The following is a 123,964-nucleotide window of genomic DNA, read 5'->3' as shown; positions in this document are numbered from 1 at the left end:
AGGAAAATGAACAAAAATACCACTATTGTAATCACCTCGTTTACCTGAGCACCCCATTTTCCCTAAGCTATTCCAGCCTCAGAGGAAAGGATTGCAGCAGCCATGCTATGTAGTATCCTTGCCTTGTAGCCAGTATTGGGGGCGGCCAGGTCCCAAATGGAAAGCATCTATCTCAGATGCTCAGCACGTGGATATCAGTATCAAAATCAGCATGAAAACATAAAATAGGGTAAATGCCGGATATAGAATATTAATGTATAACAGACATTTGCTTTTTCCACACTTCATTAACATACATTAATTTGATAATGGAATTCAAATCTCAGAATGGAATAGAATTAGGGAGTATCTCTGCCAAAGAGTTGGGTTTTGTTTTACTAAAATACAAAGTTGATGCTTATACTCTCAACTACGATTAAGTTTGAGGACAAGATAAGCATTATGCCTCACTTTTTGAAAGGATGCTTATGGTCACACCACACTCAATGATCTGTCATGCGTGCCCACCTTCCAGGGACCCCATGCAGGTAAAAGTGAACAGAGGATTGGCCTCAAAACAAATTAAGTGGAATGGTTTCTCATGTCCACTTTCCAACACAGCAATTCATCGTATCTGAAGGGCATTAGCACAGTTAATTTTCCGGCTCCTATGAAACCTGGGGCAGCTGCAGAGAGAGAAAGCACCCACTGCTCCAGAGAAGTGGGAGAACAGATTTACAGCATGCTCCTTCCGCTCTTCCTCCTGCAAGGTTCTCAGTCTTTCCTTTCTCCACCAACTGAGTAAACATCACTGCAAACGCACAGCTGGTCCTTGGAGTTGTGTCCCAAGTCACTTGGAAGCAGTCAAGAGGAGATAAGCCAGCAAAGCCTCCCAACGCTCCTCCTGCAAGCTCTGCCTCAGCATCATGGGGAATCGTACCCAGGGCCTGGCGTCAGAAATGGAAACTCTGGCAGGCAAACTCCCTGGCCTTTGGAAAAAGCTCATTTCAACTGAGACTCTGAGGACTTAAAGATGAGGTCTGGATGATTCAGAGGAAAGGGAGAGCAAGTGAACCGAGTTAGCAGGATCAGGCTGAAAGAGAAAGAAGGATGCCAAGCCGAACCAAGGTGAAGCTGCTCTCCAACCTCAGGGAGACTGACTCACGCCACGTTCAAAAGTGAGGTCACAGCTCTCTGCTTGGGTGGGAGTGGGGCTTGGGGAATTTGCTGGGCCTTTGCTCCAGCACAACAGGCTGGCTCAGGGCCATGCAGGTCAGCTGCCCAGGAGAGCACACAACATAACTAACTAAAAACTAACTAAAGCCCCAAATCCAGTGGGTAACAGAGAGAAGAGCCCATTCCTCAAGGCTGGGCCGAGCGTCACCGGGGCAGACAGCGCCGCCTTCCTCCTCCACCAGGCGCCCGCCATGACGGGGTGCAACCCGGCCGCGCAGCCCTCCCCCATGGAGATCGCAGCCCCCAGCCCCCTCCTCGCTGTTTAGAAGCAGCGCCCCGCGTCTCAGAGCCGACCACAGGTCCTCCCCGTGGACGGGGGAACAGCTGCGGGAGCGAGCGCTGCCCCCCAGCCCCCCGCTCCCCCCCCCCCCCCCCCCGCCACGGCCCCACCTGCCTGGGCAGAGCCCGGTTGGCGGCGGCGGCGGCCGCCCGTTAATTGGATCAAGAGCCCGGCGGAGGAGGGCGGGGAGGCGAGGGCCTGGCCAGAGCTGTCCCACCGTTACCGGAGTGCCCGAGCACACGGGCCGGGCCCGCCCCGCCCCGCCGGGAGCTGCTGGAGGCGGGGCGGGAGCCTCTGTGTCCCGCGGCTGAAATAGGGGGAGGACCCGGCCTGCTCTCAGCCCAGGTGGCCGCTGGCCGGCGAGCGTCGCGCCGTGCTGAGCTGCGTCGCCTGCGAGGTAAGTGACGGGGTCACCTCTGCCGGGACTGCAGGCTCCGCTCTCCCGGCCTGGGCGCCCCGGCTCCTGCCGGGACGCCTTTCGGACCTGTTCCCCGTGGGGTGCCGGGGTCCAGGGGCAGAGCCCGGCCCGGTCTCGCCGCCGCCTCCCCACGGCGGGGAGCACGGCTCGGGAGGCGCTGGCATCAGCAAGGGGAAAGTTTCCTCATGGAAAGGGGGTGGGTGGCGGAGGCGGTGCCCGGCCGGGCGCTGCCTGTGGGTAGAAGAGGATCGGGAGGCGGCTCGGCGGAGTTCGGTTTGACGCGGAGCGAAGAGTCCCGGTAGGCGCGGGGGAGCGGCGGGGCCGGGAGGGGCGGCTGGTCAGCGGTTCCCGGCAGGTTGCTCGCGGGGGCTGGGGGAAGCTCCCGGGAGGGCTCCGGTCCCTCCGCGTCCCTTACAGCTCGGTCGCCAGCCTGACCTTCACCGGGTGCCCCGCCGCCGGCCTCCCCGGAGCCGGCCTGCCGCCGCCTCGTCGCTGGGGGCTGCGGAGGCTCCCCCTCCTTCTGGAGCCAGCGCCTCCGCTCCGCGACGGGGACAGGGGCCCCTTTGTGCCGGATCCGTGTTGAGCCGCTTCCCACTCTGAAATCGGAGCCGCGGGCGCTGGCAGAGCTGTGGCGGAGGGGGATAAAGCGGCTTCCTAGGACCCCCTGGGGGAAGGGGCCTCGCTGGGGCCCAGGCTCGGGAGGCTGCACCCCGTTGCCTCAGGGGAGCCCACGTTGCCGGTCTGTAAGTCGGGTTTATGACAGCCGACGAGTACGGCAAACGGGACAGTCCTGGCCTTGCTCATCCTCTTCCTCCCTTCTGTCTGCCCACAGCAGTCTTGGTGCCAGGGAGGGAAGAGCAGGGCACGGGCAGGCTGAGGGGCACTGCCTGCAGTGGTGTCACCTTGTCCTTGGCGGGCTGCTGGGGTTACTGTGTCCGCTCCGGCCCAGGGCAGGAAAAAGCTGATAAACATGTAGGGTGTTAGTGGGCCTGAACATCCAGTGCTTGAGAAGGCAGTCTACGATTTGTTACTGTGCACAGGAGGAGGGATCTGTGATTTCCACAAAGCTATCGATAAGTGAAGCCAGCATGGCCTAAACACATTAACCAGTTTCACCACTTTCTGTGCCAGCTGTGTGGTTTTTTGCTTGCTTCAGTTCTTCAGGCTTGCAGAAGGCTCAGAGCTTTGTGGTGAGTGGGAGGTTAGCCGACCACCTCTGGACACTTGCTCCCGGCCCTAGGAAGTAGTGTGGCCTTTTCATTTGCTCTTTAACCTTCCTTACCCAACTGGGGCTCCCTACTTCCTGAAACAGGAGGTGAGCCTCTCTCCCCTTCAATTCAACCACTGGTCTAATTTGCACAAAGGAATTTCTGATACGGTAATTGGTTGCAGTACAGAACCCTAGCACAGCCACCCACTCCACCCTGGAATTCAAATGTCACCAAGAAGCCACTAAGCCTTATAAAGATTGAAGTAATTCTTGGTGTGTAATGGGAGCAGAATGCACAACTGCAGTGTGTGGGCTAAAATGAGAGAGTCCACAATACTCCTTGCTCCAGGTGTGAGCTGGTCTCTGGGTGGAGTAAAGTGGAGCTTCTCCCTGTGCGTTGCATAACTGAGGACATTCTTTCGGGCAAAGATTCACCTTTCTGTGAAGTGCACAATGTGCTCTGTGTGAGACAGAGCCTGTTCTGCTTTGACAGTGTTGTGTGTTATTACAGTATTTCACTAGAAGTTCCCTAAAATATTTACTAGATTGTCCTTTGAGTTGCAGCTTGGAACAGAACAGAATGAATGTGTGAGATGGATCAGCTGCTTGCTCTCTTCCCTATTCTATGCTTGCTTCATTGGCTTTTTTCTTTTTTTCTTTGGACCTATGAGTTTGAGCTTCTCTGGCTTGCCTGCACTTGTTCCAATGAAGACTGTCGTCATCTTGGGCTGTAAAAAGCAGTAGCTTCAGTGTGTCAGCTGTGTATAGGCCCAAGAACAACTGCCCAACTGGAACTCCGTTATCAAATGTCAGTGAGTGAATAAGGATTGTGTGTGACTGGTCTGTGCCAAAATGCCACAGGTCCTTGGCAGACCTAGTACATAACCAAGTCATAAAGGCCTGAAAATCTTATGGACCTAAATTCATCTCTTCACAGGACAATGACTGGTGCTTTTAGTCATTTTAGGTTATTGTGGACTATACAAGAACTAGCCTCAATCTTCTGGGCTTTCCCTGGATTATCATGCGTTTCCAAAAAAAAAAACCATATATATAGAAACAGTTATATATATTTTTTTTTTTAATTCAGCAATACAGACAGGTACATGTGTAATGTGACTGCTTTTCTTAGGAGATGCAAAACTCTGAGAACACATTAGTCACCGCAGCAGGAGTAACATAAGCTTCTGTTAGGATCTCATATGATATCACTGAGAATCGCAAATACTGTATATTCTTTATTCTGGCCATCTTGAGGGCTGGAGATTATTCAGTTGTTGTTTGAACTGTTTGGTCAGTATCATGGCTGGCATCCAGGGATTGAACTGGGGACCTCAAAAGTTAAAAGTAGCTGCCTGTAGCCTGGCTGGGAAAAAGTTGTGCTCTTGGTCAAAGAGCATTAATAAACTACCTCTATTTTTGCCATCAGTTGATCAGTGATGTGTGAATTTGGGTAGCTCGTGAGAGTTCATGGGGAAATGCCTCAACAATAGGAGCGCTGTTTAAGCCCTTTGAGGGACTCTTATCTCTTTAAAACAGACTTTCTGATCAGGCAAGCTATTTTATCGCTAGTTACTCAGCCTGATGGGTGTAGAGGGTACTGTATGACATGGAACTGTCAGATAGATTAAAAAAAAAAAGGCCTTAGTATCTTAGTCTAAGGCCTTAGTGTGTGGGACAGAAAACAGTGACTACTGTATCTGTGTGTTTTCATGAAGAATTTTGGATTTTTCTCTTTGAAGAATAACAAAAGAACTTTGCATCCTTGGAGCAGTTAAGCAGCTGTTCACGAGGTAGCTTTTTGCCGCTACCTTGTGGCAAGGTGGCCACTGTAATTTAACATCCAAATGCTCTCTCACTGTATAGGCACAAGTTTTTCCAGCAGCGTGAAGTTTAATGTCAGTGCAAAGAGCCTGGTGTGTCCTCTGCTGTAATCATCCAGCTTTCAGTGACTGGTACATTAGCTTCATGTTCCTTTAAGCTGAAGTGTGGGCTGAAGCTGGGCACTGCTATAAGGCAATATATGTGACTGGCTTCCTAATTATGTCTCACCTTCAGTGGTTTCTCATTGCTGTGAATGGCATGATGGGAAAGAGCCTTTCAGACTTGACAGTCAGAATTTGTGTGTTAATCTAATGAGTTGTCACTGGACATTGTAGTTTGTTGAAGAGGCATGTGAGAGATCTCCATGGTACCAGGGGCCTGGATCCAGAGGCATTAGGCTTGTGTGGGATTTTATGCTCTCTTAGTAGGTGACTGTGGTAGGACTCTCTTTATCATGACCTGTCAGTAAGTTTTTCCAGGCTAAAGGAGTTAGAATTGCTGCAGGCAACCCACAACTAGCAGTGTTAGCAAGTCTTCAGCTCCTCAGTCCTGTCCCTGCTCTGAGCTTGCCCAAGCTGTGTTTCTTCTGTTTGCAGGAAGATACAGGGCTTGCCTCCTGGGCTGTGCAGGTCGGTTTTCTCAGTTGCCTATAGGTGATTATCTGTTGGCAGTAACTTCCTCCTCTCCCTCAGTATCCCTGCTGCTGAGCCAGACCTCTCCTGCCTCTGAGGGTGCTGAGCTGTATCAGCTGCAGCACTGCTGTGTGGAGCTCTGAAGTAGGCTTGCTGCCTGCTTCTGACTAGGGCAAGAAGCTTTCATGAAGGATTGGGAGAAGATGCAGCATATTTCGCTCCTTGAATGATTCTAGATACTTATATTTGCTTCTTGGTGTTTTCAGTCAGGTCTTCCTTGTACTAGGACTGCTGACCTGTGGAAAGCTGTGTGAAAGCCTGCTGGAGTCAACAGCAGGCATCTATCCCAATGCAAGCAAAAAACCTAAGGAGTAGTTTGGAGTACCTATGAAGTCATTGAATCTGCCAAACTCCTCAACCAGGAGATGCTATGAAGGGAATCCAAGTTATTGAATGTTCTCTCCAGTCCACAGAGTGAACAATGCTTTGTTTTTACATGCCTGGTCTCATAAAAGACTGTGTGAAATAACTCTATGTAAAAGCTGGTCTGTAGTCCTGCCAGTTCATATGGTACTGAAGTCTGCCTCACAGTTGCAGTTGTTCTTTGTTGTTTATATTTTCCTGCGAGGAAGTGGTTGAGTAAACCTAACTCTAGTGACAAAAGGTGAACAAAGAGCCTTGCCACCAAAGTGGAGGAACAGACCACAATGTGGAACAGACAATGCTTTACCTTGTTCTTTACCACAAGAGATGTCCTAGCACTCAATCTTATCTTAATGCAGCTCTCACTTCAAAAATTTGGTTGTACTCCTTTCTACAGCATCTTTGGGACTTGTGACTGCAAGGAACTGGATGAACTTCAGAAATGTCTTGATGATGATGATCTTTCAGGTTCTTGTCTGCATTGTATGAATATTTGGAAGGAAAGTATTCACATAATAAACGGTTTTAGTAAATCAGCTTGTGTCAAGTAAAAACAGAAACCTGTTTGAGGCAACCAGAGATAAAGAAATGCATTGAATTCATTGGCCATGTGATTGCCGCACACTTGGTCTGAATGACAAAATGCTTGCCAACTCTATCTCCCATTTCCCCCTTCCTCAAAAGACAGCTAATAGAAAAGACAATTATTGGTAAAGTGAAGCAAAAAGTGGCAGAACTGCATCTGAGTTAAAAAACCACTGTGACTTCCAAATGGGAGGAAGAGGCAGAGAAGGCTGATTGGAGACACCTGACTGCTGTGCAGTCTTGTGAAGCAAGAAACCACCAGAAGGTCAGTGTTAGAATGGAGCTAACTGTCTTGTGGCTCCTCTAAAGGTTGATTGCATTGATTGCAGTGTGCTTCCTTAAGGCTTCTTAATGCATTCTTAATGCATTCAAGTAAACTTGATCCCTGCTCTGGGGGTTGCAAGGTGATTCAATCACAGAAGGAGAATATTCCATTGACAGGGACTTACAGGAGTTTGCTTTCTGCCCTGTCCTGTCCCTGCCACCCCCCCCACCCCCACCCCCACCCCCCAATCAACCACCTTCAGGTTGCCCAGAGATGCTGTGGCTGCCCCTTCCCTGGCAGTGTTCAAGGCTTGGAGCAACCTGGTCTCGTGGGAGGTGTCACAAGAAGGGATCTTTCAGGTCCCTTCCAACCCAAACCATTATATGATTCTGATTTCTCTTCTTTGCTCAGGATTGGATGAGGCTGGGGCATATTCTGTTTGCATCACTGCTGTTTATGTAAAGATCTGGACAAACTAAACTTCTTTACTCAAAGCCTGGTTGGAAGTGGGTGGACTGGCTCTGCCTGCTATTGTGATGAGTTACTTTTACTAAGTTACAGGCAAATGTGTTACAGGATAGACTATTGATCTTGCCTTGCCAGTCACTGAGTGCAGAAAAACATGACCAGGTTAAATGTAGATTAAATCCTGGAAAAACTGTCTGCATTCAGTGCAGATTGATGCTGCTGAGGAGGGGTATAATAGCTTTGGTTGCAGCTTTAAACATGTGCTTATCAGTAATTTAGGAAGAAATAGCTTCCAGTTGTTTGGGGTCCCTTCTGATTAAAAAGGAAGTGCTGATTGTGTGTGTTTATTGGCAAGCTTGGTGTTTGTTTGCAGACACTGATGTATCAGGGTAGGAAGAACCCTGGGAAGTACCCAGCATGGAAGTAAGCAAGGAAGCAAACAAGTGAAGAGGCTCAGGGAGTGGGACAGTAGAGATCACAGGTCTCAGCATCTGCATGGGTTAAAACATTGCCCTGAGAGAGGGGTAAGACAGGGAGTATGAGAGCTGGGAAGTGGGCATGCTGACTAACATGTGGAACAGCAGCTATGCTGTTCACAGGGCTAAGAAAGTAGGCTAGTGTAGTGCTGTTCCTGGTAGCTTGGATGAGTGTCTTAAGCTATCTGCTGCTCCTATTTGTAGCTGCCTGTTAAATACATTGACATAGCATACGTGTCAAGAGTATTCCAGCAACTATCTTGAACATACCAAATGAACATGACCTGTTGCCCTGTTAGAGTATGGTACCCCATGGCTCAGCACTGATTTCCTCCCTCCTTTAACTCTGTGGATATTTGAGATTATAATTAAATTTTTCATAGGAAGAACAACTGGGGGAAAACTAACACAGACCTTGATAGCCCAATACATTCCTTCATTAACATTGTCTTTTATTGTTGTGTTAACCAGGATAGGTCTGTAATATTAAAGATCTCTTATGTCATATTGGAAAAGAAAGCAGAATTTTTCCTTTTGTTGGTGAAACAATTTCTGCCTGGTAAAGCTATGTCAATCAGGAATCTTAACCCTTAGATTAGCAGCAGTGTGTTGGTAGGAGCCTGTCCTGTAGCCTTGGCCTCTGAGAACAGGGAATAGCTAATAAATGTGGGAAGTATTTAATTCTGAATGAACACTTTGAAAACAACTTTGGATAGTGCATAGGGGGATGTCTGTCTTCAGTACATTAGCTTGGTGCAAATGTGAAGAAGACCAATATAAAGAAGCTGTGGTCTGAAATAAGAGAGCAATGAAGCAGCATGTAGACTCATAAGGTCAGCTCTTCAAGTAGAACAGGATCTTGTCTGTACTTTAGTACTTCGGTGTAATCATGGGGAATTTTGCTAGTGGACAGCCACATGATCTGTAGAGAATAATTGTCTGGGAGATGCCTGTTACAGGCTTGAATGTAGCTGAAGTGACCTTTGTGTGTGGTTACTGTTCTGCCTGATGTCTCTCTGACCCTTCCTGGCTGGAGACATCAGCTGAAATCTTGCTCGAAACTGCATTAGGCACCCCTGGCAGGCTTCAGTCCTTAGGGAGTGGCTGGGAAACACTGGTGCTTAGTCCCTTTTCCAGTCAGGTGACTCTACAGAGGGTGTGACTACAGCAATAAGATAAGTATCTGTAAGGGAAGTTTTGGAGGATATTTGTGTTGCTTGGCATCCTTGCTAGCTGTAGTCAAGAACCAGCCCCTCTTCAGAAAGGTAAGTACACCTGTAAATATCAGTCCTGCTATATAATGACAGTGGAGAGCACATTACTGGGCATCCTTACAGCCACTGGTTCAGAGCTATTTGATATGCACCTCCAGCGATGGTGAGGCTGGAAAGGACACCCTGTCCCATGCCTCGTTTCATTCTCTCTATCAGGGACCTTCCTAGCACTGCTGTACCAGCAGCAATCCAGTTCATTACACTGTGGGAGTCATGTGGAACTTCCTGGCTCCAGCTCTCTAGTTCAATTCTGACAACAGGAAAAAAAGGGGGGTTTTCATGCCTGTCATTCTGTAAGGGGAGGGTGACTGTCATCCTTTTTTGTATTTGGAGTGTTCAGATTGAATTGTTTATCTGCAACCTACACCAGATGTGCCCTGGGGTCAAAACAAAACCTTCACCACTGCCTGCTATACAGAAAAGTGACTCTGGGAATCAAATCAATTGACCGCAGAAATCTCACATTGCTGCCTTGTGGTGTTAGTTATTGCCTTGAGGTGGAAGCTAGTTAGTAGCAGCACATTCCTCATTAAAACTCTTGCTTAGCTTGGCTTTAACACCTATATAGAAATTGGTCTATAATAAAAATGTGCCTCCAGCAGAGCCTCAGTTACTATTACTGGGTAAATATAACTCAACTTGTTCCTACATATGTCTGCATTTAGTATTTGCTGTTGGGCTTGGGAAAGGGGAGAGGAGTTGGGCGGAAGGCCTTGTCTGGTGCAGTGTACAAGCCTTGTTTCTGTGGATTAATTTCTTCAGCGCTGCATGCAGCAGCCCTTTGAGCATTTGTACGCTTCAGAGGCTTGTTCTTGGCAAAATTAGGAAAACAATTGCTCACAAGGAGCCTCAGGAGGCAGTTGAGCAATGCACAGAAGTGATGCCTTGGGCATTTGGAGGCTGGGAGTATTGGAGTGTGTTGTAGAGGGAAGAGGATCTCTGCTTCACCTGCCTTAGGGAAAGGTTTCTGAAGTGCAGAAGAGTGATTATTACTTTTGGGTCTAGAAGGGGTTTTTTGTGGTTCAGGCCCCTGTTGTACTCATGTTGTGTAAACATGAAACAAAAAGGTCTGTCTTGTAGTGAGTTGCCAGATTCACACATGTTTTGAAAGGGAAGGTTTTAGCCTGCCACCTTGCTCTGAGGGCAAGGATCTGTGGTCTGAGATGTGTGACTGACTGGAGCAGAGGTGAGATAAACAACATGGTTAAAGGTGGAAACAGCTCTACCATGACAAGCCCTCTGGCACTTCCCGGAGTGGAGCTCAGTACCAGTAGGGCTCTCATGAGCCATTCTGCCTTTCTGCAGCTAAAGACCAAGAGCCATTTTGTTGATAACTTAATAGGCAGTTGATAGCTGAACTATGTTGGTCATAAGTGAGAGCAGGTATTTGGGGGAAGGAGGGGAGTAGCTTTTCTAACACTGCAAGCAGAAAGGGTTGTAGCTGTGCAGAAATCCCATTTGCATGGTTCAGTTTGTGTACCTGATGTTGCTGGTTGTAGGGGGGTCCGTGATGCTCTTGTCAGTCATCCTGCGGAGGTGTGAAGTGAATAGAGATGTAGTCACACTCTCCCTCCTTCAGAGAGCTTGTCTTGCAGGAGCTGCAACGAGGTCTCAAGTAGCTCTTAACTGTGAGCGCTGAAAGAGGAAGGCGTGAAGGTAGGGATAAACGTTCCTTTGTCCTGCAAATATGATTTGCTAGATAGCCTCCTCTTAGCAGGGGTGGCAGTGGCATCCGAAGGAGTCTTACATGTGGTGCTGACCCACATACAGCTCTAGTTGACCCAATGTAACTAGCTATATTGCTCTGCCTGCCCCTCTAAATCATGTGGTGGCTCTTGCTATATCAGGTTGTCCACAGAGTAGCTCTGTCACCTCTACTTTGCTGTAAAACAACCACCAGGCTTTGGCATGTATAACTCATATTTGCTTTTCCTGGGAAACTCAGATTTTCCCTGGTGTCAAGTTCTTGGTGGCTCATGACACATGCAGTGTTTCAGGAATAATTAAGCATGAAGGGGTGGAGTGGCAATCTGTTTGCTCTTCTAGGGCTCAGGGTGACAGCAGCAGCTGTTCTTCAGCCGCTGTGTGCAGTACTAAGCACCTTCCCTATGTCTGCCTGCAGATCCAATTTGATCTGCTGACTGACATGGGCTCATGGAGTACGTGAAGTCCAGAAAAAGCCTGGCAGAAAAGGGTCCTCTTTGTTCTTTGACCTTTTTGCTTCCACCAGGCTAGATTATTCTGGACTTTATAGTAAAGTCTGCAAAACTGCTATGGAACTTGGTGGGCTGCTACTCTGGTCATGGAGATTAGCCTGTAGAAATATTATACTACTTTATTTTATTCTCCCACCTAGCCACTGTGCTGATGACTACACTACAGGCTTAAGATGTGGGATACTGTGCCACATGATATTGTGGATGCTGAAAACTCCTGTGGTTTCAAAAGCAGATTGGAGAAATTAATGGAAGATAAATCCATTGAGCGTTACTGAATTCATAGGTGCCACATCCAGCTCAGGAAGTTCATGTCAACGAATGGTTAGAGGCTTGGAGACCATGCAGGGAAGCATCATGTATGCTTGCTCTGTTTTCAGAGTGAGGGAAACTATCTGATTTTGGCTGCTATCTACAGAGGCTACGAAGCTTACAAGAACTTAGTCTGCTCCAGCACAGCTACTGTTGTTTCAGAGCCTGTTGATCTAGTGATGGTAAATCCAGTTATTTGGGTTTGTAACTCCCAAGAAATAAGTAGGTATGGCTCAAATTCTAATGTGGAAACTGCAGAAATAATGGATCTGGGTTTGGTTGGTTGGTTTTTGCTTCACTGTCCCTCAAATGAACAAGCATACACAACAGCTTTCCACACTAACCCCCAAAGTCTAGTGCTGTAGTCAGCCTGAATTGGAAACCAGAGATGGAAGGCATGTTTGTGATGCATTGCTTCCCGATAAAGTGGGGATGGGGGTGTGGTGTGGAAAAAGTGATACAGCCTTCATGCGTCATATCTAATTGATCTATGTCTTCATCAGGACAAAGAAAGAAAGGGTCTGGGGCACTTTTAAGTATACTTTTACATAACTATTCATGAACTTTTTTTAATCTTAGCAATTTTGGGAATGTGTAGCCTGGTTTTACTGGGAACCACTGGGAAGTCTTTTGATGAGCTATAACCCTTTATCCAGTGACTTGGATCATGCAAAAGTGTCCCAACTCTTCCCCCGCCTCTGCCCCAAAGGTCAATAGTCTGTTTGTAATAACCCAGTCCACGTTTCTTTCCTTCCTCCTCTTTTCCTACCTTCTTTCACTCCATCTCCAAAATTGTCTTAATGTCTGGCTAAAAATCCCACTTCCAGGCTTTGCAGTTTCTGCTCTCAGCTGTATTAACTCCCAGTTGCCCAAACCTTCCTGACAGAGAAGGTTTTTTTTCTTGTCTGTTTTTTTAAATAAATAGACTTTTGACATTGAAGTAAATCTTGCATTGAAGCGTTGAAGTGCATGTGAGGTAAACAGAAATGCCTCTTTCTGCCCTCGTTTTCCTTAGCCTCTACAGGCCTTTTATTTTTCCTTTCCTCTGTGGAATGTTGATGACAGTTACCTATATCATTATAGCAAAATAAAGTATTTCTGAGAATGTGATGGGAACAGCTTACAGATCCAAGGGACAAAAAAGTTCTGCTGGTAGAGAGCCACATCCTACCAGGGCAGTACTAGCTAAAAGGACTCTAGGCCTCTAGACCAGAACATGCATTCTTGTGACGTCTTTTAAATGTAGAGTTATGAAATCCTTTGTCTTGTATATAAATCCTCTTAATCTTTAGTAAAAACGGACTGGAGAAAGCATACGTCCTTCCCTTTTTCTCCCAAAGCCAGCTATGTGTAAAAGTGTATTCAGCAGTGCATGAAGGTGGTGGGGGTTGCTATGCTGGACACTATACAGTGAGGTGGGACCAGGCCCCGTGTATGGTGCCTGGGCAGCGTGCTTATTTTAGGCCTTTCGGGCCTAAGCTGTTCCCTTTGCTCAGCTGTTGTGATGCTACCTTTCCCGCACAATGCTGTCATGCTGCTCCAATGTTTCTATTTTAACTCTCTCTGGGGCTAGATCCTGTGACACAAGGATTTGGCATCTTTCCTGCATGCTGGAATGTGGCATCTCAGGAGGCACAGTGGCTGCAACTGCTATATCAGAAGGTGCCCGTTTTAGTAGCTGGCAGAAGGGGGACACCCTTAGGATTGCAATGTATCAGAACAGGCAGCATCCCTGCAAAGGAGCAGCAGTGTCTAACCGTGCCCATCTCTGTCTCCTCCAGCCTTTTTCACAGATTTTGAAAAGCTTGGGATATACTTGCCAGCTGCCAACTGCTTGCCTGTGGTGTCTCGCTTTCAGCTTTCAGGTATGTAGTTATGGGGAACAAGAGTAGAGTTGCATGCCCTGGAGGCACATAAGATAGCTTTGCAGCCTGCTGACAAATGGTGAGGAGGGAGGACAGGGACAGCTGGTGGCATGGGTGGAGATATTGTTCAGGTTTCAAGGCTTGTGCACCTGAGTGTCACATCCCATTTAACAACTTGCTTCAGTGACTGGAATTCAGCACTTTCAGCCTTCTGGAGAAACCCAGAGGAACAGCATTAATGTACTTCTGACACTCTCCATGGGATGATACTGGGCAGACACAGCCAAACTGTTTCCAGAAGAAATGTGGGAAAATCCTGCCTTCTTCGTTGGGGTGCTTCACAGTGTGGCTTATGCCACTGAGAAGGATTGCAGGAGGTGGAAGATGTGGACTCTTGACCTGACCTTCATTTCTGCTGTGTGCTCTGTGGGCTGGCAGATACCTCTCTGGGGTGTGGGGGAAGCTTTTTATAACTAGGAATGTGCAAGAGGAGAAGTGGCAGCAAAGGACATCTATGCTGTGTTAACCCAGGCTTGCCTAGAATAGAGTGGGTTTGTTTGTGAGTGACTGGGCTTGGGCCTTTTACTATTGCTCCCTCTCATTCCTGCACAAGAGCAACCCTGAAACTCTCTGCAAGGAATTCATAGTGTTGCACCATGTTGGGAACAAACTGGCAGCGCAGACTAGCACAGGGGAATGGGCAAAAGTCCTGAGACAACAGAGTACGAGATGAACCTTTTGCCTTCTAGCCTAGATTTTGAGCCTAATGCAGTGAGAGTTGAGCATAATGGAAATGCCATCTCTACAGGGATGTTTCTAGGGAAGCAGTCCTGCTGGGTAACTGCCATGTGTGCTGCAGTGCCATTTGGCTGGGTATGCCCCAGCATGTTCCTGTGGTTCTGCTCAAGCCCAGCTCAGCTGGTGGGCAGCTTATAGGGCTCCTCCCCATTAAAGACATGCCTGCTTGCTGACTGCTCAGCCTTGTTTTCTCCAGTCAGTTGTTGTAATCCTGAGTCATACTGGGAAGCTGGAGTCATCGCTGTTGACAGAAGACTTATTTTAAAGTCTTTCATGGCAGATTTCAAATAGCTGTAGCTACCACTATTTCTGTAGCTTTTACTACCCTCCTGAGGGCCTTGTTTAAGAAAGGAATCTCTGCAGAGACGTCTGCTGTTGAAGGGTGTTTGATTCACTAGCATCTCCAATATCTGTCCAGCTGAGGTTTGCCAAGATTGTCTTCTACAACATCCTTTCCCAACATGCTACAGGCCTGCCAAGGAGGCTATCTGTCTGCAGGGAGGGAGGATGCATGTTCAGTCTTAGGCATCTCTGTTGGATCTATCCATCTGCTGCTGGAAGTGCAGTGATGACAGTATTTGCCTGCAGGACAGTAAGTTGGGCTCCTTCAGGTCCGAGAGTTATGGATAACTGTACTCTCTGCAAAGGCTCAGCCAGTGCTATGTTAGAAATTGCTTTTCTCTCTTCGCAGCTTAACTGAAATCTGCAAAAATTCTCTGCTGCAAGGAAACGGGGGTGATGTCATCAGAAGATGATGCTGGCGGGGAGGCTCCTGGGGGCAGTTTCTGGGAGGTAAGGAAGTATAATTGGAGTGTGAGGGAGGTAGGAATGTCATCTTACCTCCCACCAGTGGAATTAGGGGATTGAATTTCAGATTGCTGTGTGACATGTTGCTCTTTGGGAGTGGAAGGGAGGAACTTTGGGGAGTTTCAGTAATGCAGTGTGTGTTACTGCAGGGAGGAGGTGACTCTCTCCTCCACAGATGCTATGGAATGAGAGTTCCTTGTTCAGCTGACACTGATCTGAGCTGTGAGAGAGGCAAGCAAAGCATCTCAGCTTCTCTCCACTGCTGTGCCTGCCTGAAAGAGTGCCAGAGTACGGTCTGAGCCCAGCTGCTGGCTTCAGAAGGGCCTGTGCTCCCTCCCCATGCAGTGATTGAACTGCTGTCTGCTCTGAAAGAACGTGAAAGTCACTACAGTATAAATGATTGTGTGAAATTTCAGGCTGGAAACTACAGGTGGACAGTGAAGCGTGTGGATGATGGGTACCGGCTCTGCAATGACTTAATCTCCTGCTTCCAGGAGCGAGCCAAGATAGAGAAGAACTATGCCCAGCAGCTAACAGAGTGGTCCCGTAAGTGGAGGACCAATGTGGAGAAAGGTAAAGTTGGCAAGTTGTACTGGGAACAGGATGCAATCATTGCACTCTTCCTTGAGTGCTATCTCTTACTGAGGTAATGCTGTTTCCTTGGGGGACAGGCTTCCCTTCTCCAGGACAGGAGTGACTTTCTTGAGTGTCTTTTTTTAGTGTGTGTGTGTGTGTTGTAGTTAGTGCTCTGATTCAGTTGGAGAGGTGTTCTCTGCATTGTCAGGTGTTCAGTTAAAAAGAAAAAATAATTATTTGTTTAGTTCGGCAAGTCCTTGGGCAGTCCAAATCTTAAATCAAGCTGCAGATCTCCCCTTTTAAGGATGGTTTGGCTGTCTCTCCTCCTTCTCCAGTCAGAGAATAACTACTAATGCTGTGAGGTAGTGGCAGTGGGCTCAAACTGATAGCATCTCACAAAGTAATGGGAAACAATGGGACAAATGCCCCAAAGGACCTGCTGATCTGTGAAGCAGATGCTTAGCTACAGTCATGAACTAGTGTTACTGTCTGTCCTGAAGCTCAGGCCAGATCTATGAAGAGCATTTTCTACAGAAACCTTCTCCAAGCAGGCACCATCTGGGAAGGCTAAGGCTGCCCAAAAGAAATGCCTGTCTCTGCCAGCTGTAACAGCTAGTCTAGATGCTGCCTGTTGGGACTGTGTGGAGGGAGACCAGTCAATGCTGACTTGTGTGATGGGGGGGAGTTAAGGAAGGGACTCCATACTGATAGATGTGTGTAGGAGGAAAAGAATGTGTGTTCCCTTCTGTGGGCAGGAGGTATAAAAGACCCTCTGGTGCTTGTTCCTGCAGGTCCACAGTATGGTACTCTGGAGAAGGCCTGGCATGCCTTCTTGACAGCTGCAGACAAACTGAGTGAAATTCACTTAGCTGTCCGGAACCACCTGGCTGGTGAAGACTCGGATAAGATCAAGGCCTGGCAGAAGGAGGCCTACCACAAGCAGATGATTGGCGGCTTCAAGGAGACAAAGGAGGCAGAGGATGGGTTCCGCAAGGCCCAGAAACCCTGGGTGAAGAAGATCAAAGATGTGAGCAAAGTGTGAATGGGGAAGGATGGATAAGGGTGGTTGAGCTGGCTGCTGGACTGCTAGAGCCATTGGGCAAACAAACTGGGTTTAGCCAGAGTAGCAGAGAATGCCAGAGAGGGAGGGATGTCTTGATGGTCTCTTATTCTTGGTAGCTTCCTTCCCATGTGGGAAGACTTTGGTAACAGGTTCGGTATTCCTGTGTGACAGGTGAGCAGTGAAAGAGAAGTCATTTGGCAGTACCTCTTCCCTTTGGAGCACGGTTTACTAAATGACAAATTGGCATTTCAGTTACATTGTCCTGAAACAATTTCTCCTCACTGTAATAAATGTTAACATGCGCTCTGTGAGTAATGGGGGATCAATGTGATCATGTCTTTCTATCTTCCTCATACAGGTGGAGAATTCTAAGAAAAACTATCATGCAGCCCGGAAGGAGGAGAAAACAGCCCATACAAGGGAGAATCATGCAAAGGCAGACTCATCTGTCTCACAGGAACAGCTGCGCAAGTTGCAGGAACGTGTAGAGAAGTGCACTCAGGAGGCTGAGAAGGTGAGTGTGTGTTGTATGGATGTGGGTCATGAGGATACTCCTCTCAAGGAAAAAGCACTGCTTGTGATGTCACTCAGTGAAACTGCTCCTGCTGAAGCCTGTAAGAAGGTGTGAGATCCCAGTGTCTGAGACTTTAGTGAGTTAGACTGAGACTTCAGTAACCAAGACTAAGGTCTCTATCTTTGGTGTTGGGCAAGATCTAATTTACTTATAAATTTAACAAAAAGAAGGGCGGGAGGGGGGGGTTGGTGCAGGGGGTGGGAGCTGCAGAGCCAAAGACTTGGCTACCAAAAGTGGCTGGTTTGCCTGCCCACAAGAGTGAAAGTGTGGAAGGCCCTCTATGGCAGGGGGTGGCAAGGAAGAACAAAGAACTTGCAAGAATATTAGGAGAGCAATGGACTGGGACACAAGCTGTGGGATTTCTTCTTTCTGAGGTGTATTTGTTCAGCAGTGCAGAGGGGAAAAAAAAACTTGTCAGTCCCAAGCCAGAGCAGGGGGAGTGTCATTGGTTTGACATAAAGGCAACACATCTCACCATTGCTGTCCTCCTGGGTTGATACAGTGCAAGGATCAATATGAGAAGATGCTGGAAGAGCTGAACCGCTACAATCCCCGCTACATGGAGGACATGGAGCAAGTATTTGAGAGCTGTCAGGAAGCAGAGCTCAAGCGATTGTGCTTCTTTAAGGAGATGTTCCTGAATCTGCACCAGCATCTCAACCTCTCCACCAGTGAAAGGTACCAGCCCTGACACAGGAGGCAATTCTGCCACGCTGGGGTGCCCTGGGCTCCAGTGAGGCATGCCAATTCTGGTGTCTGTGAAAGGGAGATGCCAGCTTGTATCTGCCAGGTCTTGCTCCTTCTCCTTTGAAGTGTGACTTAGAACTGGCATTTGGTCCCTTTAGACCTACCAGTGCTAATGTCTCTGATCTTGGACAGTGCCAGGCTCCCCAGAGAGTATTCCTTCTGCTTCTGAACCCTTCCTCTTACATTATTATCCAGTAGTGTCCCGTGGGTGTGTTTCTGTTCTATGAAATGCCTCCATGTTGCTATATGTAATCCCAGTCTGAGAAATGCAGCTCTGTTGCCTTCTAGTATCTATAGCTATTACACCCATTCTGCCCTGAGTAAAGAGACCTTTTGTGAGATAATAACCATAGCTCACAAGTTGCCTTAAGTAGGGGTTATGTGGGGGAAATAGGTGCAGCCAAAAATCTGTGCTCCTGTACTTTTAAGGTGGAGGTAACAAATATGAGCCACCTCCCTGTCTGTGTGCAAGAATGTGCCAGGTGCTTTCAATGCTCACTTGATGAGCTGTGCTGAGAGGTGGCAGATGTTAGCCACTGCCACACCAAACAAGTCTGTCCCATTTGCCAGGCTGACTCTTCTGTAAGGGTGTCTCTGTTTTTCCTAGGGCTGAACAGGTGCTGCTGTAGCATCCTTAATCCTGACTTTAGATGCTGTGTAATAGTGCATGAGGTTATGCTCTTCCTTCCTACTTGGCTTTTGGGAAACTGCTGAGGGACTTGGTTACTGGTGGTTCTGTCTGTTCCTGGTCATAGCTTTCACGCGTTGTATCGAGATCTCTACCAAGTCATCATGGCTGCAGACAACCAGGAGGACCTGAAGTGGTGGCGCAACACTCATGGACCAGGCATGGCGATGAATTGGCCTCAGTTTGAGGTGATGTATCATTCTAGAGTATGTTATTACTATTTCCAAACACTTAGCTGCTTCACTGAAATTGGTGGATTGCTAGTCTGGTGTTGGAAAGACCATGTCTTTGCTCGGCAGGCTCAGGATGTTAGGCTCTTCTAAAATTTTTGTTGTGTTGCAAGGTGTCTGGTGCCCAAAGGGACATGTGCACCCTTGCCAAACTGCAAATACTCCAGCCATCCAGCTGCAAGGTTAAAGAACAGGAGTTGGTGCTTAAGGCCTTGGAACAAGCTCCTGTTACAATTTTCTTGCAGTCCCTCTTGTTGCACCTTTGGGAGTGAGCCCGTTGTGCGAGTGAGACCATTTGGCTGACCAGCCCAGCCACAACTGAAGTATGACACGGTGTTCTGTCCTTCTGTATTGATCAGAAAAGATGCACAAAGCTTTTGTATCCGAGTGGCTTGATGGTGTCATTGCCTTTCCCTGAACAGGAATGGTCCCTTGAAACACAGCGGCCAATCACCAAGAAGGAAAAGAGTGGCAAGATGGCTGATGATGTCATGCTGACCAGCATTTTGCCTACACGGGACGGTGTTGTCTCACAGACCCCTCTGCAGACAAGGCAAAGGTAAGTGCTGAAGTCTGGGATACATCAGGTTAGGAAAAGTGCAGTCCTGCCCAGGGTCATGAATGAGTTGGATTGACAGGAGTGATCTCCTCCTTAACTTCCTGTCTCTTGACGTGGCCTTGCCTGTGCCACTCTGGAAAAGACAGGGTAGAAAAGGGTCTTTTGATTTTGTGTGGTTTTTCTGTCTAGTATGTACTGTCTCACAAGGTGCCTTTCTTGTGATGATCTTTCTAGTGATGAGATTCAGCCTGGTCAGACTAATGCTGTGTGAGATTCTGGCATGCATTTCCCCAATTTTTCTTCCTCCTGGACAGGGTGAGGCGAGTTGGGAACTGGCAGCTTTGCCAGTTAGCTGTACCATTTCCTAAATGCAGGCATCAGATTAATTTTTTTTTTCCCCGGCATGATACTGAGTACCACCTGACAAGTCTGTATATAGCTGCTTCCCTTGCCAGGAAGCAAGCTGGAGAACGCAGAGGCTGAAGAGACTTATGTTCTACAGTTCCAGTAGCCATCCTGCTTTAAAAGGTGAACTCTGGCCTAAGTGAACTAGGCAGAAATGAATGGGGAGGTAGAGATGTCTTGAGGCCACTATTGTATTTCAGTCTATTGGATTCAGGGGCCCTGTTTGCCAATCTACAGGTTTTCCTATCAAGAGGAGCAGAACAGCCTCTTCTATGACAGCCTGAGGGCACCTGCCCATATGAAGTTAGTATGGAACATAGCCTCTTCAGGGGTTTTTGGGTTCCAGGTGCCTGTCCTCTGCTGCTCTTCCCCTCTGCTCTTGTTCCTGACTTGGGAAACAGCATTCCAGACATCTCTTTGGGATGGGAGACATGGCTTTTTCTGTCTGTCTTATTCTTGGTTGGAATAACTCTGGACACAGCTTGGCTTTCCAGTTAGGAGTCGCCTTCCTTGTGTGAGAGGGTCTGCTAGAGTAGGATGAGGTCATGAAGAGTGTGCATGTGTGAAAATACTTTGAGAATGAGTTACTGTCCTGTCCCTTGGGGCTCTAATGCTGGGATGCCTTCAGCCAAATCTCCTGGGATCTGTCCTTCCTATTCACCCTCACTTGGCTGTTGGGCCTCTTGCACCTTGTTCTATAGCATAGCAGTCTTGGGGAGGAGTCAGAGTGGTGCATGATTCAGAAAGAGGTGGGTGAGATATGAATCTACTAACAACTATCTTGTCCCCTCTCTCCTTCCACATGCAAAGTGGAGGGAAGGAAGACATTTTGGAATGGTCAGATGAGGACACTCCCAAGAAGTGCCTGGATGCCAATGGGCATGAGGACGTAAAGGTACCAGGTGTACGGGTACGAGCACTGTATGATTACACAGGACAGGAGGCTGATGAGCTGAGCTTTAAAGCAGGTACAGAAACACTAACCTCTTACTAACCTTTTGCTGTCCTCACTTGGGATGACTGAATGATTGAAACACTTTAAGAACTGGATGTCCCCTTGAAAACTGATGCTGCTTCTTCCCCTGGCCTGACCTGTTGCCAGCTCCTCTGAGGTGGATGATACACTGGTCAGTCCAACCTGTTCTGGACTAAGAGACAGGCCACACAAAAAGACTGCCTAGGCCTTGGTCACAGTGCAGGGAGAGCAGACCCTGAGAGTAAAACAGATCCCTTCTGCCTCCTCTTAAGGCATTTATTCTGCTTTGTATCGTGAGACTTTATTAAATGCTTCTCCCTTGTGCCATCAATACAAAAATTATCTAGGTGGTATGGATTGTCCTTTGAAGTAACCAGAAGACAGATTTTTGGTATAAAGCTCAGCTGACTGATATGCACTAGTGAAGGCAGAGTTCAACTGAGTGTCTCTGGTCTTGCTTGTTTTCAGTCTTACATGGTATCTCTGCTATACCTCTCCAAAAAAACACCTGTTTTAAAAAGGCACTGAAATCCTTCAGTAGCAGGGGCTTGTGCCTGAGGCCAGTATCTATGCTGCAGTGTTACCATACTAGTAAACTTCCTAACACTGACTTGTCGCTTTAAAATATCTTACAATATGGGTGCATTAGAACTTGACTCTTTCCACCCAGCAGATGTAATGAGGCATGACTGGTTAGCTTAGTCATTCCCTTTTTGAATCTGCTCTGAGCAGCATGTACCAGTAGAGCTTAAGCTTAACAGCAGATGACTTTCTGAGCCTCTGACAGTGTGGGAGGTGCCTATTGATGCAGTCAGACCACCCTCTCTGGCAGAAGTATGACCTTTTACTAGTGGAGAAGGGGGACCTTTTTGCCCTTCCCCCAAAGTAGACATGGTAAGGTTAAAAGCCCTTCCTAGTCATAGTCTGAGAAGTGAGTTGATTCTGTGCCTTGCTGGTCAAACCAGACACTCCATCGTGGAACAGTCATTTTGGGTCCTAACAGCCAGAGCTTAGCAGCCTCTTACATTTCCTTCCCGTCTGCTACAGAGGAGCTGCTGAGGAAATATCTGAGATTTGTTCTGATCTCTCTGGCTTATAAGCACGTTCCTGGGGGGAGCGGGGGGGTGGAGAGAGGAGAGGAGGCACAAAAATATTTTTGATGTTGAACAGTGGAAGTGAAGGTCCTTGGCCTAGGGGTGGTACTGAGCATAGATACTGAAGAGGTCACTAACACTGGCTTTGATTAAACTGTGCAGTATGATACAGAGTGTGATAAGGAGAGAAAAGTGATGATCAGACCAATAGGTCCTGCTTTTTGTCAGATCTTCTGAGGCTGGGAAAAAAAGACATGCTACCTTTCTTGAGACTGTTTCCTAATGACTGTTTTTGCTTTTAGGTGAAGAACTAATGAAGATTAGTGAGGAAGATGAGCAAGGCTGGTGCAAGGGTCAACTTCTCACTGGCCAAGTTGGACTTTATCCTGCTAACTATGTTGAGAAGGTTGGATCATGATTGCAACTGCCCTGCCAGTGTCTCACAGCCATACCAGCATCATCTGCAGAGGTCACTGGGTCACTGCTGGCCCCAGCCCACCTTTGCAGTATATCCTGCAACTTCTGGACTTTGAGGGCATGTATTCCATGTAACTAATGCTTCCTTTTAAATGCGTAGACCTGTAGGGTTTTTCTAATAAATAAACAAGGGTGAGTAAAGACTTCTCTGACTGTGAGCACTATAGGAGTGTGGAGTGGAACAGATCCTCTTGACTTGCACTCGGTGGAAGAAGATAAATGACACATGCAACTCTTCAAAACAGAGAAAGGGAGACTTCCTTGGCTTCAATGCACATGCATCCACAGGGTGGTGGGGCCTGCCCTGCCCCCAAGCTTCCTCTTCAAGGAACTTTGGATGTGGAGGGTAATAGGGAACTTCTAGTATTGCTTCACCTTTTTTGGCTTAATCAAGCTGACTGGCAGAAATCTGTTCTCCCACATCTTTCAGAAGTCTTCAGTATCCTTCACCTGCAGCCTTGTTGGCTCCCCTGGTAAGGCAGCTGGTACAAGTGATACAGCTTCAGCAACCTGGATGTCCCCTTCCACTGCCCTCAGATTTATTAGGATAACACCAGGAATTAAATGATAGTACAGCTCATCAACGGGAGAAAGAGGCTTCTATCTAGCATGATGTGGCTGTTGAGGCTCACAAGTTGTGAACAGAACTGTCTGGCAGCAGGTCAGAGTAGACTAAATGTTCCCTGAGCTAGAATGGTCCTTGACACACACTGAAGGCTGGTATTATGAAAAGGCAGCACATTCCAGTGCTGTTCTGCTTAGGACCCCTAAATGCAGTAATATGGGTTGGGGTTTCTGATGCTTCCAGATTGTTTTGGCTATACCTCTCCTCATGAATACACTGTGCACAGCAGAGACTCTCTTTTTCCTTCTACGTATTCTTGACTTTTGTGTGCTAGAAGTGCACTCCCTGCTTTGCCAAAGACTCCTACACTGATGAAGGGTAGCAGAGTGTGGAAGCATCTTCTGGCTGGCACAACTCTTCTAGTCCTGAATTGCTGCAGGTGTACTTATGCCCAGTTGTTCAGTGCCATTCATTAGGAAGGACCTATCAAACCTCTTTATCTGGCCTGTCTTTCTGCCCTTGAAAGCCTTTAAGGCTGCTGAGAAAAAGTGGGGTCCTGATCCTACTGCTCTGTATATTCAAACATGAGGACTGGTGGACATACTCAGTATAGGATAAGCCCAAGAGCTTGAGAGAACAAAAAAAAAATAAAATCTACCATTTTTGAAAAAACAAAAGCAAACAATAGTTTAAAAACTGTTACTTACTACATCATCTTGAAACTGTTGTTGAGATGCATTGTGAGTTTGTAGTAGTCTTCTGTAGTGAAATTCTTACTCTGGGTTAGCACATGTGAGGAACTTGGTTAAGTCAGACTCAAAACAAAAACAAACAAAAAAACCCCTCAAAACAGTCAAGCCTCCACCAACCACACTGGGGCAAACTGCTTCACAGCTGTTTAGAAAAGGGGTGAAATAGATAAGGAAGGCCAAAGTCATAGGTCAGCATTTGGGATTAAATGACTGCAGCCTGTTGACAACAGCTAGTGACCAAAATGGGTGTTTAACAAGTGTAGACTGAAAAGCAGGTGGGCATGGACAGATTCAAACACTGTTAAGAGAGATTGAAGTGTCACAAACATCTTATTGCCTGCCTGCCAGCCAGAGCAGAAATTAACCTTTTACAGCACACTGCGTGCCTTGAAATGTAGTCTGCCATGGACAAAGAGATCTGAGACTAATGCTATTTAGCACTTTTGTGACACCACAGAAATGCATCAGCTGTTGAGAGGTCTTGCTCAAAGTATCCCTAGCATTGTGCTTTGTGAATGCGGGGAGAGAGGTGCAAACCAGAAGAACAACGCTAAAGCATTTTGTTCTGAATCAGTAATATCACTTCTCAAAAAAAGAGAAAGTATTCCCAAAAGGAAACTAAAGATCTAAGTAACAGATAGTAAAAACACCTGGATTTAGTTATTATTCTAGGTCCGATACTCGAAGAAACCTCTATGCTTATGCCATGTAATTAGAGGTGTTGGTATATAAGAACTTGGATTTATTTGAAGGTCTAGTCTCTGCTTTCAGTATTATGTCCCAGGAAAAGTATCATCAGTGTTGTACAGTAATTGCAAGTGTTCCACTTGCTGATCCACAACTGAATGACTTGTTGCTGCTTTGTCCTAACACACATGAATGTAAAGACAGCATGCCTGCCAGGCTTGTGAGATAAGAGACAAAAATAGTCAGGGATAAAATGACCTGAGATGCGCTATAGTGAATACTGATGTTTACCTCATTAGCCTGGGTATTCACAAACACTAATACTAGCCTTTCATGTAAGGTCAAAAAGTTCTAAAAGGGAGTTATGAAGGGTAACATGGAGGCTTGACTTCAGTTCCTCTTCTGAGTTCTAGTCAGGCTATAATTAAGGATGGAGTTAGGTGTGGCCAGAACCTGCTATGAGGACAGAAATGTCCAGCAGACAGGACCTCTGATTACAACCTGAAATTCCACAGGATAAAGTCTAAACAGACTTGTTTGTTCTAGGAAAACACAACCACCTGATCACAGGGGGCTGCTCAAAGGTTTCCAGAAATAGTGACATACTGCAGTTTATGTGAACAAGTGCCCTAAAGGGATGTTTGCACATCAGAAATTCTTGCCACGAGCTGAAGTAATGGACAGGAGACAACACGTTGAGAATGAAGAATTGCTTGGCTGGACTGTACCTCATAAATTTTGGCATGGCACTTAGTCCTTGCTACACAAAATCAAATGGATTAGTAAAAGAGAGCCTGTGTAGTACAGAACCTGCTGAAAGGGGGGAAAAACCCTAAAGCACACACATCTATTGATCTTATATTAAACTAATAGCTCTGCCTGGAGACTTAGTTTTCCATAGTAGCAAATGAGGTTTTGTTAACCACAAAGGCTATAGTTGAAACTTGCCATCTATGCCATGCCAAAAGTTTTGTGTGTGAACAGAGACATGCACACATGAATGTGCCTGAATTCCAGAAGGCCAGCAATGCTTATTCTTTCCCCACAGCTTCTGTAGGAACATACAGATGCATCTCTGTGCCTGATGGGAAACACAGTGAAAACATTACCTAGTCATATTTTGTTCGTTCGTTTGTTTTTTAATAAAGCCACTGCTTGTGGAAAGCTTGTACATCTGTGGTTGGCAGACAGTTAATTTGGTTCTGACATCTTCCTGAAAAAGCATTGCTGAAGTATCATGCAAAGCTTGGATTTCCTGTTGATCATGAATTTTCTAGGAAGAGGAAGTTAAAGATTCTTTATGATGGATCACGCCCATTTCCCCAAAGCAGCAGCTGAGCTTGCTCAACCCATTAATGATGTTTCTGCCCTGTAGGCAAAATCTGGGTCCAGAGCCCACAGGACAGCTGTGCTCTGTGATGGCAGCTGAGACTTGCGGCTAGCTTCTAACTCCTGGTGGCACTCCTGCAGCCCTGTGTGGACCTTGGGGCCACTGGAGCTTCAATTTACTTTCCATCCTACTTCCCTATCCCGTGTCCTTGTTGTGGCTCTTTTGCTTGGCACAAAGGGCTGAGGCAGGTGCAAGTATGTGGCAATCCTGCACAGAGACCCCTTAGAGCTGTTACAAACTGCCCTGTGCTCCCTTTGGTCCTGTCCTGTTTGCACATCCAGCCCAAGGTCACAGCTGTGTGGAGCTCAGCTCTGCTGTTTCATTCAGGTTCTCCCTGACGGCAGTGCAGGCTGCACATGGACTAGGGTTGCCTCAGTTGCATTTCTAGAGCTGCTAGCATTACGCTTATGGACAGTAGGCTGCAATATTCCCTTCTGCTTGTAAAGAAAGCTGGTGCTGGAGTTAAAGTGGGCTTGAAGACTCCACTTAGACTGGTAAGTGGTTGTTTCTAGGGTAACTGCACAGACTGCCTGCAGGCTGGTCATGGGGCTGAACCTGAGACAAACCCAGTGCTACAAACTCCATCTTGACCCACAGAAATGTGGTTGGAAAATGCCCACTACAGGCCAGTGGGAAAGGTTGTGCAAAACGAGAATAGTAAGGCTGCGTGATATGAGGCAAAGTGTCTTCGGAGGGACCTTGCACAAAAAAAACCCACAAACAGGAGAAACAGAAAAAGACTTGCAACTGAGTGTTGCGCTGCCGCCCAGGTCCAGGCTACAAGGCGCTGGAAAACTCAGGGGCTGCAAGGGAGTGAAACTGTTTACCAAGCTACAGACATTAGAAGATACAAGAGGGTGAGTGTGAGAAGATGCTTCTGGAGAAGCTGAACAAATCCTTGCTGAAAAGGGGGGACACAACAGGGTAGACTCTGTAACTGGAAGAAATTGGCTTGTTTTCTGTTGGAGCATCTTGACTAAGCAACATAGCTCCAGTGAACTTTTTCAAACCAAATTTCAGGCCAAATCACAGCTGCTTTCAGCAATCCATTTTACTGGCCACGTCCTGATTTTCGTCATTCAGTAACCCTGCTTGCAGAGGTTCCTGGTTTGTCAGTCTCTCAGCTTAAGGTAATTACAGCTGCAGCTTGAGACTTCCTTTCTCCACAAGCAGTGTAGTAGGTCAGCACTTCTTCCCCCTTAGTGTGGGGGCCCATAATCTCTCCTCTTCAGTTTCAGTGCTTTCATTGGGTCCAGCTATTTACAGATCCTGTGGTCCCTTCCTCCCTGCATTTCCTTTCTATCCTACCAGCTGGAAGTCTCCTTCCAGGTCCTGAACTCTACCCCTTTGACTTCACTACCTCTTTCTTTCCTGAGTCTATTGTTCTTGCTTTCAGCAGGAGGCTGACACCAAAACAGTCAGTCACTGCCCTCAGCTGTTACCACACTAGCCCTTTCTCTCAAATTCTCCTCAGGGCTTCCCCACACACACTACACAGTTCCTAAGGAATGCTCCATCCACAATCCTATGGATGTTTGTCACACCAGTGGACCTGCATCCCCTCTACACATCGTGGTCGCCTGTGCAGCTGAAGCACTGCTACCTACTGCCTGTCCACTCAAATCCCTCACGATAACCTGTTTGACAGTGGTGCTTGCACTCTGTGATAACTGTATGTTTTCAAAAGAGCTTTGTAGTAAACCAACAGCTTTCTCATCTTGCCTTGCTTACATTGTCTTTTCGTTAGCTCTGCCTGCCATGCTTCCAAGGGTCGCTGTCTTCTGCTTTAGGCATGCTCCCTATGCTTGTTGTAGGGGCTGGAGGCAACTAGTCCCTGTATGGAGGGATTCTGTTTAGAAGACTTTGGAGGGGGCGGTAATCTGCAGGGAAGAGAGATTACATGTCTGCTGGAAATCTGGAGGGGTCATGTCTGATAGGAGGACAGCCCTGCTGGCTCTGACCTCAAGTAAGTTAGTGCCTGTGCTGTGGACTGCCCTTAAAGGAGGGTGAGGTAGCTTGGGGTCTGCTCACTGCCCAGTCTCTCCACCTTGCTTCCATATGGTGTGATGAGCATGACTTGAAGCTATACATCACTTGAGTGATTGTCACCTGTCAAACAGCCTGCTCCTGGCAGGGACATCTGTAACATCCCAAAACTGACTATTACAGCACGGTCTAAAACTTGTCCTCAGACCCAGGAAACCCCAGAGCACATCTGCCAGCTCTCCCCTGCTTTAGGGTATCACCAAAGCCACCCAAGTCCCGAGCACCTGCCAGGTCAGTCAGAGGTGATGTTTATCAGACGTTTGATTATATTATTGGAAACAGTTACAAAAGAAAAGCCTGAAGACACACCTGTATACACACACACTCACTTAACTACTCAGGAGCAACATGCTCCTTCCACACTCCAGTTACCCTTTCCATCAAACCCCAGCAGTTTTGCCTGGCAGCCCAGCAACATCTGCTGGCACAACTGAAAGGGGTAGTCCTCTCCCTTTCAAACCTTCCTAGCCCTTCCCTTACTTGCTTCAGCAATTGCATGAGCAGGAGGAGATCAACTCAGCAATGCAATGACAGTCAGCGTTTGAGCAGGGCTAGGGACACAACTTGGCCCACACCTGCCACTTGCCACAGTGGGTGCGAGGGACAGCAGATGCAGCAGGACCTGCCTTTCGGCTGCAACACAACCCCAAATTGGATCAAGCCAGCCATGACTGCGCTCCTCGGTATCTCTCGAGTTATGCATCTGTTGTGTTCCTTACTTTGTGTGTTCCTTCTACCTTTGCTGGCTTTTCTTCAAACCACAACATTTGTAAGACTGCAGTAAAATTGTATAAGTTGTAAACCTGAACAAGATATTCGCTCTACACACAGTGTATTAGCTCCTTATCTTAGATCTTGCTGGAAGCATGAAGTCGGTGTGTGATGTGACTGCCTGTGCTATACTTTTTCCTAGGGAGGCAGCTACTAGTTACACTCAATCTGGCACACTGGCAGGCTGGTCACCCATGACGCTCAGCCAGCTGCTTCCATTGCATCAATCCTAGCAAATATATAGACTTATGGGAACACAGGGCAGCTTGTGACAGAAACCTAGCCCAACCAAAGGAAAAGATTTCTATATGATCCCTGAAACCACAGGAAATTGGGATCATCTTCTTAAACCCTCTGGGAAGGGACAAAGATGCTAAGAACCTGTCCCTTGCTCTAGTGAGAGGGAGTATGCTTTCTGTTTCTCCTTTCATCCTCTCCTCCATCTGTGGCTGTGCTTGCTCTTTCCACTACTGGAAACAGCCAGGCTGCCCTGAAGTACTGAGCAGAGTTCTCTCCAGCGTTACTCACTATCCCCAGGGGAAAACATGCAGATTAGATAGTGTCTGTAAACTGTTCGCTTAAAAAACAAACAAACAAACAAAACCCAAACAAAACCCCAAAGCCTTTGCATTAGGAATTGCTGCTGTCCCCAAGGCATCACTGTAGACTACCCCACCACTCATGCTGTGATCCATGGGAGATCTACATCTCCCAGTTAATTTTTCAGGTATTTTACCAAATTTGCCACCCTCCTTGCCTAATCTTCTCATTCAGCAAAAGCACAAGGCTTGCAGGTCTGAGTAGAAGAACAGGACCCAGCCATCTCGTCTCTCTCCTGCACAGTCCTTTCACCCACATGCTTTGCTGGGTAGTGGGAAGAGAGCAAGGCCCCTGCTCCCCACTGTCACCATGCTTCTGGACAGACTCCCCAGAAAAGCACTTCCTCTTCCCTTTGGCTCAGAGCTGCAAGTGCAGGGCAGGTTTTATCCCCATCACAGCACTTCACTCCCGAGCCTTTCCAGCTCTCTTTCACAGTAACCTCATGCCCTCAGACAACAAGATTTATGTACTGAAAAAGTGTCCCCAAGTGGTATGGCAGACTCCAGCAACAAGCCTGGTCACCGTCTTTTGCTTCCTTTGCTCTCTTGGATGATGCTGGGGACTATCTTTTACTGACAGTGGTGGGTAACAGCAAGGCACTCTCTGATTAGGAGGCTGCATGAGGCTAAGGATCTGGTTGTCACAGCAGTCAGGAAGAAAGAGGCAGGTGTCAGATGTGATGTAGATAGACAGGAAAGCTGAGGGCCAAAGAGCAGGCTGCCAGCTTGGAGTTCAGAAATTCAGCACCAAAGCACATGAGATGCGAAGAAACAGATGCAGGAAATAGCAAGAACAGTGCACTGACAGCACACACTCGCAGGGAACAGTCAGCAGCAGGAGGTCTTTCCTGTACTGACAAAGGCAACAGAAAGAAGCTGACTATTTCTCAGACCAGCAGCATGCTCTTCCTGCTGCTTTTATGTAAAACTGATGGACAGGATCAGCAGCTTTGCCAGAACTTGGAGCAACCAGCATGAGCTGGAAGGCCTGCAAGGGACCCAGCTGAGGTAGAGAAGCTTGAGTAGCCCTGCTGTAGCAAGCCTTCCTAAGACACAGCACAGTGAACAAAAACTGTACACCATCCAGGGAGAAGAAGAGCCTGCACTGTATCTCCCCATGTCTCTTAGCACAGATGGGCGGAAACAAAGTGTGACACTGACCTATTGGCCTCTGAGACTGACTTGGCTCCTCCTGGGCACATGCCATTTTTCTCTCACAAGCCCCAGTTGGGGTAATGCCAGAACGAACAGACTCTATCTCTCCTAACCCCTGCACGGTATCTCAATCACGCAGCCAAACACAGACCTAGTGAGAACAAAGCCAGCAGAGGAGGAGAGCAGCACTGCACAACAGATGGTGACAGGGCAGAAGCAAGCAACTCAAGTTGAGACTGTTTCAGCCAACATGAACACCACCACTCCCAATGCACATTCATCACCCAAACTTGCTCCTCTGCACAAGATGCAGCTTACACAGCCTCCACCTTGGCACCATACACTTCCTCTCCTTTCCTTCTGCCTAGCTTCACTTGTCAGGGCCCTGGGTGCCCTAACAGGCCTTAATTGTCCTGAGCAGCCTCACCTGGGGCCTCTACCCACATCCCCTGCCCATGAGCGTGGGAGTGGGTGTGTTTTGATTCAAGCTCAGCCCAGAGCTACCTGTCCCTGTCTGAGCTAAGTTGGAGGAGTAGTGGTCTCTGACTGTGCCTTGTTGATCCTGACCTGTAGGCTAGCTTACCAGCCTGACCCCAGGCTTGTTTTGCCTTGTCACCAGCCATGTCTAGCAATCATTAGGCCTGATCCTGACCTTTGGATTGACTTCCCAGTTTGGCTATGGACTACCTCATCACCATGAGCTTGCCTGGCTATCTCAATTCTTGGTCAAACCTGGCCACTACCCTGGGCCTGCCTGGCTCTCCTTGCTTAGGTACTGTAAATGGCTGGTGAGGGCCTGGGCATGCTGGGCTTGGGAGCACTCCCCTCACAGCTCTCTTTCTCCTAGGGTGCAGCCAGCCCTTGCTGCACACTGACATCAGCTCTTCTGATATCACTGCCAGGACAGCTGCACCATGAATGGCATCAGGGAACTCAACAGGTTTAAAAATAGCTGTGAGGAAAAAGCTATCTATTACTTTTACCTGAATTGATTCCCCTATACTGTTTGTGTAATCCCAGAAATGGGCACGTAGGCACAATTAAGGTAGCAGCATACCAGCAATAGACACCAGGGGCTACTTAAGACAAGACTGCTGCCAAGAAGGATCCCTGGCAGGCCATATCAAGCTTCACTACCCAGTTCAGAAACTCATCTCAGAGCAGCTTGAATCAGTAGCCTCTCATCTTACTGTAAGGCAACGTGCCTCCTGTTATCAGGTCTCACTCTGATCATGTAGTTAGAACTTTGCTGATGCCCAGAACACAAGACTTCACACACCTGCTAAACCTGGCAGGGTTTTTTTCTGCAGTGTTTTTTTGCCCAACAATTCAGTTCTTCCTGATTGCATCTGTATGTCCAAAGCCTTTATGGACCTTGCCAAGCTCATGGGTCCTAGGTTCCCATTGCAATGAATTCTACAGTCTACCTTACATATCTGGAAAAATATGGAAATGAGTGAAAGGAAAGCCTTTAAATTTAAACTGAAAGTTGTCTTGTCCAAATATTAGTATATTTAACTGTTTCTTTTACAAATATTAGTATATTTAACTGTTTCTTTTAGTGACAAGCTCCTGCTACAGACCAATCTCCTTTTGGAGGTAAGGAAATCACAATCTATTCCATCTCGGTAATACTATGCTGCTGATTAGCTTTTCTTACTGTCCTTCTGAACCTCTCATTGCTCTGCAGTCACTTTTGTTTGTTTTTTGTTTTTTGCTGAACCGTGAAATGGGCTATGTGCCATTGACTTTTAGTTCAAAGCACAACCATGTTTGTTCTTGGTTTTTCTGCATTATAACTGAATGACTTTCTAGTCCATTCCCTCCTGCTTTCAGGCAGGTAATACAGCACTTTAAGGCCCTGACACTATCTTTTGTCTGAAGTAACAACTTCTCTACCTTGATTACTGCACAGGATTAGGCAGTGCTGCTTGCTGCTCTTGAGAAGGCTCCAGCTGACTAAATAATTTCCAAGCCTGTTCATTTGTGCTAGTGTACCAGGCCTAGCAGCCTGAGGTCCAGCTGCTGCAGCAGGTGATGCCCGTACGCACTCACCTGAGCTTCTCGGGTAGCAGCTGACCCGAGGCAGGCATTGCCTCTGCTATTCTGCAAAGCCTCTCTCTTTGTCCGGGCCTGCAGTGGCCCCTCCAAGAGGAAGGGCAGGGCCAGCCGTGCTCCCCGAGACTGCCGCTGCCTCCTGCTGCATATTTGCCTCGTGAAGGGGCTGGGGGAAGCATGGCGAGCAGCCAGAGCTGACGAGGGTTTCAGGCGTTGAAACGTCCCCGCTCACGTTTACAGTCAGGAAGCGGTTTGCAGACAACAACGGCGAAAATCCGCGGGACCACCAGGCCGGAGCCGCGGACCGGGTGATAGCCGGCCTAGCCCAGGGCGCCGAGGAGGGGCCCTGACCCGAAACGCCTACCCTGGACGCCGGGGCCGCCCCTGAGGCTGGGGAAGGTGGGGACTCCCGGTGAGCAGCCCCGCCGGGTGCTGCGCGTGGAGCGCTATTAACGGCGGAGCAGGCCCCGCTGTCATGGCGACGGGGCAGGTAGGGGCTGACCCCAGCGGCGGCCCGCCCGCGGGCCGGTGCGGGCTCAAACGGCACCCGTACTACGGCCCGACCCCTGCGCCGATTGGGCCTGGCCAGCACCCGTCGCCGCAGTGGTGTCTGGGAAGGAGAGATCATGGCGGTGGAGCCGAGCAAGACGGAGATCCAGACTCTCTTCAAGCGGCTCCGGGCAGCGCCGGCGAATAAGGTAGCGGGGTGGCGCCGGGCGGCCTCCCGCCCTTACGAGACCGGCTGCTTCCCTGCGGCCGCGGCCTGGGCTCGGACCAGGCCCCGCTGGGCTCCAGGCCGCGCTGCGGTGGCGGGGCGTCCGAACACGGGGCTCCTGGGGCGCGGGGAGGCCCTGGGGAGAGCGGCTGGGCTACGGTGGACGGGGCCACTGGGTTGCGGTAGAGCTGTCGGAGACGACGCCTCAGCCCGGCCGTCCTTCTGCTTTCGCTTTAGTCGTGTTTTGACTGCGGCGCCAAGAACCCGAGCTGGGCCAGCATCACCTACGGGGTCTTCCTGTGCATCGACTGCTCCGGCGTCCACAGGTCCCTGGGCGTGCACCTCAGCTTCATCAGGTGCGTGGGGCTCGGGACCGTGCGCGGTGGGCAGCGGGGGGCTGCGGCCGGGGGGTGACGGCCGGGCAGGCCTGGAGCAGCCGTGACTCTTTGCCGTGGGAACACGCAGGGATTCGGGGAGAAGCGATATCGCGGAGCAGTCACCTCGGGTTTTACGTGGTTTGCTCGCTGGAGGTTTTAGGTTACTTAGCCCTTCCAAGATGGAGTTTCTGAAAGCGCCTCAGTGGAACGTGTTACTTTCGCTAACCCTGCAGAAACCGAGCTGTAGAAGCTGAAAGAGTGTGGTTTGTGGATCTTGCCAGTAAAGCAGCAGTATGGAGATCTTTCTTGCAAATTCTTTTGCAAGGCAGAAAGGGCACCATTATTTAATCTTTTTTGTATCAGCCTGGTGAGGAAGATGGTGTTGGATTTTCAACCTATTGATCTTATTTTCCATACTTGTAAAAGTTAGCATTATAAGTAACAGAACTGGGACCTTTGCTTATTCAGAGATAAGTGTGGTAACTGGTACGAGACGTACTCTGTCACTTGGCTTTACTTGATTGTTTTCTCAGTTGCTTTGTCATGTGTTCTGGCCTAATCTGTGAGACGGGCTGAATATGAGTCTCATGTTGTGGTGAGATCACATGTGGAATGAAAGTTGTTGGCTTTGCTTTCTTAGCTCAAGCTCCGCCCTCTTAAGCAACACAAGTGAGAGGTCATCTAAGTTTGGGCACTGCTATTTGATGTGAAGTGGAAACTGTTGTTTTTTTCCTCACTTTAGAAGTTCAAATTAATTTCTTATTGAAGCAAAGAAGTTACCAAGATGTTCTTTCCCCTTTTGTCCCCTATGCTAGTGGAATATCTGACCGTTCTAGCTTAGAGCTTGCTTTTTCATTTGGCATGCCTGCACATTATTAATAGAAATAACTTGTTCTTGCGCAGGTCCACAGAGTTGGATTCTAACTGGAACTGGTTCCAGCTGAGGTGTATGCAAGTGGGCAGCAACGCCAATGCGGTGAGGAGCCTCTGTAGACGTTTTGCTTGCTTTCCCTCTTGCTAATTCACATCCTCTGTTTCTTGTCCCTTTCTCCTGTGTGGCTTTCTGGGTACCAACCTCTCCGGGTTTTTTTGGAAATGTGTCATGAGGGGAGGTGTTTGTCAGCTGTGCTTGGAAGTCAGGCTGTGACCTTTGCATTGCTTTCTGGTATCCAGATTTGTTAATTCTTTACGTCTTTTTTTAAATGAGAGATGGGGTCCTCTTAAAGGAAAGGAGTTAGTAATACTGATCAGTTTGAAAGCTCATGCTCAGCATTGTGACTCAGAAGCATCCTCCCGTGGAGGACGGGGATGGGTTTTTTTTAGCCTTCTGGGGCCTGGAGTGAGACTTTTGGGAGAAAGCTGATCAATGAATGGTTGGTTCATGCTGTGTGCTCAGTATTATATCCCCTGCCTCTGGGAAATTTCCTTTTTCTGTTGAGCTTGAGTTATGTCTAATGCTTGCTTGAGTATAATCCAGCAGTCAGGAGACTGAATGTTCTTCTCTTTTCAGACTGCTTTCTTCCGCCAGCATGGCTGCACTACCACAGATGCCAACGCTAAGTATAATAGTCGAGCTGCCCAGATGTACAGGGAGAAGATTCGGCAGCTGGCAAGTGCTGCCATGGCCAAATATGGCACTGATGTAAGTCTAAGCAGCTCTGTACTGTTAAACATGTAGTGCTGGATGCTTAGTCTTGTAGGGTATCTTCTTTTTTCCCTCTCCTCTCTTCAGCTGCTTATAGATGGACTGAGTGGGGCCCTTGGGCACTCTCCTGACAAAAGTGATGCTGATTTCTTCATGGAGCACACACAGGTGAGACAACTGCTTAAACCAGACAGTCTTAACAGCTCTCAGATAGCCAGCTGTTCAGCCAGGAGCAGTCCCACTTAGTTTGGAAGGGCTTTAAGCTGTATACTCGTTCAGTACTGACATGGAAGAACTGAGATTCAGTCATCAGCCTGGGACATAGTCACAGATCTAAACAGTTCCTCATGCGGCCTGTAATATTAATGTTCTTTGTTTTCGAGACCATCTTTATCTCGAAGGAATACTCAGAACTACCAACTGCTCCATGAAAAACACATCGTGTGCCGCATTAATGCGTGGTCTCTTTGTACAGTTAAAGCAAGGACTGGCTATTACTTTGAACTTCTCATTTAGTCAGCTTTTCAGTGCATAGACCCTGGTAAAGTGGATTTGGGTGACTGTTGCACAATGCTAGGTGGACTTTATCAAGTGAATAGAGTAACATGAGAATTGGCTGTATGGAAATAAGGACAGTGGAAGCAGAGATTATTTTTTTTCCAGGGAAACTCATTCACACTCTTTCTCCCAGATTTAAGCTCATTTCTTTAACCTGGGAAGTCCTCACAGTAGCCAGCTCTGATACTACTCTTGACTGATGCTGTCATTCCCCCTGACCTTCCATTCAGCTTAGCTTCTGGGTTTTTTCTTTTGTCTCTGCTAAGGGAATGTGGACTTGTCCATATGTTATCTTATCTTCAATGAAGGCATAGCCTGGAGTTTGGAACATGCTTCCTTTAGCCTAAAACTGAATACAGGTCACTAAACCTGAAATAAACTCAGGATTGTTGTGTTCTGCAAATCACTGGAATGAGCATCTCCTTGCAGTCTTCTAGTACCTGGGATGTAGCAGATGCCAGCCAGAATCCTGCAGAGTCTTCCTCGGAAGTGGAAAAAGCAGCAAAGTCATCAGAAGGCAGTGAAGTGTTGAGTGAGTTCCCTGCTCAATAATTTTCCCAAGAACCTGACTTCATTTCCAGGAGTGTACACTTCTTTCTGTACCACAGTTGGAAGGGCTGAGCTTTTCCTTTGGTTCAGACTTAAAGGAGTGGAAGCTCTGGGCACTCTCTGCTAATTTAACTAAACATCAGACTTCTAAAAACACTGCTCTGTTTCGGACCAGTTCTCCGCTTTTCTTGAATTGCCACAAAACTGTTGGGGGTTAGCTGCCTTGTTTCCCTGCTTCCAGACATAATTATTTGTTTGAAGACTCTTTTCTATCCCTTGAATTTGGTGAGACTGGAAATGATCTATGAATGTAGTGGAACTGTGAGCACAGTGAAAAGAAAGGGGTTGAGAATCTCTGCTGAAGGTTCTCTTCTGGTTTTGTGCCCACAGATTCCAGCCAGGGCCCCTCTATTGACTTGTTGAGCACGTCTCCTAAACCTCTTCTAGGTAAGTAAGACTTTTCGCTGTCTCTCAGATCAGTCTTGCTCTTACACCCACTGTTCAGTAGTAAATCCAGTGGAGCTGGAACTGATGAGCCAATTTCTAGAACGTCCAAAGGAGCTTATCCTCCTGTGGAGCCAGTAGTGAGGCTCCAAAACCAAATCACAGTTTACTGGAGGTTTCCTCCTCCTTTGGATGATTGGGTTCAAAGCTGTTGCCTTCCCAAAAGCTTCTTTTCATTTTTTGAGCTTTGGACAAAGCTTGTCATTAGCATATCTATAACTTGGCTGATCAAGGCCACATGGCTGCGTGTTTTGGGTTTTGGTTTGCTCTTTTTGTTTGTTTGTTTGTTTTTTTTCTCAGAAGCTTTGGAGGCAAGTGAATTTTTAGCTTCTAGAGTAACAGGGTATATCTGATTCTCCCCTGCCATTACTGTCCTGGCTGCACACAGAGAATCTAGCTGGAGCTTCTTTCCTTATTGAGAGTGTGCTCCTGGCTGTTGCAGTTTAACCCCAGCCAGCAATTGAGCACCACACGGCCGCTTGCTCACTCCCCCCACAGTGGGATGGGGAAGAGAATCGTAAGGGTAAAAATGAGAAAAAATTAATGGGTTGAGATAAAAACAGTTTAATAGGTAAAGCAAAAGCTGCGAACACAAGCAAAGCTAAACAAGGAGTTCATTCGCTGCTTCCCCTTGGCAGGCAGGTGTTTAGCCATCTCCAGGAAAGCAGGGCTCCATCACGCATAACAGTTACTTGGGAAGACAAACACCATAAGTCTGAATGTCTTCCCCCTTCCTCCTTCTTCCCCCAGCTTTATATGCTGAGCATGATGTCATATGGTATGGAATATCCCTTTGGTCACTTGGGGTCAGCTGTCCCGGTCCAGCTTCCTGTGCACCCCCAGCATGCTCAATGGTGGGGTGACATGAGAAGCAGAAGAGGCTTTAACTCTGTAAGCGCTGCTCAGCAGTAACTAAAACATCCCTGTGTTGTCGACACTGTTTTCAGCACAAATGCAAAACATGGCCCCATACCAGCTACTATGAAGAGAACTCTATCGCAGCCATAACTAGCACACTATCCCACAGTGGGTTCATCCTGGGTAGAAAGCCTGTGTCCTCAAGTGTCTATTCATTCTCCGTGTTTTATGTCTCTTCCTCAGACATGTCCATGTATCTATCAACACAAGGGTCTGCTCCTGCCAGAGGTAACTGGCTAACAGCTGGCCTGCACTGGCTGCTTGTGACAGCTCTGCCTGCCCCTTATGTGATTCTGTCTTCAACTCTTCACTTGAGCTTCCTATGCTTGGAGGGCGAGAATGAGCCAAAATTTCCATGTATCATATTGTGTTCTAAACCAGCTATTCTGTATCTGGAAAGGGATCTTACTGACGTTTCTGTTAAATGTTTCCTGACAGTACTAAAAAAGAAAAAACCCAAACCAACCCCAAATTAAGCGTTGGGAACAGTGAACTGAAAAAATCTGCGTAGTGTGAATGTTTTGAACCCCTCTGTTTCAAAAATTTATGGTGAGACTAGAAAAGATACAGGAAAGGCTGTCAAGAATGATTTGAAGTATGGTTTGAGAAAAGTCATGTGGCTGTAGAAAGTGGAGAGACATTTCTGTGGAACAAAAGCCCAACAAAGGCAATAAAAGATTTTGGAGCTATATGTTGGAAGCTGGGAAAATGTCCTAGGCAGTCCCTCTCTGTTTGCTTTGTTCTTAAACTTTTCCCCAGGCATCTGCTGCTTGGCTGGACCTTGGCTGGTTTTACAAGTGTGGCATGCTTCATGCCCTCAGAGTGACAGGTTCCTGGTGCAAGGTGTTGGGGAACCTGTTGCTTTTACAGCTCGCTGCACTTTAGGTTAATTTTGTCAGTCTGTTCATGTAAACATGATTTCAGGGTTCTTGCTTCATTGTCCCTAAGGCATTGGTGAAGCACTGACCTTCATATATCTCTGAAGCTGCATTTTCTTGGATTTATGTAAGGAATAAATCTAGTCTTTCTCTGTCCGCCCTGATATCTGCTGGACAGGGTCACCAACTGCATGACACTTGGAGGAGCTTTTCAAAGGTCTTAATCCACTTACAAGTTTCTCCAGCAATGGACATGCTTCTTTAGTCCACCAGCCTGCAACTGTGGAGCTTCTAAGTGCATCTTTCTTTGCTGGGTGAAGTCACCCAGGCTTCTGATGAGAAGCTGCATGGTGTGCCCTGTATTTTATAGCAGCTGGACTGCGGTGGATGTTCGTGTGGGCTGCTGACTAATTTTGGCTTCTTAAATTCTTTCACTTCTGCTTATTTGCTGCTTTCCTCCTCTTGCAGAACTTAAGTCCTCGCTCATTGGAAAGAAGAAGCCAGGAGCTGCCAAGAAAGGGGTATGTCTGAGCTCTTCTTTTACGGAGAGGAGGTAAAGCATGTCTCATATTACTGCTGTCCTTTCCCTGGCCCTTGCTTCCTGCCCTTAACAAAGCTGTGTATTGAGAGATCCATTTGGCGAAGGGAGAGCTTTGATTATATCACTGCTTGTTTTGAAAGATAGCTTGTATGTTAATGGACAAAAGCCAATTAGGTTTTGGATCATTACTCGTTATGGACTGAAGTGTACGTGGCTGATATCTTCGCACTGGCCACTGGTGGGTTAACTCTTGGGTGTTCTTCCATACTTAGTTGCAAACTCTACTGGGTCTGTAGGTTGTGACTGCATAGGGAGACCAAAGGCCTGATCAGTGCAGCAAGGAGTAGGATTCTGGTTTTCTTCTACAAAGAACAATCTAGGGTGAAGAAATGGCTTTTTTGTGTGTGTTTTGTTTTTCAAGTTGGGTGCAAAAAAAGGTCTTGGAGCCCAGAAAGTGAGCAGCCAGAGCTTCAGTGAGATTGAGCGGCAAGCCCAGGTGGCAGAGCAGCTGAGGGAGCAGCAGGCAGTGGAGTCCAGGAAACAAGCAGAGGAGTCCATGTAAGTGCCCTGTTTGGGCTAAATACCTTACGTACATAAGGCAGAAGTAATAGGTTAATGCTGTTCACCCTAGGACCACCTAATGTGAGTACGGAACATGCATGATAGGATGAGCAGTATCTATAAGCCAATATGGCCCTTAGAGCAGGGCACAAGTTCTACTGACATATTTTTTCCAAATTAGCATCCCTGGAAGAGTTTAAGGAGCAGATTTGCAAGTATTTTGTGTTTCTGTTGCCCTTTGGACAGGACTGAAACAGGCAAAGGCTGAACTGGATGGGGCATTCTGTCTGGGAGGGGTTTGGGGCACACACTTACAGTAAGGAAATCATGGTTAGCCAAAAAAGAGTTGAATCCCAGTGGAGGTGAGATGGGAAGACAAGCAGTAGCCTCTATGCAAGGATTTTTGGCAGAGCTGTTGTGGAAATTGGTGTTTTGATGGATTGTTGGGGTTACTGTCTCCCGTGCCCCTCCACAGCATAGGCTGGCAGTGGGGGAGGATCATGAGCCGGTACCCACCATAGCTCTTTCCTTTAGAGTCACCTCAATGCGACTGGCTTATCAGGAGCTGCAGCTAGATCGGAAGAAGGAAGAGAAGAAACTTCAGAACCTTGAAGGGAAGAAGCGTGAACAAGCAGAGAGGCTGGGCATGGGCTTGGTGTCTAGAAGGTACTTGGCTGTGGATGTCATAGGACAGACAGGTGCCTTGGAAGCATCCTGCTCTGGAAAAGTTTTCTGGAGGCAGTAGCTCGCTGCTCTTGTAACAGATAAAGAGCTGATTTAAAGTTCTTATATGCTGGACTATGTCCAAAAATGATTCGGGGCCCCAGAAGGATGGGTACTCTATTCAGAGGTTCTAGTTTTCATTTGAGCTTTTCCAAAGATGTGTGTGAACTGTCAGTGTTTATCCATAGAGCCCTGCTGCTTGACAGATGTCCTTCTGCACAATACTTCCCTTAAGAAGGCAGCTCAAGACTTCTGAGGGAGTCAAGATAAGCTAGATAAGTCATGAATGGGGCTGGCATCCCACAACTCTCCCTCAAGGCTTGTGGCATCTGCCCTGCTGTGAAGGCCAGATTCAGTTTTGAGGCAGACTGGTTGTAGAGGCTGGATGCTGTCAGACCTATCAGCTTTGACTGCCTGTTTGTTGTGCTAGTTCTGTTTCACACTCGATGATGTCTGAGATGCAAGTAATTGAGCAGGAGACGCCACTGGCTGCAAAATCTTCCCGCTCCCAGCTGGACTTGTTTGAAGATGCTGGAGGCTTCACATCTGGACCCCCTAAGTAAGACTTAGCTTTAGTGTAGTCTTTGGCTTATTCCTGAATTTAATGTCTGTCTTAAACTACCTATTTTTGGTACCTAGGTACAAACATAATCCCTTCTCATTTGAAGATGCATTTGGCTCGCGATGGGAAACGGACTCTTCCTGGGGTATGGACAAAGAGGAAGAACCTGAGGTGACCATTTCCAGTATTCGGCCAGTTTCAGAGAGGTAAAGTGCGTGCCACTGCTACTGTATCTTCCTTGTGTGTGGGACAAAGGGATAGGTCTAGGAGCTGTGGGGAGAGATGCTGCTGTGTTATGACAGGAGCCTTGTGCTGCAGAAGATAACTTGCATGGACAAGCTCAAGCAAAAGGGCCTTAAGTGAAAGAGGCTTGGGCACTTTTTTGCCTGTCATGTCCCTGAGTTTGATACAGCCTTTATGGTCATCAAGTGCTGGCTGTCCTGAGGTGGAGTGAGGAGAACCCTAATGGTAGCTAACACTTGAAGATTTGTTGCTTTCCTTTGATCGCATGGGGTCTGAGAGAGAAGTCTGTTTCTTTACTGCATTGGTGAGCTTAAGCCGAGATATCTCCTTTCTTGTTTCCTCAGACCCACCAGTAGGTGGGAGACAGAGAACAGGACATCGGTTGTGGAATCCAATGAGGCTCGGCAGAAGTTTGCAGGGGCTAAAGCTATCTCTTCAGATATGTTCTTCGGGCGGGAGACAGATGCTGAGGTAGATGCATTTTGCAGGGCTTAAGCTGGTACAGCTCTGGCTTCATCTCCTCCTGTTTGCTCACGTCCTACTTTGTTCCCTTCCTTTCTTTTGTTTTCTGCTGTAGTATGAAGCCAGATCCCGACTGCAGCAGCTCTCAGGCAGCAGTGCCATCAGCTCTGCAGACCTGTTCGGAGAAGCTGAGAATGTGCACTCAGGTTTGTTAGCACTCAGCGGGCTGAGGAAGGGGGCAGCTTTAGAGGACCTAATCTGGAGGGGTCAGGGTGTTTTCTGGAGCTGGGGGACTCCAGACCAACTCCTGCTGGTTCTTGTAGGTGGCGTGTCAATTGGAAGTGTCCTGCCTGCAGCTGACATTGCACAGTTCAAGCAAGGAGTGAAATCAGTTGCTGGCAAGATGGCTGTCCTAGCCAACGGGGTGATGAACTCCCTCCAGGTGAGGTTATGCTCTGGCACCTTCAGTCATGCTCAGGGATTTTCACCATATTCAGGCTTCTGCTGGAATTATAGTAATCTTTTCAAGTTATGTGGGAAGTCCCAGGTAGAGACCTGTCTTTTGTAGCTGATTACTTCACTACAATAGCTGAGCATTCCAGGTGGCCAATGAACTCTGCTTGGCCAACCTTACTCTCCAGCTAAACAGGATATCTTGTTATGTCAGATATGCCTTTTCCCACAAATCTCAGGCAGAACTTAAAAAGTTCTTTTTTTACTTCCAGCCTTTGCATAATGTCCTGTCTGTGTAACCTTACACTGCATTCCAATCCCAAAGACCTCAAGACCTTGTCTGTCTCTGGAGTTTGCCTGAAGTGTTGTAGCATGGTGTCTCGGTGTGTTTCCTCCCCAGGATCGTTATGGCTCATATTGATGACCCAGGGACTGCAACTAAAAGGGAAGCCGGCAAGACGTACTGATGCCACCTCTGCCTGGAGTAAACTGCAGGATTGTTTTAGTTTGTCTGGGGTGGGTGGGGAGGGGAGAAGGTAAGCAGAGGGGGTCAGGACATGGCTGTGCCCAGGATGCTTTCCAAATATCTCTGGATTCCACTCTATTAAAATTCAATGTGCCCTCATACCCACTGCTATCTACTAGCCAGTGGAGACAGGCTTTCTTGCAGGGTTAATCTCACTGCTGTAAAAGATGACAAGAACTCCCAGGCTCCCTTCATCAGTGCTCCTGTCCTCGGTCCATATCTTAGCTCATCAAGTGACAAAGGAAAGGGGAAGGCTATTTTTCTGATCATTGTGTTATCTGGTTCCTATGGCCATGACTGGTTTTTTGTTCTGCTCAGTGCTCCCAATCCATGGTGCTGTGGAGTCCTCTGTATTTGCAGGGTCTGACTTTGACCGTGGGATAATCTTTTTTTACTGTCTTGTAAACCAGCATATATTGATGCAGGAGAAAAAAAATCAAACAAAGGAAAGATTATTTTTTTAGCTTCTAATTACATACGCATCATCAGCAAGAAAGTCCCAGGTAAAGAATTACTGTAAAGATATTTCTTGGATCCCTGGTTATTTTGCTGCCCAGCTTTGGGCCAAGGTCAAAGTCCTGAACCTCTGTCTTCACCATGAGGTGAACTTCTGAAGTGCAGCAGTGAGTGAGGACCGTCATTTTAGTCTTGTTCGGCTTGGCTCTCTGGCTTTAAAAAAAGCATGTTTTTTCTCGTCCTTGGACTATGGGTTTGAGGGGTGGGAAAAAGGGCTAGTTACACCCTCTTAGTGAAAAGAGAGGCTGGGGCTGTTTGTTCTGAAGCCCTCTCTGGGGCCGCTGGAGGGCCTGTACTACCTGCAGCGCTGGGGCGGGAGGGGAAGGGTTGCTATGTCGTTGCGGTGGGGCCGGGGGGGCGGGTAGAGTTGGGCCTTCCTGGGGCTTCGCCCAGGGGCAAAGAATCCGTGGCGCAGCCGAGGTTCCGAGGGGCGGCAGCGCTCCCGCCTGCCGTCGCGGCCGGAGGCAGCTGGCGCTTGCGCGGCCGCAAGCACTGCCCGGGCAGGAGGGGTGATTTGGCGGGATGGGCCTGCCCCGGCGGTGGCATCATCGCCTTCCGAGGCTGAGGCGAGGGTCTGGTGGGGCTCGGAAGGCGGCTGGGGCCCGCGAGTACCGCCGCCGCCCTGTGCTGCTCCTGTCCGCCCGGTACCACTCCCCCAGGGTCTTACTCGGGCAGCGCCCTGAGGAGGGGCCGGGGCAGCCCAGAAGAGCCCAGGCGCAGCAGTGGCCCTACGCAGCGTGCTTTATTGCATTGCCAGGCTGTCACAGTCACTCACTGATGGCTGGGAGAGAAAGTGCAGTTAGTGAGCACGTTAATAAATGGAATAAATAACTCTCTCCCACTCCGTCCACAGGTGGGGCCGTGGTACAGCCTCGGCAGTAGTTACAGGATTAGTCTTAAAATAACTCCAGTGTATTTTGAATCCACTCATCTTAGAGCCACTATAAGCTTTGCGTTACCAGCTCTTGGTAGCCCACACTGCAGCATTTTATGAACAGGATAAGCAAGGAGGCTTCCAAACCCACAAGAGAAGCTGAAGTTCCCCAGGCAATAACTAGTCTACACAAGCTGAGACACAGGAGCTAGCTTTGACAAAGCATTAAGGGCTGTGGAGGCCAAACTGCTCAGTTAGTTAGTTACCATTAACACAATGAGATGCTACTTTATGTAGTTGTAAGGGCTATGCTGTGATGCTACAACAATGCCAATATTCACAAAAAAATACCCGGGACTTGTTTCATAACTGCTTCCCTCTCCTCTAGTGCTTCTGTCCACCTGACCCCAGCAGATGTTCTGTATGTTTGCAAGCCACGGTACCTGGGGCCAAGGAATTTAAAGACCTTTTTGCTCTCTCCTCCGATCACGGTGAAGCTTGCTTTTCCGAATGACCTTCATACCCTGTTGGAGGCAGTAGAAGGTGTTACAGAAGGGAACTCAGTACAGCAGAGGAGCCAGACAGCACCATGCAATGCTTATTGCAGTCTAGCTTATTTGCTTTGGCAAGCCTTGGACACATGGAAGAGGAAGCAGAGACAGGTGGCATGGCAATACCTGAGCCCTTCTTTTCTAGGAACTTTCAGAATTTCTCTACCTTTGATCATATGCAGATGCAGCTTTATTTGGAATAATTATAATGGAGCATGCTGGTGACTTAACCATTCCAGTGCCTAGGCCAAGCCTGAACACAGCTACACAACAAAACTGGCAAGCAGCCTGCACTAACACTCCCACTGCTCCAGCACCTGCTGAACCATGAAGGAGAGCCGTGGTGAAAGATACCTGGCTATTTCCAAGTGGAGGCAAAGCTAGCGTCTGCTGGTTTGTCTTGCTTGCCAGCAGAGGGTAGCATAACTCTGCATCTGGAAATTTCTTCTGCAGAATTGCTATTCCTGCACGAATTTGGAGCTAGGGAAAAGGCAGAGTTCTTCCTGGGAAGAGATGAGTGGACCTGGTAATGGGGGCTGGCACAGCCACGAACACAATGGTGATGTGGACAGAACACACAGTCAGAGCAGATGCTCTAAGAGGAGGTGCTGTTCCTCTAGTGGGTTCTGGAGAAACCCAAGATGGGAACGGTGCCCACCCTCACAACCTTCAATTTTCAGAGGAGTCTGTCTCTTCATTGGAGCCTTCACTCTCAGCATCCATTTTTCGCCGATGTTGTAAAGGTTTCCAGGGAGAGTTAATCCTGGGTGAGTTACGGACAGGCAAATTAGCTGTGTCCCCGCTGGAGCTGGTGGGACCGGAGACAGAAAGCCCTGAAACCTGAGCTACCCTGAAAGAGAAAAGACAAATGCTAGGCAGCCTAACTTGTCATCTCCAACCTTTACTGTAGCAGTTTTGGAGTGAACCTGGGAGGAAGACTTATTCACAACTAGCACAGGGGTGGAAAGGTGTTCATGGCACAGAGAGGAAACACCTTGCACTAGTACCCTAGACTCACTGTGTGAATCTTTCTTCCTGTTTGAACAGATCTTTCTCCTGGGCTAAGCCTGTGTCTTCCTATACTCCTAGTTTTCACCATCCAAAGAAAACTTCCCTGTTCATTAAGAGACTGCTGCTTCTGCTAGATCCCTCTTTGAGGCACACTTTTGTCCTCTGTTTCTGAAGCCTTTTCTAATGATTTTGTTAGTTGCACAAGACACTCCAAAGAAAGAGGCCCTCTCTGCTCAGGTTGCTCTGTTAGCTCCTCTATTGTTTTATAGCAGAGCAAAGGAATAGGGACAGTACTTTACTAAAGTCTTCCTTAGCACGCTACCTTTAATCTGGTTCTTTTGTCTGCTACTTTAGGCAACTCCACTTACAATTTCTCAAGTTCCTGATCCATGGCAGGGTCCAGAAACAATTCTCCTTTATCTGGCAAAGCCCCTGGAAAAAACCACAAAGTATCAGAGCAGAGTTAGGTTATTAATTTTTAAGGAAAAGTGCTCAAGCCATAGCAGCATCCAAAATCTGCTGTGCCAGACAGAGAAGGCTCTTCCTTATACCTGTTAGAGAAACACTGAATGTTGAGGATCATGGACAAGATAAAGAATGATGATCCCTATTCTGTGTACTTCACACAGACTGTAGCTGAGCTCAGACTAAATGGGAGGCACTTTCAAGTAGTCTCACCTCTCAGAGAACTTGAAGAGCCCTATGGACTGGCAGTTTTCATTCACTATACAAAACTACTGAGTACTGACTGTCAGGAAGATGACAGTCTGTCAACTTCGAGCCTCTGCTAATTGCCCTGATCCTATCAGAGCAATAGATATGTTGTTGTCTGTCCCACAGCCTGAAGTGTATGCTATACCACCCAGGGAGATGTATACTTCTGTGCCACCTGCCTTTCTTGTGGTGCACTGAGCCTAGGGATCAAAACACTCCACATGTAAGATTTTTGTTTTCCTTGCAATTCAGGAAAGTCAGGCCTGACTGGTGCACATTAAGTCTACAGGGTAAGTGTGGGCAGACTGTGCTCTAGCATTGCTTGCTGTCTGGGTGACAGCATGAAAGGCTGGGCCAGTAATCGGGTACCCTCTCTCAGCATAAGGTCAGCATGCTCCTTTTCACATTTGAAACCCTGTTCAAGATGAAGGACATGGTGTAGTTCAGGACCGGAACAGCTGGTTGGTCATCCTTGCCATTCTCTGAAAGGACACTGGCACCTCAGGAAAAGCCCAGAAAGGAAGATGGGCCTCTGAGAAAAGCCCTCCTTCCTAATTCTGTAACAAACTCCACCTTGTACAGGGGTCGTGGGAGGGTGAGGTGATGACAGGAATTGCCTACCACAGCCTGGATAGTGCCACTGCGCACCAGGACAAAAAAAACCACTCGGTAATCTGTACCAACAGTGCAGTGAGGAATGCTCTTGTTTTTAAGGAGACCTGGGTGCTACACTCAGTACCTTTGGGAAGGAGCTTTGTACTCCCTGTGGGGACACAAATCTGGTTTCCGGCCCTGGTACCTTGCTCTTGAAGGAGGGGCTGGAGAGCCACCTGCCTCACACAGGCAAGCTGGCAGCAGTCATCAAAAACATAGGAATGAGTGCCTAAAAATCAGAACCAGTTTAGACCAGAACTGACTCCCCCACTTCTAGTTCTGATCTTCCCCTCCTGCAAATGAACAGGAAAGCCTGGCACTGTAACATAGACTGTCAGGAGGTCCAGAGAAATGCCCCAGCATGCTCCCTTTCATGGTCTCAAAAGAATAAGCAGCTAAAGCTTAACTTGTTTCTGCATTTGCAGAATGCACAGTGAGGTCTCTAGGGCACAAGAATTACTTGGGAGAGCCAGTAAACAACACTTAAAGGATTCATGAATTGACATTTGACACTGGAGTTAGGCTGCAGATTCCAGTGTGCATGACAAACTCAACAGTGCTGCCTCAGCTTGAACGAGCAGCTCTAATCCTTACCCCTGTTCCTCAAGGTGGGCTGCGGGAGCTGCGTGAGGACACTGACACAACCAATGTGATCTAACAAGTGAACCTTTATTTCCGTGTTTCCAGTGCAATTTATAACCCTTGACCACACCCAATAAATACTGATTGGCTTCATTGCAAATAACAGCCCATAGTCCAACCTGATTGGCCACATTACGAGTCATGTTCAAGTCATGTTCACAAATGTTCACACCCATCTTCTTCAAGAAATTAAAACTGCATCATTAATGGTGGCTGTCTCTTCTCCTGCACCTGTAAGATGTTCATGCCCCCTGCACCAGAAGTTGTTTATGCTTTCAGCAGTTCCGGTACGTCCCAGCTCGTATTCTCTGGAAAGGCTGGATTGTTCACATGTCCCTTATTTCATAAATGTCCTCCCACAGTGGGCTACTGGCTTTGTGAGACAAGAGAGAAGGCACGCTCCTTTGCCTGAAAGTGCCCTCACTGAAGGGCTTTGGGGAGCTTGTGATCCCCTACAGACCAAAACCTATTGAAATCACCCTTCAGGAGAGATTAAAAGACACCAGGAAAAGAATCTTCCTTTCTTTGCCAAGACACTAGCACCTGTCAGACTTGTGGCTGCTGCCCCTCCTCTGAAAAGGGCCTTGGCAGGAGGCTGGCAAAGGGCCGGGGGACAGGCCCACGTTAATGAAAACAAAAACCCACACACTTTGTAGATGGCATGATGGAAGCTCTGGGCAGGATTTTTATTTTTTTTTCTGCTCATCCGTTTTCTTTGCACTCAACTAGAAGTGGATTTTATAGGGCAAAGGAAAAAAATTTTCCTTGCTGCAATCCAGGCAACACCCTCCCCAGTGAATACACTGCTTCCTAAGCCTGTTTGCAGAAGGGATTGCAGGACTGTATTCCTGCATTAATATATAATCTCCATGTTGCTGGGTAAGCAGCCCTGCCCCAGAGCAGCATTAGCTGCTTAAATGGTTTGCTGTAAAAAGGGGCTCAGACAGGGAGGGGACACTTTTACTCTACTGTGACTCACACCTGTGCAAAAGAACAAGCCCTCAGGTAAGGTACACCTTTTCACTGAAGTTTGACTTTGTAATATAAGGACTGGCAGATACTCAAGCCTAGAAGGGAGAGGATATCTACCCAAAGACAGAAAAAGCCTACTGTTACTCGCCAGATGGTTTGCTGAGTGGAGATAAGTGAAGATGAGTGTTTGGGCCTCCCCACATTTAAACATACCTCCTGGATACAGCCTTGTCAAACACAAAACCCCATTTCTGTTCCCTTTTGCAAGAGGACGAAGAGAACAAGCAAGGCATATGGAGGCAATATGGCATTTTGAGTCTGAATTATGTGTGGATTACATACTGTTCTTTGCAAATGCAATACTTGGCTTCCTTGCTCTAGAACATCATTGACCAGCACAACATTGAAACAAGCAGTGAGATGCTGCTTCATAATCCCTCTGGTTCCCACAGCAGTCTGGTACAGAATTTTGTAACAGTTTGTGTTTTATGATACCACCGGATTTTCAGCAGGCCATAGATTACTAGTGAGATCACACTGCCGTAAGGGAAGATGGGGAAGAGCTGGGAAAGACTGGGCTTTGTCTTTGAGCCAAGGAGGCAGCAGAGGTTTTCCCATTAGGTGTGCCTCCTTTTCCTGTAAATGAGGGCAGTCACTTAAAATCTGTGGGAGAATAAAGGGCTAAAACATAGGATGTGACTTCGATTCAATACTGTTGACAGCAGTCAGCCACCTTACTTGTCTCCTGACCACCTCTACCCAATCTTTATAGCCAAACGTGTTAAAACAATGGTTCTGCTAAAATGATCAGCTATTGAAGAGGTAAAACATTGCTATCTTACAGCAGCATTTTGTATCTAATTTTACTCTTGAGGAAGCTCCACAGCTTCAAGCAGACAGTAAGGCACAGTGTTACGTTTTTAAAGTTTAATCCATCAACAAAAAGATTAAAAAATTTCCCTCACTCTCTTCCTGACAGTGTAAAATCTGGGGCATAATTACAGAGGAAATTCCACAGAAATGCAGAATGACTGAAAATCTAGAGCTCACAGGAGTCTTACCTAGGGCTCTGTTGATCCTCTGATCCTTTGCAAGTGCCATAAGGAATTCATAGAAGGTCAGTCTCTGTGCACTACTCAGTATTTCCTTCACAAGAGCAGATGGTGGACAGCTAGGAAAAGAGAGACAAAGAGGTCACCTTGTTTTTCAAATTACCATCTTTTTTTCCAAGACCCAGCTCAAACTGGAGAAATAAACCCTAACACTGTCAAGTTGCCCTGACTCAGATAGCCACTAGCTTGCTTATTTAGCATTCTATCTGCTCCCCATTTGTTAAGCAAGATGTTTGAGCTGGGGTACAGGCGCAGTCTTACCTGTCTCCATTCCAAGGACACAGAAAAAAGCCTAGACTGATTCAGAGGCATATACACCTCAACTCTTAGCATATTCTTTCAAAAATCAACTGGGAAATCTTTTCTTTTAGAAAACAATAAACCTTCATGAGGGTTGTTATGTTGTTATCCTTTTATCAGTGATAGCTATCCAAGGGGCAGGAAAACCTCTCCAATGATAGCCTAAATATGTCAGAAAACAGTATTCAGGTGGGGACTAAATTGATATGTCCCCTTCTACACTTACCTTAACCTCTGGCACTGACTTTTAAGCAATATCATCATAGTGATTCTTGCTCTTGACTAATACTCTTTAAAGGATTTCAGGCAAAATAAAACTACCTCATAAAGAGGAAGTGTTGAACAGTCTGTGGTGTAGTGGCAACTCTGGGAGATGAGGGTATGGGCTGGTGATCCCTCAGGCAAAGGTGGTTACCAAAGCCTGGCTGAGTATTGAGCTACTGGATGAAAGGCTGGGAATGGCTTCCCTCATAGTGCTGTGCAGAGCCTGACCTACCAGATGGGCTCACAGTATCCTTCCCATCTGAAGCTCTTGGGATATACAGGTAATAGAGCGTTTGCTATTTAAAAGAACAAAACAACCTGGCATCTCCATGCTTAGATATCTACAGTACTGGACAGCAGTTCAGCAGTAATTTTGTAGATCACAAATTTGGATTCAGGCACCTAAAGTAGGAATCAGGTGGAATTTGCATCCTGAGTCTTGTGGTCTAGCCCATGACCTAGCAGGGCACGTGCTCACTACCTGCAAGAAACAATGAAGAAAGTGTCTGTCAGAGCTATACCATAAGGTCTGGTATTGCTCTATCCCCTGCTGAACTAAGGCTAGTCTTGTGCTTGGGATCTGTAACTGGAGACCAGCTCCATCATAGGCTTGGGTACAGACTAGCAGTGTGATCTTGTCTAGGTACTAAGGCTTCAAACTCCATCCACCCCAGTGGGCCTTTCCTATGCTTCAATACCCAAGAACACAACTGCACTTGTTTATCTCCTCTAGTTAACTCATGATGGTAGATGGATGTCTCCTTGATGGAAGTGTCAATGCAGAAGTGAGAAGGAAAGCAGAGACCCAAATCAATCCATTACTTCAAGAATCAGCTCAAATCCCATGTTTCTTAGATCCATGAAATTGTTTCTCTTCTTTTGTTAAAGTGGTTTGGCTATGTTCTCTCCCTTCATCCTTCTCCAGTGAGATCTATTTGGAAGTTACAGCTTGTTCAAAGTCCTGTATTTCTTCACAGTTCCAACCTTACAAAGGGTCTCCAGAGACACAGACTTCAAATCTGTGTTTTGAACTCCATTCGTACCTGTATTTTGATCTGTCACACAAAGACTCTAGACACTGGTAGAAGAGAGATGCCTCTACCCCATCGAGTGGGCTGCAGTCATTTGGGGGCTGGTGCTGCCGATGTTGCCCAGAGGATGACGTTGGCACAATCACAGTGTTTGGATTTTTACCAGCCAGTAGATCTTGATAAATGGCAGCCACACTTTCCAGGAACTCTGAAAAAACAAAAAGTGACTTAAAACTCAGGGCTATAACCAGCAAAGCATCCTCCAGGGTCATCCCTGTCATTCCCTGCTCTGTGTTGTACATAGCACCAACAGGAAATAAGAACAACACTACGGCACCCTGCATATTCAGATCAGATATTATGCAGGGACAAACATCCATTTCCATATAAGTTGCTGGCTTCTTCTGTCAGGATGGTTATGAAAGGCCACTCACTCTGTTGAACAAGATTCTTCTCAAGGGAACGGAGGCTAGGCTAGCACATGGATAAAACAGTGGAGCATGAAAGCTAAAATTGAACACAAAACTAGTTCGCAAAGTCTAAAATGCTTTCCTTCTCCATCTCTTGCCACTGATTAAGAACTCATCCAAGTCAGGAACAAACTATATGGAACTGCAAGAGGAGGAAAGGGAGCAAGTTAGTCAGGGCTCCAGGCTGTATCCCAGCTTGTCTCTGTGCTGCTCCAAAGTAAATATAACACGGGATCTAGAGGAAGGGCCAGGGCAGGTCAGGGGTAGAGTTGGCAGAAAGCCTCTCCCCAGGCTCCTCATACTACCCACTGTTTACTGCAAGAGTCTAATTTTAAACAAGTTTGTTTATGGATGTGGTCAGCAGTTTACAAATCTAGATTCCATTTGGAGTGGTTTGCATGTGTGTGGGTTGGTGGGAGAGCGTGTGGCAGGCTGCGTGTGTGCACTGTGCCTGGATGAACAGGACAGGGATGGGATGTTTGAGTGTGTGTACACAAGGGCAGGCTTGTGAGTCCTCTAGTGGCATTTAAGTCCAGAGTGAATGGAAGTGTAATGCTGTGTGTGAGGTGGGTGGAGAGGAAAGGCAGGATGTCAGCAGGCCCTGAGGCTGTGCTGAGGTTCTGCAGCTCAGTGGAAATATTTGTTATATCAGAGAAAAACTTTCCAAACACATTTTCTGTCCCTGGCTAAAGGCATTACAAGCCTGGTTCTGCCCAACCCAAAAATCACCATTTTGAACTGTTTTTCTTTGATGAATTATCATGGATAACGTTGCAATATGCACAGGGGAGTTACAGGGGAAGTATATACAGAGAAGTACTGAAAAAAAGAGATTTTTATATTAGGGACAGCAGCTGATGCTTAACTGCTAGAAAGATGGGAACTGACAGGTTGGATCAGATCAGCAGGCCACATAAATCTCCTCTCTGACCACAGACTATGGTCCACCAGAGCTTCTAGCCAGTGTCTCCCAGTATCCAAACCTGGCCTCTTTTGCCTGGTTGAGGCCAATCGTGAGCTATGTCCATCAGAGGGAGCTATTTAAGTGCGAGTGGACAGAAATCCATGAGCTTATGTTGTCTTTAGAAAGTGCCCTGTGCTGGGAGATGCGTAAGTGGCACTCCAGCAGTCCCCAGTGCTTGGGAGCATATCTAACTCTGATAAAGGAAATGCTTCCCTCTTTTTGCCCACAAACAGATGCCTAGGACAAGCAGGCCACTGTATTTTAAAGCAGTCTCCCTGTATAGAACAAGCACCTGAATGCTCATTCACGTTTCTCCCCCTTGTCTCCTGAACTTTAGTTTAAAAATACCTGGGGATTTTAACAGATGTATATGTGTGGGTGAGCATATATAAATATACAAACACACGAACTAATATTATTTGATTTGTACTTTTTCTTCTCAGGAATTTTAAAAGAAATACCCCATCTAGTTAAAATTCATACGGGGGGAGAGGGGTAGAATATGATAAATGACCAACAACATGAAGAAGGTAGAAGGAGATTAACTGCTCACTTTCCCTTCCAACTAGGGGCTCTCAAATCAAACAAGAGAGGTGGTTTTTCATGGGAGGAGTAGCAGACCTGTGCAACTCCTTGCCAAAAGGTGTTGCAGAGGTTACAAGTCTATGTGATTTCAAGGGGAAGCTGGAGAAGTTCTTGGGAGAAGAGTCCACTGGGTGTTCCTAAACCCATGAAAACTATACCCAGTTCAGAAACTCTTTGAGCTGAAACCAGCTTATAGTTGGGCAAGTGTTAGGGGGAAGAATTGTATCCATTTGTCCAGTTCCTTTTCCTTTCAAGGCAGCAGCTGGTAGGCTTTTCTTATCCTGTCTCCAGCAGGGACCAATACTTTGGACGTGGAAATGCTGTATTAAGGAAAGGAAAAAAAATGTTCCTAGTAAAAATTAATTGTTAGCTGCTAACATACTCTAGATAAAGCTGGAAATTTATGTCTCAAGGCTAAGACAAATATATGCATAAGCCATAACAGTTACAGGTATCTTGTTATTTACAAAGATTTTGAACCTCCTTATGAAGCCTCCTAATCTCTTGGCATCAGTGATGCCTTTCATCAGCAGATTCCATTATCTACATATTTTCTGTGAAAAACCATATCCTTACCATATCTTCCACAAAAGTGCAGGGATTGGGAAGCTGTAAGGTTGTAATGCTATACTAGTGGGTGAAGTCAGCAGCTTCCCAGCATTTACCTGAGTAGTAGAACTGGATCTGGAAAGCAAAGAGGAAATCAGAAAAAGACATCAGGCAATCCATAGCATCATCCATCAGCACAATCCTAGGACAAGATGAGAGAAACAGTTTAGTATCTACAAAATAACTGAAGTCTGTAACCAGGAATCCCAGATCTAAACAAAGTGCAGCTAGGGAGCTATGTGCAACTGAGGATTGCTAGTGGCTTGACCCAGTATAAGAGGTTAGAAGAGAGGAATAGAAACACCCTAATATCAAATGAAGGCAGCTGAAGAACCTGCAGCGAGAAGATCCTGAGTGTTAATGCTATCACACACTTCAGCTACAGTTTGAACAGAGCAATGTGACATGGATGTCAAGCATTGAAAGCCTGGTGGACATGATGGAACAAACACTGGCATAAAAACTGGAAGGCTGGTTTGCATGGCTATACAAAGAGTAACGGCGCTACAGAAAAGACAGGTACACAACTATTAAACTAGTGTAAGCAGAACAAAACTTATGCTATTCCTTTGTAGACCAGAGTTCATCAAACTGGGATATTTTCAGATTCATAAGAATAACAACAGTTATTAATTCCCAATCTGTACTCAAACTCCATTTGACTACAGAGGACATAACATTGCACCAAAAATCAGCTTTCTAATTACACACTGTGAACATCCTATCCTCCCTTCCCAATGAATGAATCATTCTCTTTTCATATCTATCAATCAGGGTTATCATTTGACTATCAGGTCAAATTTCACAGCAACTGAAGACTTCTTGGGCCAGGGACAATGTCTTCTTTCTCCCTGCTAAGCCCCAGGTGTACCTAGGGAGCTGCATGCATCCCTGCTTTGACGCATACTTCATGGACATGGAAAGTATCAGCCACAGGCCATAAAGATGAAGTATAAGTGATAGCAAAGTCCAACTCCTCCTTTCAGGAAAAACCCCCTGGATTTCAGAAGCAAGTTAGGGCAAAAACTTTCATAAAAATGAAAACAAAACCAATGCTGTGGTCTCTACAGAAGGATGAAAAGATAAAGTAGGAAAAATCAAACTTGGGCTGAATAATGACAGCTGAGACTGGAAAACAGAAGGAAACACCCCACTTCAATGGGAAAAAAACAGAGTATTCGGACAATGCTAAAGAAAAGTAATTGGTACTTCTTTTCAACTCTGTGCATGTCTACCAACCCTGTTCAGTCAATATTTGGCATATCATGTCATATGAGAAGGACTACCAGTTCATTATAGCCAAAGTACGGGTCATCTAGTAGGACCCATTTGAACACAGGGACAAATGCAATCCACCAACCAACTCCTGCAGCATCAATGGTCTAAACACATTGCTGGGGAAACACTGTTCTGTCTCATGGGAGCTGTGTGGGAGGCTGACCTAGAAGAGTTATAGGATCTTGCAAGACTTCCCTGCCACTGAGACCAGTTCTGTTCACTGTGGCAAAATCAAATATGTAGAGCAGCTTGAATTAATTATCTCAAAGAAGAAAGACTGGGGCTAAGAGGGTCCCCAGGAGAAAAGCCAGTATTTAAAACAAAACCCTTTGAAGATGTTGAAGTGCTTCTGATTTATTTATTATGTTTCAGAAGCCTCCTCCTCCTGTCTAAAGAAGCAGTAGCTTCAGTTCTTAATTCTCACTAATAAGCATGTTACTGAGATTGTCAGTGGCCACATCAAGGCAATGGCTTTGAAGCTGGCAGGCAGAGCATCTTCATCTCTCAGGCAATACTGTTCAGCCACTAGCATTTCCAACCACTATTTAAGCACTAGAAATGCAATGGACCACATTGCTGATCAGCTGCACTCCCTCCTTAGAAATGACTGTCTCCCTCCCAGATACCTTCAAAGTACAAGCTCCGAAGTTTTTTCCAGTGCATTTCTCCATCCTGGTGATGCAGGAGAACAATGGTGGAGAGGGTTTTTTTACATATTTATTATGCAGAAACACAATATTGTATCACCTTCATGTCAATCAACTCATCTCACTTGTTCAATATAAAACTATGGTCAATGGCTGTGCTCTGCAGCATGAAGTCCCAGTCTCTTTCTTACTGGAGAGTATGAGGAAGTAGGCGGAGGTCTGAGAATTTGCTGGACATTTCTCACTGTTAAAGACAGCAAGGAGCCTCTAAGGAAGACTGTATGTGATGGAGAAGTGTCTAAACAGAAGCAGGTGCTCTCTGGTGCTTGGTTACTGACTCCACTTGGCCCAGGAATCTGCACTCCGGAAATGCTGAAAAGTCTTTAAATCCAATACAATCATTTACAAGGAGACTGACTGCAGCTGGCTATTTCCTCACATAGACAGCTGACTGAGCAGTAAGGGAAGCTGGGAAAGCATCATATGCAACGTATCTGCACCTCTTCCCTGAAATATCTGGCAAGGAGAGAATGAATCCTAGCCATGGACTGTAAACCAGACAGCAGGATCAAAATTGAAGACAATATCTGAAAGTCTGAACTGCAACTCAAAAGAGTTCATCAGGTAGCTGATATTTCGAGAGATTCTTTATTCATCTTTTCTTGCCCAAATTAGACTTTAAGGCCTCAGGGGCACAGATGTATTTACAAAGTTGGTAGTCGGCACTCAATGAATAATGAAAATCAAGGAGAAACTTCAGAAAGGACTGAAGAAAGACACCTATACTTGAGGGACTCCGGTAAAGGGTGTAGTGGTTTTTTAGGGTTCAAGTGGGTTTGGCTGGCAGGAAAGCCTTGCCATTGTGCCAATGGGGAAACTTTACAATCTACTGATTGTGGTTAAAATCTCAGAAACCCAGACTAGACAGGATGTCCCCAGGACAAACTCTAGACCAGGCAAGTTGAAAGGACTTTTACTGTTCTCTGCTACCATTAAAGGCTAACTGACACAATTTGTCTTAAGGCCATGCTGACTCAAATGAGTCTTCAGGGACTTGGTTTGTTTACTGATAAATGGAGGCAAAAATAAGTGGAACATACAAAAAGGGCAAGATCTGCACTCTCAGGCAGTCTTTTAACAACAGGGGTATAGACTTGCAAGCCCCACTTCCATTAGCACTAATCAGTGCAACATGAGCTCCCATGCCACATAAAACAGCATAGGAGCTATGAACTACTCAGCTCTCGTTACTCAAATGCAGGGAGCAAGTTCCTTGTGTTTCTATTACAAAAGAAAAATCAGTGCTTAGGTACAGGTCTTGAAAGCATCAAACCAGAAAAATCCCTTCATTCTGTCCTGCAATTTCAAGATTCAGAAAGCCAAAAGGTGTTTCTGAAGATCAAAGATATCCTGTAGATTAAAATCTTCAAACTGCTAATGGCTATAACCATTTGAATTAAAAAACATCCAAGAAGTCTCACAGACACAGATAGCCTGGTTCTTTTTTGGGTATGACTTCTACATTTGTGTGGCACCAGGAACAGAAAAATGGAGCTCTCTGCTGTCGTGTGAATAAAACCTGTATTGTTGTAGCCTCTATTCTTCTGCTCTGACATTTCCTGATCTTACTCTCAGTGTTTGTTATCAGTGCATAGCAACAGCTCCTGGACAAATGGAGCGCACTGTGCTGTGAGATGATCTCAGTCATGCAGCACTGAGACTACAACTGTGACTGTTCTCTTCCCAAGAGTGCCAGTAATTACACAGGTCCTAGCTGTATCAGTGAATGCTGTGGCTGCTCCTGCCGCTACTTTATTTAATTCCTTTCCTAAGAAAATTAGCAACAAAACCATTGGGGGTGTGCAGACTGAAGGAGGAACAATGTCAGTGACATTCATGCTTTGCAAAGGACTCAATCAACTGGTGCCAGAAGACACCTGCAGAGTTCACCTTTCTAACTGGCAGAGGCCAAGGAGGACAATGGGAAGTGTAGACCAGAGAAAGGACAAAAGAGCAAGCAACAGTTGGAAAGAAAGAGAAAGATGGTCTAGAAATATGACAAGTTTTATTAAAATTGTTCAACTAGATTAGCTTGTAACAGAATAATAGCAATGTGTAAGTAAATCTCTAGCCAGCCAAAAGTGGGAGTGAGGTCATCCCCACCTGAGCCTGGGTGCCTCTGACAGAGATCTCATTTCTCTCCACACCTGCTCCCAAAGCCATCTTGTCTGTCTCTACGGCACACGCACAACAGTGCAGCAGGCCCCTGAATGGGGCCTCTAGTTTACAACAGCCTTGTGGATTAAATTCCTTGACACAAACATCATAACATGTGTAGATATGCTGAAGCCTCCTTTCATGCGCCATTGCAAATTCCTGCTCAGCTCAGCTGGAACCCTGTGAAATACACACCAGTGCACAGGACTGGTGCTTGTGTGCCTCCATGAGAGGAAGCAGCAAATATATCCCTGCTACTTCTTTCGTAGTCTGGTACTGAAGGCCAAGCAACTGTACTCTGTTGGAGCCCCAAAGGCCCACTGATGAACTGGAGGGAAAAGTAGCACTCAACTTTTACTTTTAGTTGAACCGACACAGCTTTAACTGCAGTTCAATTCAGATAGTAGCACATAGGAGCCAGGGAAAAATTCAGAAAATCAGCCATGTGGAAGCACTAACAGATGGACAACACTTCTCTTTTTCACTTTCCTTTCTCAATATAATTTTCGTGTGACTCTGATACTAAAGAAAGATAACAGAACGACAAATGGAAAATACGGACCTTTTTAATTATTTAGGCCATGAACAACACAGGCAGCAGCTAATAAATATCCTGATCATGTGTCTGGATCCTGTTCCAAAATGTCATACCTAGGTCCATGAAAATAGTTAAATTTCCATGCCCCCTCTGCTGAGATGGCTAGGAATGACAGCATTTATTCAGTAGCCTTGCTGTGATTATATATGTGTGTGTGCGCGCGCACACTGACATCTGAACTGCCCCCCCCCCCCACCAGATGCACATACCTTATTACATTGTCACTATCAGATAGTTAATAATCAACTGCCTGGGCTGGACTGGCCCCACAAGCACTATCAGTAAAAAATTCCATATCACATTACCAGTGCCCTGAGCCATCTATCTGCTTTAGGCCTTGTCTAGATTAAAACAAAGTTTCAAACAGATTAGCTACCATGTTCTTAGCTAACGTACTTTAAAACACTGGCAATCCTTCAGCGGTTAGTACATTTTAAACGTGATCAACCATAGGAAGCTGAAGCAAGGACAAACACATTTTAAAGATGGTAAACAGTATTTGAAATACACTTTAAAATCATGTTGGTTAAAACCAACATTGGCTAACATTCTTTTATATGCAACTCATCTTCTGAATGTAGAGCCAGCAGCAGCATTGTGCACTGATATTTCAGTCCCTGTATACCTTAAATATACGCTCTTTCTCATTGCTACAAAAACACCTTGTTCTTAACCTGAAAACATGGTATCTCTTCTCCTCAAAATCTTAAAAGCTGAAGGTCCCTGTCCATATCTTTACTCACAGATCTAGTTCCAAAGTCCATGTGTGTAGGACTGATCTTGCCTTAAAAGAGGGGATGAGGACCCACCTTGCTGCTTTCTGAGTGAGTTCCATTGGGAAGTCTGGGCAGAGCAGCTGCAGCAGGCAGTGGTATTCCTGTGCTGTCAGCAAATCTGCAGGAAAAGAGAGGTGAGAACATCACAATTCTTTTACAGCCTGTTTCCTCCCCTTGCTTCCTCTCTAAAAAAAATAACCTCATGTTCTCTTCTACTCTCAATTCAAGTAGATTACATACTAATAACAATACAGCTGCTCCTTAGACCCTCAAAGCTGGGCTCTTCAGATGGGAGTTTCCAGCAAAGGCAATCAGAAAGAGGCCTGATAAAGGGGAAATCCTATTGAAGAGGCTCCCACAGAGAAACTGGTAACAGGTAGTGATTCAGTGTGAAAAAGAGGTAACCAAAACAGGGCAGTTTCAAGTGAGAACACAGTTTGGTTTGCCTTGAATATAATCATGTGGAAAAAGGAATAATTTCAAAGTTGCTTAAATTTGCTAAAATTCACTGGCATGGTGACATTCACCACAATACGACTAAAAACTATCCACAGAACATCTGGCAGCAGTAACAAAGGCAAACAAGGTTTTTGGGTTGTGTATGGCAGACTACAGAGTATAAACCACATATGTTATTACTTTGGCATTTGGTAAGGCAGCTGGATGGTCTCTCTTGGAATAACGTGTACAAATCTGGTCACTGTATTATAGGAAACACAGAACAAAGATCCAAAAAACACAAGAAAACCAATCAAATGATTCATGTTTTAGAGAGTAGCTTTGTGAAAGACTGGTGAAGAAAGGCCTCTGTGGTTCAGCAGAAGGAGTCTAAAAGAGGTGACTCTTAGGGAAGCTTATAGGATCCCAAGGGAATGGAAGCGTACTGATGTCAAAAAGCCCTACATGATTGTATGTTCATAATCCAAAAGGCTGTGGACTGGAGTTAAGGAGAAGACTAGCTGAACAGCAGCAATTTTGCCGTACTCCTTTGTATAGAAAAATGCAAAGTATGGAAGAAGGAGCCAGAGGTGGAAGTAAAGCCAAGCAGTAGTCAGGGAGGGGATCCAAAGGGCACAGGCATTAGGAGGGAGGTACAGAGCATTAGTTCTTTTGCAACAGACAACATCTTAGCCTTCCTTAGGCTCCCATCCAAATAATCAACCTTGTCTCAGGTGATAGCCACAACTTTTCCCTATCTCCAAAACTTTGAAGCCTGGGAGTTCGACAAAAGCAAGAAAAATGGAGAATGCTACACCTTTGTCAGTCATTTCAAGAGGCAGGTATGCAGTATCAAAGGGACATTTTACTGCAACATCCAACCCAGCCAACTTAGTATTTTCAGTGCTGACTAAAGAAATACTGCAGGAGGACTGTCACCAAAATCAAGTTATAGACTTTTCCTTTACCTACATTATTAGCCAGGGAAGTGGAGAAAAGAGAGGAGAGCACTACTATTTTTCTCTTCAGTTCAAGAAACCCTATGGCTGAAAAACACCGTTGTCAGACTCTGACATCCATTACAGACACTCTCCAGAGTACTATACTTTGCACTGCTCTTGGGAGGACTTTCTATCTAAAGAAGCACCTTAGGTTTAGGGTCATGCTACGAAAACGTGATTTTGCTATGCCTGGAAAAGCCAACTCTGCAGTCAGAAATCTGCTGTAAGACAAGGAAGCCCCAGCCTGTGCAGAACTACACCATTGCAGAGATTTGTGCAACCTGTTCTACCACAGGGATAAATACATCAGAATCTCTCTTCTTCCAAAACCTGAATGCTGAGCCAAATTAAATTTCTGTGACTGCACTGAAATTATAGATGTCTGGGAGAACATGGAGGGCACTGTAAGTTTTTTGTATTGTCACTTCTTACAAAAACACTATTCAGAGGCTGCTCTCTATTGCAGATGCTACCTTGGTCCTTCAGTCAGTGTTTGGCTTAATGATGGTATCCAGTGGAATGGTGGGGGTTTCTCTCACAATATTAGCTAATCAGTTCCTTGAATGTCATCAAGGAAAGTATCACCAAGTTTTATGTATAACTGCAAAAGGCTATTATTGAAAAAGTCCCAGTTATTATGAGCAGGAAGATGCATATTTTAAACTGAATTTTCAGCTCACTATTTCTCTTTCATGACATGACACAGAGAAAAGAAAATTTTCTTCTCTGTTATTTTGTTAGATCAACAGTCATTTACAGCAATAGAGATTTTGGTCCCAAGTTCTTAACAAAACTGTCTGATCATGTAAGGTTACATAAAATCATCTTCAACAGGCTTGGCCTAGGAAGCAGGTTACATGAAAACAGAGAAGCTGGGCATAAAACTGCTCTTTTGAAACAGACACTTTCTCATAATTGAAGAGGACAGTATGGACCTCTTAGAACTACTCTTCAAGGCTTTCTAAATCTAGCTTTGAATAATGCTGGGCATTAAACTTCCTATCTTTGTCTAAAAAGTCTACATGTTGGTCTGAAGGAGTCACACTACTTGGAAGCTCTACGCAATACTCAATTTACATTTTTTGTTTGCTTAAATTCAAATTCCTATTTATGCATCCTTATACCTCTTCTCTGCATTATTTTTTTCTTTTATTTGTCAACAGATCATTATAGTAACCCTTTCTTCATTCTGTATCTTACTCAATCTATTTTAACTGATAACTATATTTATTTAAAGTTAAACCTGTTTATCTTACTCTCTACATCCCTCCCAACCTAGCCGAGTCATATCTGGTGCTCTGCTTTGATCCCCTTTAGATTTTCACAGTGTGGTGTCCAGCAGTGTACAAAGCATCCCTCATGCATTCAGAACAAACAGGCTCTAGGAGGATAATCTGCCCACTTTCATCAATGAAGCCCCTTTTCATTAATTCTGAATCTTAGCCTCCTCTTTTCTCACCCTGAAGGTGAAGGAGTTTAAAGTTTTTTTGAAGGATGAGTTTCCTGAGAAAGCTGCACTTTGTTCGCAGTCCCTGTCAGGTTGCTAGACAAAAGCAGATTGAGAGGGTATCTGGGCCCTAAGTAAGCATTAGTTTTGAGCCATAAACAGAGAGCTCTCACTTGCTGGAAACAGCATACTTTTAAAATGTATAATAATTTACTCTGTCTTTTTCTCCTCCCTCTTCATATGAAGTCACAGCATCATCCTTACTCCTCCATCACAAAACAACAAAGCAACATAGAGCAAAAGCAGAAGTCTGCTCAAAAAGCCTTTGAGAAAGGGTGGCGGAGATCCCCTCCAAGCAGCAGATCAGAGGGTGAAGTTCATTGCCAATAAAAATGGAATTAATTACAATTTCAGTCTTTAAGCAAATGGTCTATTTAGATGGGAACACAAAGCTGAAGTGCTGCAGAAAATTTCCTTCTCTAAAAAAAGAGGCCATTTGCTTATTATGCCTGGAGAAACGGCACCAAATTAGTCACTGAAGTATGCAGACAGATTCTTTCAGGCTGTAACAGAACTCAGCCTATAGACAATCCCAGGTGTCTGACCAATAAATCATATCAATTTCTCAGACTACAGATGGGTACCTATAACACAGGAAGGGTGATCTCCACAGACCTTTGAAGGTGTCTACAGTTTGCTGTGATGATTGTTTTCCTATTGCCTACAGCAAGGTCAGTGAGGACCATACAGAAAATTACATTTGCCCATGCACCATATAGTCTGCCAAGAGCTGCTTGGAATAAACAAGGGCAGTTTTGGTGCATGACCACATTGCTCTTTCCCGTCTCCAGGCCACAGCTGAGTAAATAGTGTTCAACACTACATGATGAAGAAAGAAAGAAAAGAAGGAAGGTACCAGTCAGAATGAGTGAAAACTGGAATCCACAACTGCTATTTTGGTTGCTACCACAAATTACTGCATCTCAAGTTCCAGTAACAAATGAAGCAAATCACAGAGAGTTTTACCCACTACTGGTCTTCCAGGCAGGAGGGGAGGAAGCTGCATCCCGTAGTCCGAGGGGAATGAAGAGAGACTTCAGGGACTTGGGACAGTTACTGAAAGTCTGGTGCGCCAAGTTATTTTCTCTTCCCTCCTTCCAGTTGCAGGTGATGATATGGGAAGGAATAGAAGGATCCAGTCTGTAAATACCTGGCCCTGAGACTGGTGCTACAGGCAGGGCTTTGGGTTCTTTGATAATGGCTGGTTTTATAAGACACCAGGCCTGATGGTAACATGTGGGAAAGGCTCATCTTGTAGAGGGAAAAGGGTTGTAGGGCAACAATTAGCAGAGCTTATACATAGAGCTTTAAACTAGATTCAAAGGGGGATGGGGCCGTAGGTGGGTTTGCACTGGTGGGGCAGTGTTCTAGTATCAATGAAGACCAGAAGGCCTCCCATCCCCCTAGGGTGAAGTCAGCGTGCTCAGCTCGCTCCCTGAAAGGCCTGTATGCCAATGCACGCAGCATGGGGAATACACAGGAGGAGTTAGAAATCTGTGTGCAGCAAGGGGTTATGATCTGGTGGCAATTACAGAGACATGGTGGGACAGCTCACGTGACTGGAATGTGGTCATGGATGGCTATGTCCTTTTCAGGTGAGACAGGTCAACAAGGCGGGGAGGTGGAGTCACTCTTTATGTGAGAGAGCAACTAGAATGTATGGAGTTCTGTCCAGGGGTGGATGAGGAGCGGGTTGAGAGTTTGTGGGTGAGAATCAAGGGGCAGGCTAACACGGGAGATACTGTTGTGGGTGTCTATGACAGGCCACCTGATCAGGATGAGGCCTTCTACAGGCAGCTGACAGTAACCTCACAATCACAGGCCCTGGTACTCATGGGGAATTTTAACTACCCAGATATTTGCTGGAAGGCCCGTACAGCTAGCCATTCACAGTCCAGGAGGTTCCTCCAGTGCGTCAATGATAATTTCTTGATGCAAATAGTGGATGAGCCAACTAGGAGAGGAGCGCTGCTAGATCTTATACTCACTAACAAGCAGGGTCTGGTTGAAGCGGTGGAGGTTGAGGGCAGCCTTGGCTGCAGCGATCATGAGATGGTGGAGTTCAGGATCTTGTGCGGTACGAACAGAATGCCAAGCAGGATCACAACCCTGAACTTCAGCAGGGCCAACTTTGGCCTTTTCAAGCATTGCTAGAGGAAATCCCGTGGGACAGGGTACTAGAAAGTAAAAGGGCCCAAGAGAGTTGGTTTATATTCAAGGACTGCTTCTTCCAAGCTCAAGATCAGAGCATCCCAGTGGATAGGAAATCAAGAAAGGGAGCCAGCAGAACCGCACGGTTAAACAGGGAACTGATGGGCAAACTCAAGTGGAAGAAGAGAGTCTATAGGTCTTGGAAGGAGGGGACGGCCACTTGGGAGGACTGTAAGATAGTTGTCAGAGGATGTAGGGAAGCAACTAGGAAAGCTAAGATCTCCTTGGAGTTAAGCCTTGCAAGGGTCAAGGAGAACAGAAAAGGCTTCTTCAAATACATTGCAGACAAAATGAACGCTAGAGGCAGTGTAGGCCCACTGTTGAATGAGGTGGGTGCCCTGGTGACCAAGGATACGAAGAAGGCGGAGCTACTGAATGTCTTCTTTGCCTCTGTCTATACTGCTGGAGACTGTCCTCAGGAGCCCCAGACCCCTGAGGCCCCAGAGGAAGTCAGGATAAAGGAGGAGTTTGACTTGGTTGGTGAGGACTGGGGTAGGGATCAATTAAGCAAGCTGGACATCCATAAATCCATGGGCCCTGATGGGATGCACCCACAGGTGCCGAGGGAGCTGGCGGATATCATTGCTGGAGCACTCTCCATCATCTTTGGTAAGTTGTGGGGAAGAGGAGAGGTGCCTGAGGAGTGGAGGGAAGCAAACATCACTCCAGTCTTCAAAAAGGCAAGAAGGAGGACCCAAGTTAACTACAGACCGGTCAGCCTCACCTCCATCCTTGGAAAAGTGATGGAACAACTTATCCTTGGTGCTGTCTCTAGGCATATCAAGGATAAGAGGGTCATTAGGAGCAGTCAACATGGCTTCACCAAGGGGGGAAGTCATGTTTGATCAACCTGATAGCCTTTTATGAAGACATAACCAGGTGGACAGATGATGGGAGTGCAGGGGATGTGGTTTACCTTGATTTCAGTAAAGCATTTGATGCCGTCTCCAGCAGCATCCTCGCAGCTAAACTGAGGAAGTGTGGTCTGGATGATCGGGTAGTGAGGGGGATTGTGAATTGGTTGAAGGAAAGAAGTCAGAGAGTTGCGGTCAATGGGACAGAGTCTAGTTGGAGGCCTGTATCTAGTGGAGTCCCTCAGGGGTCGGTACTGGGACCAGTACTATTCAATACATTCATCAATGACCTGGATGAGGGAACAGAGTGCACTGTCAGCAAGTTTGCGGATGACACAAAACCGGGAGGAGTGGCCGACACACCAGAAGGCCGTGCTGCCATTCAGTGGGACCCAGCCAGGCTGGAGAGCTGGGTGGGGAGAAATGGAATGAAATACAACAAGGGCAAGTGTAGAGTCTTGCATCTGGGAAAGAACAACCCCATGTACCAGTGTAGGTTGGGGACTGAGCTGTTGGAGAGTAGCGTAGGGGAAAGGGACCTGGGGGTCCTGGTGGACAGCAGGATGACCATGAGCCAGCAATGTGCCCTCCTGGCCAAGAAGGCCAATGGCATCCTGGGCTGTCTTAGAAGGGGTGTGGTCAGTAGGTGGAGAGAGGTTCTCCTCCCCCTCTCCTCTGCCCTGGTGAGACCGCATCTGGAATAGTGTATCCAGTTCTGGGCCCCTCAGTTCAAGAAGGACAGGGAACTGCTTAAAAGAGTCCAGCACAGAGCCACAAAGGTGATGAAGGTGGTGGAACATCTCCCTTGTGATGAAAGGCTGAGGGAGCTGGGTCTCTTGAGTTTGGAGAAGAGGTGACTGAGGGGTGACCTCATCAATGTTTATAAATACGAAGAATGCAAGTGTCAGGAGGATGGAGCCAGGCTCTTCTCAGTGATGTCCAATGGGGCAAGGGGCAATGGGTGCAAGCTGGAGCACAGGAGGTTCCACATAAACATAAGGAAAAACTTTTTCACTGTGTGTGTGTGACAGAGCACTGGAACAGGCTGCCCAGAGAGGTTGTGGAATCTCCTTCTCTGGATACATTCAAAACCTGCCTGGATGCATTCCTGCATCACCTACTCTAGGTGGTCCTGCTCTGGCAGGGTGGTTGGACTAGATGATCTTTCAAGGTCCCTTCCAACCTCTAACAGTCTGTGATTCTGTGAAATCTGACCCCGCAGCACAGGGCAGTGAGCTATATGCACTCTACCATGCTCTCGCAGTGGAACAAACTTAGTCATACCACATGTCTAAAAATGGAGGGAGAGAGATTACAATCTGCATGTTAACCATGTTCATTTACAGCTGAAATAACACTTTGCTCTTCTACTTCAAAGCACCTAATAACAAATTCCAAACTGATTTTAAAACAGCAGTACACTAAGGAGCTAGGAGGCTTAGTAAAGTGGTATGTCTAGAGTTTCACAGGAAGTACTTTAACCATTGAGTGATAATTTTTGCTATACTAATCTTCAAACTGCCACCCAGCCCTGCTGCTGATACCATGCCACTAGCAAAATCCTGATTCTTCCCTACAGATCTCACTGTCTGTCAGTAGTTTATTGTTTTTTAGTGCCTGAGGCAGACTCTTTCTTATGCTTCAGAGGCACTGTGGAGAAGGAAGTTTGTCCATGTGGCACAGTCTTAGAAAACAAACACCGCTTTCTGGATTAAAATCGCCTACCTTTGAGAAACATGAAGGTAGCTGCTTCGTATTTCCTTGGCTTTTAAAACACATATTATTTTACTAGCTTCATTTCTGGTTTATATGTGGCTGACAGATGGCACTGACCTGAAGTGATGCAAACTCTAGGAATGTTAAACGATGTGTTTATGCTGCTGTCTGTGTCATGAGTGAACTGCAGACACAACTGAGCTACCTTTAAACCAGTTATCATTCACACCACCAGCAGCCTAGCCACAGAAGCCTGGAGCCCAGTTAAGGCTGTAAAATCTACCCAGGAAGCCAATAAATATTTAGGACTCAGCCTGAACTGCAGTCATTGCTGCTCTATCTAGGCTGCTTTTGGTACAAGAAGTAGCTGTCTACAATGCTGTCACAACACTGTGACAGCTATAAATATGCCCAGAGCAGCAGGAGAATATTTACTGCAGCTGGTGTATGAAATCTACTCCAAAAAGTCACATTAGTAACCCTAGAAACACAAGGATTACCTTGATGAATATACATTAAAGTTCCCTGTTCCCATCACCTTTTATGTACAACCACCATCTGAGCAGGCTGGAGCCCTGGGCAATGTAGCCTTCCCCTTTGGATTATGGTAGGACACAGAATTTCCACAGGTTTGTTTTCTACCACAGTCATGAAGTCATTCAAGAATCATAAAGTCATAGAGCTGTAAATCAGTCTCCTGGAAATGTAACAGAGAACAGCCTAATAAATAATATTTTTTTTAAGTGTTGGAAGAGTCTTTCCTGGCCTTTAGTTTTTTAATGTTTCTGATATAAGTAAGTAGCACATCCTTAGGTTCCTCTCTATATCCATGCAAGCTTGCAACCATGTAGAAAAGAACAAAACCAAACAAAAGCCCCTAAAAAGAAAAGTCTAGGTGCTCTTGTGCTGTCTATAGGAGCTGCAATTTCACAAAAAAAAAACCCAAAAAACAAACAAACAAAAAAAGTATTGATAATACTGCAACTTCACAACTCTGGCTAATAGGTTATACTCTGCACATGCCTTGTTCACAAGATACATATAGCCTAATTTCCTCCATATACCTAGTGCTAATAACAAACAGAAAAACAAGAATTCTAGGAAAGTTAATCCATGCATAGGACCTAAACAGCAATATACAGCTGTGCAAAAGCCACATTTCTTCCTCATTAAACTTTCTACTAAAAAGAATAAAAAATTCTTCCTATTCAATTAATCTTTTATAAAATTTTGCATGGAGAGATTTTATGAGCTATCATGAAAAAGATCTGGTCCTGTTACTTGAGTGAATGGTTATTTAAATATGAATCTGAAACAAAATAAAAATATTCAAGGGCTGTTTCTTTAAGTAATTTTTCCCTTTTTCCACTGTCAGGAAAACAGGAAACAGATCCAGAATGTGAATTTTTCTAATTTTAAAAAATTATTTTCCTTATTTTTCAAAAAAAAAAAAAAAGCAAAACAGCAGGTCACTTACTTATCCCCATAATTTGAGATGGAAGGTTAAATAAAGCTAAACTGAACAATAAATAAGCAGTCACACACTTTCCCCTTAAGTTGTATAAGCATGCTCATGTAAGATGTGTACAGCAGGATTCATTCCGCTCTTGAAGCGTACAGACCGCTCCTATAACCATTAGAAAATAAACCTAAGAGCATAAGAAAATCAGAAGAAAATGGAGAGAGACCCACTTGTTACTTCGAGTGACAGTAAAATGCACTAGAAGCCAAAGTTTTCTGCCAGGTTAGCTCAAAAATCAACTTCTTTTTTTAAAGGAAGGTTTTCTAATAAATAGTTTAAAGAGGATAATGGTCAAATCTGTTTCATGGATCAACATAAGAATCTGTGCTTTACAGGGAGTCTTGGAAATAAGTAGCTTTAAAAGACTGTATGGCTTTCTACCAACATCTGTCTCAATATCATTAGATACTAACAGAAAAATATATTATTTTCTTAGTTTTAATAACTGGATGCATTACCTCTGCCTTCCTGATGGTGAAGTTCAACAAGCAGCTAAGCCAATCTAAAACCTTACTCCTGCTGAAAGGGGCAGGTCTCACTCTTTCTTTCCTTTCTCCTCACTTGCTGCTGGCCATGTGGTTCCGAACCACCCCTTGTACCAGTTCTGGCACTCAGCAGGCCCCTTTCTGAGAAAATTCAACTTTTTTCCTGGGCTAGTGAACTAAATTGACTCTCAGAAATAACAGATGAAAGCTCATGCAAAGTAAGCTGTGGAAGAGCATGGCCAGGTGCAGGGAAGAGAGAATGTGAAGACAGCAGAACCTCCCTCCCCTCCTCAGCAGAGATAAAATGTTGGATAGGCTCAGGTAATTCCCTGCTTAAGATGTTTTAATTCTTAAAGTCTAGGATGTATGCAAGGCATTGTCATAGGATTAATGATCCTCCTAATTAAAAGTAGGTTCAGCTTTACTGGCTGTACTTGAACCATGCCTGCGAAGATGGCTTGCAAACAGTGTTATCAGACACACTCCTAAGACAGAACATTTGGCAATCTTACTATCCAAGCAGGTAGATGAGTTCAGGTTATTCACAAACCCTATCTATTCTTTCCACCAATACTGTTTAGGTTCTCCCAGAAGGGATCCCAGGACCCCAGAAGATTTTGTGTCTGGCATGACAGCAAAAGCAGACAGAGGAATGCACAGAGTTGCTAGGGTTTGGCTCAAGGGGGTGGTTGTTCCAGGAGGTTACTTGCAGCACTGGCTGCACTCTGGATTGCCTATCCTGACCTATGAGAATACTAGTAAAATCCTGCCAGATGCCAGGGTGCTGCTGCAGGCAAGCAGTCTTCACAAACAAGATGTTCTGCACTCTACAAAAGGAGCATGACTGCAAACAAACAGACTTAGATAGGTGACTCCTGTTGACAACAGGTAGGAAGACCCAGCTTATGATGTGAAAAAGCAGAGTGACTGAGATTTAGTGAAATTTGCCTCGAACAACCTGTGTCAGACTCAGGACAAATATAGCAGAGAGCTAAGCAGACTGACCTAAAAAGATTTGTTGGGGAGTGCTACAAGAGAGAACAGTTAGAGGGGATTAGCAGAAAGCTAGTTTTGAGGCACTCGGGTAAGAAGGAAAGGATTCAGCTGCAGCTGATGCAAAGAATGAACTAATTCGTTCTGGAAGGAATCTGGACAGTTTATATGAACAGTAAATTCACTGAAAAGAGGGCTTACTATGGGCAAACCTCCAGTAGCACTATATTTGAGCGAGCTAAAAGTTTTTTAAATAGTAAAATCATCTAGATGGTGTAATTGTTTTTCTGCCCTTTGATCTTAAGCCATATCAATAAACCATTTGCCAGATTAACAAAACCAAAAAATTATACAGAACTGCTCCAATTCTATCTCCAAAATCCAGAATCTTGCTGTTTATATAAACTTTAATCATCCCCTAGTCCCTTTCAAATTCCCCATAATTTTCCTTCTGTATCAAACATTTTGTGTGGCAGCATTACTTCAGCTTGAGTGAATGTTACTCAGGGCAGGATGAGCTGTGCCAAAGGTACAGTCCAAGGCTATCATCTGGTTTGCTTATGTGGCTAGCATGGCACAGCCACAAACTATAAAATTTAAACTTTCATTAGAAACATAAAAAAAAAAGTTATCAGCTTTCATGGTTGTAAAGAAAACATTCCAATAGTGGAATGGTTTAACTGATGCAGTATGGTATTCCTGAATCCACAGACAGCCTGAAACACAACTCAAGTTTGACATTTCCACCTATTTTGGGAACCTTAACACTGTACCTAATACGACACTAATGACAATGTTAAGTCTTCAATTGCTTTTTTTAACCATAGGATAGGACATTGAATGAACTCGGAGCTTAAAGAATTCAGAGTTCCTGAAGTGCAAGAACAGCAAACAATAAGAAAGCAGAAGAAGCCACAATTTCTGCCAGAATTTCCAGAAGCAGAAAAAGAAGATAGATGATGACAAATAAAAGAGCCTGGTTTAAATTTTCCAGTACATTATTTACTACAGCAACCAGTGTGACTACTGCACCCTCAGCAAGTTTGCCGACGATACTAAACTGGAGTGGCTGACACACCAGAAGGCTGTGCTGCCATTCAGGGAGACCTGGACAGGCTGGAGAGCTGGACAGAGAGGAACCTAATGAGGTTCAATAAGGGCAAGTGTAGGGTCCTGCACCTGGGGAGGAAAAATCCCATACACCAGAGCAGGCTGGGGGTCAACCTGCTGCCGAGCAGCTCTGCGAAGAAGGACCTGGGAGTTGTGGTAGACAACAAGTTGACCATGAGCCAGCAACGTGCCCTTGTGGCCAAGAAGGCCAATGACATCCTGGGGTGCATTAAGAAGAGTGTGGCCAGCAGGTCAAGGGAGGTCATCCTCCCCCTCTACTCTGCCCTGGTGAGGCCACACCCAGACTGCTGTGTTCAGTTCTGGGCCCCCCAATTCAAGAGGGACAGGGAACCACTGGAGACAGTCCAGTGGAGGGCTACTAAGATGATAAGGGGGCTGGAGCATCTCTCCTACAAGGAAAGTCTGAGAGACCTGGGTCTGCTTAGCCTAGAGAAGACTGAGAGAGGACCTTATCAACACTTACAAATATCTAAAGGGTGAGTGTGAGGAGGGTGGGGCTGGGCTCTTTTCAGTGGTGCCCAGTGACAAGACAAGGGGCAAAAGGCACAAACTGGAGCACAGGAAGTTCCACCTCAACATGAGGAAAATCTTCTTTACATTAAGGGTGACAGAGCACTGGAACAGGCTGCCCAGGGAGGTTGTGGAGTCTCCTTCCCTGCAGACACTCAAGACCTGCCTGGATGCAGTCCTGTGTGACCTGCTTTAAGTGAACCTGCTTTAGCAGGGGGGTTGGACTAGATGATCTCCAGAGGTCCCTTCCAATCCCTACCGTTCTGTGATTCTGTGAACCAAACAGTGGCTTAAACTTTATTTATTACGTGGACATCCATTTTTTTTCCATGCAGCTTTCTTTAACGTATACAAAGATAATTCTGTGCATATTCTGAAGCACATATAATCCTAAAGATATGCTCATCTCATTGAGCATGATCCAAAAGGACATCTAGCCCTCTCCAAAGAACATAGGCCTGGAGCAAATAAAGAAGCTAGTTTTGTGGACTACATTATGAAAATGACAGACTTCCCTCATGTTTCAGAGGCATTAAAGAGCCAAGTAAGAAATGTTAAGAATGTCCTAACATCTGAAGTTAAGTGTAATTAGAAAAACACTGTATATTCTTGGATAACTGTGAGCCTGCAGAATAGCAGAGATCACACCTGGTAATCCTCCATCTGTAGGTAGCGACAAGGGAGATGACATCAGATAATAAAAGGCACTTTAATCTACCAAATATAGGCAGCAAGACCAACACAAGACTGGCTCTTAAGACAGATAAACTAGAAAACTAGAAATAAGGTACAATTTCAGAGTGAGAGTAATTTATAACTGAAATGCTGTGACATTTGACATTCTTTGTATGTGTTGAGTATGAAACTATTTTCTTCATTTCACTGTAATGTCACTAAAGATGTAACTAGCAGATCTTCCAAGCAACAGGTGAACTAATAGATTTAGACAGCTTCTATCTTGCTCAACAATTGATTTTTCCTCACTTTAAGGGGTTTTCAGTCACTCATTGAGAAAATAATCAATCCAATGCCAGAGCTAATTGGTCTTGTAAACAATAAGGAGCAAACATTCCTGTTGGAGTTCTGGCCATCTGGGGGGCAGACTGCTCAACCACTTGAAACGGGACCCACAGCAAGCTTAATAGTGAAGTACAGGAATGCCGCCAACACTTCACTGGAGGGGACCATCAACATTTCCCCAAGCACTCAAACAGCAGCAGTAATCTTTAGACAAGATGTGGATCAGCCTCTATTCAAGAAAATAAGTTGTCATTAAGTTTAAGATCTTCAAAACAACTAAAGAATTCATAGCTATGCCTCACGAGATGGGCAGAGTAAATGGGCAGGTGGTATGCAGCTGCATCTCATGCAATACAGGACCTTACATACAAACCCCCCTCCTCAGATATGTACCAGGTTTAGTGACATAATGGGACTATGGCCAGGGAGAGACACACAGCCTTCAGTTACTGTCTGGTATTTCCTTTCTGCTTTGGGAGCCTCAAGAAATATAGTTAGCTGGCAGACAGCTCATCTGTCACGCACACAGGGTCAGGGAGCAGAAGAAAGCTATGACGTTGGCCTAAAAAGAAAAGGAGGTAGAGGTTAAGGAGGACATACGATGAAGTATGGAAATGCTGTAGATTGCTGTAGCAATCTAAGATCACCCCATGGAAGAGAGACAAAACATTTCAGCATAATTTAAATCACGATCAAGGATAGCCTTGTGTGTTGCACCCTGTCCCTGCTCCTCATTGACTCTGAAATAATCCACTGCAAAGTTTTGAACAGTTAACTGCACCTTTACCAACAGCTGTATTCACAGGAGGCACTCTGACACTGCTTCTCCAAAATGTGTCCATCATGAGCCCAACCATGAAAAAGACAAGTTCAGCCTTATGAAGAATACAGAATCCCACATGCCACCAAGAATGACACCAGTATGCAGTTATGCAAAGCAGTCAGCTCACAGTGGTTGAAACTCAAGAAGCTGGTTGCAGTCCACAAAGCACTGAATGGTCTGGCACATTCTTTCTCTGTGCACTTGTGTTCACCTGGAACAATTTAACTACCTGACTTAAGCATGAATCTTCCAAGAATTGAAAGCCATTCATAGTCCTGGCCATTCTTTGACTTTACTGCACAGTATATTAGTATATAGGTTTACATACAGGCTATACAGGGTAATCCCAAGCACTCAGACTGTTGGCTAGTTTTCTCCAATTTTCTTTCACAAATTATAATGCTGAGAAAAACAGTCTGAAAGGAAAGGACATTGTTTTTAGGAGCCTCTAAGTCAACAGTTAAAGCCTCTGTTCATAAAAATATGTATTGCAGTATCTGGACCTCTGCTTGTTCCGTCATGTAAAATGCTCTCAAACACACCAATACTAAGTCTCTTTTATGAATGTGAAAACTTAAGATGAAAATGAACCTTAAACCAAACAAATCAGTAAGAGGACTGGCTGGAGGAAGGTAATTTGGTTAATGACAAGACTGAAGAATCATCATTAGTTATTTAGAAGGAAATTTAGTGGAGCATGTAAGCTTCACAGAGAATGTTTGGAGCCCCATTACAATATCAATGAGCTAGATTAATGATTATAAATGACCACCACTACAGAACTTGTTTGAATGCAGAACAGAATGAATGCACTAAGAGAAACCTGAAACAACAAGGCATCCAACTATCCCTTTGGCTAAGGTTCTGTAAAGTCTCTTGATTTTAACTCTTAAAATACTCTAATGAGTCGTGTGTCCTAAAATATAATAATTTTTTAAAAGATTGAGAAGAGACAGTAGGAAATAAGTTAGTTTTCCTGTATTTCACATGGAGAATACATGTTTAATAAGAATTTCACACAGATATTAATTTCAAAAAAATTAAACAAAGCCTTTTTAAAAATTTTATTTTCTTTAAGCTTCGCCCAGCAAGTTCTAAACTCTTCAGATGTCCATTAATCCTGAAAGTTTCTCATGGATGTCATGCATCTTTGTCAAAGTTTAACTTAAATGCCACCTATTTTACAGCTAAATAGACTTCCATGGACCATCCACCATGAACCACAAGTTAAGAATATTTTGCTGGAGAAAGGTTCAGGCAAATGCCCTAAATCCTCCAGCGTTATGCCCTAACACTGATGGTATGCATGTATTATGGTAATCAGTGAAGTGTAAGAAACAAGACAAAAGAACAACTCTTGTTGCAGAAAGAAAAAGTACACTTTCTTGTTGCTGCACAGGGCTTTCTAGAGGCAAAAAAGAAGGCAATACAGTGGAGGACAAATGTAGAGATGAATCCATATTGTAATCCTGACTCGTAGAAACTGAAGAGAGTTCAGCTGTTTAATCTTTTTCGGCCTCATAATGAGGTCAGGCTCTTCAGGACCTTTATGGCAGGAGGAGCAATAAAAAGGAGTATAACTTAACTGATTAGTGGTAAGATGATAGCTTAGCATAGCAAGCAAATGATTTTGACCAGATACGATATGCAATTGATTTCTCCTAAAGGAAGCATGATCAGTATTCTGTGGAAACTCCTGGATGGACTGCTGCTGAGAAGACAATGCAAAGAAGAAACAAAACAGAACCTCTAAAAGATGTAAGGCTGTCTTTGCTTGGAATAAAAGATGGCAGGAGTCCTAAAACCCCAAATACAGTTACTGCTGACTAAGCCATTTAATAACAACAGTGAGATGGTGCATCCACAGTAACATTGTATTAACCTCTACTAGCAGCTGGGGCCTCAGCTACATTGTTCTAACACAACTGTACTCTTTGTGGTTTCACTTACATTTTTTCATCTCCTATGCAACAATATCCTGGTTGTTCAGCAAAAAAACCATCATGGAAATGCAAGTATGATACATCCTCAGAGTGGGAGTCAAGATGAAAGCTGCTCTTTAAGCGTCTCCAGCCATTGAAGACTTACAAAACACATGTTCCTTTTATTTGCTGCAACATTTGCCCTTCTTTTCCCATTTGACGTTGAGACTTATGGAGCAAGTCTGAAAATCAGATGGTGCAAATCACATAGCAATATAGCTTTAAGAAGTACTAAATGTAATGTATTTCAACATATGTTCTTGACTCAAAGGAAATGTGCTGGATCTTTCAAAGCAGTGCTTAAAAGCTGAGGTCCTATTTGCTCCATGCAATTATAAATGCTTCTTAATGCTGCCCTGTTGGGGAAAAAAATCACTTCCTGGTGTTTCTGGTAAAAGAACTGTATCTAAACTCACTACATCAGACGTAGCTGCATGTCAGTCGTACTCTATGTGAAGTGGATGGTAAAAAAAGACATACTATATAAATGTATTAATTCATATTCCTCTCACTTTCACACCACATTTAAAGGTAACATCCATCCTTCCAGTTGTCTTTCACATGAGTTATCTCCTGTCTGGATCTGTTTCAGGTTTTGCTATTCCAAGCCCCCACCTACATGCAGTACTAAGGGCTCTGAAACTAGTAATGCTAGCTCTTAAGAGATTCAAGATTAAATAAAATTATTAACATATAGGGGATCCCAGAAGAAAGCAGAAAATATCCTGCCTCCTAAAAAGCTCAGAGATGTTCAGCAGACTAACATGAATTACACGAAACAGTTCCTCAGTTATTACAGAAATATAGGAGTGACTCTCTGGAGTTGGTCCATGTGCTAAAATAAGACTTTACTCACCAGCTTCTGGAATCCGAAACCCTGACAGGAAGAATAGGGACCTTGAGGATCCATGCTGATGGGCAGCAAACAATGCTGAAGTTCAAGGTTTCCAAATTATCTCCATTAAATGGGATATGTTTGGAAAGTCACTTTACATGACATGTTTATCAAGGGAAAAAACAAATCTTCTCACAATTTACTTCTGCTCTTTCCTTTTAGGAGGATGCATTTGGAGTTTGGTAAAGAACAAACAGATGAGTGCTGAAAAGGGAATTAGACTGAGAGCCTTTATGTGTACATCTCATTTTCCCTTGCAGCTTTGTATACACAGCTGTGACCAGAACAGGCTTTTGCTGAATGAAGAACACACAGTTCTGCCACAGCACAAGGAAGATCATCATTACTTGCTTTGCAGTTAAGGTTTGAAATAACAAATTGGGAATTTAATGATCTTTTCTTCTGATTTCCTTCTCTTTTTGAACTGCTGTCTGTATCACTCTAAAGTCTTTCCATGAATACAGTGTAGATTTGAAAGCTTTTCAGTGCTAGACAGATTAGATTCTAATTTCAATGTCTGAGTAAAAATGTTAACTATTCTAGATGTTAAAAGGAAGTAATGAAAATACTTTCTATTATACGTACTAGCAAACTATTAGAAGTCTCCGGTATAGCAGGAATATGTGGAGATACAGCAGTGGAGTTTGTGGCTGCAATAATGGCCTTCAGATGCTAAATAGAAATAGGGACAGAAGAGTTCTGATTAGATAAAACTCTCTGTAAATATAATTTATTCATCTTTCTGGCACTTTAATTTTTGTAAGTGTGAATACTGCTGGTCAGCAACATAAACAAGATTAGTATTTAGTAATAATGATATATCAGCAAATGGCCATATCCGACGCAAAAATGTCCAAAAGCTGTAAGGAAAAAAAATCCTTGAATGAAGGGGTAAAATTAAAGCAGATTAAATAGTATCTAGAATTATTAAGCAGAAAGATGAAAAAACATTTATGATATTCTCAGAAAAGTGACAGTGTTCAGCTGGATTTGTCATGGATCAAACAGCACTAGCTGTACATAGGAAGGCTGGGATTCAGTCACAATTCCTCCCCTGCTTGGGAATACAGGAGAAGAATACAGTGGTCTAATTATTCAGTTTTGAGGCACTTTATAACAGGTTAAAAGTTGATATGTAACATTATAAATAGAGATCTATAATCCTTTTATGAACTTGGCTATCATGGCCTGCAAGCCTTAACGGGAATAGAAAACACGGCATGAATGAACAATCTAGAGAGAACTGAATAGTTACAAAAAGACCAAAGAAAGATGATACTATCCCCAAAAATCTGGGACAGCAGTTAGAAGACACTAGGACATTTGCGTTTCTCAGGTAGAAAAGATACCACCACTTTCCTATGCAGAGACTGAAAACAAACCAACAAAACCAATCCCTAAAAATCAAAGTACTGGCACTCTCATTTCCCCAAAAGGGGCTAACATCCCTCAGAGCAAGAGAATGGTTGCTTGTCAAGGAAAACCCAGTGATCTGTGACAGAGAGGCAAACTAACATAGAGAAGTGAAATATGGAAGTGGCTGGAGGAACTCTGCATGATTCTCAGGTGAAAGATGACAGTATGCCTTATAAACAAGCCTATGTATGAAGTTTTCTTTATACACTTTTCTCTAGGGACACTTGGAGAACCTAGCACTGGTACATCAGAGAGAATGGAAGTGCAGAAACTAAGTTTCAGTCAGACCAACAAGAGGGTTCTAATTTGGGCAAAGAGACTGCAAAATCAAGAACCCAGCATGCAATGAGAAAAATCATAATTATTCCATCCTGCATCAGGTCTGAGACTGAAGAAGAACAATACCTACTATTACACAAGGAAAGTTCAGCAGTTCGGCCAGTCTGGCAACTGTGACACTGCTTACTTCCCACTGTGCACCTGCCGATGCTGGCGTGTGGCACACAATAGAGGTCTTCCCATTTCTTAAGATGATGAATTGCAGTGCTGAATGTGCAATTTTGCCTTTCTTGCTCTGACTGTTAGTTAGAGCTGAAGTAGAACCTATAAAGCAAAGCAACTCCTTTCCTCTTATTTACATAAGACAGGCACAATCTTGTCTTCTCTTAAATTACATCCCTCAGACCTTCCACTTTCAAAGCAGAAGGCCTTGGGTCAAGAGACACTCTTCTGTCACAGAATGCCAAGGGAATTAGAGTACCTAATGCAATCAGAGACCCAGAGATATGCTATTGCCCATTCAGTACACAACATTCACAGGACACAGTCACGCAGCCATGCATTTAGTCAGCTACCCAACACTAGCTAGATCTTTCCGTTACGGTTCTGGTCTCAAAATAACATTGCATATTTTCCTCATTAATTTGGCTGGGTAGATTATCGCTGAAAGCCTAATTGTGCATTATTGCTAACTGAACGGATGAGAAATAAATGAAGAGAATCCCCAGTGAAGAGATCCGAGAGCACTGTGAAGCAGACAGTCACTAGTGTTCTAAACAAAACCTCTCATTATCAAACTGGTTAATATTTAAGTTTTTAAAATATAAGGACATATGTGTTTCTATTTCTAAGGGTTTTCTTGTCTGTTCCAAGACAGATCATCCCATGAAATTGGAGCCCGACATCAGCTATACAGAAGGAAGGTCTTTAAGTGATGGTACATGATACCACATTTAACAGCATTCCTGTGCCAGTCTGCATAATGAGCGGGGGATGAAAAGCAATCGTTTTTCTTCATGTACAGCTCAGTGAGGACAGTTCCAAGCCTGCCACGCAAAACTTCTTTAATAATGCAATCCAGTGCCTTTGATTTGAGGAACACGCAAAAGAATAAACAACCTATTAATCCAAATTTTCTTGTTTGCCTGAAAGTACAAAGCAGCAATGAACAAACCTCTTGGCTACATTAAGTGTACTGAAATGCAAAACTGCTTCTTTTCTCACCCTGCAGTTACTCAGGAAAAAGGAGGGGGAGAAGAGGGAAGGGAGAGAACAGGCAAGGGAAGCAGAAATGGTTTTAGTATAAATTGCTCAGTCAAAACATGGGTACAATTCTGAAGGTGGCTTTCAAGTATTGCCACACAAAGGCACTTTAATACAAGTGGATATGCTCAGAAGATGAGTGCAAGAGATAGCATTACTTAGAAAAGAGCAAGAATCCTCAGGCTAACCAGCTCCCAATTGAGCTGGTACTGTCAAGATGAAGGAACCACTGGTAGTAGCCTAATTAATGTTTTCAGTGGTTTTGTTTGTTTTGGGAAGCTTCAATACAAAATACAGGTGAACACCTTGATTAATGTTAGTCTCCTGACTGTCTGCAGTGGTGTGCTTTGCTTTGTTACTCTAATGTACTTGCAGTCAACAGAGGTGCTTTCATTATCCATCCACAAATTTTAACGTCTGAAACAGAATTATTCTAGAAGCACTGTCAGTCTGACTCAGACAGTCTGCTGTGCCCGAGCACCAGAAGCATGGTTGGAGGATATGTTTAGGCATTTGGCTAAACAGTTTTGGCAAATGTTCTCAGTTCCCCTACAGCCTTTTTCACAGTTTGAGAAGGTCAGGGGGATATTAAAGTTGCACATTAAAGCAGCTTCACTACATCTATGGTTTGGGTAAAACACATGCATAGTTTCGGTCAAACTCTTCTCTGTATGTATAGCAAATGATAGCATACATCAGAAAGTTAGCAAAAAGAAAAAAGCTACTTCATTGGCTAGAACATAAGTGAGCTTTTGGCAAAAGTGGAAAAGATATTCTGACAACTTTGGGATGAAGAACCATAAACTAAGAAAAGAGTAGGACTATACCATAGAGGAATTAATATCTGTGGGTTAAGTATTCATAATACTTTTTGTATTGAAAGTTCAGCAAGAGGCTCAAAATACCTGCAACCAGGGTATTTTCAGTAAAATGTTATTTGATCCAATATACTAGTCATCTTTCTGCTTTGGCTCCTGCTCTTAAGCATGCAGTTAAAGCCAGACAAGATAAATTTAGCAAGCTGTTGATAGCTTATGCTACAGCTGTAAACAAGAGATCTGAAGTTATATATAAATTGTTTTCTGAGGAAACTGAGGCGCTATGAGCAAGTTTGGCCTGCTAGGCCCTTTATATGACCACCAAGCAAAGCTGTAATACAAATATATATTTTATATTGTCATCTACTGAAAAGGGCAGTCCTACTTTCCTCCCTACCTTTCATTCCATCTTCTCCATTATGCCAGCACAGCTGCCTGTACAACCCCACTGTGAATGGGACAAGAAACTGATCAAACTGAAAAGTAACTTATTTTTTCCAGGTTATTTTTTGTATGGATCACCAATGTGCTGTCTTCACTACACTGACAACTGCACCCCCACAAAGAAAGGGAAGAAAATTAGGAGCAGAGAGGAGACCAAGTAATACTCCTTCCCTCACCAGTGCCAACATAAAAGTGTTTATCTAGCCACAGGCTCAGTTGTTTTCCTTGGGAAGAAGCAGTTTCCTTGTAAGCCACCTGGTAGAATAGCTGGCCACAGGGCTCCCAGTAAAACCGTCGTCATCTTTCTCCAATGTCTGAAAGCAATGCATCACCTTTCTCAGAATGCAATCCACAAAATGTCCCTACCGCCACAGAAAACTGGACAGAGTGAGAGGCAATATTTTACAAATTACAGTACCTGCGATTAGAAAAGGTGAATGAAATCCATAACATTCCTGTTTCGTTTTTTGGGTTTGTTTTTTGTTTGTTTGTTTGTTTGTTTTTAAAGAAGACAACATTGGGGAAAAGCAGGAAACTAATCTTTTGGAGAGTAAGTTCAACTATCTCCTGCATCTTGCAATTCTAAATCATTAAGGAAATAGCTTATGGTTACTAAAGATAGAGAATTAAAGGAATAAATCATTCTGAATTTATCTACTGAAGAATCTCTTACAAGAGTAAAATCTTGAACTAAAGTTAGTGAACAAGTGCCAGGTGCCTCCGATTATATCCTCCAGTAGCCACCATCTGAAGAAATTTAGAGTCATCTTAATTAAGGACAAATGAATCTTTAACCAGTCACTTTAGTACTCAGCAATAGTGTATCGGCCTCTGTTTTGTAGCATTCAGAGGCTGCATTATAAGTGGTTTTATTAAACTAGATAGGAACATCCCTTGCTCTGGGCAAAGAAGTCATTAGATGCAGCTAGTTCCACCCTGTCTTATGTATTTGTATTTGATTTGGAAAGATACATCTCCTTCAAAAGTACCATGTCTGCCCTAAGGTTTTCCAACCCAGTCAATTTTCTTTCCTGGTAATGGGAGTACCTACCTACACTTTTGAAGTTTGTGTTGTTTTTTTGGGTTTTGGTTTTGTTTTGGTTTTTTTTTTTAAATAGTTAGTCAGGATTATCAGGTGGTTGAAAGTGTAATTTAATTTTAAAATTACTAGATTAGACTTCTTCACAGAGAGCAGGTTATTAATAGCTGAAGAGTTCAAAATTCTGAAAATCCACCCACACCTGGACTGACTTGCCAACATAAGGCATATTTTGTCTCTGTTGTCAGTTTCCATTGCTATTTAGAAGACTGACTATTCAACTTCATGAACAGCAAACAGGATTACAAGCCACTCTGAGTAAACTGAAAGACCTGCTTTTGAATCTTCACAGTTTAAAAAATCTATATTTCCGCTCAACAGAATAAAATAAGGATGAGCAGGGATCAATCCATTTATAGATAATAAACCTTTTAGAGACTTTACAGCATTGCTTATGCACTGAAATTTTCATCTTATGTTATAATTTCCTGTTTCAAACGGAAATTTTCCATGTTTACGCCTTCAGATGTTTTGGAAGTCATGTAAAGAATATAACAAGGCTTTGTCCAAGCTGTTACATAATTTCATGCACAGGTTATAAAATGAACAAAGAAGAACTACCTGCTACAGAATTTGTTCAGTACATGGAATAGGAAGGCAGTTAGTATTAATAATTTTTTTCAGTAGTGTAACATCTTGTTTATCTCAAAAAAAAACCCACAGAAAAAGCATTTAAAAACATGACAGTAATACAGCATTATATTTGCATGGCTATGCATTCTAAATGTTGTGAAATGTCAAAATTAGGAACACGCAGAAAACTTTATCTACCTCAAGTCTGTTTAAGTTATATCATCATTTCCTCCGTTATGCAAATACTATTCTTAAGCATTACACTATTATAGCACTTTTCCTAGTTTCTTCATAACATCTATCATTCTTGCACACTTCATACAAATTTCATTGTCATAGTGGTGCCAAACATCTTTATCGACAGATTTTTGTATTATATTTTATTTGGATGGAATGTCATGTACTTCCTTTCCTTTGGAAAGGCATGCAGTCTACCCAAGATGAACTTCAGGTAAAAGGAGAGATTCAGTTCTCTGCCAACATTTTAACTACCTTTGTGATATATTTCAGCTGGAAGATTCAAGTAAAATTCATCTAGTATTCGCATAGATATCTTTCATAGACTCCTAAGCAGTATAAAAATAAATAATACATTGTAAAATAAGAGCCTGCTGACAGCAGTGAATAATAGTTTGAAGCCAGGAATTTGCAGAAAACTGCAAAGAGAAACAAAATGAAACAGGTAAAAAAAATCAGGGGACAAAAGGACAAAGATAATAATATGCATATCAGGAGAAAACTGTAGTAATGATAGTCCTCTTGACATACTGCTCCACGGGGGGAAAACTAAAGTAGTGTTCAGAAAAAGCATGCGCTGTATTTAATATTATATGTATCATCCTTCTTTTTCTCCATAATCCAAAACATTTTCCATTTCAGTGCTAATTTGGGAAGATGTCAGTAGTGGAGTGGTACTTAACATATTAAAAAATTAAAAGCAGATGTTCATAATTTCTGTCAGATTTTTAAGAGGGTTGGCTGGCAAGCTCTCAGAACTGCTGAGAATTGATTTTCGAAGTCCGAAGCACCTGGGAAATTTTATAGGACTAGAAAAAAGCTGAAGTCGCATTAGCACTTTAAATTACAAGATCAGGGGCTTACTCTGACTACTCAACAAGAGCATGTAGTGTACCAATAAGTGCAAGGATGGGCTCAAAATAAGGCCTAAAGTGCTGCCATCAGTTGAGATAACCTAGGCATCGGTGACCGTGGCCAGCTTGATAGCACTCCCAAACAAAATATTAATTGGTTTCATTGGTTAATTGCTAATAGCTATCAACCATGAAAAAAAATTTTCTTGGTGAATTAAATCATCTTTTCAAATGGGAACACAATTCTAGATGTAAAAAAGCATCAAATAACGGTTAGGTTTTGAGAGACACTACACTTCATACTGAACAGTGCTGTGATTAAAAAATTTGAATTATTCAAAACAAACACTAAACATGTTAGCAGGGTAACTGTTGCATCTCAAAATAAGGACGAGGAATCACTACTTAGAAGGTGTATTTGTCCTGGGATCCTCAAGAATGCCCCCTTGGTTCTACATTCTGAAGTATTTTTTCAAATAATGGCCTAGAAAAGAACAAGAATTAATGATAACATTTGTGAGCCACATAGAAACTAAGGAAACACTAAAAATCTAAAAGGAATGAGTAGTAACATAGAAAAACCTCACTGACATTGTTGGCTCAAACCTGGCTTAGAGTATCCTCATATATGAAACACTGTATCTAGAAACAAAGACTGCAGCAGGCTCCACTTGGGTAAACAGTTACTATGAAGACAGGTGGAGAGCAAGGTGACCACAAATGCTCACAATAATGTAATCAGGAGAATAACATGGTCCTCAGATGAGTAAACACAGCAATGTCAAGGAGAGAGGTTGAGTTACCAGCATTTGACCAATCTGAAATACCTACAACTCAGGAACAATGGTGAAAATTGCAAAGGAGTCAGAAGTGCTGCAAGAATGATCACAAGCTTACAAAACATGCCTCATAGAGAGAGGCTTAAGTTGATAATTTACTTGGCTTATTGAAAAGAAGGATAAGAAATTGACTTCAACATATGATTCAAATACTTAAAAGAACATAATTTTTATAAACTTTAACAAAAATTTTTTTTAGACTGAAGACAATCACATTGTTAAAGACTGCCACAAGTTGAGATGATAGTAGCGTGTTCAGGATTCTGATTTTACTAGCCCCTAATGATACTTTTCAGTTCAAAATCAAGTAAGTCTTGGTGAATTCTGACCTCCAACAAAACAAAAGTTATCAAATAAACAACCTTCTTCCCCTGTCAGGACTGTTTCTTTCTCACCTGGCCCTTCTATCATCACAAGCAGTCTTCACAAGCCACTGTTTCCTCAGCAGCAGCAAAGTGGAGTGTGCACAAGGGCCCACTGCATGCCTGCAGAACTACTACACACAGGCAGGCTTCCTACCTGTGTGCTAACGCACGTGTGAGCACACCAGGAAGGCGGCCGAGAGTAGGCTATTTCTAGCAGCCCTTCTTCCCATGAAAACTCAGTGCTTCATGGGGACCGGGCTGCAGGCCAGCCTAATTGCTCTGGCAGCACTGACAACTGACTGCTTCCTCCTGCTATTTTTCCCAGGGACCCTTCGGTCCCTTTAGGCTCACATGACTTAATCAAACCTGAATGCCCTTCTGAAAGATATGCAAATTATTTTTCAGTTGGACAAAAGTGTTTTGGCTCAATACTGGTGTTACTAAGTGAAGTTTAATGACGTGCTATACAGGTCAGACTACATGGCCTAATGGTACTTTCCGGCTATAAACTCAACAAGTGTAGTACTCTCTAAAGGAGGTTTTAAAACCAAATATTAGTGTATTCATTGTATTAGCTAATTAGACTAGGCCAAGTATCAATACAAAGCAATATGACCTGTATTTTAGGGCCAGATTTGTCAACCCTGGGATTTTTGCACTTCTAAACTGCTAGGCGGCTTGAGTTCAGCCATGGTTGCAGAGTACCACACTCTGCATCCCACCTCTCATGTGACCTTGCACTGGCACTTTTCAATGTGTTAATGCCGGCAGAAAACTAACTCAAGCAGCAGAACTACTGAATAGTTTTCTGCCAGTTTAGCATGCCGAGAGAGATCAGCACAAGATCAGACAAGTGCTGGAGCTGCCATAAGAAGGATGTGAGAAGGCATATCTCACTAGCCAGCAATTAGATCAGGTTATGCTGACATGGTACTTCAACTTTAATTAAGGCCTTAGTAACATCTCAGATTCATTCAATTCAAAGAAGACAACAGCTTCAGTTTCCAATTTATCTTAGGCATATGACCAGAATAGGTCTCTTTTTCCTGTCTAGCTCTTACCACAGGGAACTGTATCACTAGGATATCCTTCTCTTAAACACTGAGATGAAGCTTTTCCCACTGTAAAGCAGGGTAAACCAACTATAAATGTTTCATAGCCACACGAAGCACAGTAATCTGGTTTTAAAGCCACTTTAAAACTGATTGTGAAGAAAGACAAATCACATCATTGCTTTCAAGGTAATGAAAGTACAATCTCTAGAAGAACAGGTTTCAACTTGCAGTATTCCATGGAAGTGGTGGGTAACAAACCCATCTGCAAAAGGTGTGCTCAGGTGGAGGACCTCCTGTGGCAGGTGGCTGAGCTGCAGGAGATGGTCACAAGGCTGCATAGCATCAGGGAAGCAGGAAAGGAGATAGATAGCTGGATCCAGGGGAACGCAGCTGTGGCCAAAGAGCCAGAAGTTCTTCCACCATCACACTCAAAACCACTACCTCTGGCCAAAGAGCCAAAAACTTCCACAGGCATACCCAAAAAAGGGGGAAGCCAGTAATACTGTGGACTGGGAGCTGGTGCAGGCAAAATCCAGGAGGGGGAAGAAGCCTCTCTCAAAGCCTGAGATGCCCCTGTAGAACCGCTTCACAGTTCTGCGGGATGAAGAGGGAAAAAAGGATGACAACGCCTCAGAGCTGGGGAAGGCAGTTAGGTTGGCTCCCTGAATTGCAATTACAACAAGTGCAATCAAGAAAAAGCGATGGGTAACAGTAGTGGATGACTCTCTTTTGAGGGGTACTGAAGCGCCCATTTGCCGACCTGACCCCCTATCTAGAGAGGTTTGCTGCTTATCAGGGGCTAGGATTACGGATGTCACAGAGAGACTACCAAATCTGGTACATCCCATCGACTACTATCCATTGCTGCTGTTTCACATGAGCACCAGTGAGGCAGCCAAAAGCAACCTCAAGTACATCAAGAGGGATTTACAGAACCTTAGGAGAGGCAGTGAAGGACTCGGGGGCCCAGGTAATCTTTTCATCAATCCTCCTGGTCAAAGGTAAGGGGCTTGAAAGAGCCAATGGAATCAGGAAAATCAATGAATGGCTGAAGGAGTGGTGCCACAGCCAGGGCTTTGGCTACTTGGACCACAGGACTCACTTTGAGAAACCTGGCTGGCCTCTTGGGAGCTGATGGGGTACATCTCTCAGAGAAGGGGGAGAACACCTTTGGACAAATGCTAGCCAATCTAGTCAGGAGGTCTTTAAACTAGATTTGACAGGGGAGGGGATCCTCAATCCATCCCACTTCGAGGCCAGTGCCAGAAATAGATGCCCTGGCCCCAAAGATGGATCGCAGGCCAGCAAGAAAGCATGTGAACTGCAAGATAATGAATTCCAGCCAGTAACCATTCCAGCTGGTAAGCTGGCTTCAGTGGAGGGCCCACTTAAAAGGAGTTAGAGATGTGTGCACATCTACAAGGCTATGATGTTATAGGCATCACTGAGACATGGTGGGATAGCTCCTATGACTGGAGTGTTGGAATAGACGGGTATAGGCTCTTTAGGAAAGACAGGCAGGGGAGAAGAGGAGGGGGTGTTGCCCTTTACGTCAAGGACCAGCTGGAGTCCATGGAGCTTGGCCTGGGGATGGATGAGGAGCTGACTGAGAGCTTATGGGTCAGGGTTACAGGAAAGGCAGGGGAAGGTGATATCATAGTGGGAGTCGGCTACAGGCCACCTGACCAGGACGACCAAGCGGACAAGGCCCTCTATACACAGATAGGAGTGGCTTCTCGTTCACAAGCCCTGGTCCTTATGGGGGACTTCAATCACCCAGGTATGTCTTGGAAGGGAGGCACAGCAGAGCACTAGCAGTCGAGGAGGTTCCTGGAATGCATTGATGACAATTTCCTTCTCCATGTGGTAGAGGAACCGATGAGAAGGGGTGCCATGCTGGACCTTGTTCTCACCAACAAGGAGGGGCTGGTGGCTAATGTGAAGCTCAAGGGCAGCCTTGGCTGCAGTGATCACGAAATGTTAGAATTCAAGATCCTCAGGGCAATAAGGAGAGTGAGCAGCAAGCTCATTACCCTGGACTTCAAAAGAGCACACTTCGACTTCTTCAGGGATCTGCTTAGTGGAGTACCATGGGATGAAGCCTTGAAGGGGAGAGGGGCCCAAGAAAGATGGTCCATATTCAAGCACCGCCTCCTCCGAGTCCAGAAGCAATGCATTCCAAAAGAGAAGGCAGGCAAGAATGTCAGGAGGCCTGTGTGGATGAACAGGGAACTCCTGGACAGACTTAAAGACAAAAAGAGAGGTTACAGAAAGTGTAAGAAAGGACAGGTAGACTGGGAAAAATATAAAAAAGTTGTCCAAGCAGCCAAGGATCAGGTAAGGAAAGCTAAAGCCCAGACAGAATTAAATTTGGCCAGGGACATCAAGGGTAACAAGAAAAACTTTTATAGGTATGTCAGTGATGAAAGGAAGACTAGGGAAGCTGTGGGCCCTCTCTGGAAGGAAACAGGAGAACTGGTCACAAGGGATATGGAGAAGGCTGAGGTTCTCAGTGACTTCTTTGCCTCAGTCTTCACCAGCAAGGGCTCTAGCCACACTGTCCAAGTTGCAGAAGCCAAAGGCAGGGACTGGGAGAAGGAAGATTCACCCACTGTAATTGAAGATCAGGTTCGTGACTACCTAAAGAACCTGAAGGTGTACAAGCCCATGGGACCAGATGAGGTCCATCCATGGGTCCTGAGAGAACTAGCAGACCAAGCTGCTAGGCCACTTTTCATCATATTTGAGAAGTCATGGCAGTCTGGTGAAGTGTCCACTAACTGGAAAAGGGGAAACATCACCCCCATTTTCAAAAAGGGAAAAAAGGAAGACCTGGGCAACTACAGGCCCGTCAGTCTCACCTCTGTGCCTGGCAAGATCATGGAGCACATCCTCCTGAAGGCTCTGCTATGACACTTGGCCTCACCAAGGGAAAATCCTGCCTGACGAATTTGGTGGCCTTTTATGATGGAGTTACAGCATCAATTGACAAGTGGAGAGCAACTGATGTTGGTTATATGGACTTGTGCAAAGCCTTCGACACTGTCCCGCACAACATCCTGGTCTCCAAATTGGAAAGACATTAATTTGACAAATGGACCACGTGGTGGATAAGGAATTGGCTGGAAGATCGCACTCAGAGTTGCGATCAATGGCTCAGTGTCTGAGTGGAGACCAGTGACAAGGGGTGTTCCTCAGGGATTGGTACCGGGACCAGTGCTGTTTAACATCTTTGTCGGGACATGATCAGTGGCTTCGAGTGCACCCTCAGCAAGTCTGCTGACAACATAAAGTTGTGTGGTGATGTCAACACGCTAGAGGGAAGGGAGGCCATCCAGAGGGACCTTGACAGGCTGGAGAGGTGGGCCCAGGCCAACTTCATAAGTTCAACAAGGCCAAGTGCAAGGTCTTGCACCTGGGTAGAGGCAATCCCAAGCATAGATACAGGCTGGGAGATGAGTGGATTGAGAGCAGTCCTGAGGAGAAGGACTTGGGTGTGCTGGTGGATGATAGGATGAACATGAGCCAACAGTGTGCACTTGCAGCTCAAAAAGCCAACTGCATCCTGGGCTGCATCCAAAGAAGCATGGCCAGCAGGCTGAGGGAGGTGATTCTGCCCCTCTACTCTGCCCTCACGAAACCCCACCTGGAATACTGTGTCCAGCCCTGGAACCCCCAACACAAGAAAGACATGGAGCTGTTGGAGCGAGTGCAGAGGAGGGCTACGAAGATGGTCAGAGGGTTGGAACACCTTTCCTATGAGGACAGGCTGAGAAAGTTGGGCTTGTTCAGTCTGGAAAAGAGAAGGCTCCAAGAAGACCTTACAGAGGCCTTCCAGTACCTGAAGGGCCTACAAGAAGGCTGAGGAGGGACTTTTTACAAGGGCCTGCAGTGACAGGACAAGGGGTAACGGTTGGAAGCTGAGAGAGGGCAGGTTTAGACTAGATATAAGGAAGAAGTTCTTCACCCTGAGGGTCTATGATCTTGCTCTGGGCAATCCATTCACATTGCATGGTGGAACATACAATCTTGTATATTCCCTTTATTTATATTAAAGATACAATGTGGGACCATAAAACACATTACAGGTGACAGATCTTAACTGAATATTGGACAACTCTACAGGACACACACATGTACTTTCTTGGTTCTCTTTCACTCGTTAAGATCAACCAAAAAAACCCAAGGACACCAGAGTAATGCTAAGATAAAGATAGTATCAGTTGTTCCAGTTACAATAAGGCTTCTGGGATAAAGTGGCAAGCATTTCACTGGGTGCAGGGATCAGTTCTTTCTAAACAAGAATTCTATCTCTACCTTATCCAGCCATCTGCATGTCCTTGTATACATTACTAGAATTAATACTACACAGAACTTGACATAATTTGTTGTTTATTTACAATCACTCTTCTCACATGCTAATGAGTGACACGAGCTCTTCAGAGGGAAGATTCACTTTTCTTGCCAATGCACCCTTGGCAGACCCTGCCCTTGACATAGAAGATTTAAGGGAGGGACTGAAGCCAATAAAAGGGAATGCAAGGGAGGATAATATGATATGAGAAGAATGCCTGCAATTTTACCAGGAGAAGACCCAGCTGCCAGTTATTCAGATGTTTGAACTCACACACAGATACTAAGCTGTTCCATCAACAAAAGGTAAACACTTAAACACTCAACTGCCAGAAACTGCCAGGGAATAGGTGCTCCTCTGTGCTCTAACCTGTTTATGTACTTAGAATTGAAGATGGCCGCATTAAGAAATAATATAATATACCATTCTTCCTCCCATCCCCTAAAACAAGGAAAACATCTCTACTACAACATCTTAATCTCCATGCTAGACAAAGCCTACACAGATAATGTAGTTACCGGGCAGCTTCTCCAAACTCACCTGTGACTCAGGTAAAACATTCTGGGATCGGGGCTTTGCTTTTCAACAAGGAAAAACTTAAAATCCTTCAAAATTTCGAAACTCCTTCAAAAACAGTGGAGTCATTTGCCTCCCTTTTGTTGTCTTCCAAGCTCCTATCAATCCATAATGGTGCTTTTGGCCCTTTCCAAATCACTTTACACTACTTGGAAGCAAGTGCTGTAATTGTATCAGAATACATCTATTCAGTGCATCCAAAGCTTGCAATAAAGTGCATACACAATTGAGTTAAAAAGCAACTGAACTATCATGATGTTTTATGATCCCTACACTTCTTTTGGCACTCAAACATGGAAGTCTCATGCTAACACTGTAAAAGAAGAGAATCAAAGGATTTCTTGTAGAAGTAACATCCAGACCAGGTTAAAACTGCAGAACACAGTACCCCTTCAGGATCTCACCTGTACGCTAGCATGACTGGAAAAAAAAATACAGTTACACATGCAGAAATGGAAGAACTAACTCTGCAACAAATTTCAAGATATTAACTCTAGTGGAATCTGAGGTTCAGTTAAAGCCCAAACTGAATTCTGTGAAGTCACCCAACTGATTGCCAACTCATCCCATTCACCCATTTGCCTCTGATCCACTGTCAAGATTTCAGAGAAGCAGGTGTATGCCCTGTTCAACTTCTGTGGTCTGGGGCGGGGGGGGGCGGGGGGCAGGGAAAGCTTGTTCATAATGATAGCCCACCCAAAATCTAGCTCAGCTTGTAAAGTACCACACAAGGGTTTTTCCCCTTCCCTAATTTATTAATTTTAATTTCAGCATTATAAATCAGTCAATAACTTTTACTGCCACCTATGCCCAAACTTCCTTTAAAAGTTTTTTAAAGTTACCTGTTAAAATCACATTTGTATTTTGCTGCTTGCTTTAAGGTACATAGGTATCAGGACTAGACACAAGTATAAAATTTCATATAAATAGATTTTTTTGTTTAAAAATCTTTATCCAAAAATTGCAAATGGTCATGTTTATAGTTCTAACAACAATGAGCTAAAACACACATACAATTCAGTAGAACAAAAGTGTGCATATTTCATCAGCTAGGTTTCAATTTGTACACTGAAGGTGGAATACCAGTATCTATTTCTTCGGTAGTGAACTTGGCAATTTCTCACCTCCACCTTGTCTGTCACAATTCACTGCTCTTTCGGTTTGCCAAACCAATTGTTTGAGTCACTGCATTATAAATCTGATTAATTGAAGTGATCTGAGTTAAAAATAAGGTTAAAAAAAATTCAGTACAAAAGTAACGAAATGATAGAACACTGTACTGAGTATACCTGGACAATACCTCAGCAAAGGAAAAATAAATACTTGTGCAGAAAAATTAGCAGCCTACATGCCACTCTAGTCGCATTCAAGTCCCAAGAAGTTCTGCGTGGCACTTCCAATTACAGCAGATGGGAGCCAGTCTCAGAGGTATTTTCTGTGAGATGTTTTCACTTAAAACTATTTCTCAGTGTTGTTGCTTTTGCTTGGTTGGTTTTGTTTCTCCCCAAAATCATCACAGAAGGCAAGTAGAATGCTAAGTTTTCCTTAGGGCTCAATAATAATAATATCCCGCATTTACCCTGAAACCATTTCAAATTCAAAGCTATCTGGACAAGGTTCCTGAAGAGTAGAAAAGTCACTCCTGGATACCTCAGTAACTAAAAACCTCAGTAATTTTAAGAAAACTCTCTTGATGCTTTCTTTAAATCATCTCTTCTACAGAGATACGAGCTATTTCATCCTGGATTTATTTATTTTTGCTTGCATTTCCTCAAAAAGCTACTATAGTCTGAAAACAAGACTTGAAAATAACTTCTGGCTGTAACTTGAACAATGATGTTCCATACAGAGTAGGTTGTAAGGAGTATGTTTGATGATACAGTGAACTCCCTGATGATTCAGGCTTCCCTACAGTCAATTACTACTACACTCAGGTTTCAGATTGATCATTGTAGTGTAACTTCAGGAGTTAAGTAAATTCCGTTTGCTATATTGCCTGAAAGGAAAAAAAATTTCTAAGACTTAACTTAGTAGCAAGCAAATATCCAGTGTTTTGAGGCTGCTTAAAATATTAGATTAACTTAACATTTACCTAAGCCTCTTCTCAAAATACCTTAGAGCCATTCCTTAGAAGTGACTGAATACTGAGTTCTGTGCCCTGCGGAGTTGTCATAAGTGATTAAAAAGTAAAATTCTTCTCCACGTTACATACAGAATGCTCAAAAAAGAAAAGGCAATTACGATTGATTAGCTTATACAACGTCATTTTCCTAATCTGAGTTTTTACAATTTAGTATGTTCAATTTGTACCAATCAGAAATAAAATCATACAAATATCCACAAATTAATTATCAGATGTATTTGACCCACACCTAAATTTTTATTAAACATTTAGCAATTGCTGAAATACAAAGAGAGTAAGAAAAGTGTCGAGACAAGGCAACAAATTTTAACCATCTGTCTAAAATTAATGGTCCACCTCACTGTCTGCTGAAACTATGCTAGGTCTGAAAGAGTTCAAGTTGATTGTATACATTGTGTGTGACAATCTTCTGCAACCAAACCACAACAAGCAGAGCCACCAGTTTCATATTTCCTCTCTGTAAATTTGGTTAGTTTTCACATGAGTAGATATAGCTCTTGAAATCCAGTTCTAACTACCATAAAGTCTTTCCTTCCTTCCTCCAGAACTGGTTTTAATACCATCCAAAGAAATGTTAAAAGGCAGAAAAACTCCCATCAGAAAAAACTTCTGAGTCTGAATTGGAGAATTGGGGCATGGGGAAGAAGAGAAGGAAGACTGATATTACAGGTTTTTAATACCAAAGTTTTTACACCTCAAATGCTTATACTGTGTTACTGTGCATTTAAAGAAGAGTTAAATTATTTTAATGGAAAGAAGCTGCAAGGAAATTTATATATGCATCTGTCTAAAATTAACTGCTTACCACTAACAAAAAAGTGAGAGTTCATAAAGGCCTTGATTCCACCAAATTTGATCCATACAGATATCTAAGTAGTCTCAGTTTTACCTATCCAGCCAAAACCTCTATGTCCAAAGACTACTTAATTTAATCCAACAGGTGGAACTCCAGGTTATAAATAGAAAAAAAGAAGGTACATTGAGATTAAGTGATTTGCCCAAGACACAGATTAACAGGATTAGGATTCAGAAACTGCCAGTTTGAATTTCTTTGCTTGTCCCTCATTTGCTTCAGCAGACGAAGTACAAAAAGGAGAGAAGAGAAGGGAGGAAAATGTGTACATCTTCCACTTGGCATCAACAAAAAAAAGGCCAAAATCCTGTTCAGTATCAGCTATTTGCCAACAGATTCGCTTTACATACACCTAAAGCATGCCTATTATCAGAAATAAAATTTTGAGTATGTAAGAACTAATCTAATTTATTTTAAATCAGCGTAAAACCTTATAAACCACAGCTCCAGGCTCTGCGTGTGCATGCGATGGTATGTAGAGGGATACTGCAGATCTTCTACAGAGAAAGCCAAAAGAAACAATGAACAAAGTTTTCAGCAGCTGTATTACTTTAAAAACGTGCTTCCCTTAAGTAACCATGTTTAATTGCTGCATCTGTGTATTGGGTTTGCATCGCAAGGTTTTGGTAGCAGGGGGGCTACAGGGGTGGTTTCTGTGAGAAACTGCTAGAAGCTTCCCCCACATCCAATAGAGCCCATGACAGCCAACTCCAAGACACACCCACCACCGGCCAATGCTGAGCCCATCAGTGACAGTGGTAGCACCTCTGGGAAAACATATTTAAGAAGGGGGGAGTGGACACATGCACCCCACCCTCACCCCCCCAAAAAACCCCTGCGCAACTGTAGCCAAAAGAAAGGAGTGAGAATATATGAGAGAAACAACTCCGCAGACACCAAGGTCAGTGAAGGAGGAGGGGGAGGGGCTCCAGGTGCCAGAGCAGCAATTCCCCTGCAGCCTGTTGGAGAAGTTCATGGAGGTCTGTCTCCCGTGAGAGGGACACTACACTGGAGCAGGGGAAGAGTGTGAGGAGTCTTCCTCCTGAGGAGGAAGGAGAAGCAGAGACAATGTGTTATCACACTGACTGCAACCTCCATTCCCTGTCCCCCTGCACCACTGCAGGGAGAAGGTAGAGAAAATTGGGAATGAAGTTGAGCCTGAGAAGAAGGGAGGGGTGGGGGGAAGGTGTTTGTAAGATGTGGTTGGTTTTTTTCATTATCCTACTCTGATTTGATTTGCAATAAATTAAATTCAATTTACCCAAGTCAAGTCTGTTTTCCCTGTGACAGTAATCAGTGAATGATCTCTCCCCACCCTTATCTTGACCGACGAGACTTTGTTATATTTTCTCTCCCCTGTCCAGCTGAGGAAGGGGAGTGATAGAGTAGCTTTGCACCTCACATCCAGCCAGGGTCAACCCACCACAATCTGTCAAAGCTGGCACTGTTTACTTTCTGAGAAACAGGTAAGTAACATTCCACTAGTTGTTTTTTTTTTCCTTTCATATTAGTTCTGCGAGATATCTTAACTAGGATTCAAAGGAAATACTTCAAGAGATAACAAAATTTATTTCAGTGACTATTGATTTGTATCTTAACTCCTTTAGTCTAGTAAGACTGATTATATTATTCACTTTCCTTTGCTTTGCTTAGGGTATACTTTAGATACAAAAGTTGTGGAAGATTTATAAGGGAAGAAAAGCATCATGGAATCAAAGACTTTCCTAAAAGGTTTATTCGTGAGCATTAAAGAATAGTAAGGGCCCAACTAAAATGAAATAACACAGTATCATTAGAAAGACACGTTTTGCTAAGGATTTAACATATTAATCTAAGAAACAGCACATGTTTGAAACACAGAGTAGAAGGGTAATTTTTATGCTGCCTAACTTCAGGCACCAAACTTAGGTCCTCATCGAAAAGGCTGCTCTACCTAAACTCCTAATATAATCAATAGAAAGATTACCAGATAGTGATTCATGGCCAGGATTCCATCTGAACAGCCATTCCAAACTGCCCTATGGAACACGCACTCTCTGTTGACTATCAAAAAAGCCTATAAAAACTAGATTTCTAGTTTGGGCATCAAACTTTTATGCTCGTAGGTCAAGATATTATGGACATAAGCTGGAACAAGGGACAAACTCCAATAGGTATTCTTTAGCTCTGGCTTTAGCTGCCAGACTCACATGGCTTTAGTGCACATACTCAACTTTCTTGTGCAGCAGCCTCTTTAGAGAAAATGTCAAAATCCCACTTTGCTGGGTTTGAGATCCAAAGCTTGGCTTTTAAGCATGTATTTCCAGGTAAATACCATGGTGTAACATAGCCAGATCAGGTTCTAGGCTTCTGTGTTTCACTGCTTAAATAAAAGAACTCAGAAGATCGCCCTTCACAGAACAGATGTGTTTAGGATTTCACTAGACATTACGTGCAACTCACTTAGCAGACTGGACCTAAGGGGAAAGAACAGTATGTTATTTTATAAGGTGGTCACTTGAAGAACAACATGTTCGAACAAGACTCTACTAGTTAGTACTTTGAAGCTATGGACAAACAACAAAAGACTGCAACCTCTACATAAAACGTAAATAATCTTAATTTACAATGAGGGAAGATGGATAAAGAACATACTCCAGCATATAAAGTAGTTTCTATTTTGAGCTCCTTCAAAAGGGAAAATCTCTTGCCAATTTTAATGTAGAAGCTAGTAATTTCTATACAGAGATTGGTTTTCTAAGTGAAAAGGTACCAGCTAAATACTAGAATGCTTATGAGCCACAGTACTTTCAGAGAGGGTATACATTACTAATGCACACACATGAAATTCCCTGAAGAGGGAAGGATTGTTATGAAAGTGATACTGAGCACGTGGTTCTACAACAGAGATGATGAACCGGATCACATCTGTTAACTAATCTGACTTCTATCTTGCTCTAAAGAGTTTGTCTAGAAAAGTAGAGAAGGGAGTTACAATGTCAAACTTGAAAACAATTAAAAATAAATGCTACATCATCCCATGTAGGTCATGCACAGTGATCTACTAGTCTGAGTAAGGCAATGATTACTCTCAAAACTTTTAAAAAGAAAAAAAGCCGACAGATTCTTACAAAAAATTTATCTAAAAGATAACTAACATGTGTGTTTTCCTACTTGTCTCATGGTAAAAGAAGCCTGTATCTGTAAGAAAAATACAATTTTAGCATATAAAATTGAATTTATAATATCAAAAGGCCAGACACCTTGATTTTACTTCTGACTATGTGACCTTCAGCTAGTCACTTCATTTTCCTATCTCACTTTCTGGAACTGTAAAGTGAAAACAGTATCATTAAGATTTTTGGGAAGCTTCATACCTTAACATCTGTAAAATACCTGGAGATCCTCAGACAGAAGAGTCATCATTAATCATCATTCTGAAATTAAGACATCACATTTGAGGTTCTGTCCATCACAGAAGAAAGCCATGAAACACTTCTCAGTGCCTTAAGGACAATCACACTCGCTCAGTCACTTCAAGGATTTGATAAAAGAAGTTTCCAATCAGAGTAGACAGAAAAATTAAAATTCTTTCACAAATAAGCTGCAATATTAACTGTTCGGTATCCTAATGTTGACTAGTATCTGCTTTGCACAACAATCCCCCTGCCAGTACCGGCAGAAATGAAGAAATAGCTATTAGCAACATGGAGAGTGGGGATGAGAAAGAGGAAATGAAGAAGCTTTGTTTCTGACCTAAGGTGGTGATGCAGAGACAGCTTCACATCAAAAGCACTGACAGCTTGACTTCCTTTCAGATAATGTTAAAGTTATTCTGGGAATTACATATGGGAAATTTGACTGGAAGGTAGATGAGAACTTTGAATATGCAATAATTTAACTCCAGCAGAAAGAGCAGGGAGAGAAGTAGTAACAGATAACCAGATACTAGGGCTAGAAGGAAACAAATATTTGAGAAACAGATGATGAAAACAAACAGATAAACTCAGATGGAGGAGTATAATAATACAAAATAATAAAAAATGGGCAGGTAAAGAGCTAACAAGAGGAGCGGGTGAATATAGTTCAGAATGAAGGTTTGTCCTACAGCGCAAAGGAACAAAACGGGAAGGGTTGAAATTCCATTCAGGACAATATTGCCTTTCCTGACAACTCTAATCAGCTGATGTAAATTTTGACTGCTTCTGGGACTAGACCTTAATACAGGAAATCCTCTGAGAAGACAAGATTTGAGAAGTACCTCTGTGAACACTAGAACTAGCAAAGTTTTTATCCTACAGATTTATGGTTTTTTGCTAACTGACATTGAAGTCTAGGAAGGTGTGAACTTCTATGGAAGCTCTTCCTGTGCCTGAAGCGTTTCTAAGGTCTTTATACTTGAAAAACCATTTCAAGAAGTTTCAGGAATGTTATCTACCTGGCAAAAACCAGGATCACAGCCCTGGATATTTCAGGGGAACAGATGTCCCCTGAATGTCTTCAGAGTCCTGCTTGGAAGAATCTCATGAGAAACAGCTCTAGAGAGAAAAACAGGTCAAGAAGAGCTTGTTGATATTCAAGTATCTCCTTCTCCAAGCTCAAGAAAGGTCCATCATGCCAACGGAGGTTATGAGATTAATGCTTAGTAAGAGCATGAAATGCAAATCACTCTCAAATCAGCTTATGAAGGAAGGTATCAGACTGTATATTATCAGAATCATGTCCCTGCAACAGATTCAAAATGGATCAAGCTGAATTTATAAATATTACCAACTACATTTCATAACTCATTTGCAGATTGCAGGTTTTCCATAGTACTACCTTATCCCCATTTCACAAAGTAGTAGCACATCAAGATACTAATCATGCATGCAGATCACTTCTACTGATACTCATCTAGGATTCTTGAAAGGTGCATAACAGAGCATAAACCAACAATCCTTTTAATCATATACAACACCTTTATTCATGATCATACTGATTTAAACCAGACTTACAGATGTTTATTGTGGTAAGATGACTTTAAAGTGATATAAGAACTACACCTAAGCACAGCTGTACTGTTTAACTAAACTAATTCAACATCACACCTTTAGTCAAACATGGAACATACTGAATGGCACCAAGGCCTCAAAACAACATGCAGAGTAGGGACTTCCTGAGAGATTATGAGTTTGTAGGCAATTATCTTGCCTAACAATAAAAAGTCTGATGGAAGAGCTCAGTAACATAGTTACAGAAATAGAAATTCAGCCCATGTCAGTCCTTTCAACAGAGAGAAAAATTAGTTCCTTAAAAGAAATAAATGGCACTCCCAAGCTTATTTTACCAGAATAACTGAATTTAAAGTTTTTGTGAGTGTAACTAACGGAGTGGAAGAACAGGGGGTGAGAGATTGTAGTTGTCCACATTCACAGTCAACAAATGTGCCAAAACTTCTAGATATGGGTCAGACCTGCTTGACCCAATAGGAGACACAGACTCTAGATTAGGAGCACAGTATATAAATCAATTAACTCAGGAAAAGCTAGGAAGTGAATTTGCAATGATGGAAACTAAGAATAACAAGACCATCAGAGAGAAAAGCTATAAGAAGCAGCTGGGGCGATAAAGACACAAAGACCACTGGTTCAGAGATTTTCTGTGCAGCTGGACAACAGTTCTTAAAAAAAGACACATATTAAAAAAGGTAGATATCTCTTAGCTTATGACATCTCCTAGCACCTAGGCTACTTTGAAGAATTAATTGCATATGTGTAAAGCAGGGTCCTTACTCTTCTGTTCATGCTGAACCAGAACACATTCTCTATTCAGATTGCATTCTCCTCTTCTTCAGATTGCATCTACGCTGCTCCCAGTAGCTCAACACAGAGATGCCAGAGTTTATTCTGCAGCAATGAGCTACATGGACACACCACAACAACACTCCCCATATATCAGCTGACCTGCTGAGATAAATCAACTAGTCTCAGGCTGCTATCAAAGAAATCTAGCTCTGAAACTTCCAGGTCCCAAGCTAGTATCTTGAGACAGTGCTGAATTGTACCATATGGAAATACAACCCTGAGCTTAGATTGTCTATATAAACATTGCATTACACAGCACAGGCATTCACTTGAAGCCAACAGCATGGGGAGAAGTATGTTTCATGGTTCACTGAGAAGGGATGAAGATAATTCTTTCCTCAGTTCAGGCACTTTCACATCTCATGGCAGCTTAAGAGCCAACAGTGGGTTGAAAGCAGATGTGGGCTTCACAGAGGCTCTTATTTTCTTACAACCTCTTTGCAGAAAGTCACAGTATATGGAATCAAGAGAAAACAAGATTTTCATCTCCTTTCTCTGCCTCCCTTTCTCCCTTCAGCATCTCTGCTGCTGAAGAGTAGACCAGAAACATCATAAAACATACTAGTCAATGAAGCTAATGCTTCATAGACCTTCTACTGGATGACCGCCTCTGCATACGCAGTGTGCAGATCATCTCTCAAGACTTGCCACAAATGAGAGAGGAGATAGACTAAGTTCATTTAATATAAGAAACATGGAGCATTCAGAATCCCAGCCCAGATCACATAACTTAGAACTAATTTTATTCCAGGGAACTTCCCACAATTTGGAATACTAACTCTTCAGGCCCATATTTGAATGTAAAAAAGTCTTAATTGAAAAAATAATTTCAGTTGGTTAGAATAAGTATGCTGTCATAGGGGTGGGAAACTTGCCAAAAGACTGCAAAGCAAATGGTAATAATAATTACCAGTTGAATTTTGGATAATTGCTTAGCAGAATGCAATAATGATCACCGTACATAAGCTCATTTAAATGCTTCACTCAACTGGGCCAAAAAGTAAAGAACAGATTAATTTAATTTACCAATGACACAATCAGTGAAGAACTGTCAAAAGACACAAAATAGCCAGAAAATACTAGAAAACAAACAGAAAAGCTTATTGGTTTTCCAAAAACGTACATTTAGAGTGCTATACATCTAGAATATGAAGTTGAAGAAACATTTGGAAATACAATGAGCTGGTGCATGTTCAGAGATGTAGTTGAAAAGGAAATGTAATACTGGGGGTGGGGGGGAACCCCAAAACCAGATTAGAGGAGGAGGACTTCCAGTGCACTGCAATTATTTACACAAACTGCATTGACAGAATAGTATGAACTGAATTCAGGGAGAGGCTAGCTGAAGACTCCATCACTGACCCACACGCTACTACTTCTACAAATGATTACTGCAACACATTTTAGATGTATGTAACGCAGATGTTTTAATTTACAATGCTTCTAGATATACATCACCAGCTCTAAAACTTAACCCTCCACTTATTTCTTGTCAGCTTCAGATATCCTTTGTCCTCATATGCCAGTCATCAGTGGTTCCAGGCAAAGCTATGTTGATAAATCATAAATAGTAACAGCTATAATTGTAGGGCAAAGAAACTGTGAAATGAATAAAGCACAGCGAGCAATCATTTCGGCCAAGGCTATTTCACTGCAGAATGAGCTTCTAGAGAACACTGTATTAAAATCCGCAGCTTAATTACCTTTAGGACATACTATGAGACCTTACTGATTCCTAAAAACTTTCCCCTTACTAATTCATAAAAACTTTCCTACAATAACATGGTATAAAGATCTGATTTGGTTTTAACAACAAAAGCGAAAGAGCAGAAGATTCTGACATTTGCTGCAGTCATCACTGTATTGTTTTATGCGTCTCACTAAAGAGAGATCAGCCAAGCTACAAACGGAGATAGTGTAACAGCTTACAAGAGAGGGAGTAAAACAGAGATAGGAATTTAATACAGTTACCTGTGGAAGCATTAGAATGACACTAGCAAAGGAAGGGGTTTTGGAACGTCAAGAAAGTAATGTTGTCAGCTCAATGCATGAAAATAGCATCTTTTTAAAAAGAGCTGAGAGACCAGCAGTCTTTCTAGCTCTTCTCAATCTCCAGGTTACATGAATCATATGGATAAGGCATTTCTTTAATTTTTGTAAGGAATGTGGCCTTCCTGGCCAACTCGAAAAGAACTAGTCAGAGAGACATACCACTTTTCTCATTCCATGACAGAGATTGTGTGCTTGGTTGCAATAGGCCTCCCTTCCATGAGCTCCAAAGGTAGTTAGGATTCCAATTTCCTAATTCAAGTGTGGAGAAACAAAGAGGCAGCCATTACACCAGGTGAATGTGAAAGAAACGAGGCAAGTTTATAAGAAGATTTTATTTCAATATGAGCAGTAACAGTACTTTTTGTCTGAAGGGGACGTAAGAGTCTGCGAAAAGGACCCTCAGCCAATATAGTCCAACATACTTTCTGCAGCAGTTTCATACTTCAGTGCTGTGTGCATCTAAATAAAGCAACAATCACCCCTGAGTGGAAGGAAAAGATCCTGTATCTGGTGTTGAACCATTCCAGGGCTCTAAGGTATCAAACAGCAGCTATTTTTGCCGAGAACAATTTTACAGGGGGCGGGGGTGGAGAAAAGCTGTTGAAAAGCATCGAAGAAAGACAGGGCTCTAGAAAAAAGTGCCAATGGTCCTGACTGAGCTTTCTGCTCACTTTTCAATACATCAGGCCTGGAACAAATTCTCAGTGCAAAATTTCTCTAATTGGCTGGAAAGCATTTAAGGAAAAATCTTTTTAATTAAAAACAGAGAACAGCAAGACATGAAAGCCATGGGGGTTGGGAGAGGCATATGTTGACCTTATGAAGCTTCACAGTAGAACTCTGCAGGGGTTGTTTAAACTGAGACAGCACAGTTTTAATTAAAGAGTCCTGAGGAACTGACAATTCAAAAGAGCAGGTCAGCTAGATTTCAAGAGGTCAATTTAAGCCTAAGCAGAGGGAAAAGATGACTTCTGGTCATTTTGCCTTCCTCTGGCAGAAACCTGTTGCTAACCGAGCACTATGCTCTGTGCTTCCCAACATAAAATCTAGCGGCCCTCTAACCACCTCTATGGGTGTTGCGTTTCATTAAGTCTTTAAGTGAGGGAAGAAATTTTGTGAAGTCCCCCCCAGTTTCTTGACACTGGATCACATTCTAAAATAAACTTAGGTTGTTTTTTTTTCCCCAATGTATGGAATCCCAGATATGCCTATGCATATACTTGAAAACAGAACCCTGCATCTTGCTAAGCTTCTAAAACCAGTGGGAAATCCTATAAGAAAACAGATCCAGCATATCATCAAATAGAAATACTCTTCAAAAAAAAGAAGAAATACAAACCCAAACTTTTTCTTTCGTTTTTGAAGTGTGTTATGTTACTATCAAATTTAGTGAAGCTAGTAATTTTTCCTTGCTATTTGGAGACAAAAGTAAAAAAAATCTAGTCTCCAAACAAAAGGAGTTATCAAGGACAATGTAACTAGAACCCATCAAGTAGCAGGGCTAACATAGAAAAATGTAACATAAAAGCTGCTGCATCTCTCCATGAGGAACTACTTTCCAGTAATTCAAAAGGATAAGGGATTAAGTAGAAAAGTAACACCTACAGTAATTTCCCAAAAGAAACAGTAATGTTAGTGTACTTCAATTAGTGTATACATGGTTCTGCACATACATGGATTGTTACCTTTAAGTATTGCTTCTGTTCAGATAGATTTCTCTCTTATTGGCCCTTTGAGAACTCGTGGCCGGATTCATCTGCTTGGATGAATGAAATGCATGCTCCAAGTCAAGGCATGGTTATTTCAAGACTGACAGACGAAGCAGTAAATTTCCCTGCATCAACAAGGCGCAACTAGCAGCCAAATTAAGCAATCAGTTCACTCATTTGTAAGATATTGTCTACTTTTCTAAAATCCCAATTAAACACTCAGAAAGGGAAAGGTGGGGTTGTTTGTTTGTTTGGGTTTTTTTGAGTTTGTATAAGCTTGAAAATGTCAACGTCTTACGTCTGTAACTTTTTTCTCCCTTGCTTCCCTCTAGCCAGGGTGCAAGCTTTGATGCAAGTTCTCATTTACTATGTTGACCTATACCCTCACAGAGTTGACATTTATGCAGTTTATCAGAGATACCCTCCACAGATGGACAAAACTAGGAAAAAGCCACCACTCACTCCTAAAACAGAAATTCCAATATGGAATGAAACTTAAAGAAAATGAGAGGGGGAAACAGCAGTAAGCACTTTTATGGCAAAGGAATAAAAGAAACAAGAACATCCTGGGAGATGTGGAAGTTCGTGAATATAATACTTTTGACAAAGGAAGGCAAAAGATGCCTTCAGAGTTCATTGTAGACAACAATCAATGACAATAAGCATGGAACAATCCCTGCCCAGCAACAAACTCAGAAGAGTCAACAAGGTTTAACACTGACAGCTGCAGTTCTGACAGATGACGACTTCTCTATCATCTCTAACGCTCTACAGACCTGACCTCAAATCAGATATGTCCTCACTGCTTACTCGTTAGATTAGTACCATACAATTCACCTGAAATCTTAAAAATATTATCCCTGAACTAATGTAAATGATTTAGAACATAACAAAGTATTACCAGGAAGAAGGTCTTACAGACAGCATAGTCAGTCACTTCAGTAGCTAATTACAGATTTTATCACATTTAACTACGATCGTCTAATTTCCAAGGGCATATGTCAAAAAATGCAAGACTGTGAATAATGATCTGTCAACTCTGTTCATCATGAGCAGAAGTGTTGCAAAGCTTAGCCAGCAGGTGTGGTTTTATCTATATTTGAGATTGTTCTAGTCTTCCCTGCAACAAAAAGTGAGGCTAAATAGCCTGAAACAAGTGAGACCTATAGTAAAAAAACTCCACCAAAATTCATATTTGTACAGCAACATTCAGTGTAAACATAATTTTAGTTGCGTGTAGTTACATGAGTTTACTTTGAATTCTGGCCAGTTCTGTAATACCTAATATACCGAGTGCAGTATAAGAATAGCTAGACAGGATAGCATAGTGCTGAATAGTTATTTTGGCATTGGAGTTTCTTCCTTGTGGGTAGAGTTGGGGAAGAGGTCACACAGTTGTCAGTGGTCGCCCTTCCACAGCCATCAGGATCCTGCAACATCATCTAGTAGATGTGTCAGAAATAGCTCAGGCACAGTTTGGGTGGCAGCGTTCACCACTCTACAGCCCAGCACCACTGCAGAGCTCCTAGTCAAAGCACTCAGTACCCCAGTACACTCAGCACCTACTTCCCTCATGCTTCACACCCTATATGCTAACCACCTCTGAGTCTGCTACCCTGCTCCCATCCACCAACGCCCAGCACATTTATTTTCTATCCATCCCCATGCACAGGCCCACAAACGTCCTCCTTCTGATCTATTGTTGCTTGACGTGCTGTTCTGTAATGGAAGCAGCACTGGCAACAAGGTGCTCCTACACTACTTTATGCTGCAAGCATTTAACTATTCCACAAGCAACTATGATGGTGTCTCCCTATTCACAATGTTAGAACATTAGAGCACAGTCTGAAGTGTCACTATTTGTACTGCATTAATAGCCTAGGTAACAGTGATTTTAATGTCAAGGTAACAGGACAGCAGCAGATGCTGGAACACTTGCCTCCATTTTTCCCCACTGTTCGGAAACACCTCCAGAAGGTCCGAAGAAAAGATGCCCTGTTATGAGGGGTAGCTTGAACAAAGCTGAACTCACGGAACAGGATGTGTGTTCCTTGACGCACGCTTTTAAAACTGTGGAGATAAAGTCAAGACAAGAGAACGTTAGAAAGCTGAACTGATGGGAATGTTCTGGGGCCAGCTGAAACAGTAGCAAGAAAACCACTGGCAGTTTCATTTTGTGAAATCAAATCTCCAAATCTTATACCCATCTGTTCTCCAGATAGAAGACTATTTGCAAAAACCACACATTGGAACTTAATTATAGGAATCAGAGGTTTGTGAAAGTAAAATTCATTCTAAAGAATCCCAGCAAGGGGTGTCCAAGAGCCACTTATTTGAAACCAATCCATTGGAAAATAGCTGGCCAAGAATAACTGTTGTTTATCTGACCAGAAGATGCCCTTTCTTTTAGTATTACTTGAACTTCACTGCTATTCTCATCACAGTTTTGCATGAAGCCACAAAAAAAAACCAAAACACACCAGCCGAAAGAAAAAAATCCTCTTTAACAGGAGCCTCAAGGTTTAATTTCTAGGTTACTGAAACTTGACTGTATTGGATGTACAAAATCTACTTCAGTTGTCATGATAAGCAGATTGATACAACTAAACAACACCATGTACTAATGCATTTTAAAAAAAGTAGCTGGTCCTTATGATGGATAGTCAATTTGATACTCACATTCTTGTATTTTAGCACAAATTTCTTACAGTTGAGTTGTAAGCACTTTAGGCTAACTTATTATAATAAACATTTGTCTTAAAGAGGTTTCTCTGAAGTGCAAGAAGCTCTCCTTTGGGCATGGTAAAGCTCAACATGCAAGAACAATAGAAATGCAAATACGAACATTATATACCAAAAGGTATATTGACAGGGTTGCCTCAAAGATCGTTTTTGTGCATATCACTCTGCATCCTGCAAGTGGGACAAAGCCTTCAAACACTCCAGAGAGATCATTAAAAACATTCACTTGGGACAGCAGCTTAACTCTCCCACATAGGAGAGAATTAATGAAAAGATACAAGTTTACTTTCATCACAGCAGAATCTCTCCTTAGGTAGCACTGTCACAACAGACAAAATCCAGTGGCCAGCATGAACCCTTTCAGTTTGCAATTTTAGATCAGCTCTTTAAATATAAATAGTGTAAATCACTTTATCCTTCATAGTATAGAAAAGTCTCACATTTGAAAGATAAAATTATACCAGACAGAGTCGAGCAAAATTTAAAAGTCATGTAACAACTTGGGGGGGTGTGGAGAAGCCAATTCAATTTTTCCAAAAATAATCGCAATTTCTGGTTTTTAACGTCCCGGTTCTCAAAGACATGCAAGTAAATGGGATTTTTTGTCATGTGTTTAAAGTTAGGTACAGACCACTCTTTCTAGCCATCATACCCAGAAAGAAATGCAACTCAAATAAAATAAGTACAATCACCTTACGATTAAGAAGCACTCATGACTCTTGAATCATGGAATTAGGAATACTCTTTCTGTAAATACCATGGACAAATATATTAGTTCATACTTATGAAACCTTATTCATTCAATAGTGCTGTACAAACCAGAGGAAAGCACAGCCATTGTCTCAAGAGATTAAATAAAATAAATAAATCATATGCCTGATCAAAATATGCCAAAATTACAATAAAGGGCTCCCATGACTATTGTTGTAAGTAAAGATTATTCATTACAAAGTACTATAGCTCACTGCCTTAGAGTGAACAAGTTCAGGGTAAGGGGAAGCTAACTTGCATAAAGTCCAACACGATGCCTGTGACAAAGCTGGAAATGGGATTTCAGATCTTCTCATCCCAAACCACAGCCTGTAAGACTTTTTTCATTTCTGATTTGCATTGTTTTGATGATGATTTGACAGGCTGATGGAGAAAAGAGAGATATGAATTAAAAAGAAGAAACTTGGTGTAATAGGGGAAGGCAGCTTTCAGAAACATGACACACGTAAGGGAGACATTTAGGAAGAGAAAGAAGATGAAGGCACAATGATACAATTAAATGCACCAAATCATGTTGCTCAGAACAACTACAGCACATGCAACTTCTGGAAGTAGATCCTGGCACAACTGTAATGGAAAGGTCCAGACAAAGCTAACATAGTATTAATTCACAGCAGAGAGCCCTCCTATATTACTCCTTAGTTCTAATAAGTTAAAACTCAAGTCACTTGCCTTTTCAGCTTGGGATGGCTCTAAACCTACCAGGGAGAAGGGTATGATATCATTTGTTGTTACTTACTCAGTTAAAAGAGTGGGTAGACATGTTGGAACATCAGCACACCTGGATGTGCTGACAGCCCAGTGCTGTCAGCTAGTTGAGTAAAAGAGGTACAATATTTCTTTCATTCCTTATTTCTTGCAGTAAGATTTTGTTTATACAATGGAAGGATTTTTCCCCAAAAGCTAAAGTCTACAAGCATGGGAGTCAGAATTTTACCTCAGTTAAGATGCTGCATTTCAGAGACCCTACTTAATAAATTCCTTTTCATAAGTTGCAAGGGTTCAGCTCAAAGGAGCCAGCCCTTGATTGAGCTATCCAGCAAGCAGCCCCAAACCAAATCAACAGATCTATTCTCAAGCAGGGTCAAGATCACTACAAGAGGCATAAACACCATATATTTTGAGCAAACTATATATTTTGAAATTCCTTTATCATGGATAGATGGGCAGTACAAAAATTACCTGACCACCTTTTCCTTAGCAATTGCCCAGAGGTGAAGTTGCGTAATGCAGCAAGAGTAACGGCTTGCAGGTAAACCCTTCTGGAAGAAAAAGAAATGGTGACAACTCAAAGCTGTTGGAGTTGCAACCAACACCTTACCTATGATTTTTACATACAAGCGAACAGATGTCTTTTCCAGTTTCTTTTGAACACAAAAATGAAACAATCTGCAGTCTCAGAGGAATGGCTTAAGTAAGACAGATATCAACAGCAAAGCAACAAACTTAGCTCAAACATTCTTCCCTTAGGGTTGCTCAGTCTTCCCTCTATCTGCCCTCCTCGCACTGAACAATTTGTATACCCTTAGCAAAGTTAGGTGGCCAGAGCTTATCAGCACATTTGCTGAAGAAAGACTTATGAACAAACTAGTGTATCTCAACAAGGTATTAGTTTGCCGCCCAAACATTTAGAAATGGGTTTGTGAATCCAGAAGCAGGGAAAATAATTTTTCACTTCTCTGGTTAACTTCTCCTTTCTCCCTTTTGGGCATTTCATGCAGCCATCTGCAAGAGATTCCTTCAAGAAGAAAGCTTTCAACAACTCTTCCAAGTCTCCAAGCCTCCTATCACAAACCTAATGGCTGCCCCAGCCCTCTACATTACCAGTAAACAGAGTCGCCAAATTAGAACATTAACAAAAGTTACTAATGACTGCTTTTATTTGTCTTGCTGAAACTGAGACTAGAAATTGAACTGAATGTTCATTAGTTAACGTCAGTTCACTGCAAACACTCCTATTTCACACAAGAACTGTTACGCAACTGGATACTCCATTAACAAAACAGCTTTTCCCATTCACTTGTGAGAATATTCTGGAGAAAGATGAGAGAAAAATAAAGCAAGGTTCTCACTCGATGGGAAGATCTAAAGAAACTTTTATAGTAGGGACTTCAAGATGCTTACTTTTTCACTTTCCTTTACATGCCCCAGAGCAGCCAAACCACAGAACAGAGTCTCTTCCAACACCACTGCTGAGAAAGCTGCATCTTGCAGCACACCCAGTCTATGCTTGTAAGATGCCACGTGCACGTGAGAGGAAGAATAAAAGTTTTGGGAAGAGACTGTGACAAAACAGCCCTAGCTCTCAGAAATGGCTACGCTGGGAACTCTAGCACTCAGGTGCTGCTTCTCTGAACAGAGCTGCTTTCAGTAAGGCTTTGTCTTTTGTGTAATTACATTTCGGCAACTTGCCAGAGTTCAGAAACTTTCAAGCACTCTTTTCAAACCTTTGGACTTCCAAATAGATTGTAAAAGTCCCAGGATGCTATGGTAACATCCCAATTGAAACCCACTTACAGTAGTTAGCCTCTGCCTGCTGAACTCAGGCAAAGCCAAATATGCACAATGCAGTGAGAGCCCCAAGAGAAGGGGCCGAGAAGAACAGAAGAGCTTGCCAGGACCCTGCTGTCCCCCTAGCAGGTGTCACCTTTGGTTACCATGCAAAGAGCTGAATGTGTTCACAGGACCCCTCCTCTACTAAATGGAAAACAAAGAACATGGACCATTATTCCTTAACTTACAGCATTACTGCTTGCATTTTCCATCGAGAGCACGATGAAGGAAGAAAATCACTTTGAAGGCTTATGTTGCTTCTCCAGCATCAACAATTACACGCACACACACTGCTTTTCTTCCCAGTTACACAGGTGTCTAAGTCATTAAAACAGAATTGACTGTCTTAAGCAAAAATAAGGTAGTCTCAAATGCAAAGCTGACAATGGAGGCTGTGTCTAGACTGAGACATCTGTGGACAGAAACAGTGCAGAGGACCTGATGTCAACATTACGGGTATCTCAGGGTTTGTTTTTTCTTGAAACACACTCTGGACTAGCTCTAGTCTGGTCCCATGGGCTGAATGCTCATTTGCAGTTGGAACACATCTTCCAGTTTAGTTCCATCTGAAAGGAACCTAGGTCACAAGCTCCGAGACTGCTTCATGGTGTGAACCAAAGCACAGTAAGTAGGGATAATCAGGAGTATTAGGATTAGAGACTATGATACAATGGGTAACAAAGAACTAGCTCTAGCAATAGAAAATACTGAAATTCAAAAGGCCTTAAAACCCAGGCAATTTCTGTTGTTAAATAACTCTTCCACACACAAAGCATCCCCAAGTGACCAATCACACTTACCCCAAGGCTATGCTTTGAAATTGCAAAGTGAGGTTTACCTTGCCTTGAACAAGCCCTGAGAGGGAACACTTAAAACTGTAGGCTCCATTGGGAAAAAAATATAATCCCAGTTTCACTGCTGTGATGATTTTTACCGCTGCACAAGCACAGTTTAATTTAAGATCATTCTATTCTTCACGTATTGGTTTAAGTGTACTACACTACTTTCAATATTTAGACCAATCATTGGATTGTTTCTTTAGCAATCCCTCTTGGAAAGTAGCATAGGAGTGTAAGCATTCCTCAATTCAAAGCTGTTGTATCAAGTCCTTTTTAAAATTTCATTGATCGTAAAATTTGGGACAATGAAATCAGCCTCAAGGAAATCAGTACCTTCCTCTAATGAAATTATAGCAGTGCTTTTTAGGCACTTCCTCTGAAATGTGTTAGCGGTGTTAAGATGAAACAGATGCTGAAAGTTACTCCTGATGACTGGCTTTAAGGAAAAATCCTTTTTTAACAACCAGGCAGATAGGAAATCATTAACACTCTAAACATTTTGGCAAGACTGGGTGGTGTAACACTGCAAACACAGAGACTGGATTTTTTGAGATCCTTTCTGTCTCACCCACTCAAGTTTATTTCAGCTGAAGGGTGTGGAAAGAGATAAAGGGGGGACATACATTTTAATGATTTGTTTTCAGGCTTCTTGGTATAGGCTCAGGAATCTCTGTATTCATGGCAGAGTTAATACAGGTGGTACAGAGATTATCCCAAGTACTGTTTGAAAGGAAATGAACCACAGCACCTGTGACACAGCTCAGAGTAGGCAGTGAACAAGCCTTCTTATGTTGCTTTGTAGCAAATCAAACCCTCGGAGACCAGCCTACAGATTCTGGAGAAGGAAAGGATTAAAGGGGTTGCTGTGCTTCCTCTTTATTACCCGTAATCCCTTTATCTTTTTAGAGTCCCCCTCCCTTAATTTTTCCTATGTTAGGTCTGTAATTTAACACCTTGAAGCTTTGAAATCAAAAGCTAAAACAACCTTACTATGTTGAATCAGTTGAATCATTAGCCCAAGATTTAAAAAAAAAAAAAAAAAAAAAAAAAAAAAAAAAGGCAAACAGGAGGGCAGGCAGGGATTTCTAAAAACAGGGGCCTTTTGATCAGAGCAGCATCCTGCAGTTTGCTGTAACTCAAGCTGGCCATTCTTATACAGTAGGAATTAAGGACTCCCCCTGCCAGGCAGGGCCCTATTAAAACACAATAGCTGTTTGAAAAGGGTAAGCAAGCTGATATGGATATAATAGGCCACATATTGGGGCCCTTTTCTACTCTGAAATAAAGCTTCTTCTTAGAGTTATGAGCTGGGAAACCTAGTATTCAGGAATATGAGAAAGGGCATATAATGGAAGATGGTAAACAGCCCCGCAGAAGCCCTCCAAAGTGCTTAAGGGAAAAGTAAAGAAGCCTTCGGAGATAAGCATCAATCACCCAGGACTAGCTCTTTCAGTCTGATCAGGTGGTATTTCAGACCACACGGTGTTTCAGTGAGCATGGAAAGGTCTTGCTGGTATAAACAGAGATTTAGTTTTTACAGCAGAAAACACAGTGAGTTGTGCACAACAGAGACAGCTGTATGAATACCATTGTAACTAGTTTTATGGAGATCATTGCAAGTTGCTACCCAGTTTCCCTCAAAAACCTCTGACTTCTCCCCCGCCCCAATAAATAAATAATTAAAAAAATCCAGAGTTATAACTACACAAAGAAAGCTGCTAAGCCTCTAGCTAATGTATTTAGTATTTGTTCAAACTGGTCCAACCAACCATTTGGGGGCAAGAAGAAAATTCCTTACTAAACTGCTCTATAACCTATATGCTGAGAGTATGGGAGATTCAACCCCTCAGTAAGCTTTATTATCATACAGCCATGATCTCCATTCTTTAGCTTCCTTTATTAACCAACAGATGTATTTTTGCTCTCCCTGTTACACTATGGAATTTATTCACTAGCTGCAAGATGCTACAAAAACCATGCAGTGAATCTGTGGCAAGGGTGAGAAGATGGCACAAAGAAGAGAAACATTATTAAAAATACAAGCAACTCAAGGTGGTGTTCAGTTTTCATCTAGTCTAACAACAACTCTGGAAGTAGCTATGGAATTGACACTGACTGGAGATGGATTTTGATACCAAAATGTCAGTGTCCACTGAAGGAGGAGCATGAATTTGAAAATTACTGAATAACCCACCCATCCTGTACTGCTGAGATCAAAGTGTAATTCTGAGTGAAGGCAAACTGGCTTCTCAGAAAGTTAAGGCCAAAGTGTAAGCACAAGTAAGGGTCTGCTTTTTCCATTCTGCACGTAGTCCCTTGTATCTCTTATTGTAAGACAGTTCCATGTTTTATAAATTAGACGTCTAATTATTTTAAAAGGTAGCAGCACAACTACACTATGACTGTGATGATCCAGGAACTACTGAAATGTAACTTAATGACTGTTCCAAAGAGATCCAATACTGGTGCCATGCATGCAGCTGCCATATTTGCTCTTTTCAGTCTTGTTTAGACTGAAGAATTTCAGAGGAAGAAAAAAATTTACAACTCTCTCACCTATTCAGCTGCTTTGGCAAGAACTATAGCACATCAAAGACTGAACAGCTTCCAGTATTTCCATCATGGCAACAAACGAACCTTGCCAAAATTCCTTAATATAGATGAAACTTCATCATTTGACGTTAATGTTAATTGCATTTAGAGATTGCTTAGCTAAACCACTTTGTGCTCAGTAGAACTGCTTGGCTACAGTGTTGACCAACTACAGTTTGTCTAATTCATTTGAAGATACACAATAGGATTAATTTTGCAGGACATGAGGTTACTGAAAGTCTCTAAGGCTAATATATTCTAGAATCTGTATGGTTTCAACACTACACAGCACAGAAAGTCTTAGGTTGTCTGAAGACATCCAGATTTCTAGTAAGTAGAATTTTATTTTTTTTTTTTTTTTTTTTTTTTTTAAGAAAAGGAAGAACAAACCAAGTTTTAAAAATGCATTTTTCAGGCAAGCTACAAGACTTTCAGTGGTTTGTTATTCATGAGGACGCAGAGACAGTTAAGGAATTTTATGTGTAAAGGATAAGGGATCCTATTATGAGATCTTAACCCATTGCTGCAGGCATTGCTGATTTTTACAGCTTGGCATATCCAATTTAAAAAAAATTTTACATTTGTTTGCCTTGTCCATATTGGAACACCCGTATTCTTAGCAAGGCAATTAGAAATGCTCCTCAAGATTTTCTGTGATACCACAACCTTTTACAGCTTAAGAATGAAAATAAAAGTCCTTCTAACACCACAAAACCAAAAAAATCCCGAACCTCAATTCTGATCCATCTTTTCTTAAAGATATTTCTGCGAAAAATAAAGTGTTCCTCAACCTTCACTACTTTATTCCAACTTAATAGAAAGTCTTAAAAGCTTAGATAGACCTAAGCCAAGAACTCCTCTGAAATTGATCTCCTATGTACACATAGTAGCCCAGACTCAAGCCAAAAGGCTTCATTAAAACCAGAACCAAACCATATGAGTTAGTAATGCAGAGAAAGGTATACCTATTGATGAAGCTATCATGTATTCAGCAGTGGTTCTCTCACAGCTTGAGACATCAAGAACTTCATAGGAGCAAACAGTATGTTCCAAAAAAAAAAAAAATTCCTAACAGAAAATGGTGAAACTATCCCTTGTAATTCTCAAAAATAAATAAATAAAAAATCTAAACATGTAATAAGGGAAAACACACCAATGTGTACCAAACTTCCTACATTATTAGGTTTTTCCAAATCTGCTATTCTCTAGTGCAGTTCTACTGAATTCTAGGTGCCAACTTCACATTACTAAAACAGTTTTCTTCAAAACATTCACAGAAGCTGCAGGAAATCTGATCCTTACAGCATGTGACCAAGCATGAAAAGAGATTACTGCTTTATATACACATTGCAGATTGTATGCAAAACACTGTAAATAGTCCCAGTACACCTGTTGTGGATGTCACTATTTATCCTTCCCATTTTTTCCCTATATATTCTAACACAGTGATTCAGCAAGCACAGCTGAACTCTTTTCCAGAATGATGGAGAAAGATGCTTGTCAAACGATGATCTCAGCATTGAATATCTATTTTGCATCATGGTGAGCTCTACTACAGACCTCTCCTCAGTGGAAGACGAACAATAGAAGATTGACACAGTTCACCAATTCTGACTTGAGAGCCCTTTCACTTAGGCAAGAATACAAAATAAAACAGAGCAGAGATTTGTGATCAGAAATGCAAGAACAGGGATAAGGCAGGTACTACCCAATACCACAGATATTAAAAACAAGTAAACTGATGGAGAAAATAAAATTAAACCAAAGACTCTGTGGCATCTTAAAAAAGGACATGATGGGCATTATGAAATACCCAACTGAGGAAATGAGTTACGGCATAATAACCGCAAAAAGCACACATACAGAAGGCTTCTTAAAGATTTTCTTAGTGACAGCAATGACTTGCGTATCTATTTTGTTGTACTGCCAAATGCAGACAGTAGGATGGACTGCGAGTAGGAAAACTGTATCACAAATGCACATAACCAAGAAAAATTACTTCTCTATTACCTTCTAATCAAGATCAGAGAGATCATTTTTCAGCAAACCGTAGGATTTTGTCCTTTTCCCTGTCTCCCTAGATCATCCAGACTTGTTTCAAGAATAAATTTACACATTTGAAGTGTGTCACTGTAGTGGTTTGGTGACTGGCAGGGTTTTGGTAGAGGGGGAGGGGGCTACAGAGGTGGCTCCTGTAAGAGGCTTCCAGAAGCTCGCCCGGCTCCAATTTCGGACCCGCCTCTGGCCAAGGCCAGACCAATGGCGCCTCTGCGAGTAACTATTTAAGAGTGAAAGAAGTCGTTTCTTGCCGCTTTCGTTTGTCTGTCTGTGTAGGTGAGCGGGTGAGAGAAGGGGGGTGGGAGAGAGACAGCCCTGCGGACACCCCGGTCAGTGAGGAAGGAGAGGGGCCGCTGTGCCGGAGCAGAGGTTCCCCTGCGGCCCGCGGTGGGCTGGCGGCTGAGCCCCTGCAGCCCCTGGAGCCCAGCGGTGGCCCAGAGGTCGCCCTGCAGCCAGCGGAGTGCCCCGGGCCGGAGGGGCAGGGACCGGGCCCAGAGCAGCCGCGACTCCGGCCGCGCTGGAGCCGCCCGTCGGTGGGAGGGCGGCAGCCCCGGGAGGGACCCGCGCTGGGGGGTTCTGGGGAGCTGCGGCCCCGCGGGAAGGACTCGCGTTGGGGCAGTTCACGGAGGGCTGTGCCGTGAGAGGGACCCTGCGGTGGGGCAGGGGAGGGCTGCGAGGGCCTGGAGACACCTTGTGCCGGCCGGGCTGTGACCCCCATTCCCTGCCCTGCTGGGGGCGAAGAGGGAGCAGAGCTGAGCCCGGAGAGGTTGGGGAGAGAAGGTGTGTTGTATTTACGACCTGGTGGTATCTCTCATTATCCTTAATGGTGGTGGTTGTTTGTATTAAATGTATCCTGTTATCCCCAGGTTGAGTCTGTCTTTTGCCCATGACCATAACTGGTGAGCGAGCCCTCCCTGTCCTTTTTCTCGACCCTCCAGCCTTTTCGGTTGCATTTTCTCCTCCCCATCCCTCAGCGAGCGGCTGCAGGGGGCTTTTGTTGCCAGCTGGGTAGGCTCAAACCACGACAGTCACAAAAGTCTGATTTTAATTCTCAGCTGGGATCATGTATACATCTCCAAATTTGTACTAGTAGCATTAATAACCATGATGAAAAGCAATAAAAAAATTGTAAGCATAAACATAATTATGCTAAAGTTAGGAACGAAAACTAGACACGGGATAGTACATTCAACTCTAGCCCAGAGCAAAAGCACAAACACAGTTAACTCAGATACACATACTCCTAACGCTTGTACCATTTGCCAGGTTTCTGGACTTCGGCTTTTTGAAAATTTCAAACGTCTGTTTTTCAGTTTTATTAGCTATCAACACTGCCTATATGCAATTGGCTTAACCGTCATTAAAGGAAGCTCAACTTCATGGCAACTGTGTTGCATTTCAACATTCAAGGCTGTAAGAAGGAATAACAAATACACTCGACTACATAAGGTCTCCAGAAGGTAGCCAGTCCACTTCTGCTGCAACTATTCTGACAAAGACCACAAATAAATATGTAATTTCCATGATGTAAAGCAATAGGAAAGAAGTTGGCAAAGACTGCACTGCTACACCAGTGAATGCATACTAGAAGCATCATAATCTGACCACACTGCATATAGAAGTTGTGATTGCCTCCCTTCAAATAGCAAGAGCACAGTGCAGCTTAAGTCAGTGCATAAGTGAAGGGTTATCTACAGATAACTACCCTGTGCTGAAAAGATCCTGATATCAAGTGCTAACATTCGTACGCTATGGAAAGCTCTCTAGATTTTTCTGACACCGAAACAGCATTGTTAAGTTTCCCGAGTGGAGCATATTATCGCACACAGCATCAATGGTAAATGTTCTTTGATTCTATGTTACTCCTTTGGCTACAAGCCTTCCACGATTTTCCTGCTTACCAAAAAGCGTCTTTACCTTCTCTCCCCCTGCCCCCCCCATTCCTTCATGAGGGTTTGGGCTCATCTGAATATCCACTGACCTGTAAGATTCTCACATATGTGGAAGAAAACACCACTTTTTCTAATATATTTGCAACATGTACAAAGTACAGTGAGAATCAGTGTGTTATTGACATTAATACATGCATTCCAGCTGTTTACCCAACAGCAGTCATCCCAATCAGCATATTTGTCAGGCTAGAACTTGTTGCAAAGTTTGTTACAAAGAAACAACTCCGAGAATATCAGGAATTCATAGATCCTGCCTGTCATATGAAGATACCAGTGCTGTTTCTGCTGTCAAGCAATTCTACAATAACAACATCACACTTCAGGTTACCACCTGATCTATGGGTTCTGGACGAAATTCACATAATTTTAATCACAAATTAACCAAGTTATCCACAACGTCTAAATTTTCCATAGTTCTCATACAAAGCACATACCCCATGCACAGTAGATAGGCAGTACTGAAATCCCATTTCTAATATGGGTTGGAGAAACTTAGATCACAAGGAAGAGACTTTCCCATTCTGACAACTCTTCTCTGTAGAGGTAACAGAAAGGCTTTGTGTCCATTAGCAACACTCTAAGTGAAGAAATACGCAACTATTATAGATTCCCCAGAAAGATTTATCAACAAATTCAGTCCTGTAAATCCATCTCCTCCGCAAAGAAAGACTTTGAAACTGTCTCTCTCACAGCAACTTAGGCACATTAGCTGCAAAATCTACTCCTCAGAGCTTCTGGCACAAGTGCTGTGTCTGAGTGTATACAGTCATTCTCTTTCCACTGATAACTGAAGAGCAAAGGAGAGGCAGACAGCACTCTTATGCAGTGCCCGAGGGATCAAGGAATCCCAAGTAAGAGCCTGTCGGGAACCATCAAGCACATTATCCCAGCTGAGATTTTCAGCCCAAAGGGCTGCTTCACAGCTAGGTCCCTGACAGCACCAGCTTCATACCAATTGCATGGCTCAGTGCAGTCTTGCACTGAGTGTGATAATTTTGTCTTTCTCTCTCTAGTGCAGAAGGCATGTAGGAATCCTGAGAGTATTTGAGGAATACATGATATATTATTTTTGCAATTGTTCATAAGATTATATCAGAGAGAATACCAACATTATATGTAAGAACCTGAAAGTATTGTTACCTCCCAGAGGCTACCGATTTGCTCAAAACACACAGACCTAACACTAAAAAATCCAACAACCGACACCCCTCCCCCAAACAGTCTTACTGAGAAATTCTAATGAATGGCTCCGTCTCTCAGAAAGGGAATCTGGCACAACCTGTCAAAGCTCTAAGGACCTTCTCACTACTATTTTTGCTGTTTATACTTCAATTGTACAAAGCATGGAGATTACATTCGACATTCTACAATGCTAGACGCTGCAGTACAATATCACTTCTCTCTTGAAGAGCTTACACTATCCTTGCAAACAAGACAGAACAAGTTACTGTGAAAAGGGGAAAGATGCAGAGCAGATGACAGCAAGATGATAACAATGATAAGGCCTACATACACAGAAATGAAAAAAAAAAAAAAAGGCTCTAAAGGCTCTAAGCTAGCTCTAAGAATCTCTCCTCTTTATAAGCAGATAATTCACCTTATTTCCAGTTGCCAATTAAAGTTGTCTTCAGTGAGTGGCTTATTTCTCATGGGCATCCCATCTGTCCTGTTCCTTGCCCTTCCCCCCCGGCCTCATCCCTCAAGGGTACCGAGACTGTTTTAAAGAGGAGGACATTGTTTACTCTATAGATTTATTTAGGTAATATTGTATAGCAGTACAGGACTGAACAAGCCAAAAGTTTTCCTGATACCAAAGCATCTGTCACTGCTATTGCCAGAGAAAGCCAAGAGAGCAGTATCATATTTGTCCCTAAGGAACGAGTTGAACAAATTGTTCCAGCCAATCCAAACAGCAAGAGAAAATGAGGTATTTTCATTGCTAAAAGTTGATACTTCTCATCATGATAACATCTTCCTGTCCAAGGATCTCAAACTATATAGCACTGGCCATCTCATTACTCTGAACAAAGCAACTGTTCTACACAGTGCAGACCTGGTATTTTGAATTGCCAGGCACACAACTAAAAGCAGTATCTGGCTCCCACAAACACAGTCATCACAGAGACCTTCTCAGATAAATGTTATCAAACTGTCATACAAGATCAAGCAGGGGCACTTCAAGTTTCAGCCAGCAGAAACATCTTTTACAGAAAAATGGGATCTCACATCAGTTTGCAGAGCCAATGGAAGTAGTGCTGCATCTGCAAGCTAAAAGCAAGATGTCTTTCTCAATCATGCTCCAGCTGGCAGGTAGTCAGGGAGACATTTCACCAGAAACAAAAGAAAAGCAAAAATTACTAGTAGGAAGTCTCCTGGTCAAAATGGTTTTTACTGCATCTTCCAGCTGAAGTGAGAAAGAGCCATAGAGACTCCCTTTAAGATCCCAAAAAATATAAAGTGGGATGCTATGTACATTCCCTCTGCATGATCAAATGCATTAGCATGGGGGCCCAGTTTTTCTTCAGTTCAGGAAAGACCAAGAAAACAAGATGATAAATAACGTATAGGAGGAACACATCCATTTAAGATATGTTGGCACAGAAGTTAGGCTGGAAGAAGTAAAGCAGCATTAGTGTGTAATTACACAGAGGGCTTTCAAGAGTGCATTTCATGAAGATTGAAAAGCAGAGCAGAGTTTTCTTGGGTTCGTAACGAACAAATACCAGTAGCATTTCAGCATATCTATAAAATCAAGACTAGTCCTAAGGGAGGCGTAATTTTACTCATTTAGCTAAGAGATGTGGACTAATTGGCAGAAGGGTGATTGATCCCTATTCCTGTAAGAGTCAGGAGTAAGTCAGATGAGGGAAGTCTCAAGGTACTCCCAAGACTGAAAGCAGATGTCCACATGATGGGGACAAATGAACAATAGAATAAGTGGGAGAAAAAAATATCCTTGAAGACTAAAAATATTCTGGAAGGAGAACTGTAGAGATGAAGGTCAGCCCTCTGCAATCAGCAATCCCAGTACTAGGCTGTGGATAGCAGTGGAATATGTACCAAATTTCCTTTCCTAGAAACAACCAGAAACACTCATTGCCTGCAAAACACTTACTGCTTGATCCATACAGAGCTACGTGACCACATAGTTTTCACCTCTGAAATTTCACTCAGGTAAGCTAAACCCCAACAAAATTTCCATAATTACCCATAAAAATAGTTGTTGTAACTGGCATAAAGATTTGAAGAGACTCATGGTGAGGCGTGGCATTGCAATGCATGATGGAAAGGCCATGACTGCTGTTCAGTGGTGAATCCAGCAACAGAGGTCCATGGAACACCACTCGACTGAAAAGTGTGCCATCTGAGAAGAGTTTGAGAGTTTGGAGAATATCTAACACCTGTCCTTGACACGCTAACTTCATTATTTCTGAAAAGTTACAAAAGTTGTTATTTTATCCTATACACACTTAAAAAAAAAGTCACTTGCTTGAGCCTACCTGCTAGCTTTCTAAACCCTGGGCTGGTCTCTAATTTTAAGTAGGCATAAATAGGGAAAGCACAATGTGAAAAACTGGACACCCTAATACCCAGTCCCTTCATCTCAAATCATTGCAGCATACTTCAAAATATGCACACGCCAATCTTCTTACTTAGAATAACCAGGAACAAGGAAAACACTGGGAGAGTGCACATAAACCTTCTGGAATCTCACAAATTATCTTTGATCAAAGATACTGAGATTAAAGATAAAAATCAGGATCAAGCTTATTTGCTTGGCAGAGCAGCGTAGCCTTCAAAGCACAGCCTGAACAAATGTTGACAGTTGTGTTGGATGAACAGAAATCTACTAAGCCAGAACACGGGACACTTTTGTAATAGAAACTTTGTATTCTGAGTCTACCTACACCCATATTGCCAATCATTTATTCTCCACTTTAAATAAATAATCCCACATTTCAAATCTTAAGATTTTCATGGCTCTCAAAATTACTAAGCCTTTTCGTGGTTTGGTACAGGGATAGTTTGATCTGCTAAACTCCAGACATACTATAAAAGGAAAAAAAAAAAAGAAAAAAAAAAGAGAATGACTAGTTCTATATTACTTACAGTAAAAACGAACATACAGCCTTTTCCTGTCTTTCAAGGAATCAGAAGCTCCACAGAACACTCAATGTGAACAAAAAGCCATTGCAGAAATTCACATCTTTATTTGAAAATAAATGGGAAAAACACGATTTCAAGCACCTCAGTCAATCAAAGTTGTGCTCTATGGTGACAATTCTGTTTGCTACAATGATCTTGAATTACTATTTATTCTTTCAAGCTTAGAAGAGGGATAGAAAGTGAAAAGAATATAGTTATCATGTCATGATGAAGAAATACTATAGAGGAGCAATGTGAGCAGTTTCAAAAAGTGTGGAAGGCCTCTTCTTCAGCATTTAACTTTTTTTAATTACATATGATCAGAAGTTTAGAAAAGGCCCTGAGGTGTCAGCTTGGAAGTAGGTACAAACCAAATCTGATCTGGAGAGATGCCTGTATGATGATTTCAGCTGGGTATTTCAGACCCACCTTGCCTTCAACTCAGGTAAAGAAATCCTGTTGGTGGGTGGAGGTCATCGTAGTCATGCTCTTTATCTTTCTTAAGCTCTTGTTTACTATTTTTTCAGCTTACTAATCTCAGTATTACTTTCTGTGGAAACTCACTTATATTAGATGGAGTATCATGATTCCAAATCAAATCAAGTGCACAGGTTGTACCTTCATTTGTCCCCAGTGCCTACTCTCAGTGATTAATTCTCTGCAACCCTCACTTAACAGTAACCACTGCAACTTGCTCAGAACATGCAAGTATAATGTTCATTGGTTTGTATAGTAAGAGTTTCATTCCTGGTACTATGCATTTTTTTAACTTTGGTAGTCTAAAAAGAGAGCGTGCCTTTTGAGAGCTTAAGATACTTTATAAACAACAACAAAAAATATCAATCTACTTATAAAATCCACATAGTATCAAGAATTATTTGCTTCTAAAATAGATTTCTGACATTTTTTAAAGTCAGTATGCATTCTAGTTACACTAAGCTACAGAGAAAGGTTAACAGTAAAACTAAACAACCTTGACAAGCTGTTTAATTCTTCTAGTAAAATTGCCTTTATACTGTTTTGCATGGGTCTTCCAGATTTTGGAACATGGACAATTCATGCCTAGTGAAAGCTGAAAGTACTTTGTTGAAAGCACGAGATAACACACTACCAAGAAACCATATTTTCTTGTTACAGTGCCATCTACCTAGGAGATCTGTTATACAAACAGATGTAGCAAGATGGCCCATATCTTACCTCCTCTGCCAATATCGTCAAAACTACACTAGTCTTGAACTGCTTGTTACTCTACCTCAAAAACAAAAAAAAGTGCTTTAAGAATTTCCTCTCAGACTTGCTGCAGTATTATTTATCTATTTATCTTAGATACTCACTTAGTAGTGAGAATCTCAATTGTTTAAAAGTTGAAAATATAAACGGGGCAAGAAAATCCAATGCAAGTTGTCCAATCCATCAAACTAGCAAGTTAGACCTCATTTGGAGATTAGATGGACACTGACGTGCAGAAATAAACAAAATAAAACCCACAAAAAAACTTGAAACTGTTGTCAACTGAGAAAGCGAGCTACTCCTATGCTTTGAGATCCTCTTCCACTGCTGTAGTACAGAGACTGCTGTGAAATACTCTACACATTGATTTTCCTCAGAAAAAAGGTAAAAGGAAAGGAAGCAAGGAAAGATTTCCAAATGGGTATCAAAAAACAGAAACATGTAACCACTGCAAGCACACACATTACCAACAGATCTTTAATGAAGCTGCCAGGAAGAGTTTTAGACATTGTGCAAGACATCATCAAGTTGGCAAAACATACAGCAATAGGCTGAGTCAACATCAACACTGAAGACCAGCACATAGCTTTTGCCACCAAAAAATCTTTCCAAATTAGTAGGAAGAGATTATCTGTGCTAATTACTATGTTCATTATTTAAAGACTTACACAGGTTATAAGGGAGGAAGAGGCATTCCGTTCAAGCATTCAACAGGACAACAATCACACAAGGAGACAAAACAGTTAGAATTCATACTCAGAACAAGGAAGAATGTGTGCTGCTAAAACCAGAAGCAGTCACTGCTTTTGATACTGATACCCTGATTAAGGCAAGCAGAATTTGGTTTTCTATATGCTTTTAAAAGCTTTGTTCCCCAAAGTGACAGCGTCACATGAATGTTTGTAACAGAGGTACTGAACTGTACGAAACCCATGCACAGTTCTGAAACATGCTCAAGCAGCCCTTGGCTAACCCAGTGAAATCCAGCATTCACAACATAATCAGCATGTGTCCAGCTCCATTCTCCATGTACCCTGCCTGTTTCCAAAAGCCCCCCTTAGACTGGCCCTATTGGCAGCGTCCTGATGTACTTACTATTCAGTGAAGAACCTGGCAATGCCATACTGACTAATATCGTCTCTGTTCTCCAGCAGCTGGCTCACTGCATCCTCCATGTACGTGAGGACATGTCTTTGAGCTGCAAATAAAAGACAGTAAGAGACAGAAATTAGAATATAAGGGGCCTACAAAGCTCAGAGCCAGACCAGCCTAGTTGCATGCCTTACACAATAGGCCAACAAGCATTTGCTCCCTCAGCTAGAGAGTAGAGGTTTCATTCTCCCAGATATGGATAGTAAAATTCCTGACCTAAATCCTGCTTTCTTTCCTGGCTACACAGAGCTAGTTATTAACAGTGCTGACCCATTTTTAAAATCCCCTGAGATTCTGGAAGTGAAGGAAGAGGAGAAGGCCTTGTGAGACTCCCTCACTGGAAAATGCTTACTCAAGAGGAGTTCCTGATCACTGTTCTGAGTCACAGCCATCTTTCCTATACAGTTTGTCAATGCCTTATTGATGGGGCCGTTGCAGAGCTTTAGGTGTTCCCTGCCCCTCCCCCTTACAAAAGCCAAGTAGCTCTGTGATTGTCCTGTAAAGTTCTTTTTCCTAAAGGTGCAAATAAAAGTACATCAGTTTCCATACAAGCATCAGTGAATGTTCTTGAAGTGGCAGGTGGGGAACAGGTCTCAATGCCAAGAGA

General features: G+C 43.6%; 3 protein-coding genes across 6 annotated transcripts; 2 read left to right on the top strand and 1 right to left on the bottom strand.

Moving 5' to 3' along the window:
• The first annotated feature begins 13,445 nt into the window (after positions 1-13,445).
• Positions 13,446-22,600, top strand: PACSIN3 (protein kinase C and casein kinase substrate in neurons 3). 2 transcript variants are annotated; one of them, XM_086461926.1, is made up of 11 exons: positions 13,446-13,463; positions 14,953-15,053; positions 15,485-15,641; positions 16,436-16,671; positions 17,066-17,221; positions 17,784-17,959; positions 18,784-18,904; positions 19,369-19,505; positions 20,148-20,213; positions 20,721-20,878; positions 22,283-22,600. In XM_086461926.1, the coding sequence occupies exons 2-11, from the start codon at positions 15,000-15,002 to the stop codon at positions 22,396-22,398; spliced, it is 1,377 nt and encodes a 458-aa protein (XP_086318052.1). In that variant the 5' UTR covers positions 13,446-13,463; positions 14,953-14,999; the 3' UTR covers positions 22,399-22,600. The 2 variants fall into 2 exon arrangements, with proteins under 2 accessions (XP_086318052.1, XP_086318053.1); XM_086461927.1 differs by lacking the exon at positions 20,148-20,213.
• A 10,485-nt stretch (positions 22,601-33,085) lies between these two features.
• Positions 33,086-42,669, top strand: ARFGAP2 (ARF GTPase activating protein 2). Of its 3 annotated transcripts, XM_086461986.1 has the most exons (17): positions 33,086-33,178; positions 33,433-33,551; positions 34,476-34,548; positions 35,083-35,214; positions 35,305-35,385; positions 36,205-36,307; positions 36,715-36,771; positions 37,930-37,974; positions 39,093-39,145; positions 39,587-39,723; positions 40,261-40,392; positions 40,880-41,008; positions 41,089-41,217; positions 41,599-41,725; positions 41,832-41,922; positions 42,040-42,158; positions 42,570-42,669. In XM_086461986.1, exons 1-17 carry the CDS (start codon positions 33,107-33,109, stop codon positions 42,588-42,590), a joined length of 1,620 nt encoding a protein of 539 aa, XP_086318112.1. In that variant the 5' UTR covers positions 33,086-33,106; the 3' UTR covers positions 42,591-42,669. The 3 variants fall into 3 exon arrangements, with proteins under 3 accessions (XP_086318112.1, XP_086318113.1, XP_086318114.1); XM_086461987.1 differs by lacking the exon at positions 37,930-37,974; XM_086461988.1 differs by lacking the exons at positions 36,715-36,771; positions 37,930-37,974.
• Positions 42,670-45,305: 2,636 nt separating this feature from the next.
• On the bottom strand, positions 45,306-123,749 carry CSTPP1 (centriolar satellite-associated tubulin polyglutamylase complex regulator 1). The gene is made up of 9 exons (XM_086462998.1): positions 123,710-123,749; positions 123,301-123,403; positions 105,262-105,392; positions 59,514-59,598; positions 54,021-54,106; positions 51,349-51,544; positions 49,691-49,800; positions 46,016-46,079; positions 45,306-45,486 (listed from the first exon to the last, which is right to left on the bottom strand). The coding sequence occupies exons 1-9, from the start codon at positions 123,747-123,749 to the stop codon at positions 45,306-45,308; spliced, it is 996 nt and encodes a 331-aa protein (XP_086319124.1).
• Between the last annotated feature and the right edge of the window lie 215 nt (positions 123,750-123,964).

Source organism: Leptosomus discolor, chromosome 3 (assembly GCF_034619465.1).
Source record: "Leptosomus discolor isolate bLepDis1 chromosome 3, bLepDis1.hap2, whole genome shotgun sequence".
NCBI lineage: Eukaryota > Metazoa > Chordata > Aves > Leptosomiformes > Leptosomidae > Leptosomus > Leptosomus discolor.
Note: the sequence above shows the minus strand (reverse complement) of the source record. Positions and strands in the feature narration are given on the sequence as shown.

What these genes read in the sequence shown, in the direction of transcription:
- PACSIN3 (XM_086461926.1), top strand. Translation starts at nt 15,000, where the DNA reads ATGTCATCAGAAGATGATGCTGGCGGGGAGGCTCCTGGGGGCAGTTTC. An exon ending in CTGGGGGCAGTTTCTGGGAG is followed by an intron (nt 15,054 to 15,484) that starts GTAAGGAAGTAT and finishes GTGAAATTTCAG; the next exon opens with GCTGGAAACTACAGGTGGAC. An exon ending in AACCTCTCCACCAGTGAAAG is followed by an intron (nt 17,960 to 18,783) that starts GTACCAGCCCTG and finishes TCCTGGTCATAG; the next exon opens with CTTTCACGCGTTGTATCGAG.
- ARFGAP2 (XM_086461986.1), top strand. Translation starts at nt 33,107, where the DNA reads ATGGCGGTGGAGCCGAGCAAGACGGAGATCCAGACTCTCTTCAAGCGG. An exon ending in TGGGCAGCAACGCCAATGCG is followed by an intron (nt 34,549 to 35,082) that starts GTGAGGAGCCTC and finishes TTCTCTTTTCAG; the next exon opens with ACTGCTTTCTTCCGCCAGCA. An exon ending in GTCTCCTAAACCTCTTCTAG is followed by an intron (nt 36,772 to 37,929) that starts GTAAGTAAGACT and finishes TCTCTTCCTCAG; the next exon opens with ACATGTCCATGTATCTATCA.
- CSTPP1 (XM_086462998.1), bottom strand. Translation starts at nt 123,749, where the DNA reads ATGGCTGTGACTCAGAACAGTGATCAGGAACTCCTCTTGA. An exon ending in CTCACTCAGAAAGCAGCAAG is followed by an intron (nt 54,107 to 59,513) that starts GTGGGTCCTCAT and finishes ATCTTGTCCTAG; the next exon opens with GATTGTGCTGATGGATGATG. An exon ending in GATCAGGAACTTGAGAAATT is followed by an intron (nt 45,487 to 46,015) that starts GTAAGTGGAGTT and finishes TTTCTCTTTCAG; the next exon opens with GGTAGCTCAGGTTTCAGGGC.